This window comes from Rissa tridactyla, chromosome 3, assembly GCF_028500815.1.
Source record: "Rissa tridactyla isolate bRisTri1 chromosome 3, bRisTri1.patW.cur.20221130, whole genome shotgun sequence".
NCBI lineage: Eukaryota > Metazoa > Chordata > Aves > Charadriiformes > Laridae > Rissa > Rissa tridactyla.
In genome coordinates, this window is record NC_071468.1 from 106,473,346 (window position 1) to 106,612,401 (window position 139,056).

Consider the following 139,056-nt stretch of genomic DNA (forward strand, 5'->3'; position numbering starts at 1 on the left):
CCTTGCAAAGTTGAGCTTTGACTGTCTCAAGGATGAAGATCCCACTGCTTTTCTGGGAAACCTCCTCCAGTGCTTACATCTGCCACAATGAAAATTGTGTACTCGTATCCAGCTGAAATTTCCCTTTCACTGACCGTATCTAAGAAGATTTTAAATCTGTCTTCCCCTCCTTAGGTGGCTGAAGATAACAATTAGGTATCTCCCCTTTTTCGTCTCTTCACTGAGTACAATAAGCCCATCTTTCTTCTTAGATTCTTCTTATACTTAATGCACTATCTTAGATAGTGGACTTGGCCCAGTTTGTTAGTATTTCTTTTGCACTGAAAGACTCCAAGCGGGACCCAATACTCTACATATAATTTTAATGAATGTAAGGTAGAGGGGAATATTCACTTCGTTTGACCTGCTGACTATACTCTGGCTAATGCAGCCCAGCGTGTGGTGGCCCTGCATTGCAAGCACGCGCTGATAACTTGTATAACTTGCTATCCCTCAGGACACCAAAGTCCTTTCTAGCAGAGCTGCTCTCTTGCTGGTCACTCCCCAGCCCCATTGCTTGGGGCTGTTCTGTCCCAGGAACAGCACTTTGCATTTGCCTTTATTGAGCTTCATGATGTACCTATTGGCCCAGTACTCCAGTTTGTCAAGGCCACTGTTGATGGCAGTGCCAATGTGTCACGTATTGACTGCTTGCTTCAATTTTATGAATTTGCTGAGGGTGTCTCTGTCCTATTGCCCACGTTGCTGATGAAGATAGTAAACAACACTGACCCCAGCTTCAGCCCACAGGAACACAATTTGTCATCAGCCACAAGTCACATTGTAAACCACTGTCCACTGTCCTTTGAGACTGAAGAGGTCCACCCATTCAGTCTGTACAACAGCAGATTTATAGGAATGGTATATGAGATTGCATTAAGGCCTTGATAAAAGCAAATGAAACAACATCTGCTGCAGCAAAGAGAGATCATTTTAGTGCCAGATAAGCCTCTGCAATTTTTCTGCAATATTCTGGATCCAGACCCTTGGGACGCAGTGAAACTCCCAAGACATCAGGTCTGGTCAGCAGCTAGGTGCTGCCTTTCCCCATAGAAGGCAGTCTCCGACCACTGTCACCCACAGCTTCCTCTTTGGGACACAGGTTCCACCCTCAGACCAGGCATGGCCAGCTACAACACCTCCCTCAGGCAGTCTGGAACATTTCTTACGGAAGATGAACTCTTACTTATCTGGAACGAAACCTTGTTTCTATGAACTCCATGCTTTGTCCTGGAAAAATGATTTTTCCTTCAGTTATAAGGAGTGTGAGAAAAAGGTTTGAGGACAGGTGAAATTAATTTACTTTTGGATAGAGTGATACAAAAGAAAATACAAAGTGATCAGCTAAGCTTAAAATTAATCTCTTTATATGAGCTTTGCACATGCCAAACACCTAGATACTGCTGTCTATTCTGGGGACATTCTGAAGTTAGCTATCTGGATTAAGATATTTTGATAATGACTCCAAAGAACCGGGTGAGCAAATAATTACATGAAAGAGACATCCTGAAAGCAATACCCAGAAAAGTATGGAGCTTAGAGCCATCATCCCTGAAAGTGAAATACTGTAAGATTTTTTTGAGATATTAATGATCCACAAACAGATTACAAACGTTTTTCTCATTTAGAATGAAAAATAACCACAAGGACTAAAATCTAAGAGTAAAACAGTCCTACTCCCATATGTTGAAATAAAATTTTATTTTTTTGCTTCCTTTGCATATCACAAAACATTTATCTGAAAAAAAAAAGCATGAAAGAGATGTTGAAAGAGTTCAACAACTTCAGTTCAGAATTTGTTAAAATGTTTAATGTTATGGAACACTGGTGATTCTTGAAGTTTTATACCAAATGAAGACCTCATTAATCTTAGATTATAAAATATCATTGCACTTGAAGGAAAATTCCTAATCATTATTTAGACTTTGGAAAGTAACTCAACTGAGCAAAGCTGAGATTGTGATCCCTCACTAAATGTGTGCAATCATCTTGCACCTTTAAATGCTGCTCACAAGGAAATTCAATTTACCATTCGTTATGGATTTTAATTTTTCTCCATAACAAGGAGAAAGTGCATCACCTAAGACAGCATTTCCTAAGATTTTGGTGAAATCCCTGCCTTTTCCTTTGTAGTCTCAGCATCTCATTTTCTCTTTTCAGAGAAGGGAGGAGTTGTGAGAAAATCCTTTACATTGCACTTACATGAGGATAAAAACAAGCATTTCCCTCTCAGCAATGGGGTTCCTCCTCCTGCTAGGATATATTAAGGTTTTAAATTTGCAATTAGAACACGTAAGTATCTATCAGGATGACAGGCTAAGTTCCAATTACAGTGTATGGAGTTATAACATGTGCCATCAATGGAGCCTGGAGAGAACTTCAGTTCCCCCTCTATTAAAAGCATAGGAGTTGATTCAGTTTATCAGAGGGGTCCAGTGCCATTTGAAGGGTCCTAGGATCTCCTGTTTGACACCTTGCTGCCATCCAGTAGGGCACAGACATCCCTGAGTTCCTGTACGCCCTCTATCATTCTACCGTGGACGTCTGGGTCAGCCTAGGGCATCTCAGATGGCATTCAGGAGTCACTGTGCTGATGGGCTGGTTAAGTAAATAATCCTCAAATACTCAGAAATCACACCAAACCATATTTTCATTGTCTGCAGTGGAAGTTGCCTGCAGTGGAAGTTGCCTGCAGTAGAAGTTTAAGCACTTAAAATGCCTGTAGATATCTACAGTGTCTTTGGTGCCATCAGTGTCTAAGCTACCCTAATGCAGAGTGACAGAAGTGGCACGGCAAACATTACCTGTGGTAATGAGGCATCAGTGACAGTGGCTTTAGCCACCTTCCGCTAACAAGAGTGGTTCTAAAAACAGGCTTACAGCAGAATCACTGAGCAATTTTAGAGAAACTGTCTGGGGAAGAATACAATGCAATTCAGCAAGAATGAATGTCAAGTTCTGCAATCAGCTGTATAATGACAGGATGAATAATTATGGTCTCTGGTGCTACAGAGAAGGGTTTCTGAACTACAGTGAGTCAGAAGTTGAAAATTATTCAATGTTAGGCTGCTACAACAAAACAGAACATACCATACTGGGATAGATAAACAATAGTTTTGTCTGCAAAACATGTGAAGTAACTCCTTCATTCTGCTTGTCAGTAGCATGACCTCAGGGAGAGTACTGTGTCCATTTTTGGGCAGTGCAGATCAAGAAGAATGTGGGTCAGTCCAGACAAACAACAAGAATGACTGAATCTCTTAAAAACATGGCCCATAAAAAAAGGTTGAAGGAATTAAGATTGGCTAATCTAGATAGGGCTGAGGGGAGAAAACTTGGCATGACTTAATCTTTTCTGCCTTTAAGAGTAATGAAGAGAATAAGAAGGAGAGAAAGACACAAGGCCATTTCTGGTGCTGATCCCTGCTAAAGACTTTTGGCTGCTATGATTTATTTCTCCCTTGCATGTGCATCAGGAGCAGGGTCCATGCAGCCATTCCGCCCATCACTAATGCTTAGCTCACCCTCATGAGCTAGACTTTTGGCAAGAGAAGGCTCTCTGAAAACATGGAGCTACTGCCAAATACTGAGGACTGTCCAATCTTGTAACATTTTTTCCCCTATACTAGGTATCAGCTTGCACGTGTACAAAGAGTGTTTACACTACATAACGAGCTGCCTGAGTCAGAAACAGACGCAAGCTACACAAATCATTTAATGAAGAAGCTTGACCATCTCTTTGTTTCTTTAAAGGCAGAATCAGACTGTAACTACCAGCTGAGGTTTAAACGGTGCTGCAGAGTTGTACACAAAATGTACTCCTATTTAAAAAGATAAAAAGAGAAAATAAATCCATTGATCAAAACCTGGTGTCAGGGAGCAGCCAGGGCCAGCTGCTGCCTAAGGGCATGGGAGTGGAAGGTGATCCAGCACAAGCCGTGCCCTCAGCAGAAGCGCACGGTCCCACAGGGGCTGAGCACGGTGGGCAGAGCCGTGGGCTGGCAGCAGGGTCCATCAACAGCCCCAGATCCAGGTCCACAGTTGATGCCGGGGATCCCATCAGTAGCAAAAGGAGATAGGGCCAAGGAAATGGCTGCAAACAGACACAGTAGCAACGTATTTTGGATAGGGACAGAATGCCCTAGGCTGAGCTGGACCTCCAGGCAGGGAAGGGGAGAGGCCCAGTGGAGGCTGGGCAGGGCCAGTAAGGTTTGTTAGTGCTCTCAGGACCCTGGAAAGTTTCAAAGGAACAAAAATTAACATACTCTTGGTTTAATACACACCTGACTGATTTTAAGGATATCGGTATTTCAAAGTAGTTGTATCCACATAGCACGTGTAAGTCCTAAAGATGACAGATAAAATTCAATAAATGCAATGATTTGTTCACTACTATTGACTTCAAATATAGACAATTCTACCAGTAGCAAAACCATCAGATATATTTGCTAGTAAATATGGGCTGAAGGAAAGTTTTTTCGTCTTGGCTTAAGCTTGAAGGTTTAAGCTTATCAGAATTACAGTTTGCGTTGGTGGCAGAACCAACCGTGCCAACATCTTTTTTAACAGTTATGTGGTTTGGGCAGAAATCTCATGAAATCTCCTGAGAATCGTTGTTTTTTGAGAATCTGAATGCATCTTAAATGGGAAACAGGCTCTTCAAGCTTTGGGATCTTACTGGAAACCATAAGCATAGGAATGATGTTGAAGCTGGGAATTCAAATGTTTCCCTGCCCTTCTTGGCCACAGATAAGAATCACTGGATGTGACGTCCTAGTTTCGATCCATCTGTTCTTTCAGGCACTATCAGATGCATAGCTCGTTTAACTGACAGCAAATTCTCAGAATAATTTGTATTACTTGCATTCTGCAATAGCTTCGGTGATCTCTTCTCCTTCCCCACTTCACCCGCGGACACAGGCGCAGCTATTCATCATGTGTTCCTCACCTCATTGTACTAGGAGACAGCTGTGCTCTCATGGATTGCTTTAGACCATTTGGCTGCAAAAGCTGGCTGGCAATCCTATACAGCTGTAGCCTTGGCCCGTTAACTTTCTAATGAAAGCCATGCCACCGTGGGTACCAAAGGGAAAACAAATACCCTTTTGTCCATGGAAAGTCTGGCAGGGAAGCAGATTCACTTTTGTTTCAATAGCAAATTTCCTTTGAATGCAGCCCTCCCTCAGTCACTCTCTGATTTTTTTCACAGTCAAGTTGGCTGAATAGCCGAGGGCAGGAGAAGATCTGCAGTTCTTCGGGCTACAGCAGCCGATTATTTGAAGCAAAGAATCTATGAACAATTAGCAAAGAAACTCTGCTAAAAGAATTCTTAGATTACTGCCTTACTGGGTGGTGGTTTCATTCCTCGAACTGGTTTCTTTTTCGTACGCACACACATTGAATCGAAAAGGCTTGAGCAGTGAGGAATGTCTGGCATTTCTGCTGTCAGTGTGCATGTACATTGGAGTGCGATATTTTTAGAAGCCCATCACATCCAAGTATGCATGAATTCTCACGTAACCTCATAGTGCGAACAGCTCACAGAGGCAGGGATGTGAGAGCTTATCAGATTAAGCACACAGCTTGGATCCTGCTGAGTGTCCAGCAAATACTAAAGATGTGAAGTTTTCCACACAAACACACGCTGCGTATTCCAATCCAGGGCTAAAATATGTTGTAAGATCCAAATGGAGAAGAGAAGCAGGAAAGGCTGTGGCAGCTTGGGTATGGCAGCACAGAGCTAAAATTCATTAGCCTGGAGACTGCATGGGGAAAGCTGGACGTTGAGTGCACAGATTCAGTAGACAGCCACATGTCTTTTAAGTAGTTTCTTTCTTAGAGGAAATTTTTTGCAAATAGGAGATTTCTCGTGGGACTACTGTAGTCTCCTGACCCATACCCAGAAATGAAGCCTTATTTCTTCTCTCTTGGCCTCACCATCTGTTAAACGCTGTTGCATTTGAGTGCCTTCACAGCAGAAGAAAACAAGGTCGTCTTTATAAAGAACACCCAGGGAAGGTCAGCTTCAGGGGCTGTCTGGTTTGAGACATACAGTTGTTCACATAAGAAGGTGAACTTCAGAGAAAGGGGAAAGTTTGGGCTAGAACTTTTCTGGAGCTTTTTCACTTTCCCTTTATTTCCAAAAGGACACGAATACCATTTATTATAATACCAAAGCCTAGCGAATGTAAAGAAAACATTTAAGAAAATATCCCAGTACTAGGGATAGAGGTTTGACTGGTTGAGCCACAGAACAACTTTCCAACAAGCTTCCACTTAGAGAGGGCACTGTTTTAAAGATAGGGTAAGAGTTTCTAAACTGCTGAGTGATTTTAGATCCTTGAAATTTTGTAGGCTAAGCAGAGGACAGTTTAAAGAGCGTTGCGTCTTTGCCCTAGCACTGAAACATCCAAAATCACGTAATGAATTGACACGTAAATGATTAGGTGCACTGAAAAATAAACAGGACCATATTCCACTAGGGTACATTTGACAAAACTAATTTTTTTGCAGTAAAACAGGGCAAACATGGGTCAAGTATTTTTTAATTTTTTTTTCATTGAAGTGCTTAATCGGACTTTAAGTACCTAATTTAATCACCAAAGCTTGGGCCTAAAGCTACTTGCTGAGTGAAATCCATGTTTAGAACATAAACACAACATTCCCGCATAATGCAGCTTTGATCTAATGATTTAATAACAAGGAAGGATTCTTGTTCCATTACTCCCAGAACACAAATGAAATGGCCTTTGTGTTAACTTTCTCTAATCTTGATTACATCTGTGAGTCTTGTAGGTCTAAGAGGGCGAAACAAAAGTAATTATAATTCTGTTAGCTTACGGGCAATCTCTGCTTTTGAATCCAGAGATTTTAGAAAGGGTTCAAGTGACTTCTTTTCCTTTTTTCTTCCCCCCCCCCAACCCGTATGTTTCTTTAGAAAGAGCGAATGAAGAAATGGAAAAAAAATGAGCTCATGAGATGGCCAGTCCTACTTGTTGCTTCTTGTGAACTTGCATAGAATTCAGAATGCATTTTTCGTTAAGAGAGGAGATAAAAACTTAAATAAATAAAGATAACATGGTGTCACGCTACTGGAATTGTGCAGGCTCATAGAGCAGCCTGCAAAAACACTGCGGAAGAATATGCTGAATGTCTTTGTAGTCCCTATGGTAACGACTGGAGCAATAAGTTGTTCTGAGGACAAGCGGAAAAAAGTGCTATGAGAAAAACAGACCCTTCCTGACTACAGCAAGGAAAAGGCATGATCTCTGCAGCCTCCTAGCAATAACGTACACTGTGATTATAACTTTAAGTATGCAAACAGAGATCCAAGTGTCACAAAGGGGATGAAAAATAAAGAGCTGGCCCAAGGCTCTGTGGTTTTATGATGCGGCTTGAGGTACAGAGGTAATTTTCAGCCTGTAATTAATATTTCCCTGCTACCGCCAAGGCTTCCACAGACTAATCTCTCCTCTTTCAGGGTTCCTAATTGGATATCCTCTGAACACAAAGTCCCACAGCTCTAAGTAATGCAATGATCACAATAAAATTACCACATAGTAGCAGTTCTCCAAATACTCCCTAAGCACTGTAGGTGCCTCTGCTGCTGTTCCTTCATTTCCTGAATTCTCACTTTCTCCCATGACCGTCTCATCATTTTGCTCAGTGCCCAACATCAATCATCTTCAGAGGCGCACCCAAGCCACTGCCAGGCATGAGTGGGATTTCCTTACTCCAGGGCAGAAATACATGTTACCATCAGCATAACATATCTGCAGCTTTCCCGTCAGAGCTCACAAAGCTGAATTTCTTGTCACGCCAATATCTTCTGTGAATTTTCGCAAGTGAAAAATATGAATTGCTTATAATTGAATGTATAAAAGATCAGCTTGGTAAACTGAAGATAGGGAATCATGTTGTTTCTGCTTTAGAAACCACAGAGAGCAGGAAGGAAATGTTCCCGAGGAACACGGGGGAAAGGAAGAGGATCTGGAGCATGAATTTTCAGCAGAGAATTGGAGGAACTAGCTGGGGAAGATGAACACCTGGCATAGTAATTGAAGTTCATAACATGATTTTACATTTGAACATCATGTCTGTAATAAGCATTTAAAAAAGTATATGTTAAATAGACTTTCTAAAAAAATATACCTATACTCCAAAATGTTAAAATGTCGCTAGCATACAATATATTAATGACTGTAAAAATGAACACTTCATAGCCAGATGAATATTACACCTGATTTTAATTATTGTCTAAACAACTAATTGAGCATCCCATAATGCTCTAACTAGCAAAACAGTCCTTTCTACCAAATACATGGTTGCTTTAAAGTATTTTCTTGCATCTCACCTTAATGGTCAAAGAGCTCTCTCCTACAGCTCACCAGAGCAATGACTGCCACTGAAAGGGACCCTTCACGTTACGCCTCTGATCTAGGAAACACTTGCTCTAAATACAAATTTAGAAATTCCTCACCTCATCATTCTCAGCAGCCATTGCCTCTTGAAATATCTCTCTCCCATAACTTGAAAAGGAGGAAGAAAAAATCCAACACATTTAGTTTGATAAATAGAGAAAATATAGTCTTCCTTCCTGTGTTCAGGAATTTCCAGAATTTCAGCAACAGATGTAACTGAACTACCAAAGCTTCTGAGACCAGAAGGGTTGCAAATTCCCTTCCTTTTGCCCTAGGTAAGGTAAACTGTTGTCTACACAGTTCTTGACTGATATCTCCTAGGCAGAAATACATGCACATGTGCTCCACAACATAATGGAATCAGCTGGACACAGATCCGGGACACATGGGCCCCACTGCATATGTGATGCACAGATTGACACCTCTGAGCAAAGTGTGCATTTGCAATAGGTCTGGTCCATCCAAAACATGAGCTATCAGTGAACCATATAGAATCATACAATCATTTAGGTTGTAAAAAACCTTTATGATCATTGAGTCCAACTGTAAACCTAGAACTGCTAAATCCACCAATGAACATGTCCCTAAGTGCCACATCTACATGTCTTTTAAGTACCTCCAGGGATGGTGACTCAACCACTCCACTGGGCAGCCTGTTCCAATGGTTGACAACCCTTTTGGTGGAGAAATTTTTCCTAATATCCAATCTAAACTTCCCCTGGCACAACTTGAGGTCATTTCCTCTCATCCTATCACTTGTTACTTGCGAAAAGAGACTGACACACACCTCCCACAATATGCACAATGCAGTTAATACAGCAGTCCTAATATACATAACACTACTAGCCTGCAGTGTAGCAGCTATACTTCGTGGTTAACATAAGACAAATCATCCTCACAGATCCCTGTAATCCTCAAATTCCATTCAGATAGAATTTTTGGGTGAAAAAGAGGACATGTCCAGGACAAGTAGAGTAAAGGACTCTACTTCTAGGGAATATTAACAGCATGTACCAATTTTCTTTTCAAATGTAGACATCATAGTTTTCATCTTTTATATCTCACAAGGCAGAAATTTTTAGTCATTTTTGTTATTACAGAATCACAGAATCATAGGGTTGGAAGGGACCTCTGGAGATCATCTAGTCCAACCCCCTGCCAGAGCAGGGTCACCTAGAGCAGGTTGCACAGGAACACGTCCAGGCGGGTTTTGAATGTCTCCAGAGAGACATCATTGTCACTCTTATCTTGACACAGGGAACCCAAATCCCCCGTTTAATTTTATTGCACTTATTCACTTGCCAACACCCCTTCTCTCTCATTAGAGAACACAACTATCAGAAAAGTCATGGCTATGAAAGAACGCTGTTAGCAGCGGCAGGAAGAAGATGGATGGAAGATCCAGTTATGACAAAGCTTCAAAGCAAGGACATATGCACTCTTGTCACCCTTTTATCTCCATTCCCCATTATCAAAACTCATCTCTTGCTACTCTTAGCAGGATGCTCCAGGGCATCCCAAATAGTATGAGGTCTGTCAATGTACCTTATAAAATCAGTGAAAGTCCCTAGGTCTGCAGGGTCATGGGGGAATGAACAGTGTCACTTCAATCACATAAACACATAATTAATTAGACAGTATAAAAGTGCTGAGCTCACAAAGTTGTGCTCTTTCTCCATGTATGCTGGACTTTATCACTTCTGACAAACTGTTGGGGAAGCATGAGAAAAGAAGAGAAAAAGCAAGGTCTCTGGATTATGAGAGCTCACTGTTAAACAATATGTGAGGACTGTAAATAACATCCTGGGCTGGGCACCCAATTCAGGTATCCAAGTGAAGGGCTGTTTTTCACTCCTGCATGTGCTGAGGGAGAACCTTAAGAAAGTTGTCCAAAAGGCGGCAGATTGAAGATCATTGCTCTCCCGTGCCACACACTTCCTGTCCAAAAATAGGAGGGGAACTAGTGAAGAATACAAATAAGGGGGGGAAAATACAAAAAGCCTGAAAAGAGGTTACAATAAAACAGAAATTGAAAACAGGCATAAGTTAAAAAAAAGAAACAGTCTACAGACAGGCTGGCATCAGTTCAAGCTATGGGACTTAAAATAATTTAGACAGTCACCTTTAAAAAGAAGTCATAAAAATGCCTTGGCTGTATCAACAACTTAAGCCCTATTATACAGTAAGACCTCTGTTTCTCTTTCTTTCTTTTCCCTGTTTTCTCTGTTTTCTTACGCATCTTGTCATTTCCCTCAGGTCTTATCCCTCACAGATCGTTTTCCTCATGTTCAGAAAGGTATTATTTAGACTGCTATTAAAAAGTCCTTTTAATTATACTGATAAGCAACGGTATTGTTCTGGATCTTTGACAAAGGGTGAAATTTTTAAATACTAAGTTAATACAACACAATTATTTGACATGATCATTTTTACCATATTATGGCTCAAAACAATAACAAGGCAATATGAAGGATAGACACTTCTGAGGAGATAAAAATGCTTAAAGATTGCCATCTAAAAAGATGAACAAATACGAAAAAGTAGCATACATGTTATTATGGTAACACACATGTTATTATGGTAACAAGTTATGTTACCATAATAAAACAGCCTGGCTTCTTTAAGGGGAACTTTTTGTTCTTTAAATGGGGATAAGATGTTGCTGAAAATTCTTTAAAAAAAAACTTTTATAAAATGCCCTGTCACAGAAAACATGAATGACGTTGGCTGTGTCCCAGGTAGAAACAAGCTAAAATATCTACCGTGAGGTCATAACGGTTTCCCAGGACCTCCTTGAAAATGTGAAGTGTGTCACAGAGGGGATTTTTCTGATGAAATAATGTATAAATAGCTTCAATAAAGTAAGCAAGGGAGTTAATTCTGGCAGAAGGGATCTGCTTTGAGTTATCGAGAACTTGCTGTCTCCTCGTGTATCTTTCACTGACAATTTAAATCAATGGATACTACAACTCAAGCCACCAGAGAAGAGTAAAACCTGGGACTGGTAACTTATTACCTCATTCCCAATCATAGATCTTGTGCTGCCAGGAACCTCCTCTGTCCCTTTTTGGCTCAGCACAGAATATTGTTTGACCCATCTGCTGCCTTCTTACCCCTTTGCACACACATACACACAGGGGAAAATCTAGCTACAGCTAGCTAGTTTAGAAAAGATAATTTGTTCCAAGCTGTTATGTTTCTCAAGTGAATATCAGATGAATTCATAATTGTGGGAACTCTTGAAACATTTCCAGCTTTATACATGTTTGTTTTAGGGCTCCGGTGACGTCTGTAATGTGTGGGTCTGCTGAGATTTGGAACAGATGCATTATTTTCCTCAGCCACCTGGAAGAAAGTAAAACATTGAGAAAAGCTGGTTTATAAGGACTCCCTGGTGTCCACAAACTGGTCTGGTTAATAAGACAGAAAATATTTCTGATTTTTTCCAACTGCAAAACAAATGGCTAAACATATAATTGCTGCTTTCTTTCAAGGAAATAAAAATATCAGGAGACTTGCTAGGCCTAAATTTAACACACAGTAGCTTGCCTAGTGTCCTGTTTTGGGGGGACATTATGAATTTGGGAATGTATTTTTCAGACCTGTCCTGCAAACTTGAAACTGAAGAACCTCAAACCTGTGTGCAATTCCATGTAAACTAGACAGCTTTTGCAGGAGTTAGAGGAAATTCAGGAGGTTGATTTACGTTTTTAAGTTCTTTTACTGGGGAGAAGACCCACTTGAAGTATACACTTGATGTTGAGAACAAAAGATCTCGGAAAAAGAAGGGGCCAAGTTCAAATGGCAGCCCAGAGAATGGGTTTTAATCCAGACAGAGGGATGTCCAGCTTGTTGCAAATGTCCTTGAAATTAACAGGCAAGCTACTTCCCATACACAAACATCACCAGCCACATCATTTCACAGAATCACAGAATCACAGAATCTTCAGAGTTGGAAGGGACCTCTAGAGATCATCTAGTCCAACTCCCCTGCTAAAGCAGGATTGCCTAGAGCACATCCCTCAGGACTGCATCCAGGCGGGTCTTGAAAATCTCCAGAGAAGGGGACTCCACAACCTCCCTGGGCAGCCTGTTCCAGTGCTCTGTCACCCTCACCGTAAAGAAGTTTTTCTGTGTATTTGAACGGAACTTCCTATGTTCCAACCTGTGCCCATTGCCCCTCGTCCTGTCACTGGGAACCATTGAAAAGAGTCTGGCTCCATCCTCCTTAAACCCACCCTTTAGATACTTGTATGCCATAATAAGGTCTCCCCTCAGCCTTCTCTTCTCCAGGCTAAAGAGTCCCAGCTCTTTCAGCCTTTCGAATGCAGAAGTTTTCCTTTGCTTCCCCTCAATACATGTGGCAAAATAGTTTGCAATCCCCATTCCCTGTTTTCAAATACAGGTGTCTGACTTTATCTTCAGGCTGAAAAAAAGGAAGCTTGACCCCACCGACCCTGAGCCTGTGAGCAGACTGAGTGGACTTCATCCACCAGTGGTGACCTTTTCATTTGGAGCAGAACCTCCAACAGGGATCAGGAGCACCTGAGGAGATCCTGCTAAACTGCAGAGGACTCACAAGGCTTGATTTGCTGTTCTGCTCACAAATAGTTGCATGGCCGCCTCAGAGAGTCAGTGGTGGCCTCTGTAACATGTAGTGCCAAAGTTGGCTCAAGATGGAGTTTCTCTTATGCAGCTGTCATTTCTTAACGACTGTGTATAATGAATCTTCCAATATGCAGAGGCCGTGCGTTGTTACAGGCCAATCTACAGAATCTGCGTATTGAGTTCAAGCCTTTAAAGCACCCCTATGGTATCCCTCAGTTTTAACCACGCTATAGCACATATCAAATATCTGCCTCACTTCTTTGTCTCAGATTGCTCTTATCCCTCTGTCTTGGAGCAAATCTTCATGATCGTGGTTATAAAAAAGAACTTTCAGCCACAAAACCTCCCGTGGACACTACCCTGGAGGACTGAGGCTGGACGTGCACAGCCATAATGTTCTTTATCATCCAGGCAAACTATCCCAAGAGATGAGCCTGCTGGCTGACTTACCTTTGACGAGCAAGTTACTGCATTATATCCCCAGAACATCAGAGTAGCAATTAGGTGAGAAGAGCTGTTTGAGCAAATGACTGATCTTTGCCTTCTCTTTTGTTGAGGAAAATGGAAAACAGAAAGCTCCTTGTCTAGCTGACTTTAGGATTTCTCAGGTGGTCTAGGAGAAACTTTTTACTTTTAAAGTCTTTTAAAACGTCTTCACTGACTGACCAGAGCTTTCTCACATTAAGATATAGAAGGTATTGTCTGAATTTGTTTCACAAATTGACCTCAAACATCATCACTGTTAGGTAGATGAGGTAAGGTGTTTCTTAACTACTGCTGGGAATAGAGGGGAGATAATACATACAGCAAAAAACACTTGTCAGAGGCAAGAGATTTTGTCCAAGATATACACATTTCAGCAGCAAATGTAAAAACCAATTGCCTCACCAAACATACTAAGGTGCTGGCCTAAAAGTGATATGTTTGGGTAGATAATGTTGTAAAAGAGACAACTCTCTGACCAGCTGTGTTTGCAGGCTTTACAACCTTGAATCTACCTCTCCTTTACATGCTAGAGCTGAGCTCCAAGACATACACACTGGGATTTCCAAATAACTAGGTTTTAGCCCTACATCTTCCAGTGAAATTGGTTTTTGCGTTTATTTGGAACTATGAAATTTCAAAGAATCACGTTTAGCTGAAGCTTCCTTTTTTCTCTGCATTTTAGAAATGGAATGGCGCTGATTAAAATATGATTTTGTAACAAATTTTTATGCAACACTACCTTGCTTCACTAATCACTAAAATTCTTGCATTGCTCTTCTATGCTGGCCATTGTATAAGCCCGACTCCTTACCACAGTCAGTTCATCTCATCTTTGAAATATGGTGATGTTTCCATGGCAGGTGCTGTGTAAAGGGATCAATGTGAGAGAAATAGTTGGCACCTCTTAAAAAAAATGAACCAAATACAATGTTTTGTTTTCAAGCCTGCTCTCTGCAACATGAGTTAGAATAAAGACACTTAATTATAATACTAAGAAAACAAAATACAGAATGCATTCCTCTCCCCCCAACCCCAAAAGTCTAAATCTTTATTATCTAGCAATGTATAATTAGCTACATCTGCAAAACTGCATTGCTGCGTTTGGAAATCCCAAATGTTCTGGTGCAATTTCTAACAGATGTATCACTGCTCTTACACAGAGGGGAATAATGGTTTGATCAGCTCTTCAGCCCACTAACCACAAGAAATACATCGAGTTATATACCCAACATCTGGTGATGATATCATGTCCTAGTTTGTTTTCCAGCATCTTACATGGACCTAGAACTAGGTCTGGCTGTGAAGCTCAGCAAAGAATTGCACTGCAGTTCACTTCTTACTGCCTTTTCAGAAAAGCTATGAAATATTTCATTGAAATGATAATGTATTTATGAAGTCTTTTATTTAGTGAGCCATTTGTCACCCTCGTAACATGGAAATAATCCACATATCAGCTTTACAGGAGATGTCTGCTTATGTTAGACTCAAAATCGCTCTGCTGGGGCTTGTTGACATGCTTGATTCTTCCACCTAAGCCCAACTTGGAGCCAAAGTGGGAGTGAGATGAGCAGACTTGGATAAACAGCTAATGGGAGTAGAAGGATTAAGATGAGGAGTTAAGGATGCAAGGAGAGGAAAAAGAAAAAGCAACCAAGGTGGCACAGCAGTAGAGAAGGTGAGCTGAAGGGTGCATCATCCTGATCCCTTGGAGCAAGCTGCATGTCACCATCACTGCCCTGGCTTACGATCAGCTGTTCTTGCATTCAGAGCAGCTGGTCTTGGGATAAAGTTGTTCTCACGTCACTACAGGATTTTGCTGTGAATTTTCTCTGTGTTGATTCCATGAACATTTAATAGTAGACAACACCTAGTTCTCAGCCTCTCAAGTACTCCTCTGCCACCTTATAAGTCATCAAATTACTGTAAAAGCACACACACACACACAAATCTCAGTAGAGTTTTAAATTAAGTGTTAGCAAGTGGCTGAAAATTAGCAGTAGCATGCCTTTTCTCAGTTATAGATGAAGGAAAATGTGAATTCACAGAAGTGATTGTTTTAAAAGGATGGCAAAAGTGTACGCTCAATGCTGCTCCTTGGAACAAGGAGTGGTGGCTTTGTACTCCATGGCAGATGGAATATAAAGTCCAGACAGGAGTGATATTTAATACACAACCTTATTCTCAAGGTGTCCCTTGGCATTAGTCTAGGTTGCTCACTGTTCAGCGTATTCTTTTTCATACACCCTATTTTCAGTTTCTTAACTCTCATTATGCATTATATTAAGCTTAATATCCCACGCTTAGATTTCAGACTATTTTGCAGGACCTGAGAACCTTAAAGACAAATATTTATTTAAGGAAGTTCTTCCGTTCTAAAACAGTTACTTCAGAATATTTTCAAATGATTATCCAGCTGGTGTGCTCACTTCTGTTGATTCCTAGAACCTTCACAGTTGCAATTTGGACCTCTTATTTGCCCACAGGCCAAAAAGTCCCAGTACCTTGTGACCAACCACTCTGAGCAATGAACATAGATGGCCTCTTTTCAGTTGTGCCCAGTGACAGGACCAGAGGCAACGGGCACAAACCGAAACATAGAAGGTCCTTTCTGAACATCAGGAAACACTTTCACTGTGAGGGTGACTGAGCACTGGAAGAGGTCGCCCAAGGTTGTGGAGTCTCCCTCCTTGGAGATATTCAAATGCCATCTGGACGTGGCCCTCAGCAACCAGCTCTAGGTGGCTCTGCTTGTGCAGGGCTGCAGCAGAGGTCCCTTCCAACTTCAACCATTCTGTGAGCAAACATCTGATGCCATGAGTACAGTTTATATACCAGCACTGGCAGCATAGTTTCAGCTTTTCTTTTACTTTGGCAGAATGCAAAGCCAACCTAGGTTCAAGATTTCTACAAATATGAGTAAATCCATTTTATGTTTCTTTACTTAGATTTGCCTGATCAACTCACAGGAAAGGAAATTTCCTTATTACCTTTAACCTATAAAGATACTGTTTGCATTATAGCAGCTAGTCTTTGCAAGCACTACTAAACTAAGAGAGTTCAATGTCAAGTGATACAAGAGAGTTCCTCAAAGAGTGGATGGTGGGTATTCATACTACCATATAAAATCAAATACTAGCATGATTTTTACATGTAGCAGCTAATGGAGTGATCAAAACCAGAAAAGTTGCTACATTTGAAAAGGCAGGAAAATATTGTGATATCAGTGCAATTTGTATTCAAATACCTAAATTATTTGCTTGAAAGAATGCATCCCTTTATCTGATAACCCTCTTCCTCATGCTCTTCATCCTCTTCCCTCTTCTTAAACAGGAGATTCAGACCAGCTATCTATGCGCAAAGGTCTATTAATTTTCAAAGACATCCTGTTCCTCAGTAAGAGTAAGGGACACACATCACTTTTGCAGGGTCCCACTGATGGCTTCAGTAATAATCTATAGAAATTATTATCCTGTAGCAATAATAAATTCAACCCATACTTCTATAAGGAGTTGATATTTTTGCAAAAGAGCAGCAGTATTGTAAAAAGAATTGCCCACGCTGCACTTTGGGAAAGCCAGTGGGTACGACTACACAGCTACTGCGAATTAGGACACTAATGCTGGTTTGCATTTGGGGATGTCTTATAAAACACTGTTCTGAAACATGGAAATGGGAACTGTGGAAACTCAGTCATGCGATGTGTTTCCCCATTAGAAAAGTAGATCAGCACAGTGACAATTCAAGGAGTTTTCAAAAATATTTTGAATTCAGACTGAAGCAGTTAGCAGCAGAACCAATTATGATTATATGATTTTCAAACTGACATTTTTTCTTCAATTTAATTTTGGGTGGGTAATCTGAGGTTCAAGTGATTTAAGGATTTATTTTTAATGATATAGTCTATCTGACAGGAATTAGATGTGCGTAAGTGTGATCTCGCTGTTACTAATTCTTCACATGCCTAATTCCATGTACATGAAAGGAAGGAAGAAAGAAAGGACAGAGAATGCCACTTCTAACCCTTAATCTCCCCTGCAGAACAGCTGGTGGGAAATGACAGGCACTGCAATGGCATTTTCAGCCACTCTCAGACCTGGAAAACTTTTATGGTAACTGGATCATTTAAGACACAGCTTCCCTTTCCAGTTAAAAGTTCATGGAGGTGGTGTAAATGGTGGATTTGTCTTCATTTGGTCAACCAAATTCCTATTAGAAATAATGGCAAAGACGGTAGAAATGAAAAACAAAAAGGAAAGGGAAATAACACAGAAGAAGGAACAACAGTATGCTTTCTCTGAAACACAAAAGACCACTAGTGAGCTTCAGAAGATTTTAAAAGACTTTACAGAGGCCTGCATTATTATGTCTTTTTTACAGATGGGAGACTTAAACACTGAGAGATTAAATGAATTGCCCAAGCACGCCAAAAGCTAATCCAATAAAACCATCCTGTTTCTTATCTTCAAGGCCATCCTGCCTTCAATTAACTGTCCAAGATTTAGCCAGACAATGGTTAAGAGATTTTTTCCCCCCTTTCTGACTTGGTCCAGAATATTTTTTTAAGATCAAGATGACAAATAGTATCAATGTAGAAGCCAGCAACTCTGGAGACAGGAGGGCCAGCAGCTCCCTTAGCCATGCGTCTTTCCTAACTATCCAGCAGTCCAGATGGTTTCTTTAGAGCACTTCAGATAAACAATCTCTGCAAACATGTTGCAGCCAAACCCTTTTAAATTACCCATTCAAAACACAACCAATTTTGATGTGTTTAACAGGAAAACCTCCTCCTCTAAATTCCATTTAGCTTCTTGGGCTAACTCACAGCTTGACAGGAAGAGCTGAAAACCATTTTCTCTCTTTCTTATTCTAGTTTGGACAATTAATTCTACCTCTGACATTTACTTTAAAAAAAAGTATTATTTTAGTTACATCATTTATATAAAACACATAAAATACAGGATATTGTATACAGACTGTAGAGTACTCCCAAACAGCACATTTCCACTTCTCAGTACACAGGTCTGTGCTGCCTTCAGGTCAGGGAAACAGAATTGTAAGAATAGAAAAGCCAATTACTGAAAAGTGACTAAAATATGGATCTAAATGTAAAAAATACATGTTAATATCAGATACTGGGAAAAAGACTCCTAATTAGAATAATGCTGTCATGTTAATATCATTAGCAAAGGAGTATACAATGTAGTAACACAGTAATAGCAACTTATGAACCAGAAAAACCTCATTTCAAACACCACGGTATTCTTTTCACAAAGAATGGAACTTTCTAGATACTGATGAATAAAAGAGTATTAAAAAAAAAGCAGGTATGGTGTGTTTAGATATGCTGCAATTCTTGCAACTAAACAATTTACTTACTCACTTTTTTATTTTATTTTTGGGAACTCTATTTTGTGGAAATTTTACCATGAACTGAACAGATGAATCTCTTCAGTTACTTCAGGGGTTATTCCATGCTTTGAGGAACCGAATTACCGAGTTGCTCAGTAACCCTTTTTCTCCTCCAAAACTGCATTCTATTTAAACCACCTCAAACAAGCCCCTCCTTCCATTTTTACAAATATTTCCTTCAAAATAAATGTGATTGTTGTCTTATTTGGTCACTTCATGATGGTCATTTGGCAAAAACTCTTTTAATCTCCCTTTTGAAATCAGTCCCTGTGGTACCATAAATGTTGTTTTTCTCTTAGATCCAACCCCTTTGACAGAATATTTTGGATGGGACTTTGGATCCTTTTTTAAGGTGCCAGGTCACCAGTGTCATGTAAGAGAGACTATATGTGGACTACAGACGTCACTAGATAGGCATAAGAAATATAATATGCATTGTAGAAGTAAGTAAATGTAACCACTGCAGTAACGAAAGACTTTAACTCACCGTAATATAAAATATCTCATAATTAAAAGAAAATATGCCCAACAAAGGAATACCCTATTCAGTAGAAGTTTCCTTCCTGCCTACAGCTGGAAATTCATGTATTCCGTAGAGATATTTTAACTAATTGGCTCTCAAGTTTACAAGACAAAAGGGAAGTATGGGTTTTCTGCCTGATTGCCAGAGATTTTATTCAGGGCCTGAGAGAGAAATGTATTCATGTAAGTCATGATCCCGTGCACGCTTCCTTGGTGTGCTGTGCCAAGACTGATGTAACAAGCTTTGGGAATCTTCACTGAAGACCAAAATGTGCTAAGTGAGATCTGAGATAGCAGCCATCATCCTGACAGTCTGGCAAGCTGCCTAGGAGAATTCGCTATATCTGCTGGGAGAGTTACGGATATTCTCTAAAGAGTGAATGATTTTCTGAAATCTGGCCAAAACCACATAAGTTAGTTTTTACACGGATTTCAATTTCATTTGTAGCTAGGCACTCACAGGGATAGACTGTGTAAAAAAACAACCTAGAAAAAAAAAAATATTTTCTAGGCTTTTATTATAAAATGACAAACCTGATGGTCTCCTGGAAAAGGAATTCCTTTAGTGAAATCCTGTCCTTAAACTGCAGTCACATATTATGCCTAGCAACCTAATTAGGAAAGATTTGTAAGTAAATCGGTTATAAATGCTCCTTGGGGTACTTCTGTTTTGAGTAACTGCAACTGTAACTTTTCTGCTTATTCAGTTCTGTTGTGCTGGGCACATGTCTAAACAAGCAAGAGTCAGGACACGGGTCTGGGGTGCTACAGAGGACGGGATTTCTTCCCAACAAAAAGATATCGTTCAGTGATATTGTACTGACCTGTAGTAGACTGACATCATCGCAACTGATCTCCTGATCTTGGATCTTAGACACCAAAAACCTTCTCCCTCTTAACACACAAAATCCAGAACTAAAGGAATATTGTTAGATTATTTGGGGTGAAATCCTGGCCCAACGAGGGTCCTGGCCGGGACTGATCATACCATGTCAACGACATTACCACGTTGGCTTAGCGGACACAAGATTCCAACCCTGTCCTTTATCTTTGGTTAACAGATTTTTATGGGTTTTCAGAATGAAAAAAGTCACCTGGTTGGATGAAGATAGGAAGGCAAAACAGAAAAATTACGGTCCATTTAGGGAAGCAGTTTCTACAGCACTTTTGAAATATCATACCTTATTAAAAACTTAAATCATATGTGCTTCAGTTTTTCCATAATCCCACAGGAAAATTAAAAACCATGATTCTAAAACAGCTGAAATGAGCTGGCACAGTCATTGCCATCAGCTTTCTTCAGACCAGACTTAGTACTACTATCTTGTTTGCTCAAGAATCCGTGAAAGTGATTTTCTGTAAAGTCTGGAATGAATGCTCTAGTTTGTAGTGTAGTAATAAGCAGTCAACCACTCAATGTTTGGTTTACAAAATAAATGTGTGATTGTTGTGGTATTTGAATTTTCTTTTTCTATTCTAAAATATCCCTTTTATTTTACCATTTAAAGTAGTAATTAATGAAAAAAAAATGCAAGCAACTTTTCTGTGTATAAATATTCTAATATTCCAAATAATAAATATTACGGCTTTTAAGGTGGCCATAATTACGTACTACTGCTAGTCTGAATGCTTCTAGAAGACAGATAAGATGGCTTGCAGTGTTTCTAATGGAGAAGCAAAAACATTATGAGTAATTCTGCACAGAACAGAGAGACACTCCTTTCTACCCCCTTGCAAAGAAGTAATTATCACAAAACCCACCAAGACTGGTACTTACTTGCAGTGTTAGTCTCAACAGAGACACTGAGGTTTGAATGAACTCAGGTCTTCATCTGTGTCTGAATAATTTTCCGGAGCTGTGGTGGAGTTCACTGGCACTGGGAAGTTCTCACATCTGCAAACCACGGCTGCTCAGTAGGCCAACAGGACATTTTATTTTCCAGTGGTGCAAATCCAACACTAAAATATGCAAAATTCCTGACCACAGCTATAGCTTAATGTAGCCCAAACTCTTTAAACTTCTAATATAAACATTTTCCCCAACCATAATTTTCTGCTCTTTCGTAAGTCTGGGCTACTCTTGTTTTAATTTAATTTGAATCAAAGACAGAACTACAGGCTGCAATACAGACAAGCTTGTGGCCTGAAAGGGAAAGGGAGACAAGATTATCACTAGGAACACACAACCTACAAAGTATGTTACTACAGTGTAAATCCCGACTTAACCTATCAAAGTCTCCCTCTCAAAGCTGTCATACTTTTGAATAATGCATATGAGTGAAGCAAACAGGAGCAGATGGGAAAAAACAGCGACTGTCACCAGCCTTTTTCTTTTTTTTTTTTTTTTAGCGAACAACTTCTCACTACAAGAAGGAAGCAAGAGCTCAGCCTTCCTTCATCTTTCCTTTACTTTCTTGCTCTCTCAAGTGTGATCAGTCATACTTGGTTGATTTTTGTTACAAGGAATGTAGGAGAGGGATTCACCTGTAGCTGCATCAGAATGTCTACACCAGATTAAATAATTTGAAACTTTAGGTAAATTATTTTCTCTAATGAAAATTAAAATAATTACAGATAAATCTGGATTGCTTTCTAGACTGAGTTTATCCGATTAGTGCAACACAGTGAAATGCAAAATCATGCATGAGGGAATAAAGAATGTGACTCCTACTTAGAAAATTGGGGGCTATAAAATAGCAGCTTTAGGATCTGGCTGAATATGAATACTTGGTGTGATTTAGTGAATAAGAGTCATCTTAAACTGTGAATATGCACCCATAAAGCCATGTAGATTTTAAAAAAAGAAATAAGAAGCATGATCTATTTTGCAAATAAAAGTGACACTAAGGGTCAGTAGGAGCAGTACAGTAGCTGAATACCTGCACATACACACAAACTCCTGTAGGCTGAAATTCTTTGTGAGAGTAAGCCAGCCACTATTATAATTTACATTATGGTGATGCAGAAGTAACAATTAAAAATTTCTGTCAAGTCTGCATGTCTTTTTAGGGCACTATTCAAACACAGGACAGTGTCTTAACATAAGAAACGCTGGATGAATTGAGTTTAACATGCTGTGCAGCCATTAGACAAGACTGCAGTGACTTCTCCAGGCATTGAAAGTCTATTAATCTAAAGCAACAGGTAGGAGCTATGCCCCTTTTTATCATTTCAAATTTGCAAAATCCTTGATCTTAAAAAAGTAAGGTGATATGTTTTCTGAATATATCTGCAGTTCAAATGGAAAATATTAGCTGCTTGGGTGGTGAGATATGGGGTAACAATAGCATTCCGCCGCAGAAAACAAGAAACATAAGATGAAGGTTTTAAAATCCACATTAACATTTGCCTGCATCATGAACTAGCTGCCATTTCCTGACCTAACTTCAAGGCAGCCATTGTTTGTTATTGCCTGAATTGATTGTTGATATAAAAGAAAATCCAGATAATCCTATAGCAATCTTTAAATACTCTCGGTATAAGAGAATAGTCTGGCAACAAGTAAGGCCATGTGCAACCATGCAAAGCCAGTTCAGCTGAAAGAAAACATTTATTCCACTCCTACAATCTCTCCAGTCTGCTGCACTGCATTCAAGAAGGCCCTTTCTACAAATCTTAATTTAAAAAAAGGCCTTCCTTTTCTGTGGCAGCATTTGAGGTTTTAAATAAAAGCGTACATTGCAAAATAACTCAATTTCACCCAGAGAGAGAAAACCCTTAACAGCTTGAGTACTCAACTGGGATTGTCCTCTGTATACGAAAGCTGCCACACTTGCCTCCCACGTGTAGCAAGAAGATGGCGTCCTACAGCAAGGGTGACTTACGAAAGAGTGAGACCTCAGCTTTGTGTCTTCTCAGAGTTCCTTGGAACTGTAAAACCCATATTATGAAAATTTGTAACAGACAGTGATGAATCTGGCACTTAAGCACGGGAAAAGCACAGGAACCCCAGTATGCCCCTTGGGCTAACATTTCTGCCTGCCTCTGAACCTTCCTGTGAAGCATCCCATTCAGGCCTCTAAGTCCTTGTTCACTAAGACCTGTCCTTCTGAGGGGTCACGCCCTCACATTTGTCCCAATAAATTTTTTGGCTTGTAGTCTTTGAGTTCATATTTATGTCCCTTAGCTGTGAAAGCATGGAAGAGAAAAAAAGAAAAGGTGATTTTCATTGAAAGAGAGGCAATGCCTCGGAGTGGAGGTAGGGGCCTAAAAGCCTGCCTTACTACCACTCTAGTAGCTGGTCCAATAAATGGTGAAATTGATTCCCAGAACCTGGAGACTCTTTATTGCAGCCTAGTATATGTATTGATTCAGTATATTTAATCAGTATTTCTGAATTTCTGTATGAACTGTTGCATTCTGCCTGAAAAAATTGAGACTACTTGATGAAATCTCTTTTTTTCTCCCCATCAAAACGAAGCAATAGTTTCTTTTCCTTTCTCAGGACAATGCCTGCTTAGTTTTTTTCCCTCTGGGTACTTTTTTAATGCTAATCTCTATGAAAAGACACATGAAGCACTTTACTGCGCCGATCCTTAGAATGGCTGTGAGCCAGGTTAACAACAGACAACATCTCATAAAGATATAAGTAGGTAATGGGATTTATTTTGGCAAGACAGCAACATTTTTAAAGCACGTGACCTGTGGGAATGTAGTGGTATCACTGAGGGAGGCATCAAATAGACGCAAACATCTTTACTGAATGCAACAATTAGGTTTACTCCTTTATCGCAGGAATTGCTGTTCTGTTCCATTTCTGAATCTAAACACAGATATTCAATTCATAGCTTTTCGGCTAAACACAGCTGGCCAGATCGCCTTGTAACTCAGGCATATCTGATCTGTACTCTGCTCTGTCTGTTACCAGGCTGGAACGCTAAAGCTCAGTGAAAGGAGCATTGATAACACTGCCGGTGGACAGCAAAGATGTTGAGCAGAAAACAAAAGGAAAAGTATGTTGGAAGGGCAGAGGCTTCCTTGCCATGTCACAGCAGGCTAAGTGTGAAAAAGGGAAAGAAAAGGAAGTATTGCATGGAACTAAGCAGCCAGGATATTTGCAAAATAAGTAATAAGTCTGATATTGCTAGGATGTCTGATTTAAAATATGGTATTAGCAGACAACGCTGCCTTCTCATGACTCAATTCAATCTCCTGATTAGGTACATCATAATGCAAAGCTGGTTAGGACAATATTAGTAATTTACTACATGTTTGGTAATTTATTGGTTCCCATTAGTTTTCATAAGAATAACGTTGTTTCCTTCCACTGAGAGTCTGACAAACTTTCAACATGAACAAGGTATGTGCTCATATTGGTATTTGTTATTGACATATTCTACGTAACAAGCTTTTTGTTCCATATCAGATCTTATTTTTTCTTGTACATAAGAAAAATCAGTGTAGTGAATTCTGAAATACACTTCACCGAACCCCACACTGTAGATGACAAAGACCACAAGAGGACAGTAAACAAGCTTTCCTTCTACTGGTAATTTTATAATTGTTTTATCCTGTATATGCAAAACATTTAAACTATTTTAACAATATGAAAACAGAATAATGCAGAAGTTTTGAGAAAATTAGTGATATATACCCAGCGTTTAATACATTGTTTTAGTTTCCAAACTAAAGCCATGGAACGGTCACAACGTGCCTGAAAATCATAATGCAAAAATTACTGATCTGATAAACACTACAGGAAAAAAAGCACGAAACTAGTAGGGGATTAAAAAGAAAACATAAGGAAAAATATTTTAGAACATATAATGACATAAACAATGGCAGCAAAATATTATTTTACAAAACCAAGTTACTGAGTATGGGAGGTCATTCCCTAAAAAGACAACTTTCATCATACTGCGGCCAAATGATTCTTAACTGTCAACCAAAAGGAATACAGTCAATTTACTCGGTTTATTTCAAATGCAACTGGATCTTTCTCAAAATATATCAGTATCAGCCCAAGAGTTTTATTGTAAATGTCTAAACTTTGTGGTTTGTTGTTTATAAAACTGTTAGCAAAATTCTTGGCAATTAACTGTGTTGAACCCTGGCTGTTGTCTTGTTTGGACTAACACAAAGTTATTTACTGAAACAAAACCTTCTCTTCAAGTCTCTGCCTGTTTTAGTCTCATGGTAACAAAAAAGAAAAGAAAAGAAAAAAAGAAAAAAAAAGTTGTTGAAATGTAAATATTTGAGTATTATTAGATTAGGCTTAGGAATTTAGGAACTGACTATGTCTGTTAAAAGAAGCATGCATTACCCATTTAAGTACTAGAAAAATGTATGCCAGTACTTTGCCAAACTAATTTTATCAGAATTTGGAGAAAAAAAATAATCTGATTGCCCTAAAATTCATATAGGATAGTGATTGAATACTACTCATCAACATTTTGGAAGAGCAACAGGATATTTCAGCAGCCTGCTGGAAAATACATAAATGAACCTACTGCAGTTCAGCTTTTCTAGATCTGCCTTATGCAATACTCAAAGCCAAACTATGGTGAAGGACAGTCAACTGCAACCTGAAAACAAGTCTTAATTCTGCTTCTTAGAGTACATCTCTAACTTCCGCATTTCACTGTAAGGCAACTTAAGAATTACATTAATTGCAATGATATTGCATCGCAGAATGCTTTACTGTATGAAGTCGTGAAGAAACAGATGAATCTCAGGTGGATCTAACAAAGGAACCAACCCAGTGCCTGAGAGATCTTAACACCTCACCAAAGGATGAGAGTAACTCATCATGTGTTCAGCAGTAACTCATATCCTGTGATGGAGAAACAAGATGAGGTAAATAAGAAGATCTCTTTTGCATGGAAGAGTCATTTTGAGCTGAGATTACATGAACCTGGATATCCATTTGTGAAATGATGTGACTAAAGAATGAATGTAGAATCAAGTGCATTGGAAGGCAAGTCATACTGGATCTATTTGAGGACGTGAGGAAGTGAAGAAACTGTGCAATAAAAGGCTGTATGTATTATGACATTCCCATAAAAAATGCAAAAAAAATGGTCAGCAGTAAGAGTTTTCAAATCTGCATTTGTGCTAAGAAATAAGGCTATTTTTAAATATCCTGTCTGAGTCTATGTGTATTTTTTTCCCCCACCCAGAAGAGAGAAGTAAATAGATACTTTAATACTATGTGTCACAGTATCAAGAACCTACTGAATCTACATGATTCATTAGCTCATTGCTTAGTTCTCAGAAATGGAGTCTTGCTCATGACAAACCTGTATAAGATAAGTAATATGGATCTTTGATAAAAGCCGACACATTGGAATCTTCAGCAAATAATCTAAACAATACACATATTGAGAAGAAATCACTTGGAATTTACTTGGAAATGTGGCCCATTTTATTTTAACTGAAAAGCATTCATTATACAGTGCAAACAGTTCTTTGGTAAATTTACTGATTAAAATAAAAACAACAAAGACTTTGTTTTAGGTAACATTAAAAAAGAAAATAAATATGTAAAATTTGCAACATATTACAGCAATATTCTCACAGTGGATACTGAGGAAATGGTCATTTAGCCATTGGCCACTGTTTCAGAAATGTTAAGATCAATGCTGATTCTGCAGACACTGCAATAAAACTGAATTAGTACAATCCATGACTGATTACGTTTTAAACTGTGGATAAAGACCTGTTTTTCCTGAATGGTTTATAATTGGATGGCAGAAAATAACTCAATATTAGACTTGTTTAAGCATATCCAGACTCCTAAGCCCATTTTATATACCATATGAATAAACAGTGAACAACAAAGAAAGCCTCCCACTTTACTCTGGAGGCTGGAGAAAAGGAACAATCAGATATAAGGTACTATTTTATAATGTATAAATGGAAACTCTCTTCTCCTATAAGCGGAAATCTTGAGAAAGTTTATTTAATATAAAATCGGAAGAAAAGAATGCAAGTAGTAACCAGCTGGATGTATTACTGCCTTATTTAACTGTTTAGACAGTTAAATTATATTTGGTTTAGCTCCGCAATCCTTCCTCTTTGAGGAATTCCTGCTATAGGTCAATGGGAGTTCCATCTGAGTTGGAATTACAGGACGAGACATGTGGTTTGGACTCTCAACAAAAGTCAACAAAATACCAGAGTATCAAAGAAATACAGGAATGACAACTTCTAGGAACCATATGATACTCAAACATGCTCGCCACACAATTTCTAAAAGTATTAACATAGAAAATTACATAAGTCAAAACATTGTATATAAAATCAATTAAAATATTCTTAAAAATATAAATTCTAGTTCCATGTGTACCTTTACCACACACCTTTAACACACCACTCACATGTACGTATTGCTCCTACCATAGTATGAAATGAGTTTCTGTAGTAAGCTTTAAAGATACACCAAAGTTTGAATGTGTGTCACGGTATCAGTTTATCAAATTAAAAATTATTAATGTTAGTAATCAGAGAAATTATGTGCCAAAATATTATAGTGGAACTCATATTGCTGTGCTAGGTTAGTTATTAGACAGGTATTTGATCTACCATGCAATAATTAAGTATTCAGTCTGTTTGCATAATCTGAAACGTTAAAGATGAGAATGTTTAATTTTGTGCAGATTTCTTTGATACTCAAATCTCTGTTCCCTAAATTTGAACAACAAACTCAGAAGTCAGTGAACTATATAACTAAAGAAGAGCTCTGGTTCTAGTTAGTCCTGACTTAGGACTTAAGGACAGAACCATAAATTTTAACGTATTAAGTATTCAGGGAGAGAATCAATTCTGAATAAACACAAAAAAACTGTAAAATGAGGTATGATAGTTGTCCTTCACTGAATATAATATATAATTCCTGGTCAAAAAATATGCAGTTTGTATTCTAAAAAGTACACAACTTTGAAATGCTAGTGTAGACATATACTCTATAACGTTAAACATTTATTAAATGGGAAATAAAGTCCATTGGCAGACCATTTTAACATGAATGATAAAAATACTGAGGTAAAAATACATATGCATTAGATGAAACTGGAAAAAAACTTAAAAAATCAAATACCTTGTCAGAAAAAGTAGTCAATCCACAATTAATCATGATGCTTGATTTTGATTGTTCTTTTTTTCAACAAACAGTGCCACAATATGATCAGGAACATATGGCTATTGACAATATGCACAATGAATCAGTAGGAATCTTTGTATACAAAATGGCATGTGACATCTTTTCACATTTTCAAAACAGGGCCATACAAATACGTGAGCTGATCGGAGATCAAGAGAAGCTTGCTTTAAAACTGGACTGGATGGTCATGTTACAACAATTTAAAATAAATGAAACAAACAAAAAAAAGTTGCCAAGCAATTACATATGTTTTGACAAAAATGATTATGTTCATTTTAAGATCAAATGCTACTCTGTCATGTATGTTTTCCTAGAATGAGGAACACTGTCAATTACATCTGTAATACACATTCAGTTGCTTTTTCTATCTTCCAATTACAGTTATTTATATTTCCTTACTAATTCTAGCTTTTTTGGTTTGAAAATTTTGATTCATTTTGCTCCTTGAATTAATGAAAGGATGTTGAAAGGTGTCATGTAGTTTTCTTTATTTCCTTGCTGGTCCAGATGCAGAAATGATAGCGTGACTCCAGAGAATTTCCACGCATAGGTGGGTTTGTAGAAACTGGCCCTGTACAGCATTGCTTTGGGCACAGCGACCTTGTGTCTTCCTTTTCCCTGCATTTACTAAATAATAACAAAGAGCTAAATATCAAGTCAGACTGGTACTGAAAAGGGATAGTAAACTTTAAATGTTGCTAATTACAGATAGGAAACAAAGTGTTCATTTTAGACTAAGTCTTAAGCCCAGTCTTTTTGGGTACCTAAAACTACCTGACAGTGTTCTTTTAAAGTAGCACCAGTTTGAGTTTGTCTAACCTGAGAAGTTTAACACACAATTAACTTTGACCTGTTTGCTAATTTCCCTTTTGTTAATTTTTGCATTGTGATTACCTTCATGGGCAGAAAATAAAATGATACATTATGATATACTGTTACAGCACCATTAGAATGTTGTAAATCTTAATTTATTGCTGTTGTTAAGACTGTAGTTACCTGGTTTTGCCATCAGCAGGCATTGATATGATTTGAGCAGTATGCACCCTAAATTCTGAAAAAGCAGATTTATGGCTTCTTTTTATTAATATTTTGTTTTAAACAGACTGGACAGCAATCTCCTTTAACCTTCACAGGTGCTTCGCAGTCAACTGGTGGGCATGATTCTACGAAACAGGTAATCTGACCAACCTGTGTCAGGAAAAAAGGTAACAAAACCACAATATACTTAGCTACATTTTCCAAAAAAGAAATACGTTTTTCATATTATTGAAGAACATGTTCTCATTCATCCTCTCTAAGATCTTGGCTCCACATATTTATTTCAGCATAATCTTATATTGAGAAGGCTCTTTGTATCATATCATCTTTAATGAAGCAGTATACCATTTTATCCAATGTTCAGGCATGACACTCTGGGATGCCAAGTACTGACATATTTCTTTTACTACCTTTTTTAAAATTTCACTATGATAAAAGAAAATTAAAATCTAACATTAATTTAGGTGGGCTTTTACTGATTTTTATGCATTTTAGTAGAGTTTTTCAAGAAGTCTCTCACTTGGAATTTAATTTTGCCAGTACAACTACACATCAATAAAAATGGAAATAGAACAGAAGTATATAAAGGCTGGATTGAAAAACAGTATCAAGGGCAGGGATATCTGAACAATGTAATTTTTTTGCGCCAAATAACTAAAAAAAACAATTAGCAACTAATACTCAGAAATTAGCAGGCACAAAACTGGAACTGCTGTTTTAGAAGCAGAACCTAATATAATTTTTATCTTGGAATGGATTTCTACATACTTACTTTGCATTCACACACAGTACAAGGGTCCCTTTTCCAGGTTTCATTGCTGGAATATGATTTACCATTTTCATCAGTGCAATCAGTTTTACTGAGGCGCGATTCAAGTTTTTTTATCTGAAAATATTAAAAGAAGTTAATAACTGAAACAAAGCAAGGTTTTTATTTGTGCAAGGTATTCTGTCTGTTCTCTTATGCTACATAATCCATGATAAACACTTTTCTGGGTTTTTCTTCTCACTACTTAGTTTTCATAATGCTAAATGATTGGAAATAGGTAATATGTATGAAAACAGCTTTTCAAAAGAAAACTAACAGAAGGTACATCTTTTCAACTACTGGAATATACAACTAGAGCATAGAAAGACAGGCAAACTACATGTTGACATATATGGAAAGACAAATCTAAACTTTCAAAAATGTCTGAATGAAAAGAGGTTAAATAAAAATAAAACTTAATTAAAAATGTTTCCTTGGATTTTTTACTATCTCTGTTTTCTTCTTAATGATGAAAAAAGGGGTTATATGATTAGTTTATCTTGCTGATTGGGTACTTCTTGGGAACAGTAATTAGGAAGGCACAATTTTAAACAATCCCTCGGTCTTTTTTACATCCAAAGAAGACAGACGAACTGACTGAGATATAATAAGTAATAATTTAACATACCATTTCCATTGTCAAAATAAGAGCATTGAAGATGAGTACAACAATGATTAAATAAGAGCATCAAAGATGGAATCAAGTTACCATGCAAATACATATATGATTCATAACTATAAATTACATGGAAAAGTTGCTCTGGAGGAACCTGATTATTCTAAGCAAACATTTTGGTCTACTTTGGATTTGTGTTATGTATGGTATAAATTTTTAAAACTGAATTCCACTATGGCTGAGTTATCCTGAGGAAAGAGTTTATTTACGCCACATCGTAAAAGTCATCTCCAAGTGATCTAGACCTTAACTATGTTTACAGCAGTAGTCTGGCATATTACTTGTTATGAAATCTCCGTTTTAATCATAGTTTTACAGAGATTCTATACATTTCAGATAGGAAAAAGAGATTTTATTAACTCTGCAGACAAATTTTTAGAGAAAGACTAATCCCATGTTTAGTATACAATGGTTACACAAGGTTTCAGGTTCAAAAGTCAAGAGGGTCTAATTGTAGAATATTTCAGTACGATTTCAAAAGAACATAGAAATAAAGAATAATAACACACCATGTTCTGTGTTGTGTTTTGTTTGAGATACTATGTGGTGGTTTTGGCTGCACTGGATGTCTAAATATTAAAAACATAAGAGGAGTGATGTTAGGAAAACATTATAAATTAAATCTTCAATTAGAAACTATCCATAACAGCACCTTACCTGGTTTCTGAGGCTTGAAATAGTTTTTTGCATTTCCAAAACAAATTCTTTGAAGTCATTCACTGCGGGCATGTTTGTATTTGCATTAGATGCTGATGTGGCATTACGAAAATATTTACTCTGTTTCACAGAACTGCAACAAATGAATGCCTTAGTTAGATATTCATCTAACTCATTTTTGTTTGGCTAGATATTTTAGAACACTTAGCAAAAGTGTAAAAGAAGAGCAACCAACAAATGTAGGAACTGTATGAACCACAACAGCACGCGCGACCCGCTGCTGCTGAAGACAGCCTCAGGTCAGGTAAGCTGTGATTACTGTTAATATCCCTAGCAACAGGGAACAACTTCTACTTTGAAAAATAATGCATGCATTTCATGCAGGGGAACACACAAAGTTGTCATCAGTGACACTGCAGCAGCACCTTAAATTCACTGGGAAATGTCTTGGGCCTCCAATATGAAAGCAGAGAAAAGTGGGAAAGTCTTAAAAAGGATTATTTCTAAACATGAAATTCACATTTCGCATTCAGATTCATAGCTTCTCCCTCTACATGCTCTATATGCAACACGTGTATTTAAAGAAATATGACTTTAAAAAGGAACAAGTTGGTTTTCATAAATAAACAAGAAGTAATTTTAGATATGAACATATTCATGGGTCCCATTTTTAAATAACATTTGAAATCAGTGCTGATTATTGTACACAAAATCTAGAGTCTTTTATGTATAGCACATTCCAGCTGATATCTGGTAAGAGATGTACAACACCAAATTGCGTTAATGAATTCAATCTGTTGATGGGAAACAGTTATCAAAGGAACTTTCCATAACTAATAATATATTATTTGGTACTACTTAAGAAAACATGTATTCAAAACCAAGGATAACAGTAATTATTAAGTTACTTATTACATTAAGATGCTTGAATCCATACAAGCATTCCTATTTTGTTAGCGTGTCTTCTCCAGAGCTAAGGGATACCCAAAGAATGAACTGGCAAAGAAATCCTCTCTCAATACAATAGGGCTCATGTTTTATAATCTTTCCGCATAAATTAAAACAGCGCTTGTTGGGAGGTGTTCAAGCTACTTAGTTTCCCATAGTTTTTAATCTAAATTAAAGAAAAAGAACTCTAAGCAAACTTGCCAAAATTCAAGTAAACCAGATGCTATTGTATAATAAAAAGTCTAATCTTCCCCACCTGCTCAAGTTATTGAAAATGAGAAGGAAAAAAAAGGAGAAAAAAATCTTCTCGCCATGACTAAAATTTAAATACAACAATGAGCATGAGAACTGATGAGAATGTTACAGGACTGAGGTTATTTTAGCTTTATTTATGCCATAAATAAAGTATTGTAAATTTATTATTTTTTTGTCCTACTTAGTAATAGGGCTGTTCTAGATTTTTGAGCCTCATTTCTGAAACTCAGTTACACAGCAAGTTAATGAAAAGAAGCTGCTTCTCAGATATAAGCATTTATTTTTTTCTTGATTTAATTTTTGTTTAATTTAACCCTTCTACTGTTTTAGAATAATGGGACTATGGTATTTAAAAAGTGCATTGCTGTTCTGTAAATTTAAAAACTTCCAATAGTTTACTTGCAAGACAGACAAAACATCCTTCTTCAAGGATTACTTCAAAGGAACCTTTCTTTTTCTATTGTCTATAAGTGAGCTTATACTTAGCTGCTGTCTTCTCTTGTCTAAAATCCTAAATACCTAAAGGCACTGTTACTTCGGGACAGCTTTCTATCTATTAAGTAAAATATAATGGTGGTGTTTCTTCAATGCTGTAACATTTGCGTGAGTGTTTGAAACTGAGTGGGTAGACTCTGCCTGGTCATCTCAGTCAAGTAGATAATTTTATTCTGAAAAAAACACATGCTATATGGAAAGAGCTATAATTCACAAGACTCTCAAATTCGCTCATCATGAAGGATTTTCACAATAGATGTTTGGTCTGAGCAGAACTCATTTCACTTCACTAATTCCTCGAAAAGTTTTGATTCCCTGAAAATTACAGGGATCCTGTGCAGTTGATTATTTGTGACTGATATTGTAATTTACTTCCTTGATAAAGTATTTTGAGGATTAGGGAGTTACAAACAACATTGTCCATAGCACTCCTGTTCTCCATTCCTGCTCTGAGTATTTTGGTACTAAAAGCAATCCTTACCATTGTCACAAATTTTTATGCTAGTGTTATCAACACTTGGTTTCCTCCTATTTCTACTGGAGGACCTGGCAGCTCCAAGGAGGAAAGGAAATAATTTAGTTTGGTTACTGCAGGCACAGCAGGAATGTGGGATTCTAAATTCCCCAAATCATGCTTCATTACTGAGTTTTTCCACAAAAAGCACAGGAAGAACAAAAGCACTATACTGTGTCACTCACAAAGGGTCTTACACAAATTTGAGCTTGAAAAAAAGTGGTTTACTGTTAGCAGATATGCCGAGGTGTCAGAATGAAATACATCAATCATAACCTTGAAAACGCAGACACTGGAAAAAAAGTGGTATGCACTTACAAAGAAATCATTCAGTTTCGAAAACAAATGCTTTTTCATATTTCTTTAAAAAAAATTTAAAAAATCTCACCTTACTGTTTTGGACATTTTCATTTTCTTCAAGGGCTTGTCCTCCTGAAAGCTGTAATCAAGAGAACGTCTTCCCCGAAAATGATACGAAAATGCATTAAACTGTCCTCTAGTTCTACAATCTGAAATTAGATGAGAAATTGCACATTATGAACTATAGTCTAATTCATCAGTTACAATATTAATAAGGTTTTGCAGTATCTTCTGAATTGGCAAAGGCAATTCATACATTCAGCCTGATCCCTCTGGAATCAGTTTGATGGCAGCTGAATATGTCTCAGCGCTACAACATTCAAGCCAGCTGGATGCAGAGAATTTGATTATTCACAGACCAGCTTTTTGGTATGAAACAAAGGAATAAAGATTATTTTCACAAATATCAGTGCTTCTTTGACTATTCTTTTCATTTCTGAAATTTCCACTCTCTTGGCTTTTAACTATTTTCTGCTTTTGGAATGGGGTAGTTACATAGGGAGGAAAACAATGATAGAAAAACCAGCCTGTTGCTTCCTCATCTATTCCAGGCATTATTACTTGTTATTTTTGGCATTTGAAATAGAATCTTTAATTAAATCCTGGAGAACATTTGCAGACACACTTTACTGGCTGACCAGCCCTATTTCCAAATTTGAGGGATTTGAAGGTTATCACCAGTACCTTAGACCCTAAGACCCCAAGACCCCCCCGTACAGTGACAACCTCAAGCCTGAGAATAATCATGAAAGAAATCTTCTGCTAAGATTGTAAGAGGACGTCTTCACAGGATGAAGTATATCTTTCCTTCAGTTCACTTTATTTAGCCTTCCAAACACAGTGAGTACTTGGAAGGAGTCCCATTTAAAAATGAAAAGGAAAACAAAACAAAACAAAACTGGAACAGCACGTTGGAGAGGAGACAATGAGAAAATAGAGGTTTTCTCATTTCTGTTCACAGAAGCTTTAGAACAAGAAAGTTATAATGGGCCAAGCTGCAGTGGGAACCAACAGCATGTTCAACTGTTAGAAGCAGAGAGTCTGCTAAGAAAACAGAAGAGAAAGAGAAATACAGAATCCCATGGACATATCCAAGCTAAGTCTTGTATTAGCAGAAAGAGACAGGAAATCAAGCGAATAAGAGACAAAGTCATTTTCCCTAATGTTTCTCGTAACTTGCACCAGAAAAAGATTATTCAGAAAGTCAGTAACATTTTATTAAGCATTTTTCCAGAATTTAACAGTAGCTAGATCGAATACCTAAAGTATTAACACAAATTATTGCACAAATTTCAAGTCAAGAAAAGAGCCTCAAAACACTGTTGAAGTGAGCAGCTTGAGAAACAAACGTAAAGTTGCTCTGTGATTATACAAAAATAAGTATCTTGGACTACTTTTAATTTTATTGGACTTTTACTTAAATTAGATTATTACAATTGCCCTGTTAAGAAAAACTTAGCTTGTCCATGCTTAATATCAATTAAGATAGGAAAAAAAAGACTGACAAAAAAAAAGGGACTGACTGATTTTCAGTTCAAAACCAATACCTACACATAATTCTTGAACACAATTTATCCACACAATTCTCCTTCCCTTTTCTTTCCTTGCAGCTTGTCCATTCTTGAGTAAATTTATTACCTTCCTCCTATAATAACAGCACCATCAAAGAACTATATGATATTTACTGCCAACATATTGTTCATCCTTCTTGTGTGTTCTGCTGTTTCTCACACAATCTGCTTGCTGCTTACTCAGAAACTAAGCTTTCAGACAGGAGCAGGCCACTGTGTCGGTAAGATGCCTGGATGAAGGCACTTTTGATCACCCTTAGACACTTCTAGATTTAGTATGGTGAGAAAAGACGTCATACTCTAAAGGGCCGCTGGAGAAAGAACTAGTTTTGGCTAGAGGAATTTTTTTTCTTAAAGCAATCTGTTGCTTAAAGTTTTCCCGAGTGTCACAGAAATTTTACTTTCTCTTGGAAGTAATTTATGAAAGGTTTCTGCTATCCTCCTTTGTTTAATAGCAGCTAAAGTAATCTCACATAATAAAGATATTGTTTTTTGGTACAACAACACAATGGCCCATTGTTTTTTATTCCTAGGCTGGTTTTCAGAAACAAAGGTCTGAAATCCTGGGAAAGTTTTATCACCTAAGACTGGTAAATATGAGAACCATATGTTCCATGGCAGCTTCAAGTACACAGACTTGACATTTCTGTAGTTTTTAAAGACTCAAATATCTCAACTTGCCAGATGAACAACTCTTGTTCTTGGTTTCAGTTTCAATGCAAGGAAGATGATTGTCACTGCTGAGAGGTGTAGGACAGATAGCTCTACTCTAGCTTTCAGAAGGCCTAAACCACGGAGTTTATATCTTCTTTTAAATGAAGAATAGCTTAGCAGTTACATTAAATGAGAAAAATTAGCCTAAACTTCTGCTTTTTTCAGCCTATCTAAAATTTCCCCAAATTAGGTATACCCAGTCCAATTCATTTTCTGCACATTTTCTGAATGTTTAAGAGCAATGTAATAATTCCTTTTCTCTATGGACATTTTCTTCCAGAAGCTAGGTATTGTTACACACAAGTGTCAAGATAATCCATTTGAATACTGAAGCAGTGTTCACGTCTTCCGAAAATCCCCTATTTCCCATGAGGTTTTAAAAGTGCACCTCTAATGTAAATTGCACAGAAAAAAAATCTGACATTTAGAAGTATGGAACACTCTTAATTCCCAGTCAATCACCTCTCAAAGTCTGGGTCAAGGAGAATTAATCTAACAGTAGATTAAACCGAAACAACTTGAGAGACTAAGGGAATGTGAAGAAAAGCACTTATAATGTAACTACTGCTTCTATTTGATTATACATCAGTTTTCTGTGCATCTATACCAATGCACGCAGTATGCGCAACAAACAGGGGGAGCCTGAAGCCATGATGCACCAGGGGAACTACAACATAGTGGCTATCACAGAAACGTGGTGGGATGCCTCACACGACTGGAGTGCCACAGTCGATGGCTACATATTCTTCAGGAGGGACAGACAGGAAAGGAGAGGTGGAGGAGTGGCCCTGTATGTTAGAGAATGCTGTGAGAGCTCGGAAATCAAGTATAGTGATGATGGGGTGGAGAGTGTCTGGATTAGGTTAAGGGCCGATAAAGCTGATATTGCTGTGGGAGTCTGCTATAGACCTCCCAGCCAAAGCAGTAAGGCGGATGAAACTTTCTATAAGCAGCTGGGGGAAATCTCGCAGTCACTTGCCGTTGTTCTTGTGGGGGACTTTAACCTCCCAGATATCTGCTGGGAATACAACACAGCAGAGAGGGAACAATCCAGGAGGTTCCTGGAATGTGTGGAAGATAACTTCCTCATGCAGCTGGTAAGTGAGCCGACAAGGGAAGGTGCCCTCCTGGACCTGCTTCTTGTGAACAGGGAAGAACTTGTAGGGGAAGTAAAGGTTGGTGGCCGTCTAGGGCACAGTGATCATGAGATGGTCGAATTTCTGATTCTTGGCGAAACAAGCAAAGGGCTTAGTAAAACTGCCACCTTAGACTTACAGAGGGCAAACTGTTCAGAAGACTGCTGGACAAAATCCCTTGGGAGGCTGCCCTGAAGGATACAGGAGCCCAGGAAGGCTGGACATACTTCAAGAGAGAAGTCTTAAAGGCACAGGAGGAGGCTTCCCCATGTGCCGAAAAACAAGTAGGCAGGGAAGGAGACCGGCCTGGCTAAATAGGGACCTTTGGCTGGACCTCAAGAACAAAAGGAGAGTCTATCACCTCTGGAAGAGGGGGCAGGTCTCTCATGAAGACTGTAAGGATATAGCAAAGCTGTGCAGGGAGAAAATTAGGAGAGCCAAAGCGCAGCTAGAGCTCAACCTAGCTACAGCTGTTAAGGATAACAAAAAATGTTTCTATAAATTCATTAACAACAAAAGGAGGATTAGGGAAAATCTCCCTCCCTTACTGGATGCAGAGGGAAACATAGTCACAAAGGATGAGGAAAAGGCTGAGGTGCTCAATGCCTGCTTTGCCTCAGACTTTAGCAGTGGAACGAGCTGTTCCCTGGGCACCCAGCCTCGTGAGCTAGGAGACAGGGAGGGGAAGCTGAACAAGGTCATCACAATGAAAGAGGAAGTGATCAGTGACCTGCTATGCCACTTGGATGCGCACAAGTCTATGGGATCGGATGGTTACATCCAAGAGTGCTGAAAGAGTTGGCAGACGTGCTTGCCAAGCAACTTTCCCTTATCTACCTGAAGTCATGGATAACTGGGGAGGTCCCAGTGGACTGGAGGGTAGCAAATGTAGCACCCATCTAGAAAAAAGGCAGAAAGGAGGATCCAGGAAACTATAGGCCTGTCAGTCTGACCTCGGTAGCAGGGAAGGTCATGGAGCAGATCATCTTGAGTGCCATTACAAGTCATATAATGGACAACCAGGGGATCAGGCCTAGTCAGCATGGGTTTAGGAAAGGCAGGTCCTGCCTGACGAACCTGATCTCCTTCTATGACAAGATCACCTGATCATTGGATGAGGGAAAGGCTGTGGATATTGTCTTCCTAGACTTTCAAAAAGCATTTGACACTGTCCCCCATAGAATTCTCATGGAAAAACTGGTGGCTCATGGCCTGGATGAGCATACGATCTGCTGGATCAAGCACTGGCTGGATGGGCGGTCCCAAAGAGCGGTGGCCAGTGGAGTTAAATCCAGCTGGCAGCTGGTCACATGTGGTGTCCCTCAGGGCTCAGTGTTGGGATCATTTCTGTTTAACATCTTTATTGATGACCTTGATAAGGACATAGAGTGTATCATCAGCAAGTTTCCAGATGACACGAAGCTAAGCGGGAGTGTTGATCTGCATGAGGACAGGGAGGCTCTACAGAGAGACTTGGATAGATTGGACCGATGGGCCAACGCTAACGGTATGAGCTTCAACAAGGCCAAGTGCTGGGTCCTGCACTTGGGCCACAACAACCCCATGCATCGCTACAGGCTTGGGGAAGTGTGGCTGGAGAGCTGCCTGGCAGAAAAGGACCTGAGCGTTCTAATTGACAAGCGGCTGAATACGAGCCAGCAGTGTGCCCAGGTGGCCAAGAAAGCCAGTGCCATCCTGGCTTGTATTAGAAATAGTGCGACCAGCAGAAGGAGGGAGGTGATTGTCCCCCTGTACTCAGCACTGGTGAGGCCACACCTTGAGTGTTGTGCCCACCTCAATACAAGAGAGATATCAAGGTGCTGGAGCAAGGGCAGAGGAGGGCAACGAAGCTGGTGAAGGGCCTGGAGAAGAAATCTTATGAGGAGCGATTGAAGGAGCTGGGACTGTTTAGTTTGAGGAAAAGGAGGCTGAGGGGAGACCTCATCACTCTCTACAACTACTTGAAAGGACACTGTAGAGAGGTTGGTGCTGGTCTCTTCTCACAGGTAATTAGCAATAGAACAAGAGGGAATGGGTTCAAGCTGCAGCAGGGTAGGTTTAGGCTGGACATTAGGAAAAAATTCTTCACAGAAAGAGTGGTCAGACACTGGAATAGGCTGCCCAGGGAGGTGGTGGGAGTCACCATCCCTGAATGTGTTTAAGAGTCATTTAGATGTGGTGTTAGGGGAGATGGTGTAAGGGAGAACGTTGTAGAGTGGAGTTGATGGTTGGACTTGATGATCCCAAGGGTCTTTTCCAACCTAAATGATTCTATGATTCTGAGATTTAACTTAGTGAATTAAGTTGTTGCTGTTACTGTAAGCATTTGTATGTATCTAAGAACTAGTTGTGCCAGTGGGAGCAGTAAAAGGGAAGAGAAACACTGAAAATGTCTGAAATGCCAGAATATTTGAGTAGATGTTTTGACAAAGCAGCTACTTAAAAATTACACAACATAGGAAAAAGACTTTGCACCTCAAATGAAGTCCTAACTCAAAATAGCTGGTTTTGTTATTGCTAATAAGGTCACATCCCTTCACATCACACTGCACCTCTTCATTTCTTCTGTTGAATAGGACTTTCTAACAAACGATAAATCAAATAGCAGCAAAAAATGTAATATGTTGGTGTAAAATCTGCAGTAATCTGCTCAGATTGGAACATATGTATTTTGCATAAACATTATTATAAACATCTCAACAAAAATAATGGTGTAGAAGGTTGAAGTGACAACTCAGGCTATTATCTGCCAGCTAACATACTTTGGAATTCTAGTAATAAAGATGTTTTCTGTAGTTGACATTGAAGCTCACAGACTGATGCCACCAAAACTAGAAGGCCCAGACATCACTGGGAAAGCAATTATCCATATAATTTACAGAACATGAGTATATAAATTGTTCGTATATGGCTAATGATAGCCTAAAGACATTTAAAAACATATCATGTCTTTGTGATCTGAGTAGGTTTTGGATGGAGTGTAGGAAGATAAAGGAGAACCATTAGGTTCTTGACACCAAACCGAAGAAAATCCAGTCTCTCCAGCAGAAAAATTAAGCAGGACTAGTTAAAAAGTTTTGCAGATCAAAACCCATGCACCTTTGGAAAATAAATATCAAAATCAGTGAGAAAAAACAATTTCAGACAGACTGAAAATCCACAGGAATTTGGAAATTTGAAAAGTAAGGACACCAAGAACTGACCTGTCCATTAGACTGTGAAGGTATCAGTGTCTTAGAAAGGCAGTAACGGTCCACAGGGAAGAAGCAAAGGCTCCAAATGCCTAGTTTTGCAGAAATCACAGAGACGCCTCCATTAGGACGCTTTCCTACCCATGTCTCCCTTACAGTCAATGGACATTAACACAGGAAGAGATTGCAGCCTGAATTGTCTTCTAGAGGCATCTCTTTCTCTACTGCCAGCAGTGGGATTTCAACAGTCTGGGATCTTAGATTTGGGAACTCATTAACACAATGAATGACAGCTTACTGCTTTTCACTAGGGATGGCAGCTATGGGCCGAGACCCCTCGTAGCAAAGACAAAGCAATGTCATAATAAGGTCTCCTTATTATAAGTTTATGAATTAGAGGATACTTGAAAAAGATAAAATATTCTTGGTTTGGGTGAAATATAAATAAAAATTATTCTCTCATTAAAATCGTTAATCATGCAGAAATGATGGACTATATTAAATACACTTCTATTCAAATAAAAAGGGATGTAATCCTTAAAATGGAATTTTTATTTTAGTAGCCTGGCATAGTCTGAATTGTTATTGAGCTCATAGACACTGTCTTCAAATGTAAATGTAAAATGATACATTTGAATGTAGAAAACAAAAATAAATATTACATGACAGAACGACACCAAAAGATCCATGTAAAGAGAAAACATGTTCAGGCACAAATTGCATCATTTTGGTATTTTGAAGAGTTTCCATTGTCACAATAGATCTTGCAGCCTCACACTGAGAAGACTGTTAACATTTTTAAATGTTAGTCTTCCACAGCATTAGCGCTTAGCCCAGCGTTGCTTAGTATTTTCATTGAAGATGAAAGGGCATAATAAGAAGTGCATAAGATATGGTACTAGAAGTAGAAGCCAGACGATTTTTAACTTAGAATAACGCACAATCAATTGTTAAAACAAATAGTTGATGGCTTCCTAGGAGCAATGCTTAAATCAAAGAGGTCAGTACAGAAGCAACAGATAGCATAGCTGTTGGTCTGGTCTTAAAATGCAGGAATTCATAAATATAGATCTATTCTACTGGAAGACCATGTATAAATGCACTCTGATTAAGAATATGTCTCAACTCTTCTAATAAAATTCAGTGGGATTTAAACATGTTTAATTATAATTTGTATAAGGCTGTTTATCTGAATTGAATAAAAAAGAACAATATCTGATAGAGGAGATACATTGGTTGTTAACTGAGAAACAGTTGAGAAAAACTGTCTTCCTATATCAGTTTACACTTAGGAGGCTGATTTGCATCTTGTCTGAATCACTTTCTCCTGGATCATTGTTTGACATAAAACAAAAGGCTAAAGAATTTTTTCATTTAAAATTACCAAAAAAATAAAAGTCGTCTTTTTTTGCAATAGAGAGCCTGAAAAAAGCACTAGAAGTTTCTTGTTTGGGAAATCTGAAGCTTGGATGCTCTTTGCTCAACTGAAATGCTGCAGTAAATTCCTCACCCTCTCTGACAAGACAAAAAAAGGCAAAAAGTGAAGGAAATCAGAAGAAAAACTTGTGTACCTCAGTGGAACGCCTTCTTTTTCCCACCATAAACTGTTGTATAATTCTTTAACTGAAATCTAAAGGTAATCTGGTATTGTTATTATAAAAAGGAATAATTCTCTGCTTTATGAGAAATAAATACAAGCTTTACTCAAGAAATCTAAGAAGTAGGTTTTTGTAACTAAGAAGCTTTTCTGTTCTTCATATGGAAAAGTATTTTGACTTGAACAAAACAGGAAGGATAACAAAAACAGATGTGTTTTTTAACCAACCTGAAAGAGCTGAATGTATGGGTCACTTATTAAACGTACATAAGGTGCAATGAACAATACTCTGTATTCTAAATTTTAATTCAGGATAATTTCAATTATAAAATAATCAGAAGTATTTTAAATGTGGAGAATGGTTTAATTTTTATTTTAAATAAACAATAATAAGTTCAAAGAAACAAAAACCCAGAATGTATTTAACTTAAAGTAAATGCTGTTCCTGAGTGTATGCTGTGTATGCCTCCCACCTCAGAGTAGTGGTGAGTCCCAAGTGCCGCAGAATGAAAGAAATTTTTTTTAATTGTTTAAACCTGGATTCCCACAGAAAACGTCACACCCGTTCATCCAAGAAGGAAAGCAGTTCAATACATGGTTTTTACTTCATTAACCTCTGCATAGACTTCAAAACAGTTTGGAAGAAGCTGATACAGACAGGCAATTTTTTAAAGAACGTTAGTTATTTACTCTTTCTTTTGCTTGGCAGTTGTCTAACTGCACTGCATCCAGTAGTACTCTCTGGTAGCAACATTCTTGAATTAAAATACAAGCTAGGCTGTTGAATGGCTGAATACTCTAAAGACTTTCCAAAGATAACATCTGCTCTAGAAGGCTCAGTGATAACATAACATTTAGAGAATCAACACATAATTTCTCAGAACAGCTTTGCAATTTTTCCAAATCAATATAATTAATGTATTTCTGAAACTGTCTGCCAAGCTTCACAAACCATGGCAAAGTGAACTTACCCTGAACTGGTAGAATATGATTTATTTGCTTATGGTAAAGCATTTGAAGAGTGATAATTGATTTTCTCTCAATGCTTCTAGCATATGTCAGGGTTATTTGAAGAGACTCTGGAAGACTTTGCATTATAATTACAATCCAAGAACCATATCTAGAGTTTTATAAGCTATTATCATCTATTTGGGAATGGTAAACCTGGTAAGTGTTGTCTAAAAAATCTGAATAACCTAAAAAAAAAATCCTGGTAAAAATTAGAGTAAGACCTGAAATGACATCTGGGGGAAATTGTGCAATATTTCATTGAAATCTAAAGTATTTATTTCTCCTAGTCTCATACAGATAACTGGCATTTTGAACATTCTCAAGTCCTCCAAGAAAGAACTTTCTTAGTCAGTGATTTATTATTTAAAGAGTTGTTTACTGGACAAGACAATACAGTAGTCAGTTAAAAAGCTAAATTGTGCAATATCTTTGAATAGTAACTCTCTATCTACTTTTTTTCATTCTTAATGATACCTGAATTTGTTCTCATGGTAAAATCACACTAGTTAGAATCCTTCCTCAGTCTTTACTGTATCTGTACGAGGTTGAAGGGACACCCACCATCAGTTTACCCTTCACCTACTGCCTTAAATTCTGAGCTATATCACCAAAGGACTCTCCCTCACTGAGGACAATTATATCTTATCAAAAGAGTTAAATGGACACTAGTGGAAGAGTGTGACCTCTCTCAGAAATAAAATCCACTGGTTCTTTATTCATGCATAACTTTTGAAATATTGAACAGTCTACTCAGCAGGAATAAAGTCAAGAGAATCAGCAGTAGAAAAGACGAAGAACTCAGATCCGGCTATCTTTCATCAGCAAATCTACAAGATACTGGTATTGAAAGCTAGGCTTTTACTAGGTAAATTATAAGATTCTAATAATCATCAACTGATAGTACCATTGCCCTCTCTGATAAGAACAAGTTTTTTTTACAGTTAGTAATTTGTTTGACAGCAATTTCTAGATAATCAGAGTTCCACATAGAAGTTCCCAAAATTCCTGAATATACTTTTTCAGCCAGGGCACATCATTCAAGTTTTGTCAAAGAAAGTGATAACAACATTGTCAAGGAGATCCCAATAAAGAGAGGTCACTGTCCTCTGAAGTATTTTGTTGTTGATGCTACTGCAAATCGTTCTGCAAATCTCTGTGACCCAGAAGATTCTCTTGGAAAGGGACCTTCTAACTATGTTACAGATACAGTGAAGTCTGATATCACGATGGCTAAGGAGAGGCCATGCAGAAAATCCGTACATGAGACAGAAGCCAACATACAAGCTACCAAGCAACATGGGATTCTCAGTGTTCTGCCCTTCATGCAGCTAAGTAAACCCTTTTTCTGTAGATAGTTTAATTCTGAAGAAACACAAATCACCCATCTGTCCTAACTTTTGAAGGAGATGGCAGTGAACAAGAATATTTATCAACAAAAGAAAACAGGAAAGCAGTTATGTACACCATGCAATGCTCAAGTCTATGCGATGTTTAGAATGTGTCTATTTAATATAAAATATGGAACAATCACTCACTTAACAAGAGTTGTGCTCCAGATTTGAGTTTGTAACATCTTAACGGAAACTGAACAACAATCAAATATCTTCTTAAATAAAATGAACAGACACTAAAAAAAGCGCACATTAATACATCTGTATACGGACCTTCACAGCAATCTTGCCACATCCTGAGGTCCAGTTTAGGAATGTCATCACAGCTACTATATCCATGTGGGAATTCAGCCACCTTAAAGACATCATGCTGTACCCTGGTTATGTTGTCACCATTGTCACACAAAACTCTGGCAAGAGATGTCTGCTTGATCTGAGTGAGCTGAGCAGGCGTGAACACACCTGGGTTCTCATACCATAACCTGTAATCTCACAGAAAAGACAAGTTTGTTAGTAAAAAACCCAAAACATGCAGTTTTCCAGAGATATTGCAATACTGTATTCAGAATTTAATTAATTATTCTGTAAATCCTGTTCTCAACTTTACATTGTATCTGAGGGATGTAAGTGCTTGGTGTCACTTCAGGCCTACTTGGTGTCATGCTGACACTCTGGAAGAGCCCAAGTCTCCAGCAAATCCTTTGACTTCTCTTCCAGTCTCATTTTGATGTCTTGGGCATCTTTGGACATCTAAAATGGCACTAGATTACCAAGTTTAAGGTTCTTTTAAAGGTAGAGGCTTAAATTATCACAGATTTCTTTCTCCAGACAACTTTCCTATAGGTATGAAAAAAATTTTGATAGAATTGCTGAGATTACAAGAATGGTTAATCTATACCTAGGTTTATTATCAAAATAATCTGTTTAATTATTGTTTAATTTACTAAGGAAGTTTTTTTTCTGTAAAAATATTTTAATGGCTACATTAATTCAGGGACTTATTAACATATGCTCAGTTAATTCATTATATTGAAGGAAGAAACGCTGTGGTTTTGAATAATTTATTTTTCATACATAAAGGGCTAAAAGCCGGTTACCAACAGAAAATATAAATAATACATTACTATGAAAAGCAAGCCAGCCATAGTAAAGGAAAATATTTTAAGTTACTGTCCAGGATTTGAAAACATTTTACACTATTCTAACATCTAAGATTTGCTCACTGTGGTATCATTTACGTCTCACAAAACTGTAAAGTTATAATTCTATAGCAATACTTTTTTCCACCTGTTTACACCAAAAACAAGTAGGAGGATCTTCAAACTTTATGAAAATCAATAACAATTTTATACTAAACTTAGAAGAATGGTCAACAAATTTCATTTTACATACTTATTGTATCATTTTCATAAGGCACTGAACAGTGGCCATTGAGTTTCCAAGAACTAGGATCAGAAAAACAGATTCTGAAATTTCCCTTGTGACATGAAGTCAGACTCCCTTCAAACATCACTCCTTTTCCCTGCACAGGCACATTTGTTTTGCGTGGTGCTGGCAGCTTTGATCCTCTGCCCTTTGTAAAGGCTTTTCAAAGAAGTGAAAGTTGCTTTCATTATGTCTAATAATATTTTACTATTTGCTGGCATGTTGCTTCAAAACATTTGTATTCTTTGGACAGCAGAATCCCATTTCCTATGTTCTCCTATAGTTTCTAAATGTTTTTTCAGAAAAGAAAAAAAAAAAAGAAGAAATGTTTTTGCTGGAAAAATGTAAATGGACAAAAAAAGCAGTATTATTATCCTGTTGTGACACAAATAGGTACTTGTCACCAGCAATCTGGAGCTCATACTGCATATATTTCTCCTTTTACTCCCTCTGCCTCCAAGCGTAAGAGTTTTACGTTTCACAGCTTAATTTTTAAACAGATTTTTATGTAAGAAAGTAGTTTTTTAAAAATGCATACAAAAAGGCTTGTGTTACTGACTACAGAAATAAAAAAGCCTTTATAGTATCTTAAGTAGCAATGTTATAACTTACATAAAGCAAATAACATTAGATAAAGTCAATCAAATCTGATTTCCAAAATTCTTCCTCTGTTTCCCTTTCACTAGGATGGGACTAATCAGCATAAGTATTTCTAGCCCCATGATAGCCAAAAACCAGAATTCTGGGTCACAAATTATGTTAAAATGAGGGAAATGTTGATTTTCAGATTCCGAATGAGTGTGATGAAAGTACTCAAAGGAGATCTGTCTGCTGTAACAACAGCAATCGTAGAATCATAGAATGGTTTGGGTCGGAAGGGACCTTAAAGATCACCTAGTTCCACCCCCCCCTTTCATGGGCAGGGACACCTCCCACTACACCGGGTTACTCAAAGCCCCTCCAACCCGGCCTTGAACACTTCCAGGGATGGGGCATCTACAGCTTCCCTGGGCAACCTGTTCCACTGTCTCACTACCCTGACAGCGAATAATTTTTTCCTAATATCTAACTAAATCTACCCTCTTTCAGTTTAAAACCATCACCGCTCATCCTACCACTACACTCCCTGATAAAGAGAAGCGTAGCTTTCCTGTAGGCTCCCGTCTTTCCTGTAGGACCCCTTTAGGTACTGGAAAGCTGCTATAACGTCTCTCTGGGCAGAACAACCCCAACTCTCTTAGCCTGTCTTCACTGTGGTCCTCCTCTGGACTCACTCCAACAGGTCCATGTCCTTCTTATGTTTGGGGCTCCAGAGCTGAACACAGTACACCAGGTGGGGTCTTGCAAGAGCAGAATAGAGGGTCAGAATCACCTCCCTTGACCTGCTGGCCATTCTTATTTTGATGCAGCCGGGAAAGGATACGGTTGGCTTTCTGGGCTGCAAACACTCATTGCTGGCCCATGTTGAGCTTCTCATTAACCAGCACCCCCAAGTCCTTCTCCTCAGGGCTGCTCTCAATCCATTCTCTGCCCAGGCTGTATTTGTCCTTGGGATATCCCGACCCACTTGCAGGACCTTGCAATTCACCTGGCTGATCTTCATGAGGTTCACATGGGCTCAAGAGGTCCAGGTCGCTCTGGATGGCATCCCTTCCCTCCAGGGGGTCGGCCGCGCCACGCAGCTTGGTATCATCAGCAAACTTGCTGAGGGTGCACTCAGTCCCACTGTCCATGTCACCAGCAAAGATGTTAAACAGCACAAGTCCCAGTATGGACCCCAAGGAACACCACTCGTCATTGGTCGCCACTTGGGACATTGAGCCATTGATCACAATACTTTGAATGCAGCCATCTAGCCAATTCCTTATCTACCAAGTGGTCCATCCATCAAATCCAGGTCTCTCCAACTTAGAGACAAGGATGTCATGCAAGACAGTGTCAAATGCTTTGCACAAGTCCAGGCAGATGATGTCAGTTGCTCTTCCCTTGTCCACCAACGTTGTAACCCTATTGTAGAAGGCCACCAAATGTGTGCAGGCACGATTTGCCCTTAGTGAAGCCATGTTGGCTGTCACTGATCACCTCCTTATTTTCCACGTGCCTTAGCAGAGTTTCCAGGAGGATATGCTACATGATCTTGCTGGGCACAAAGGTGAGACTGACTGGCCTGTAGTTCCCCCTGTCTTCTTTTTTTTCCCCTTTTTGAAAATGGGGGTTATGTTTCCCCTTTTCCAGTTGGTAGGAACTTTACCAGGCTGCCACGACTTCTCAAATATGATGGATGGTGGCTTAGCAACTTCATTCACCAGTTCTCTCAGCACCCACAGATGCAATTCATCAGGTCCCATGGATTTGTGCACCTTCAGGTTCTTTAGATGGTCTCAGACATGATCTTCTCCTACAGTGGGAAGTTCTTCATTCTCCCATTCCCTGCCCTTGCCTTCTGCGACTTGGGCAGTGTGGCTAAGAGCACTTGCCGGTGAAGACTGAGGCACAAAAATCATTGAGTACTTCAGCCTTCTCCATATCCCAGGTAATGTGGTGTCCTGTTTCCTTCTGGAGAGCGCCCATGTTTTCCCTAGTCTTCCTTTTTTCACTGATGTACCTACAGAAGCCTTTCTTATTGCCCTTGATGACCCTGGCCAAATTTAATTCTGTCAGGGCTTTAGCTTTCCTAACGTGATCCCTGGGTGCTCGGACAATTTCTCTGTATTCCTAGAATCATAGAATCTGCATGGTTGGAAAGGACCTTTGAGATCATCAAGTCCAACCATACACACACAAAAAATCCCCTACAATCTCTGCCACTAGAGCACGCCCTGAAGTGCCAAATCTACACGTTGCTTAAATACCTCTAGGGATGGTGACTCAACCACCTCCCTGGGCAGGCTGTTCCAGTGCCTGACCACTCTTTCAGTAAAATAATTCTTCCAAATATCTAATCTAAACCTCCCCTGCTGCAACTTCAGACCATTTCCTCTGGTCCTGTCATTATTTACTTGGGAGAAGAGGCCAACACCCACCTCTCTACAACCTCCTTTCAGGTAGTTGTAGAGGGCAATGAGGTCTCCCCTCAGCCTCCTCTTCTCCAAGCTAAATATGCCCAGCTCCCTCAGCCTCTCCTCATATGACCTGGTCTCCAGACCCCTCACCAGCCTGGTAGCTCTCCTCTGGACACGCTCCAGGAATTCAATGTCCCTCTTGTACAGAGGGGCCCAGAACTGAACACAGCACTCGAGGTGAGACCTCACCAGTGCCGAGTACAGAGGCACCATCACTTCCCTGCTCCTGCTGGCCACGCTATTCCTGATACAAGTCAGTATGCTGTTGGCCTTCTTGGCCACCTGGGCACAAGGCTACATGTCCTTGCTTCCACCCTCTTTAGGCCTCTGTTTTGTGTTTGAGTTTGTTCAAGAACTTTTTGTTCATCCATGAAGGCCTCCTAGCATTTTTGCCCGACTACTTCTGTGTTGGGATGCATTGTTCCTGAGCTTGGAGGCAGTGATCCTTGAATATTAACCAGCTTTCTTGGGCCCCTTCAGGGCTTTATCTATTACATGGTACTCTCCAAGCAGATCCCTGAAGAGGCCAAAGACTGCACTGCTAAAGTCCAGGATAGTAAGCTTGCTGTGTGACCTCCTCGCTGCCCTAGGGATCTCAAACTCCACCATCTCGTGGTCATTGCAGCTAAGGCTACCCTTGAGCTTCACATTCCCCACTAGCCCCTCCTTGTTGGTGAGAACAAGGTCCAGCATTGCATCTCTCCTCATTGGCTCTGCTATCACTTGGAGAAGGAGGTTACCATCAATGCATTCCAGGAACCTCCTGGATTGCTTATGTCCTGCTGTGTTGTCCCTCCCAACAGATATAGGGGTGGCTGAGGTCCCCCATGAGGGCCAGGGCTTGGGAACGTGAGGCTGCTCCTATCTGTCTATAGAGGGCCTTGGTCTTCCTGGTCTGGTGGTCTGTTGCAGACCCCCACTGTAATGTCACCTGTCCCTGCCTTCCCTTTAATCCTCACCCATAAGCTCTCGGTCAGCTCCTCATCCATCCCCAGACAGAGCTCCATGCACTCCAGCTGGTCATTGACATAAAGGGTGACACCCCCTCCTCATCTCCCTTGCCTGTCCTTCCTAAAATGCCTGTATCCTTCCATTCCAACAGTCCAGTCATAAAGGCCATCCTACTATGTCTCTATGATGCCAATAAGATCATAGCCCTGCAGGTGTGTGCGCGTGTCTAACTCCTCTTGTTTATTCCTCATGCTATGTGCGTTTGCATAGAGGCATTTAAGTTGGACCCCCCGATGAAGCTGACTTACTGGCTGGAGTGGCTGGAATTCCTTTGTGCTGCACTCCAGGTGCTCTCCTGCTGATCTGTGATCTTTTTCCAGGCCCTGGGCATCTATTGCTGGTGCTGGCATCAAATTGGTAGGCATGGGATGGCTGGAGGTTCCCTTTCCCCGGCAACTTTTGATTAAAGCCCTCTTCACCAGCTTGGCAAGCCTCTGACTGAAGATGCTCTTCCCCTTCTCTGATAGATGGAGCCCACCAGCCCCCAGTAGATCTGGTTTCTCAAAATGAGTCCCATGGTCTAAGTTGCTGAGTCCCATGGTCTAAGTTGCTGAGCCCCTGGCTGTGGCACCAGTCCTGTAACCATTTGTTAACTCAACAGATTCGACTGCTCCTTTCAACCCCTTCCCTTCGACTGGCAGGATTGCTAAAAAAAACTACCTGTGCTCCAGAGTCCCTTACCACCAATCCCAGGGCTCTGTAATCCTTCTTGATACTCCTCAGACTGTTTCACTCATCCCCAAGTGAAACCACAGCAGTGGATAATACTCAGCGGACGGTACAAGTGTTGGTAGCATTGGTGGCATCCCTGATATGAGCCCCCGGTGAGCAGCACACCTCTCTAGAGAGTGTGTCAGGTCAGCAAACGGGTGCCTCCGTACCTCTTAGAAGAGAGTTGCCTACTACTGTCACCCATCACCTTTTCTTAGTTGCACTGGTTGTTACAGGGGGAGCAGCTCGGGCTGCCTTACTCAGCTCCAGCATCTCTCCTGGTGACTAGTCTTTCCTCTTCAGTCTACAGAGCGGTGAAGCAGTTCTGCAAGGGCACCTCAGGTTTTGGGGGAAGTCTCTTCCTCTTGGCTGGTCCTTGCCATCACAAGCTTCCATTCTTCTGCATTACTGGCCCCCCTCCCTTCTCTGTGTGTCACTGTGGGAGTTCTTGGTTGTTTGGCTGTGGGCTGTGGGTCCACTGCAGACTGTGCTTGGAACCAGCTGTCTATCTCCTTCTCAGCCCCACTGATGCTACGCAGCCTCCTCATCCCTTCCTGCAGCTCACCCACCTGCTGCAGGCGGTCCTTCACCCAGGCCCACCTTTTGCAGGCAGGTCTGCGCCTATCCCTGCCCCAGGAGGGAGGTCTAGGCAATGACCATTTTCTTACTTCAGGTACTGTAGAAACTGAAAATGAGAAATTGCTCGTAATGTGCATGTAAAGTAATTTAAGAACAATTATCAAACTCTGTTCTTTGGGATAGCCTCTCTGCTTTTAATACTCTTTTGGTGCACAGATCACTTACACTGAAATATGTATAGGGGTTATATACACAGAGGAACGCTTTTCCAACCCATGCTTACGTAATGAAGATGCGGGGGGGGGGAGTGTCTTAACTACTACAATTCCTTTGCCAATAAAACACTTAAATACCAATGAAAGGAGATGAGCAACATCCACTTTTCAGAAAGGTAAGTGACTTGATTAACTGGTGAAAGGAAACTCATTAATTAATTTTTATCTTGCAGTCCAATGCTTAAGCAGCATGTGTTGGCTGTGGTGCTTTTTGGACGTCAGTATGACATATTCCCCACAAAAAGTTATGGATTTAAAAAATAAATTAATCATAGCTTCTTAACAGTACTTTAAACCTGCATTCTTCATCTTTTCAATTACACATTAAAATCATAAATGAAAACAAGATGCAGCTTGATTTGGAATCAAGACATTGCAACTGTTATTAAACATCCTCAATTTAAAATTACTTTTGGTTTCCTTGGTATTTCAATTTACCTGTCTCCATCCCGAATACGCCTAAACTGTGTGCTTAACAGACACATCAAAGTTGGCCCCAGTCGGCTCCCTGGAACTAAGTCTTCTACCATCAGAGCAGGAAATAGGTCTATGTTCAGTGGGGAACCATACAACCTGTAAAGAGAAAAACATAAATATCTAACATCAAATATTTTACATTTAGAAAATAAGCAGTATGTGGTAAAAATAAGGGCAAGAGATGTGAACAAATGACAGTCAAAACGACAGTGATTGTGCTGTCTTTTGTCTACAACCTGTGGGTGTATACACCATAAATGCAGGTTGTATCTGAGAGTAACATCACAGGGGTCTGCAAGTCTACCACACAATTTCCTTTCTCCTAGTAGCTTTCTTCTGAATTTGTAGAACCATTTATTTTTCCAGCCCCTCTGTACACTTTTTCTTTTACTGTAGCTGAGACTAATTCTCCGTCTTTGATTTTGTGTAGATAAGCTAGGAGTGGCAGGAAGCTAAAGACTAATTTTCAAACACTGATGCTCTAAAGAAGAGCAGATTACTGGTAGCGAAGGATGTCCACATGAAAATACAGTGAACAATATTCCCGATTGTTTTACTGTACAGAATGGATGGAACCGAACATGTAAATACTTGCATGAGACTGACATTAAATAAGACCTTACATTGAAATAACATTCATATTTAACAGCATTTATAAAACCCAGATACTTCAAATTAATACTTTAATGAACGCATACAGTATATATTAGCTTCTTATTGTTCACAGAGATATGGAAGTGGAGAAATTGTCTGCATGTGGGAATTTCCCACATCTGTTTCCTGGTACAGATGGAAGTTTCTTTAAAAAATTCCTTTAGCCCTTTCTTAACAAATATTTTCTTCTAGATAAGACATTTAACTACTAATTTTGCATGCACATTTAGAAAATTGATTGTTTTTCTTCCTCTCAGGCTCACCTGCTAAGTTTCTCCCTGATTTCAGGATTCTTAATTTCATTTTTCAGATCTTCAAAAGTCTGAGCTGAAGAAAGATTACAGTAAACTCTAAAATCATGGTAGGGAGGAATTCCATGATCTCTGCCTCTCTGAATATTCATAGCTGCCAGATCTAAAGCCACAGTACGTGCCATGGAGAAGAGTCTTTCTGTTAATTCTGTATTGAGTAATTGTGATGGGACACGCATCTTACCAGCAACACCAAACAATCCCCTTAGAAGTGGATCAATGCCTCCTTCATTTACAATCCGAAATGGAGAGAAGAATGCCTTATGAAGAGGTAGATGGCCTTGTGGAATAGGTTCAAAGTTCTCATCCAGTCGATACAGAAAAGGATTAATGAGTGTGTGACCAAACCTAAAAGCGGCAGTTGCAAACTCATTAGTTATGCCAGAATTAACACTGGGATCATAACCCTTATATTCGCCAAGCATCTTCATGCCTACCTCTCCAAAGATCTTAGGTAGCCAGTGGCTAAATGTTATGTGTTGCATTTCTGCACCAACAATTTTGCGTGTTTCATGATATATTGTGTCACCATCCCAGTGTGGATTGAGTTGCAGTAGCTCTGTGGCAATTCTGTTGTGTTCTCTAAACCACAACGTGTGGATGCTGGTAAGGCCCAGCTGTTCGTTAGAACGCTGATCACCAGCTAAAAAGCAGGGAATTGGGCTCTCATTTTCATCTCTCATACATTCTGTCGGTGGGCCAGTAGCAAATGGAAGAAGGGGCTTGCCAGATCTCTGTACGATGCCCTGTCTCAGAAGGCCCCTTTGACTTGCCAGGTCTCTGATTTCTAGTGCTTCGTGGTCTGAACTGCCATACACATTGGATGCATCGATGTATGAAGTCAGCTGGTTGATCTGTTCTCGTGGGTACACAGAATTCATCAGGAGAGATGTCATGCCGCTTCCACAAACCGGACTGGAGCGTACAAAAAACATACAGCGTGCACCATTTCGAACTCTGGGGTCATTAGGTGGTATCATGATGGAAAAGCATGGAGGATCATTTGTACAAACTGAACTGCAATGCTGACCATCCGAAAACCTGGCCTCGCTTAGGGCAGCCACGGTGAGGTCAAGGTCGTGGTCAAGAAACTGACCCCACTGCATGAGCATGTGAGTGTACTGGTCATCGGGAGTTATTGTTTCTGTTCCGATCAGAGTAGTTGAAACCAAGCGAGGCATTGGGAGTGCAAAGCCATTAGAGAGCCTCCTGGGTTCAATTCCCCGAGGCAAATTAAATCCATTTTCGTAAACTGACTTTAACAGACGTTCGAAGGCTGTCAGAGAAGCGCCCCACATGGGATGCTGAAGATTGTTGCATGTTCCATCATGTGTCCTGTACTTCTGGTGGAAACACATATCTGAGCAGTTGTTCACTCGTCGATGGGCTGTGCAGCCTGAGAGATTCGCTATCAGATTCAAGTACTGTGGGGATACAAGGTCATTATAGTGATAACCTGAAACCAGAAGAGAGACAGAGAGAAAGTCAAAGACTTCATAGACTTATGGTCCGCACAGACTATGAATTTATTTGCAATTTTATTTTATTATATTGCATTTTCCACCAGATTAAATATCCCTATTGTTTAAAAAGAATAATAATAATCACATACACACATATTTTAGAGTATTAGATCATTTAAGCAACCGCCACTATTATGTCAGGAGGGAACTTTGTAAAATGCTCATTCAAGTACAACTTTCAAAACGTTTACAAAAGAAGCTCATTTCTTATTTGGTCACTTAAGAAAGCAGAGATATTTTCAGAAATAAAAGTCTCATATTGAGAAAAATGGGAAGTTTTCCCCCGTGTCACTAAAAGCATTTAAAAAACTACCAGTAACATTTACATGGATTTCAAGACTTTATCTTTTGAGACTTGATAATTCACTGAACATTACTATTGTAATGCTTTATTACAGCATTTTTGCTTTATTTTGCTTTATTACAGCAAAAGTTGCATAATTTTAGAAAAAAAAATCATCAGAAACCACTAAAGAAAATCACAGGTAATATAGCTAAACAGAGGAGCGATCTCTAGGACAAGTGGTGTGGAGTAACTCACATTCACATTACCCAGAACTAGTTTCTAAAGCAAACTGGTGTTTGTGTAACACTTGGCACAGGTTTCCTCTGCAATCCACACCATTCACCTCTGGGACTACAACACACTTATCGCTTTCCTGCCTTTTTTTCTCAGTTCATAGAAAAATAATATATACAAAATATATACTGTAATTCATTAGAATTATGTTTTTATAACTTCAAACTAAGGTGATGTGTTGCATGATCTCTGCTTTGGTATGATGGCATGTGGAAGGACTGAAGACTTTAAGGCCTCTTAACACAGTGTTGGGTGACCGCAAATAGCGGAACAGTCAGGCTGTGCCTCGTCCCTGCTGCCTACCAGGAGTCATTCTAACAGTGATTTTTTCTTTGAAACATTTGGTCTTCATTTCAGGAAAAAAAGTCATTAATTTGTGTAGCTGTAGCTACACTATCAACTTGCATAGACCAACAGAAATGTGTCTGTAGAGTGAAATTTTTGATGTCGAGAAAGACATCCCTACTGTATCCATTGTGCAACAGCAGCAGGTTTCCTTCAGAAAAGCTTTACTTTGTTCTGCTGGACTGAATGTGGCCCTGGACGACATTTTTCACATAATTTGAAAAGAATCCACACTGTTCAAGACCACACCACAACTCACACCAAAGCACAGTAAGTGGGGACAACTGGGAGATTCACTTTAAATGGGTCATGCTGATCCAAAGCACAGGCACGCCTGGAGTGATTAAGGGATATATAGTGTGGATGAGAGAGGTTCCAGGATCCAGGAGAGAGCCCAAGAGGTAGAATATTTGGCATGTAGATGTACTTTTAGCCAACTAGGAACCATCATACACCACCACGATTCCTGATGTGGAAAGCTTGCAGTTAGGAGTAAAACCGAACAAGCGAAATAAAAGCAGAAGGAAAAAAGGAAATGAGTGAATGTACGGTGGTACTGTGTTCCCACCACAGGCCCACAAGGTTACCACCATGATGGTAATCACTCAAGAATATGAACTGAATGCAGTTTTGCAAGAGGTCAGGAAATGTCCTGAGCTCGGTCACAGCGTGCCTGCAAAGACACTGACCTTCATCTACATTCAACACATAAATGCGTGCTAGACACACTGCTGCGCTCTGCTAATTTCTACGGTGCAGGGCAATTTCAAGCAGACCACCTAAAGCCCCTCTTTGTCTTTGCCTTGAGAGGGACTGGATTGCTCATAGCTGCTCAGCTGGGACAGGACCTGTGCTCAGTCAGGGGATCTATGTTTTCTCAGCCTCAGGCTGCGTGTACCCCAAGTGGTTTACAAGTCAAAGCAAGGCAGAGACCAAGTGCTTGCATTACACAAAACTAACCTGTTCTTGCAGACATACATAAATTATTTTATGGAATACTCCAGACTAGGAAAAAGAAAAATAAACCACAGAGCAAAACCAGTAAGTGCCGCTGGGTAATGCAGCAAAATACACTCTTTGAGGATATTATTGATAACATATTATAATATGCTGGCTACTGGGGCAGTTTAATTCTAAAACTACACCCAGAAAACATATCTTCTTTATAACAACACTCCTTTTAAAGTGACCTTCATTCATGCTGGAGTTCTTTCCTTATGATCGTTACTCACGCAGTCTACATAAACATGCGTCTGCTGTGGTTATCCTGGTTGCCAGCCACATTTCTGAAATCAACTTGACTACAAGCTTTGGGTGGAATGACCTTCATTACCAATTTAAAATAAAATTTTCAGCTTCTTCGTTTAGAAGTTCAAATTGGAGGCAATGTCTCATCTATGGATTAGAATCAATGGCTTTCTGAGCAGAGTGGAGGCTGCCATAAATGCCAGTCTCACACCCTTAATTACCCCTTGCATTGTAGACACAAATTCTGGCTCTGCTTTCTAAACGGATGGGTGCTGAGCATTAAGTTGTCTAACTCAATTCACATAACATTAGCTATAACTTTTTCAAACTGCAAGGAAGATGGCATAGAAATATAGATTAGAAGGGACATCCTACTCACACCAAGCTCCTGCTTGAAGCAAGGCTGTTTCCAGCACTGGATCCCTGTCTAGAGGGCTCGAAAACCTCCAAAGACAGAGTCTGCCCCGCCTTTCTGGATAAGCCGTTCCAGTGCTGCACTGGCCTCCTGGTGAGAAAGTGTTCCCTAACATCCAATCTGAACCTTCCAAGCAGCAATTTGTGGCCATTCCCCTTGTTATACAGTCTGACACTGCAGAGGAGAATTTGGCTCCATAGTCTTTCCTTAGGATATTCCAAGATTTTACATAAAAAAAAGTCTCTAAATGGGAAATTGTCAGGTTTCTCAACTGTTCCCAATGCAAAAGTGCTAAATAACACCTTTCATTGGGCTCTGCATTTTGAAATAAACCCAAATAAGGACAAATATGAGTATTAAAATCTGAGCATTAGGTTATTTAAATGAAAACAGATTTATTTTACTATTCAAGTTTTCCTAAAAGCCAGGTTTCTATGGATTTTGTAGGGCTGAGAAGCAATCTCTGGTTGTGAACAGAATTTCCAGTTTCACAGAAAGTTGCCTGATTTTGTGTTCATTAATTTGTATTTGTATGCTTTAATGCCAATTTTTGGTAAACTTTAAGTGATTGAATTTCACTATTACAAATCCTAGTTAAAAGTAGTCAAGCAATTCTCACACATCAGATTTCATATATTCCTAGTGTTCCATATGCTTGCATATGCATCTAATCAGAGAACCACATTAAATCAGGTTACTCTTATAAACACAAGCCTTCAAAGAATTTTGAGTAAGTTTTTGTGGTAAAGTATTCATCACAAATTATTTACTCAGCTCTAATAATGAGTAACAAGCTTCTTTTACTAGCAAATGTTACAGTACTCCAAAAGCTTGCAGTCTTTGGTCTTATAAATACTTGCCTAGTTCACGGTCAGAGTTAAATTTTTCGGAAGTTACAATAAATACTCAATTATAAACATCAAAAAGAATATAATAAGTAAAAATATTTCCTCTAGATTTTCAGTGTAGCTTTTGGCTATGTCTCAAGTCTCAAAAGCTCTCCTAAAACTATCATTATTTCCAAATGCTTCAGTCCCGTGTCTCAAGCCTATCCACACACGTATCTACACACATTAGTTATATATGCTCCAGCTGGACTTCGTGAATTTGAACTTGGACTCCAATAACTAAACCTCTCATTTTTCTGCTCTTTATAAAAAGCAGCAAAAAATGTATTTCTCATTACATCAGATCAGTGTTAAAGGAAACAATTAGCTTAGTTTGATATGCACTTAAAGAATGAGAGGCAAATAATTCTTTGAATACTATTGTGGTACATGCAGAAACCATGGTTTGTAAAGTATACAAATCCTTCTTGTTATATCATCTTTTCTCCTTGCCAAGGCACGCTGACACTAAATGGCTGTACTTAAAGAAACATGGACAAAATACTGATCGTTTTTAATACATAACAGAAAAGTTTGTACTGCTATGAAACAATGGTCTTAATGAATTAACATACAGGAAATTAACAAACAGAATGCATTATGCACTTCCATTATACCAAATTTGACCAGTAGAAGAATCTGAATGTAAATTTTTCCCTAATATGTCAATGCGAGGAAAAATAAAAAACACTCTACTCTGAGAGCTCTAACAGAGTTACACCCCACTGTAGCAATGTGCAAACCAAGGACTGAACTGGGCAAATATATATTTGGAAAAGTTTTTCAAAGTCACATACTCCACTGATTTCAATGTAATGGTTCTGCAGTTGGGACCCAGACTCAGAAAATAAATGTCTCTTGAAGTATAATGACTTAAGAAGGCAAATACACTTCAACACAGAAAAATAAGGAAATAGTACTGACTTGTTCCATTCAGGTCAACCATTAGACCATCTTGTACATGATCTTGAATAAGCTGTAATGTCCTTTCAAATATTTCCCCAGCTCTTGCTTGCTCAACAGTGTATGGATCCCTTGGGTATCGAAATAAGGCTAGCAAATCATTTGGAGAACGAGGACGACTGACAGATAATTTGAAAAACAATAGTAAGCGTACACAGGAGTTACAAAATAACAATAGTACATAAATCATGTAAATGTTCAGCAACATGATTAGTACATACCTTGGTTACTCATCTCAATATGGAAGGCAAACAAAAAAATTAATAAAATAATAAAACATTAAAGATTTAGTAGCAATTAAACATTTAATAGCCTTTTAATACACATTATCTCAGCAGAAAAACTGCTGCAGTAAATAAAGATCTCAACACGAGTGTTTAAACGATAGGAAATCTTACATGTTAAATTGCCAGTATTCCCAGAACTAACCAGATGCTAATGTCATTTAAATAATAAAATGGTTTCTTGTTTAAGAAACATTCCATTATTTCTAGTACACACAAAAATTAATTTTGACTTCTCAATAAAAAAAAAAAAAAAGGGGGATACCTGTCAAACAGATGTGTACGTGTTGAATTTATTGCTCTGTCAACAGTCGCAATTGCTTCCACAATTGATGTTTGTACAAAAGGATCTCCATTTCGGCTGACATTAGGAACTACAGAAAGCGGAATTCACATGTTATTGCAAAAATGGCCACCCACAAAAAGATACTTCTATAAAACAGAGTCTAGACACGACATCATTTATTTCAGTTGTACAAAGTAAACCCCTGTTCTTTAAGCATTAGCTAGTCCAAATATAAAATCCTTAGCCATTTTGGAATTCTATCAAAGCATATTACAGTAGAGCAAAATTCATTTAAAACGGAAGCTAATGTAAGTTTAAGAGTCAGATTGCTTATAATTCTAAAAAAAAAAAAAAAAAAAGTGAAGAAAAATGCATACAGCATTTAACTGTCCATTAATTAGTCCTCCAATTTCAAGTAAAAATGACCAAAGAAAAAAAGAATTATTATTAAGGGTTTTTTTCTGGTGTGGTGTATTATCAACTTTCAGGTGTTGATATCAAAAGCCTGACCTATAGTCACTGAAATCAATGCAAGTATTCCCTTTGATTTCAAGTAGTACTGAATTAGTAATGAATTCAATGTAAGAATTTAAAGAGTTTACATGACTGTGTTACAACAAGTGGAAAATACTGACAAACTTAATTTGCCTTTTAGAATTTATGCATCACAAATTTGAAGAGATGTCACAAGAAAATGAACAAAACACAAAAAAACCCCAAAATTAAAAAGAAAACACAGAGTTTTATATATTCCCAAATAGCTACAGTAAATTTACATTGCTCCTCTCCTGAGCATAGTCTAGTAAGCAACACACGTTGATTTTAAAGGGCCACAAATATTTTACTTACTTTGCTCATTACTTTGTTTTCTACTTTAAAATTATTTCGCTTTTTAATGCTACTTTAAAAATCACATGCTTAAAAGCTATTTAACGACTGCATAATACTGGAAACTCACTAATGCATAGGCCCATTCATCTGCCTTTTTATGCAGCACCCAGTTGCAGCTGGATGTTTGTACAACGTATCTAAGACTAATAACCTTCCTTTCAGCCTAAACCAAGAACTACCAGATCCAGGGGCAACAACTAACAATTTCCAGAGTGTGTTTAGATTGGAAAAGTCACACAGGAAGAAGGGCAAAGTAGGGAAAAAAGTCCAAAGCAAATAGACTGGAATAAAACCAGCAGATGTACAAAATCAGCTGACATAAAACCCGTTGTGTTTGCAAGCTTTTCATGACTTTTTTTTTTTTCTTTTCTAGGCAGTATTTCATTATTCCTTCATAACTGGCAGCTTAGGCTGTGTCTGTATAAGTTTCAGAATCTAGAACTGGGTAATCAAACTTAATTATCTATACTGTCAAATAAAACAGTCCCTGGCACACTCTACAGCTGTAGCTGAAGCCCCTTTCTCTGCCCTGAGGCTGCTGACAATGCATTCCCCCCAGCATTCAAAACCGGGCGACCCTTTCTACAGTGCCTGATTGGCAACAGTCCCCGATCCAACCTAATTACTAACTGCCCTCCTTGCTTGGCAGCTTCATTTTCAAAGCAACCATACAGGAACATTATCACATAAGCTACTTATTTTAAGGAGAAATATCATTTACAGGTTTGCTACCCTCATTTCAGTTGTTTTGGAGAGTGCCTGTGTGCCACGCAGTTAATACTGCAACACAGTATTATATTTTTTTAAAGAAAAAAAAAAACACAACTTTTTTTCTATGCATCTCCAGAGTAACTGAGATAACTGATTTTTATAGACTTTCTTCTGTAGACTTTGTGTATGTGGATGAAACCTTATCATCAAATGATTCCCAGTCCTGAAATTTTTCTCTCAGAAATCATCTTTACAGATTGAAGAAATATTATTTTTGATAGAGGAGGGGATAGATTGATAGTCTATTAAAAGCAACTTAAGCCAGGGAACAGAAGAGTTTTGTTGATAACCATGTGATTGGTGTCATGGTAACCGATGCATTAAAAAAATCACTGATATATATGTACGAATTTAGTAAACAAAATACAGAACCTTAGACATAACACAGGGAAACAATATCCAATATGTTAAAGAAGTCACTGCTCAATGCTCATTTTCCAATGATACAAAAATATTGTGTCATATTTTATACTGAAAGACAAAAAAACCCCACACAATTTCCTTAATATTTTCCATCAAAATGAGTCTGAAAAATGAGCAGTTTTACTCAATAAGTGAGAAAGGCATTTGGGTCAATCTGTGTAACAAAGTTATTCTTTAGCCTTGCTTTATTACCAATTATTTTGTATTAATAATTGATAACTATTATTTGCCACTACTACTTCCAAATAATTGGAATAAGCTCAAATATTCTCCTTTCCTTTCTGTTTCCTCCTTGAGCTTCCTAAGATCATTATGACTTTCCTGAATTCTTTCCCAATGGTTGCAGCCTAATTTTTAAGCAAGCGCCGTAAGTGCCCGTTTAAAGATGCCACAGAACTTTTTGTCAAGTTACCCCTAGAGATTAGACTGTGTATTCAACCAGCAAATTCTAATAGGTCTAGATAATATCTCAAGAGGAAAGTAGTATGACTAACTGGAGCCCAAAGCATTCTTTGTTTTGAAGCTTAACTCCTAGAGACATTTTGGCTGACATATTCCCATCTTACTCACATCTGTGCAGACAGTTGCCTGCATTAAATGAAGAAAGAGAAAAAAGAGAGGATTATGGGAGAAAAAGAAAAACAAGAGAAAGAAGTTAACATTTGATTAACTTTTTTTGCCTCTTATAAATTAAGCAATTAGAATAAAACTAATAATCTAACTCATACCTCTTAATCATACACCTTACCATTAACACTAAGCACCATACTAACAGAGGAGTATCCTATGGTATTCCGGGCAACACATTCATATCGACCTTCATCAGCTGTTCCAACATCGCGAATGGTAAGAAATCCCTCCAGACTAACATGAAATTTTCCACTCTCAGTTACCTGTACTCCATCCTGCAGCAAAGCACAATGTTTAGTTATTCTAAACACTATTTTCAAACTTGAATTTTTGTCTTCTTTTCCTCTTTTATTTTTACATTTTATTTTGTACATTTTACATTTCTATTTTGTATGCCAAGATAATAGTGAAATATGTTTAGATAAACTTATATCAAAAACTCACATACTGTTATGTTGACAGGAGGACTTGAACGTACTTCTAAATTGTACAGTGTATTTATTTACTTTTATAGTAAAGTAAATATATATAGTAAATACTATGTATTTACTTTTAAAAGTACTCATTATTATAAATCAAAGTATTTTAATAGTTATAGGTGCTCACCACATAAAGTTTAAGACCCAAAAATAAGATAGCACCTCTTGAGAACATATATATTTGATTTTACTCAAAATTACCCAACTAAAAAAGATCTCAAGAGCTTTATATGTATCCATTCTTCACGTGCTATGCATCTAAAAGCTATTTAAGGTTCATTGAAGTACATTTTCTAATGCTCACTAATTGAAGAGAAGAAGATAATCCGAAAAACTGAAGAACAATATTAGCAACCACCGATAACTCTGCTAATAACTCTAACTAATAGTTTGATATAATAATTATAGCACCAATGGAAATCAAAGCCACAGAGAGGTTACCAAGAAGTTACTGAAACACGTCCTGGTTGAAGTGTCAGCCTAACAGTGACAAAGGGCTGAGCAATACAGTACTTTTTTATTGCTCTGCATCCATAATATCATTGAAAGTGTGAATAAGAATGGAATATTCACACAGGAGTGTCACTAAAATACATAGGCATTTTAAGGCCTACAACATGAATTTTAGCTGGCCTGTATAATGATTTGCATAACCATATATATATTTTTTTTTATATATATAAAATTCAGGTTTGGTAACCATATACATGGTCTGTGTTAAAGATTTGCTTATCGAACGTCAGGTAACATTTTCAGACACCAGAGCAAGCAATAATTTGACAATGTGCATTTTAAATAGCTGGTCATGAAGACATGGAAAGGCCACTGCCTTTCTGCAACAACTGAACAACTATCTAGTACCTTGTTCCATGTAATTACTGGCTCCGGCTCTCCTTGAGCACTGCATGGGATCTGCACATTTGTGCCAACCTCCACCGTCATGTCACTGGGAACGCTGTCAAATACAGGAGTCACTAAAAAAACAAATAATACATTGACAAGGAATGAACACAACTTGTGCAAAAGATGATCTAAAAAGAGGTCAGCACTGTTTATTTTTTTCAGTTACCCAACATTTCTTAATCTATAACCCTGTTCTGTATGCAAGTTTTAGTTGCGTACGAGTTTGTCTTAGAAATAAAATTACTAATTCCTGATGTCTGCTTCAGGCTGATTTTTAAGTACTCTTAACTTCTAACAAAACAGGCTAGTAGTTGCCAAAAACACTGAAGCTCCATAAATTTAAAGCTCTGAAAAAAATTTCTGTGAATAGCTAAATCTGAACAAATTCACTGGAATGAATACCCCATCAACTTCTGTCAATTTTTTAAAGTTTTATCTTTTTAAATAGCAACAACACAGATTTCTGAGATGATAAAAAGCAAAAACTTTCCACAAATTCAACTGGATTTCCCCCAGCCTGACTTGCTGAGGAGCTTCACAGAGCTCCTACCCCCCCCTGCCACCAATGAGCCCTAGGCTTTAAAACATTGAAAAATCACCTTCAATTTCAAGGGCACAAGGTACACAGTTACATAAACCCAGTGTGAAGAAAATTAATGCATTTTTAATCTTAATTTCCTTCAAATCCAGATTGCCATCCAGCACTCAGATGCCATCATAAGAAGCACATACAAGATTATAAAGACATTAAGAATTGTATTTCTGCTGTATTTTGAGGGGAGTGGGTGGGGGCTGCGCTGTTACAGAGAAGTATTTGGCCATGCAGCATACATTTATACTACCAACCAAATCTGGCCCTGGTGTTAAATTGTTTGTACGCAAATGGCTATCAAGAAACCATTTCAAATAAGGCATCCAGAGGCAGGCATCCACTGGGAGGTAAGAGAGTCTGGCTCTGTGGATGTGAGCTGTGTTATGCCAGCAAACAGACCTGGACCGTTAATCTGTATTCATTAATACAGATTTCGCCACAGTGACCACTGACTAGACACTCCTCAGACGAACAACCCTTTTCTTAGAAGACCAAAAGAAAAATATTCTCTTCTAGCACAACTGAAAATAGCATTGCAATGAATGTATGGAGAGCTCCAATTTCAGGCTGCATGTGCAGACTTCAGTCTTGTATTTCCTATCTCTTGATGACTGGATTTTGCGACCCGAGCTACACAAAAATCATTTTATTAAACTTTATGCAAGTTCAGTGAAGTTTAACACAGCTGGAAGGCTACAAAATTTTTTTAAAATTGAATTTGCTTTTATGAAATTTTAGTCAACAATTTTATGTAGGTGAAAAAGCCCTCAATTTCGACAAATCAATCTCCCAGTACTACTCTTTAAGAAAAATCAATGGATTTTTTTTCTGACAAACACCTAAGCTAAGGAAGACATTTGAGTCCCTTTCACTAAAATACTGTTTAAAATTAGGTCACGAACAAGAAATGCCTTGAATTAAGTGTTTAACCTCCTTGCATTTGGCTAAACACAAGAGTACTTTACTAAATTATAAACATAAATATGATTCTAATTAATCCTAGAAGTAGCTTACTTAAAATTTACTTGAAGAAAAGCAGAAGAAAAATGGACTGGTTTTGTTTTTTTCCTGTGTTAGCCTATTTTAAGTATAAGGAATGACTTTTCATCACGAAGGTCATTCTGCTGTTGTAAAATAAAGTGTTCTGTTTCTGGATATCAAAACATTATGTTAACACTGTTTAGTTAACGGCATAAAGTCTTATAAGAAACTGGTCTTTTCACAAAACAAAATATTTTCCCAAGCATAGGAACACTGTCATCCTCAAAGGAAACCTCCATTCTTTACAAAAAAGAGTAAATCAGATAAGCCTCTTTCACAGAACACAGACTGTTCTAAAGGAATGATACTCAGTACAAATACTGATAAGTATCCATAAACATGATTTATTAAAACTCACCTGGAATCTAAAAGTAGATATACTCAGAAATAATGATCAGAAATGTGAAAGGTTAGCAATACCCTGAACAGCAAGTTTTTCAAACAACAAAAAATATAGTCTCATTCTACCAAGCTTTCATCAAAAAAGGACAGGTTTAGTAAGTTTATGTAGTCTCCAAGTGACTTTGAACAAAGTCTATCGGGGCACATATTAGTTTTTATAAAGTGAGCGTGCGGGACATGCTCAATTTATAAAACTAATAATAAAACACCTTATAATTCAAAACCAGCAACACAGGAATCACGCAAAATGCAGCAAAAGTCCTGAAGAGAAACCCAGCACTATTCAAGCTCTGTTTCAAAAGGTTTTTTAATTTTAAACAAAAATAAACTACTTCATATTAACATTTTGTGCCATCAAAATAATTAATTCTCAATCTTACATTTTAGAAAAAAAAAAATCAAACACAGTACTACTATGTATTCTAGTGTTAGCTTAAATCTTTTGGGTTTTTTTTTTCAGCAGCTGCACATGAAGAACATACCTCTAGGCTGTACGGTCAGGTACACAACAATTCGTTGGGATCCGATAATATTGACAGCCTGGCATTCATACTGTCCCTGGTCATGCAGAGCAACCCTGGAAATCCTTAGGGTTCCAGAGGATAGAACTAAGTGCCTTCTGTCAACAGACAACTGGCCTCCTGAAACAACAGAGCAACAGCATTTGCTATTTATAGCAGTGCAGAACAAAGTCCCTTTGTGTCAGAAAAAGGGAAATCCAGAAGATTTTAAATTTGATAAAAATTGGAAAAAATTACTCTCTTAAAAAAAAAAGCTTGAAACCTTTACTTCTCAGAAGATAAACACGCAAAGGAAACAACACACACATATGTACATAATCATAATCCTGATCTCTTGTCTGTTTGTGGTAGAAATAAATATTTTCATTTAAGGAGCATGATAAAGCAACGAAATGAGAAGGCTTCATAAGAAGAACAGCAACAGCTATTACTGTTCATTTCGTATGACTGCCATGTGTGTAAGACACAATTCATCCCATCTGCCTAGGCCATCTAGAGAATCCACAGAAAAATACATACAGCCCTGAAAAAATGGAATATAATAAAAATTAAATAAAAAGCACATCACTGTCTGTACCCTATTCTTCCTTTCTGGACGTTTCATTTGATCAGAGCAATCTTGGTAGAGGGAGAAACAGGGATGTTATTAGCATCAAAATGATCAAGAGTTTGCTAAAAGTCTGCTTTATCTACCATAATTTAGAATTTCCTAAGACTTGTTTTGCCTGCTACAGCTATTTCATCTGATTCAACTGGAATCTTTACTTACTGATAAAACACCCACTACAGTATTTCTTCCCACTGGATTTGTCTTAATGCCTGTACTGCCACAACCTGGTAAAACAGTTAGCAGGGTGCACCCCAGTGTTCCCGTCAATCCACATTAAGTGACAGAAATGCAGTTATACGGACGCCAGTTACAGGTTGGACTGTTCTGGTTCCTGAAGAGAGCACATCCCACCTAATTTCAGATCTCCAGTTAATGAGAGCCATCTCCATTTCTTCTGCAGTGAACTGGCAGTGCTAGGTATGGCCACGTGATTTGTCTCGTATTTCTTAGTTTATTATTAGAAATCTATCACGTAGACATATATTTTAGTGACTCTTTTTTACTGAATAATGAAAAATGCTTGGGCAGCTAGCTTCTGTGGGACACCTTGTCTTTTCTACCTAAAGCAGAAAGAGACGAGCCCTATTTCCTTCAGAGACTGAAGCATCTAAAGAAATACATGCAATACCTTTCAATGCATGAATGACTTCAAAATGACAGCTACACTATTCTAGTAGTTTAAAAGTAAAAACGGAACACGCTTACCTCCTTTAGTCCAGGCAATAACAGGCTGGGGATAGCCTTGCGCTTCACAAGGGAAATCAACAGTTTGGCCTTCAATCACTGTTTTGTCTTGAGGAGTGACAGTAAACTGAGGTAGAGCTACAGAAGAGAAAATAAACTGGTTTAAAAATAAAAAACCAACTGGAAAATGCATGACTGCCTGAAATTACGTCCCGTTTCCTATGTGACTTGAATAGCTCATATTGATGGGAAAAGAGATGCTAATGGGACTCTTTTATATTGTGACCGCTATAGGGCAGAGTCTTAGGGCAGCCACTTGGGCAACAGGAACATCTCCCTCACAACCTGGCCCTGGTGTCAGTGAAGGCCTCTGGGATCTACTGCCATAGATCCAAAATAAGAGGTACAGTAAGACTTGTAAGAATCAAACACAGTGTTCCCTGGATTAAAAATATACCTTCTTCTCTTCCCCTCAAAAAATCCTCAGCTAAATTGTGAAGAAAATGCAATGTAGCCAAAACCATCCTGAGATGCCTGTTTTCTTCTTTACACAAAAAGGAAAGCAGTGAGTGCAGTACTGGCCAACTTCTGCAGTAACATCATGGCATTATCAGTGTGAGAAGTAATTTGTTCAGCTCTCAAAACACAATCATCCATTGATGAACAATAAATAAACAAACCACATGGACAAGTTGTTTTGTATAGCTTTAAAAACTGAATGCATTAACAAAGAATTTGCAACCTAGACTGCTTGCCAACTAGAGATCTTAACATGAGAACAGAAACAAACTTAAATTTAAAGGTTAATCAAAATGTTTTGCAAATAGAAGTTCCAGCATGAAAACTTTTGCAAAAAATATTATCCATACATATATATATATATAGAGAGAGGAGGTTTTTGATATATTGTTCTTGAAATACTTCATATTCATACTATTAACATACAATACGAAAATTATTGCGATCACAGTAAGTTATAGTACTTTGACTTTTGTTTGCACAAAAGCTGTGCTAATGCCTCAGCTGGCAGACTGATAGTTTCCACGAAACTCAGCAGAAAATGTTTCCACATCCACTGCAGTGCCTACAAAAGAAAGGCAGCAAAAAGGTGTATTTGCAACTCCATTTCTACTACTCCAGGCACAAATTCTAATCTCTAGGATTGCTGCCTGTTATAGAAAAAATTTAATCCTCCACAAATTTGACACCGTATGTTTACTCCTACAGGCAAACAAAACATAATAACAAATAAACATATCAAAACAATAGTGATTGATTTCTGAGAATAATCTATGAAACTTAACTTTCAGAGAATTAGTACATAATATCTTACTCTGACTGAAATGTATAGCATATTTCCTATAGGCTATGCTAGAATACTGTAATTGAAAGAAAAAACTCTAACGGTTTTAGTTTGGCTCTGACAATTAAGACAAAACCTCACAATGTAAAGTAATATACTCTTTTTAATATGTTTTACAGCACTTCACTCCTAGTTTAACGTTACTCACCTTGGACTATAATGTATGCAGTCGCATGGATATTATCTATGCTGTTAGTTGCAAAACAGGTATACTCCCCACTGTCCTCCTGCTTCACGTTTTGTATGTAAAGCCCTCCTGAGGGAGTTATTGTGACACGAGGGTCACTTGGCAAAGGGGTTCTGTCGCCTTTGGTCCAGGTAATTCGCGGCTGAGGATGCCCGGTTGCACTGCACTCCAAGGTAACACTCTCTCCAACTAGCACTTCGGTATTTTGTGGGTGAATCACAAAACTTGGCCGGGCTGTAAGAAAAAAGTGATACCTAAATATGACTTTTAGCTCACATAGCACTAATTTAGCTGAATATTGCAATAGTTTGGGGAATCTAGGGTTTTTTTAATAACTCTGTTCCAACATACTTCTAATCTTGGTGCAAACTATGTTTCGCTTTAAGTCTAATCTAGCTGCAGAAATTTATAAATACCAATAGATAAAAAAATAAAAGCTCATATAATTGCATTGATGTTTTTTCTTCACTCCCATTAAAACAATTTTCAAACACTTCATTCTCATTTGATGATCTTTATAAAGGTCTCTTCAGAGGCATAGACACTGAGAACCCAGGACAACAAACTGGCTAAAAATTGCCATAAATGCACAAAAAGACAGAACCGATTAAGCTACATTTTTGTAACTTTTCCCAACTATATGTGTGCTTTGTGGTGACATTTTAAATTTACCTGATGAGAGCATCAAAGCAAAATTTTCTCACAGCGAAGTTTGGAATTTAAAAACACTACAGTCCTGGACGGGAATTTAGTGCTTGCAAGCGTGAAGCACTGGCTAGACAGAGATTCAGGGTAAAAAGCTCCTGAGCAAGGATGGCTGCACAGGGTGTGCCAAAGCTTTCATGAGTGGCATCTTTGGAAGCCTGTGGTTTTCAGGTATACAGAGAGAACATTACTGCACTGAGCAACGTCGCAAGGCAACAGCATCTTTTCCTAACCCTTCTACAAACAGCATACACGACTGTCATCATAATTGCATAATGCAATTATGATATTAATTAACTGGCTGATTTTCATTTTTGTTCTGGGGATATTATAACTTCATGATCTAGTTCTTAAGTTGCCCAAGCATGAGAAATCTACATGTCAAGAACATACCAGAGCCAAAGCATCTTATATTTAGCAATCTATCAAAACAATTCTCTATCTGAATGCAAAATTCAGACTTGATGTTCTTTACCTGGTGACTCAAAGTATCTAAGAGTAACTTCCTGAGTTTTCACTTCTCCAGCCACATTTTTTGCCATGCACTGGTAAATGCCTTGGTCTGTTTCTTGAGTATTCTGAATCATTAATGTGCCATCATCTAGCAAGTTTAGACGGGAATCTTCTTTCATACTGAGCTCATTACTGCAAAGAAAAGAATCTGCTGGAGTTAAACCTTTAAATCACAAGCACAGAAAACTGCCAAATAATAAAACCCAAAATATATTACTCAAAATAACTTGGAGGAAAAAAAAAAAAGTTTTACCGTGTTAAGTAAAATAATAAAACTTTTAGTTTTCTCCTAAAGAGAAGAAGAGGACAAACAAAAAATGGACCAATTTTGCTTATGCAAGTATTACATCTTCAAAATGAAAAGCTGAAATACTTTTATGAGTAAAAGCTTACAGGGAAAAAAGTGAACAAAATACACATACCTGGTCTCATTTTCTTGTAAGGCTGCTCTAACTGGCGAATCAATTTAAAATGTTTCCGTTGGAAGTACATGGCTAAGTTCAACACTCAAGATTCTTTCTACTAGGAGAGGGGTCAGTTGCTATAAAACCATCTTTGTGCCAACCTCTGTCTAGATTGCTCGAGGAGCACTAATGATAATTTGTATGATTATAATTTCTACTGGCTTGAAATATAAATTGAGATCTTCAGACTATACCATGGATACGTTTCTGTGGTATTAACTTGCAACAGTTAGGGGTTTTTATAAAAGAACTGTTTCTCCCTCCATCCCTCACTGCATGACGAAGAAAGCACAGAGGAGGGATGAGATCTCACCCCCTATGTACAAAACCCAGCCTGCCTGCTGATCTATTCAACACACCGCTCAACAGGTCAATGGCTTTTGACTGAAATCTTGCCATATCCAACTACCTTGCAAAGAGCTTTGCTCTCATTCATGCAGCCAGGAAACAAGCCAGAGTCAATAATCCCACACCCCAAGCTCAAATTTCTTCTTAAAACTCTTTCATATGTGTATTCTGAATACATGTTTTCTTTGTTTATTATAAAAAGTACATGAGCCAAAGAAAATTTTAATGAAATAATTATACCATCCATGTTCAAGGCTCTGCTCTTGACATACTCCATAATTGCTGTGCCCTTGCTGCACATGGGGTTCTCACTGACATCAGCACAAAGCTACAGAACGGGGACTCTACATTGTTCCATTTTACCAGCAACTAACAAACTAAAATGGTTCATTTGCTAATACAAAATGTGAGGGAATATATTTTCCACATCAGGTTCTCTATTTGTATAAGAGCATTATTAAGCCAAAGTCTGATTAATCTAGTGGTAAACTCGCAATTCATGTGTGTATCATAAATTCACATCAGTTTAAAGGGGGGGGATGTGCTGCCACGTGGCTGGTCCAGCCGTGCTGTGCCCAGCGCTGCTGGAGGAGCCAGGCACCGGGCAGAGCTCCGGCAGCCCTCTGCAATGGGCTGGCCCTTGGGCTGCTGAGAGACACACATCCTTCACAGGCCCTTCCCTTCATCTCCTAAGCAGTGATGAGAAGCAATGGAGCAGAGGTTGCCCAGAGAGTTATGCCCCCTCCAGCCTTGGAGGCTTTTAAGACCCAACTGGATAAAGCAACCTGGTACGATCTGCTTTGAGCAGAAGGCTGCACTGGAGACCTCCCGAGATCCCCTCCAACCTGAGTTTCCCTACAACCCTGTGATGAAGCACTTGCCTGCCCTCCATGTACTGGTCTGAAGAGCCTGGAAATTGATATAACTCTCTTCTCCTGGACTGGAGCTACGCCTTGGAGGAAAGCTGCCCCCCAGGAGCTGGGGCTCAAGGAAAACCTTCTCTGAAGCCTAACTCTTATCCAGCTGGAGTCCTTTAAAAAAGTAGCTTTCACTCTGCCTCAAAATGTAGGCAAACACTAGCTAACCCACAAACCACACATGCGAAACATCCATATTGTATTGCCTGGTACTTGTAAATGATTTAGTTTTAACAGGTGTGAGCAACTTTGCAGGTATAGCTACAGTCAAAAATCTTAGAAATAGTATTATATTCCTAACTTAATCTTTTCTAAATTTATCAGCGCTTAAGTGTTTAGAATTACTAATGAAACAGATCTGGACCATTATTACTTCATATACTTCTTTTAATCATAATATGTTTCTGCTGTAACTATTCCATCTATTAGCATGTAATGTGTGTGGACACGCACCCAGAAATGTACACACACTCAAACATACTTACATCAGGTTTCTCTCTTCCTCTTTTAAACTTACTTGTTTCGAAGCCAGATAATTTCTGGTTTAGGATTGCCTTCAGCTCTGCAAGTGAAGTACACCGTATTCCCTGAGGTAACGTCCACATCCTGAGGCTCTGATGTAATTCTTGGCCTCTCTATATAAACAATAAAACGTATAAGGAACTCTTACTTGTTTTAAAACTACCAAAGAATGGTAAATAAAAAAATTTCCATACACCTTCTAGAAAACGATATTTCACAAATGTTTTAACTTAAAATATTTATACACTTAATCAGTATTAAACACACTTTTCCCTATGCAAAAGTGACTGTAGGCTTTCTGACTTCCTCCATTGTTCCTTAGGACCTTTTAGCAGACTGGAAATGGATTGTGCAAATTTGTATCAAGTTTTAAAGTAGCTGATTTATTTATTTGAACAGAGGTTCAATTTGCTTATGAAGGAAAAACTTTAAAGCAGCAAGCACAAGCGCCATTTAAAATAACTTCCTTTAGATAAGTATCAGCGCCTAACCTGCCTCCTACAGAATAATTTGTCCAGCTTGCTTCCTGCAGTTTACATATTCAGGCTCCTTAGATGTGCAGCGAGCTGGTAGGATGCCATGTGAATTATTCTTGCATCAAATCCCCTTTTTACTATTGTTTTCAATAAGCTTGTAGACACCTACGGTCATAATTTTCATGATCAAAATTATATCCAATACGTAACCAAAAGGACAATTTACGTATTTTTATATCTTGTTCTCATCACTTGTCTGGGCAGGCAAATGCCCATGGCTTGATGCGAAATCTGTATTTTGATTTCAGAATAGAAGAGGTGCTGGGCTGAGCCCTGGGCTGCCCAGGGGGCCAAGCCTCTGCACCCCTAGGCTGAAGGAATACAGATGAACAAAAGAATTATTATAAAAGTGCTTATCCATTAATCCTTCACTGACAGACGATTTTAGTGCCTGTGCAGGGCACTTCTTGTAAGTACAGCTGAGTAAAAAAGAAATCCAGTGGCCCGACTCCAATTCCAATAACATCAACAAGAGTTTTAACAATAAGATCTGTGAAATCAAGAGCAATTCCATACAGCTTCTTTCTTCCCTTTCCCTTGTGCAGAATAAAGGACACCAAACAATATTAATATAACACCAAAGACCCTAGCTGACAATCCTTTTATGACCAAACTGAAATACAACAAGGAAAAATAAACTCTTTCCAGACAATCACATTTAGTTCCTCAAGGAGAAATTTCAAACACGGCTCCATTTGTTTCATTAGAGATAGGCTGAGGGGTAAAAGCAAACAGTTCTGTCAGCAGCAGACAAAAACTGAGAAGCGGCACAGGGCGATTTCTGGAAATAATCAATATTGACCAGAGGTGGTCAGTGTTACTGAAGAGAACAGAACAACAAATTCTAACAAAAAATAAAAATACAGTTTAGGTACGTTTAAAACATTAAAGAAGCCATCAGGAAGTGGCAAACCCACCACAGTTAAGTTCTTCTGGTGTTATTGTGGCCACTGATCTTCCCTGGATCCTTCGTGGATACTCACAGGTCGCTGCTGCTTGAGCGTTACCCGACTCCGCGTACGTCTTCAGCAGCTCCGCCAGCCACAGGATTTCGCAGTCACAGTGAAGGGCGTTGGAATCCAAACGCCTGCACAAAACAAGCAGCAGCCACAGCGCCTGTTAGCTTATTTTGCTAGGATCAAAGCAGTTCTGCAATACCAGCAGCGCCTTTATCTGTGAATGCAGACCACGGGCAATATGGAATACAGCTGACGGTTACTTGTTTATATGCATTCTGGTAGTTTTTATTATAAAAATGCGTATTATTTTTACTGCTAGGGTAGGAGTATGTTCAACATAGCAAGCACCTAAAAAAAAAATAATTTCTTTTTTAACTCCAGCACCCAGTGAATAAATCAGGTTTTATTTAGATGTTATACAGACTTTGCTTAAATAAGGAACTTAAACCCTTCTCCCCACATTTTTTTCTGTTTAATACTTATTACTGTAGTAACTTCACAGCTACCCTGACATTTTTACAACTTCCCATTTTGCTGATCAGGCAACTGAGACAAAGACCCACAGTTTTATTTAAGCACTAAGCTCTTGTTGAGTTCAGTGGGTCAGTAATGTCGTAAAACACCTGCCTACTGCAGATAACGAGAACCTGTAAATTCTGTTGACTTTTTTTCTAGTAGTGAAGGGCCCTGTTACAACGTGGAGCGCTGCACTTTCTGCTGTAGGGCTCTGTACGAAAAAAAAACATTAAGTACAGAAATCTGTACCATTAAATATATCTATATATAGATTGGAAATAAAATTGCACTACAAAGCAAACCTCAGTTTGGTGTATCTTCGGGGGTAGTAAACTTTTTGATCATTTTGTCTTTCATATTTTTTTTAACCTCTTGTATAAATGCCCAGATACTATTTCTTCCCTGTTCTGCTACGAAAAACAGGCAAGAACAAGCGAAACTATTTTAAAAGTTACTGTACAAATGTCTCCCAGTATATCAGATGTTACTGGTAGAATTCAAGTCTGGAACATGAAAGTCACGATGTGACCTTTAGAGATAAGGTGTCCCAGGTAAGAGGATACCAGATCAATCCTGCCCAGTGTCCTGTTCCACTAACAGCCACTATTACAATTCCCCTTCACCTAGGGATTACGTGAAGAAGCATCACTTTCTGTTTGCTTGAACTCCACAAGAATTTAAGGGAGGTATGAGTGAAGCAGCTACTACTGGAAGGTGCATATATCACCAAAATTTACTTCATTCTGCCTTTTACCCACAGTTAAAGGTATGGTTTTACAACTGTCCTAAACCAGCAGGATCACCTTCATGCTAAGTCTCTTGTGATCTCTTTCCTGGTGACTTGCTGCCCACCACACCCTCAGCAGTCCTCTCGGAAAGGGGGGTATGAATCCATGACTGCCTTTCTCGAAACAGCAGTCTTGTATCATTTAAAGAATGCTTATCCTAGATCAGTGGAGATCCAAAGCGAGGGATAAAAAAACTCTCTGAAAGTCACCTTACTATGGTTACTCTTACTGAGTTCAAGTTTTCAAATGCTACTGAGGGACTATGAAGCCTCTAATTTTCCAAGTTAATGGCATTTCAAGAACTGTCTTCTAAAGTTCCTTTTGAAAGTAATACTTATATTCTTGAACCATTGAGCACCTTTTTACAACCCTGTTTTTATCATCAGATAAAGACAAATAAAACAATTAAAAGAAAATACCAAAATAATCAAATATTGAAAGACACCATAGAAGGATCATCCAGTAAGACATAGACAAGAGGGGGACCCCCTAACAAAATTAAAATAAAAAAAAAAGAAGGATCCCTGTACATTATTTACTCTACAAAACAAGACTATATGATTACAAATAATTCCAATACAGGAAACAAACAAAAGGATTTAGTCAGTCACTAAAGACAGTAGGATACTCAATCTATGTACATAAACAACTGGAGGACAGCTTAGGAAAAATTATTTAATATTTAAAATGATTACACAATGAAAGGCATTTGCGAGGAAGATAAATATCACAAGATGAGATGCAGTATAATTAGATCATTTAACCTTTCTTTAGTTCAATAATATTTCAGTTTACTTACAGTCTCTTCATAGATTCTAAGTGACTAAATGTTCCAGGAATCAAATGAGCTATTCTGTTGTTATGCAAAAATCTGTTAAAAAGCACAGAAATATGCATGTAGTAATTCAAATTTTGATACTTACTCATTTCATTTACATTCTTCTGAAAGTCCCTTAACAGTAAGTAATTTTACAAAATCAAAAATAACTGAACATTTCTCAGCAATTCAGTGGCTGCTAGTTTTTAAGTGGCCTCCAAGGTGTATTTGGTGTGTCCATATGGAGAAAAAGAAGCCACAAAAAGACAAAGTAACCAAAAGGAAGGGAATTCATAAGCATTCAAATAAGAAACTTAAAAAAAAAAAAAAAAAAAAAAAGAGAGAGAGAGAAAAGAGAAGTCATAATATAAATCATCATCTTCTTCATTCATAACATTTATTTTAGGCCAAACATTGATCACAGCTCTTTGGGAAATAGTTTTGCAATAGAAAAATATACCACAGGCAGTGCTCACTTCTGCATTCCTCTAAGGTCAGCCTGACCAAAGTGTTCTTGGCAAAGACTATATAGTAGTTACAATAAAAAACTTTAGATTAAAAATAATCCATGGGAATGATAAAAATATTATTTTCCAGTTTCAAACATTTGATTTAATTCAAACAAAGAAGCAAGCTGACTTCTGAATCTTACCCCAAGAAAAACAAACTTACAGCCTTTCAAGTTTTGGAAGATGGGTAAAGGAATCAGGTTCCAACGTTTCTATTTGATTAAAGTGCAGATACCTGAAAATATGTTAAACAAAAAGAAAAATACTGAAACAGTGTTCTTAATGAAGCTGAAAGAAATAAAGCATTTGTTATTGTTTACACACTGACACATCTAAATGGTGATAGTGATGTAGTGGTTTAACTTCTGTTATCATCTGAAACCTAAGAAATACAAGACATGACAAACAAGAAGGGTTTGCAGACCACTATATAGTGTGTGTTTCTGTGTCTGTCTGCGTGTGCAAAATATATGTACACATATGTGCAAAAAAACCTGTCTGAAAACCATTACTTTGGAGATACTATTTCAAACACTCTTTGCCAAGTCTAATTTTCATTAGTATGCATATTTGAATAAATACATATGGAAAAAATAAGGTTTTTTTGTTTTTTGTTTTTTTTACAGGAAAATGTTGCAGAAATAGAAAATATTTATGGTTTCCAAGAGAATAACATTTTTAGTGGGCAGCTGTTTTCCTTGCTATCACATTGAGTGAAAATTTCAAAAGATCCTGAGAAGTATCCTGCTCTAGCCCATGAATACTGGCGTTTAAAGCTATGAACGCTCTCAAAAGCTCAAAAGCCAGACAAATTCATAATATAAACCCAAGTTTGATTGAATTGCTTTTAGATTAAGGGATTCCCAGCAACTGGTGTACAATTAACCACCACAGCTGTGCCCTCTTTGATGCTGTTGATGCTTATGGGTGCTATTAATATTACACAGCAACAAATATTACACAGCTGTTAATCCTGTAAAACTGGAAAAGTCTAACATAACAAGATAAGTAATCAGGCTATTAATCTGACTGTGAAAAAGGATCATTCCAGTTTTGACTATGTTGTGGAGGTACTCCATACCTTAGATGAGATGAGAAAACAAGAAGTAATTGATAAGACTCGCACAAGGAACTGTGAAAATTATTTATAGACTTTGGATCCTGATTACATTCAAGTGTATCCAAACCTCCTAAATTTTCCTATTTGACCTCTGACAAACTCAGGAACATCTGGAGAATGTGCACATCTAGGAACCACCGTGGACTGCAGAATGAAAATATCCATAATTTAAAAAGAAAATCTCAGACCCCAAAACCTCCTGAAAAAATCAGTCCTTCAGCATGAAAAGTAGAAGGGCACAGGTAGTCCCTTGTGCTGGAACACCGCACGCGCTCTACTCCCTGACCTGAGCCGAATGGTCACCGCAGAGAGAGGGAAGAGGGAAGAAGCAGCGATGAGTGTGGCGAGGGATTGCGGCGAGGCAGCCAGCCCCGAGCCTGGCAGTGTCCCAGACCCCCTGCCAGCAGCAGCGTGGCCAGAACGCGAGCCAGTGAGCGATGCCAGGGAGCAGTGAATGGGGACCACAGAAAAAGCCAATAAATCAGCACAGACGTGATCAGGCACATTGGAGTGTCAAGTCTGCTTACTGCCAGTGCAACGCGTGGCCACATAGTGCAGCAGAGAGTGTGGTCCTGTTTGCATAAAGAAACAAGAAGCGTGTAATCATGCTATGCCTGCCAGTCTTCATCTCCCTTTTGAAAATACAGACCAATTTCATCTAAATTAAAAAGACAAACATCTCAAAGGCAGGTACTTCCTGCAAGGTTCATTCAAACCACCAGAGGAGAGAAAAGAGACCTCTGTCAGGTCCAGCCCTGAGGAAGGACCAGCAGAATGGGACTGGTATCTGCCCCATGGGCAGGCACAGCTCACCAGGAGCCAGGGCTCTGCTTGCCCACCTCCCCAGCATCACCAGCATTCGGGAAGGGGCAAGGAAAGATGGGGATCACTGCAGTGGGAGAGGACGAAGGGAAAAACGAGGCACAAATATAGGGTTTGTTAGTTCTTCTGGAGCAGCTTTGGGTTTGGCAAAAATAACATACGCTACTTCTTGTGCACCCAATGGGAATTTTTTCCTTTTTAACTTTGTTAATTCTACTTGCATTTTTATGATTCATGAGCACCTTGCAAATATATCTCCTCATCTTCCCAATAAATTAATCTCTTGTACTTCTTTGGCATTGACAAGGCAAGATTTGTAGGTACAAGTAATACCTCTTACTAGAACAACAAACAATGTCTGAGGCACATTGAGGCACAGAACCCCTCTTCAGGTCCCTGGATCAGAGGTGAGATTAGCAGAGACAAAAAGAACAGATACCTCTCTCAGATGGTTTACGTGATACATATACATCATTAAACCCAAAGCAACAGCTCATAACTGCTGATTAATAATCAAGACTACTATACTTATAGATGTAAAGAATACTTTATGTGCCTGAAAACTCATCTTGGTTTTCCAACCAAATTAATCAGTCTAAAGAATACAGTACTTCTGTTATAAAACCTGCCTTGTTTACAACCTCAGATCATCACAGATACAACTAGTATAATTCAGGCACTGAAGCACATTATAACCATTAATTTTACCTCATCAGAAATCAGAGTGCCTAAAGTAGCTCAAAAAAATCAAATCATGAAGTCCAACTGGAAAATACTCTCAACTGCTTCATATGACAAGTTAGTTGGGTTTTGCAGGTCTTTAAATCATGACCTCAAAAAAGTCCTGAGCAACTTGTCAGGCAATTTATAAACAGAACAAGGTGTTAAAAATGTGGACAAAGTAATTTACAACAAGTGTAATTCTAAAAAAAAAAAATAAAAAAAAAAAGCAGAAACCAAATTGCATTGTAAGTCTACAATAAAAAGAATTAAAAATCCTTGGCTTTACAACCTACACTTTAATCCCATTTTATCACTTAGGTTTATCACTTACATTCTTTTCTTCTACATACCCCACTAATACTTTTTTAAAGGATTTTTAATATTTTAATTAACATGAGAATTTCTTGGACTGGAAATTCACTTTAATGTCTTTATAGACATATTTTACGTTCAGAGTATAAAACACTTTTAAAAATAGTAGTATGATGTAATGAATTTGATATTAAAAAGACTTTCATAAGGGAAATTTAAAGAAAAGACATGCAAGAGTGATTTTTTTAATACCCTTGTGTCTTTCTTTTTTAATTCTGAATTCGCTATCAAGGATGAAACAGAAGGAAAGGAAATTCTTAAAGGGAAAAAAAAAAAAGTCCAAACCAAACACACCCAGAGGAAGATAAAGATTTGATCAAATAAGCATGGTACAGATTTTCTTTTCGTTACTATTAATCTTGGGGGATGAACATTTACAGTAAAATTCAGTCCCAGTGGCATTTTTCACAGCACTAAATTTAGGATTACATTTCTGTAGCATAAAATTTTTGTAGAGGATTACTTTTATCATATACGCCAATTGTTCATTTCTAATAGTATCTCCACATCTTTGGGGAAGTACTTAAAATCCATTAGTTGAGTATAATCTATGTTCTAAATATTTAAATAGCTTGTTTGCCATTTGATTATTTGAAAGAGAATGAACAAACATATTTTCCCACATTTATTAAAGACCTTTCCCTGCCCACGGGTACAACAAGAAGTAAAAGTCTTAAACCACAAGGAAAGAGATTTAAATAAGATGTTACACTAGCAATATAAAATATTGGAACAGGATACTTAGCAGATTATGGAATCCTCTCTTTAAAGACTTTTAAAATAAGGCTAGATAAATATCTGTTTCTAGTCATCTAGGTTTGTTGTCCCTAGCTGATCGTATTTTAGAATAATAAGGATTTATAATTCTCAAGGTCCCTTTCATACCTTTTAGGTTTGTTTGTTTATTAATTAATTCTCTTTCATTATTCCTTACCATAGGTATTTTTAGCAGCAATGAGACTTTAATCAGGCTCCACTGTGTTAAATGTTCATAACTGCTCACCTACAGTTATGCAAAAACCAGAACTCTTTATAATATAAAACTTCAAAGAATTCATAGCAACGTTTCAAAGATACTGAAAATTGAATTGAGGGAAATAAAATTAATATAACACGCTGCATCACTGTATGTAAGAGAGTTTTTATCTATTAGTTTTCCCCAAAATATGCACATATGTACACAAACTACAGTATAACTCTAATAACAGCTTATAAAGAACAAAATATGTTAATATGAAAGTTAAAAGAAAATGCATAATTAGTATTCTAGTAAAATTAGGTAAACAGATTTAAATAATTCCATTAGTATTTGGGGATCCCACTAGTTAAGGACTGCAGAGAACACTTTTTATCCCTGATACATACAGCTCTTAAACCATAGATATCTAAGTAGATATCTGGAAGAAAAACAACGTACACACTTTTGGAAATAGACCACATTTAGAGCTCGATCTTGGGATCCAGATACAGCAAACTCGTGACCTCCCAAGCCAGGTATTTGCGACATTTCAGGTGGGATTCAGTTGTTTCAGCACAGGCGTATAGAGGCATACAGCAGTTGTCTAAGCACAAGCATATAGAGGCAGCTTTCGTTGCCTTTCGGGTGCTCTCTCTGCCTTCCGGCTGCTGCTCCCAAAAAATGCAAGTTTCCTGCAGCTTTGTATTGCATTTGCCAGACCCAAACATATGTCTTGCAGATTTAACAGGGTTGAAAGTGGTACTAAGCAGCTACTTTTTGTCAGCTGACTTTCTCCCTTCATGCCCTGTCATGACATAAGAGTTAGGTGACGAAATATGTATGGCTCAGTGTGCTCAGTGTGTTCTACCTAACTGCCAAGTTTTTTCAGAATTTACTCTAGCACAGGCAAGTTTCAAGATCTGATTCAAAGATCTTATTCCCTTGGCAGAAATTTCCAAATAAAAAGATATTTCTACTACATCAGCAGCTAAGAATTCTGCCGTGGAGGTTTCAGTAGGATCCTGCCAGCAGGAGCAAATACTGGGTTTTTTCTTCCCTTATACATGCAACAGGCCTCCTAAATCAAACTATATTTACAGTTTCTCTCAAAAAAAACCCCAAAACAAAAAAAAAAAACAACACAAAAAAACCCCAGAAAACAACCAATCCCAAAACAGAAAACTGTTTGCTTTCCTGTTCATTTAAAAAAAAAACAAAACAAAAAAACCAAAAAAAACCCTATCAGTTTCATAATACTTCATTGGAACACAAGAAATTACTATGAATCAAGTCTTCTCCTAAGACGTGGACCGCAGCATCTGCTTCTGAGAGCTCTGCCAAAAACTGAGAGAGCATTTGGCTGAGTCAACAAATCCAGCAGCAAAATGTGTTTGGTAATTTGAGGCCATGGAAGCCTCAATTGCAGAAACATTGTACCGAGTAGTTGATACAGTCCCAAACTGAAGTTAGAGGACTTGGGAACTTGTTCATGACGCCTAACTTTTGCCTTGACAACACAGTCTTTCTCCAAAAATAATGTGATAAAACAGACTCTGCAGAGCCAGAATGTATTTTTTTGCTAAAGATGCATAAATCATAGAATCATAGAATCCTCATGGTTGGAGAGGACCTTTGAGGTCATCGAGTCCAACCACGACAAATCTCTCAAACTCTTATAAACTACAAATCTCAATGAACACCCTCTTATTGAATTTCCTTCCAGGCCTGCTGCTGGCTTCCTGTGCTCCTGTTTTCCCACCTGGCGAGCCTTCTTTTTAAGATTTGCCCAGACGAAGGGCTCCAAAAGAAGCGAGATTTCTGATGTGCACCCAGCAGGGCAGTAACCCCACCCCCGGCAGCTCACCAGACCAGCCATAGGCCCTGCTTGTGGCAACTGATGCCGCGACTCAAGTTGGCAACTGGTGGCAACTGATGCCACGACTGAGCATTGACTATGCCAGGCTCCGTTTCCACACTTCCCAGCCAGAGATGAGACTCAAACCCTGCTCAAAACTTAATTTCATACAGAATAATGTTGATGTCTCAAGTTTGGAGCTGAAGCTGATACGGTGTGAAATCACTGCAGGCAGAGATGCTTAACTTTAATCGAGCGTAAAAGTACATTCAGAAGGTGTTAATATTCCAAAGTGATTTATGTTTTCCTTTCATAACATAGATCAACAGGAAATACAGCAAACGAAAAAAGGAAAAATGTTGCCACTTGCAGCATATCAGGCTTGTGGCATGGGGAAGAATATTATTTTGGAAGTAATTCAATATATGGGCCTCAATATTGAAAATTCTACACAGAAAATAAAAATTGGTATTAGCATGCAAGGAAGCCCTACCAGTTGCTGCCAATATGCTGCAGTAATCATTTCTAGAGTAGGAGGAAGAGGAAGAGAAAGGCATTAAGGAAACAAATGACATTTATGTATGTTTTAATAATTATCACTTTTGATTGATATAGAAGCTCTTCCTTCAAAAGGTCTCTATTGCCCTCTAAAATGAACGTGTATGGTTTTGTAACCATCCGAAGTGTCATTTTATTTCAGACACACACTGTGTCCACTTACACCCACTAGAGCTTTATAGTAACAAGAAAACTGGTACATATCCTAGAAAATTTGTAATACAGTGATAACTATCAGGAGTTTCAAAATTTATGTTGGTCCTAGAAGAAAGACGTCGTCTTCTTCAGACACCTTTCTGAAGAAGCACCTAAAATTTATATGCTACAAAACTCATTGGTCTAGTACCATTATTTGGCAGTCAAACTGTGCAATAGCTCTTTCTGTTTTTCTAAACATTACCACAATAGATCTATAGCAAAGCTTTCTGATTATAAAATAAAATACGCTTAATGGAATCAATACAATCAGTTTTTGTCATGCTAAGGACTGCATTTTTCATTCTTTTTCAACAGAAATTATTTTTCAATCATTATAGAGGAAAATGAGTATGCTTTTAATCAGTCTCTCTAGAAGACATTACTGAAACATCTACATTACAAACAATGAAATTTCTTACTTTTTAAACATCAGTATATGGCAATGATTAACACCTATCAAGAATAGTAAGGTTTTAATTTTAAAATCTCTTCTTGTTTTAAAATATAACAAAACTGAGTTAAACTTCAAGACACTAATTCAGCTTTAAACAAAAACAAAGTAACTGCCGCAGTCAAAGGAATTGCAACGTTATAAAACCTACAGAAATGAAATCAGAATCTCTCTCTGAGCAATACGCATTAGTTTTCAACATTTTCCACAATAATGCTTCTTCTTTGTCAAAGCTATGTAACAATGTATAGGGACACCGGGAATGCAAATCACAAATGAAAGACAAACACAGAAATGAGGAATTTGACACAGAGATCAATTGTGTTTTTTCACATGCAAATGATTATGGGGCTCTCTGCCTAACAACCCAGGGAGTGCGGACATGCAGAGCATGCAGGCAGGATGTACGGATCAAGGCGTGCACTTTTCCTCTGCAGGGGAACCATGGAGATGACAGCACAGAAGAGAAAAGGCACTTACAGTTGTTCTAGAGAGGCAAGTCCTTTAAATGCTTGCCTGTCAATTGACTGGATTTCATTCTTGTACAAATAGCTGAAACAAGAAACAATCAGTAATATTAGTACACAAAAAGAGCTACATGAAGGTGGAAAAGAAGAATTAAGTTGACACGTGAAGACAGTTTTTCAACTACATATTAGGAAAAAATACAAAACAAAAACTAAACACATACACATAAAAATACTTTGCTTTTGAGATTTCATCCCAAATGTTTGCCAGGAAAGACAGAAGTCTGGGGCCTTGTAGGCCATGAGGCTGTCACCCGGATGGTCTTGGGCTTCCCAGTCCTCACTGTTGTTACTTACTGTTTCTTTGCCCCTCAGTTTCTTGATGGGCTTGCCAAAAGTCAAAATCAATTCAACTCAATGGGACAGAATTGCATCAGATGTGCCTTTACCAGAACACACCGGGGACGCCATGGGCCTCTTGGTTTCTTTAAAATATCTCATCTGAATACTGGTACAAATATTCCAATTATGATGGAATAAGTCTTTTTACTGGACTTGGAGAACAAACAGTGAGAATTTCTATAACTCTGCCTGTGTCACCTTTTGAATATTTAAAAAAAAGATACAAGTTAGAATATTGGTATCACATCCATAAAACAGCATTGTATATTTGCTTTATCACTGTGTATAAAACGGACAGTAGGTCCCCATTGATACTCAATAATATAAACAGAATAAACATATGCAGAGTACCAGTACGTTCACATGTGTTGTCTATACCTTTTCTACAGAATTAAATTAAAATAAAATAAATCAGGACGGATCAGTGTATGTGCTCACGTTTGTCATGCTTTTAACAGCAAGAATGGTTTACTGAGAGGGTGTCGGAGAAAAATCACGCAGTTTAGCTGACGACTGCAGTTTCTGCCTGGAGGCAGCAAGTGAAAATACTTCTGTGGTTCAGTGTTGGTCACTCTCTTTTTGCGTTAGGGTTAGGAAGAGGTTCACACAGTTAAGAACTTCTCACAATTATTTGACAAACGATTTGAAACTCAGTTAATCAGGCATGGATCTCTATGAAGAAGGGATGAAGTGACTTTGGACCACAAATGGCTTTATTAGCAGGCGTTTTATTAGTAGTGGTTTTGGCCTTTCTGTTATTACAGTTTTCAGTAACTTACTGGAAATACCACAAACTTCTTTTGATGCAACAGATAAAACACTGGCTCTGCTGGAGTTGGTGGCAGTTTGGCAGTTTTTACACTGACTTGACAATGGGCAACATTTCACAGTAGGCCCTAACAAATTGCAGGTATCTGAGGTTTGGGGGACAATATGGAGTAGTATCCATCCCTTGAGTCTAAACTTAATTTACCAATGCATTGCTTGCTGAGATTACACCACATTGATATACAGAGACTCAGGTGTGCCTAATTAACACAGATACACATCTGAACAAAAAGCAGAGTTCCTCCAATAACAGAATAACACGGAAGCAAAAATTTCTGATGTTTTTTAAATGCTCAAAATTAAACTGGAAAATAATACTATGATGTGAAATTACTGTAAAATCTTTAAAAACACTTTGAAAAGAGAGATAGTAGATGTATTAGACACTTTGGATGATGAATTGTTTTTTTATTCTATTTGAAAATAATATTATTTCACGAATATTTGAATACTTGTTTTGACTCAGATTTACCAATTCATTTGAGGATCATAGTCATTACAATTTTTTCTCTCCATAATTTTCCTCTCTGTATGATACTAAATTCCTGTCTTATTTTCCAGCAAGAATTTTAAATGCACCATTTCTTCTCACTCCTCAGAAAATTTCAAGGACTGAACAGCTAAAGTGTTATTTACCTTTCTTAATAGACTCCACTTGTGAGTATGGAAATTCCTCTTGTTCCTCTGAGCACTAAACTTCTGATCAGACCAGTGAACCAGAGTGGGCTAAGATGGTTTTAATAACCAACCTCAGTTAAGTATCTCTTGTGGGCATTTAAATAATTTGATTAAAGAAATCTGAATTCATCCAATTTTTTTAATATTTTTTTTTTTGCCAGAATCACTCTTTTATTTACTTTCTGCAGACAATATAAGGCAGAGTGAAAAACAAAGATGGGTTAGAGGAAGACTGGGATAATGGCTTTGTAGCTTTGCAGATTTCTGCCACCATACTGCAAGGAAGGGAGCAGCCTTTTGTGTCCCCTTTTGGAGCTCCTACCAATCCACTGTCGTGGGACTTTATTTGGGACTCAGCTTTAAACTACAGCTTTGTCCATTCTGATCAGAAAAGCCTCAGCTGCAGGACACTCAACTGACCTCAGTCAACCATGTCCCCCCTCCACAGAGAAAGCCCTGCAACCCCAAGGCTACAAAAACTATGTCCTATGACAGATGTGTTAACCAGACTTTCATTTAATTATGTAGATGTTTCCCTCAGGATATTAACAGAAAGGAAAATACATCAATATTTGAATTGAGAGATGACAGAATACAAAATACAAATAATTAGCACTCACAAAAAAAAATATTTATGTCTTTCTAAAATGCTACTGTGCCTAACAAGTAAAACTTTGTAAACACAGCACTAATCTTTAACAAAAACATTCTCAAAATTTATCCTGGTTACATTAGCAGAAAACAGATTTACGGTATAATTAGGCAAAAACTAATTTATTGTTTAATTTACCTAAATGGTCTCTTACAGTACTGAACCATTAGAATTTTACAAAGAACAAATAAACAGTGGATTAAGACGACAAAAGGATATAATCTATTAAAACATTAAATTATTTTCTGGTGATTACTACTAACTGTTTTTATAAGAGTTAAAAAAATAGCATTTTTCCAGAAATACAAGCAAGGCTGATAGAGGCCAGAGGTACTGGTTATATACTTGGGAAATGAACAATAAGGTAACCAGCAATCAGCAAATTAGAAAAAGTAGTTTTAATTAAAAAGTTCGCTAGATCCCCTATAGGGATAATTTTTGTTTAGTATTTTTTTAATGGACTGTAATAGAAGTCATATGATTTAAGGAAAGTAAGATCCAGATATATTTGTTTGGAACTGGAGGGGGAAAAAAAAGGTAAAAAGTAACAGCAATATCAGGCATTGTAGAGTTAAACTGACAAGTAAATAAATATAACAAAGTGAGATTTATATAGAAATATAAAGGAGATGGTGGAATTAGCAACATGAATTGCAAAGAAATGAGGTCTGGAATCACTGGAGGTGTTCAAAGGACAAAGTGACATGACCATGACAGCTCCAGTGGCAGAAGGCGCAGACAGAAACATGACCTAATCCCATTTCTGGAAGGGTGGGGTCAGCAGCTCAGCACTTTGACAAACCTACACCATATCTTCTACCACTATTACTTCATTCACTAAAGGCAAAACAAACCTTTCATGTTCCCTTTCAGTATTTTCAGAACTGATACCTTTCATACAGTCTTAATTTCCATTTATCATATGCTTATCACAGTGCTGTCATGTCTTGATTCCTCACCTCTCCATTTCTTACTAAGTGAACATGTATCAGTGTTGCTGCCAAAGTTATTTTCATTCTCAATTTTTATTTCTTTCACTTCCTTCACGCTAGCTTCTAGTTAACTGCCCTCTAAATACTAAGTACCTTCTCTTTATCTGGAAAGGTTTTTTAAATCGCTAATCTATATTTTATATTTTTCCATATCTCCTCCCTAAATTCTTTCTTTTCAACTAAATTTAACTTAACCTCATTTTTTCCGCTGCTGATTCCAAATCTTCTAGTATCCTACATGTTAAAATGGTAGTATTTGTCTACCTTCGATTCCCAATTATCTTCTCTCTTGGAGAATAAACTGTTGACTTTCAGGATAAGGAAGGACTATCCTACCAGGTTTCCAAAAATCTGCCTGCATCTCTATTAGGAGGTTGGGAAGCTTTTTTTTTCCACTCATCTTTCTGTACCACCACCTCTAGTCAGTAAACTGAATAACTCGCAGGAAGTCAATTAAATATGTTCAGTGTACCATATACATCACATACACACATACATTTTGTATCAGGAGCAACAAATTGCACACATGTTATCAATGATTTCACTCACATGAAGACAACTTTTAAAGTTTATTTTAGATGGGAATGTTTACAGTATCCTTTGCAGAAGGGGGAACATAAGACCCCAAAAAATTATACAGAATCACTGAAGTGCAGAAAGAAACTATATTATGGGTGGGGTCCAAGCTACTAATGCCTTTTTGATCCTTACTAAAGAACCGTATTGCCAACACTAAGGTACATGAAATAGAAGACAGACAGACAGAAAAGCAGAAAGGCAGAAAAAAAAGCATCCTCTTGGTTTCACAGCAAAACTATAGTAATTGCATTTCTTTCTTTCCAACTTTTAGTATTTTAATTTAAAGACAAATTATTACCACAAACAGCACAGTAAGATCACTCAAAAGTTTACAGAACTGTCAAAATTTCAATTATATAAAGAACAAGACAACAAATATTCCTAAAAACTAGGCTTCAAAAATCGTATGTGCATAATTTTCTTTTTATATATAATGTGAAGATCAACTTTTACAATGATGACTATTTTTAATGCACACGAAATTAAGAAAATATCATTACTCTTTGTCCAAATTTGTTCTTTGGGTCGACAATTCTGAAAACATATATACCTCATAAAACTCTAAGGTCAATTTCAGAAAGAAATAGTGCAAAAAAGCATTTGAAAATTCTAGGGCTTCTTTGACACTTGCTGGAAAAAGTTTTTGTGTGAAAGCACAAAAACTGATCTTCAGCAGAGATACAGGAATGGGCCTTGACATCTCTCTCTCAGACACTGTTTTTTCTTTTTTTTTTTAATAAATGTACTGTAAAACATATTTTACATATAACTACATAGTATAGAATTTTTATACATAGTTATATATTCAGATTTCCTAATAGTTATACAATTTATATTTTTATATATACTCACATTTTGTTAAACCAAAGCTGCTGTGAAATGGCAGGTTTTCTAAAATTACTAAGTGAATTATAAATTTTCAGAACCATCTGCAATCCAGTACTTGAATTCACATAAGAACACAAGTAACATCATGGACGAACGATCTCATTTTATGAAACACAACAATATCCATAAGATCAGACCATACAAAACCTAAATTATTCCAGATGATTTGGCTTTATAATATTAAATTCGGAACAATATTTATAACTTTTGTACAATCTCTCCCCCCTAATTTCTACTTCAGTTGATCCTATCGGGAAAAAATGGTCTGTTCTGTTCCCTTGGTTCCACAGAATACAGTTAGCATGTACTTAACTGAAGTTTTCAAGCTGACCTGTATTTATTTGGTACAATTAAGCCTTATGTATTAATTATCTGATGAGTACCAGCATTTTTATAACTTTAAGACTGTACAGTTTAAAACTAAATGTTTATACCACAGCCACTGAAACAGGCAAAAAGATCTTCTTAAAGTATATTTCAGCAAAACAGGGGACAGCTTTAAAGAAGAGCTCTCTGAAGCTGAATGAACTACCACATTGAACTTTATATTCAAATTTTCCAGGGAAGAAGAGGAAAAGAAAAAGATCTTCCTCTTAACAACACAGACATAGATAAACATTACTACATGTATTTGAAAACAAATCATAGTTCAGTTATCTCTTTTCACTCTTTTATTGAACTGAACAGAGTTTTATCTCTCTTTTACTACAGCTAGGCAAAGGCAAGCATGTGAAAACAAAGAACTAATAAGAACCAAGTCGCATTTTTGCATAATTGCTGACTGTAGAAAGAAGCTTAGCCATCCTTAATTAGTAGACCTTACATACTCCACTGCCAGATCCACCATACAAACACATCTTCCAACAAATACAATCATCATGGCCTTTAATAATTCAATTGGGGATAGGCTGTTCAATATTCTTTTTCCTCCTATTGTATTTTGACTAAAGAATTTTATTACTGAAAGGCAATACACGTAAAAATGAGACCAGGAAATGTAATCAAACACAGCTTGGAAAACTAGGTAACGTGACTGCACAAATTTATGTGATTTTTATTTTCCTCCCTTCTCTCACCTTCTTAGAGCTATTCAGGCTGCATTCCTGAAAACTAGATGGAAAACTGAGCTTATGAATTGTTTCCAAAACAGTGAAATCTCAAAGTGACCTTTTTTCTTTTTTTTTTTTTTTTTTTTTTTTTTTTTTACTGTACAGCATTCAAGCATGATCAATACTAAAAGACAATAGAGTTAAACTTTTCTACATGACACTAGGTAAGGTTGACTCCAGAGACTAGAGTTGAGAATCCATGATAACTCACTATTCATCTTTAGACTTTTACACAGATAAAAATAACATTGTTTGATGTCCATTTGGATAATTAATATACTGGATATGTTTGTTCAAATGGGAGAGGTTAGTCTTAAAATATACAGGGTGTGTGAAGACGTAGAACCTATGGCAAATCATACAGGTACTTTCCTATTTTGTGTTTAACTTGATTTTTCTCTTACAAATTTATACTGCAATTTATACTGCATTCAGTGAACAATTTAGGAGTAGTTAAAAAGCTTATATAAATTACAAGCTGCTGCAGACACAAATCTTGGACTAGCTGCTTTTAAGCCACTTTTCAAAACACAAACTTAAAAAGTACCTGTATGAAGGTTTCAGTGAACCTTTAAAGAGGTGACTCCCTAAACCTTTTAACATATCCCTTTTTAAATTAGCTTTTAAGTTGCATATAGTAAACAGCAACTAGTAAGTCCTTTAAAATCTACTGCCTACATTTATCGTTATATTAGCAAATCTCAAAGCACCTACTTATAGAAACAAAGATTCACAGTTGCCCCCACCCCATAAATTAATTTCACAGATTTTCAAAGCAGTTTATCTTCCAATATAGTTAGTCAGATTAAAACACAATCTCAGATTAAAACACTTTCCCATGCAAGAAGTTCAGTTACATATTGATGTAAAAAGTGACATTCATTTAACTTACAGATATTTCAGATTTTCAAGGTCTTCAAATGCCCCACTAGGTATTCTTTTGATTTGATTGTTGTTTAGAAGCCTATAAAAAGAAATAAACAGATGTTTATTTTAACATACAGGAACAGTAGGGAAAAAAAAATAAGTGTTCCAGCAGGTGTAATATACCATTAAAAGGAAAACTTCAAAAAATAACCAAAAAAAAAGTTTTTTTCCCCTAACAGTAACTGCTAGAAGAAAAAAAAAAGTGACATGCTCACAGCTGCTCAGTCACTACCTTGCAGTAAAACAATATGAAGAAATTAGACAGAAATACAAAAAGAAAAAAAATCTAAAAACTGAAATAATGCGATCTTTTGTACATTTTTGAGATAAAGGGGGAAAAAAATCTGGTCTTAAGTCTACACATTGGTTTGAAATTGATAAAATCGATATTAACAAAGATTTGCCATTAGCAGGTGCATTAAAGTGACTTTTCCTATATGCTTCTCAGCAATATTCTGTGTACTGGTCTCTTTATATCATACTGGAACACAAATGTCTGTATTCACAGATTTGGACTCATCCCTCATACAGTGGTTTTATAAGAGAACAGAATCCAAACGTAATGAATCCTGTCTTTATTCAGAACTTCAGGATCTCGTATCAGTGATTTGGACAATTAAAACTCGAGGCTGGCTATCTGACAGAAATTACAATTCAAAACTGGGGATCAACTGCAAACAGAAGTACAATCAAAGATGAGCAGAAGTAGGCTTAGCTAGTAAAAACATTTTGGTAGCACAGATTTGGTCAATACGCTTTTGGGGGAAAGTTTTATCATTTCTTCTGGTGTGAATATAGAGTGCAAGATGTCTCAATACATTTGTTGCTATGTGCTTGCAGGATAAATAGATAATAGTGATCCAAAGCTCTGATTTCACTACTGTATTTCAGTTCACACAGTACTTGTGTTCCAGAAAACAGACAATTTTGCCATGATAAATTACATACATTTAAAAGTAAAAATAACTGTCCATCTTAATTCCTCGCATGTATTTGTTTCAGAAGTTATGTTTGAAGGAACGACAAAGGAGATACTAAATTAAAACTACAACTGAAAAAGAAAAGGCTCCGGGGAGACCTTATAGCAGCTTTCCAGTATCTGAAGGGGGCCTACAAGAAAGATGCAGAGAGACTTTTTACAAGAGCATGTAGTGATAGGACGAGGGGTAATGGCTTCAAACTAGAAGAGGGTATATTTAGATTAGACATTAGGAAGGAATTTTTCACTATGAGGGTGGTGAGACACTGGCACAGGTTGCCCAGGGAAGCTGTGGAGGCCCCACCCCTGGAAGTGTTCAAGGCCAGGCTGGATGGGGCTTTGAATGGGAGGTGTCCCTGCGCATGGCAGGGGGTTGGAACTAGATGGTCTCTGAAGGTCCTTCCAACCCAAACCATTCTGTGATTCTATAATACACATACTATTTGCATTACGGTTTTAAAAAGTCTTTTAGAAAACACAGACTTTTCTTCAGAAATATGTATGATAATAAAGACCGCCATAAAAGGCAGCTCAGTAGGAACAAAACCTGCCAACTTCTACCAGTCCCGGCGAGCACATTAGAATAGGAAAGTTCAAAACATTAGTTTGACAAATATTTTGTATCTTCAACACATTTGCACATCTGAGCCTTTGAACAGCTTTGTTGTAACTCCATGATTTATTATGTGATATTGCAAAGTCATTTAGCAAAATTTGGAAAAAATTATACAGTAAAGGCCTGCATTTTTCATACCTCCAATTAAAGTATGTTAATAAAACATTTGACTGTAAATAATTTCCTTTTTTATTTTAATAGTTATATACCTGGTTTTGCTTTCAAATACTTTGGGCCTAAACCGCATTTCCCTCACCTGTGTAAATACTACAGCTGAAATTTGTGAGAGTACTTACCTGTGATAAGTGAGGAAATCTGGCACATTATCAAATTAATCATATTAAGTCGAAAGGGGAAAGGGCCTTAGGGTTGAAAAAGAACTTACAATGTGTTCAGGTTTTTAAGCCGTCTAAACTCTCCAGGCTGAATTTCTTTAATCCTATTAAATCTTAGGTCTCTGTAGAATAAAGAAAGAAGAATCATGTTATAAAAAAAATCTATGTATTTTTTTCATATGAAAAACCAAACTAAGCACAAGTCTTTCGTGACCACCGAGACCAGCCTCTGTCCATAAACCATAGCTTTTCATCAAAGGAGAAGACAAAACAAATCCAAACACTGACAAGTTTAAGCAGAGGACTGACCAAATCCAGCCTCAGGGGTCAATGCTGAAGGCTGTATCTCAGTTGAACCTCTGGTCATGAAGGATGTTCTTTTCCACCGTAAAGCAACTTGTAATGCAATGTTGAATTGCATTTCACTAAATTGAATTGTCTTTGTATTTTAAGTGTTGCTTGTAAATAATACAGTAAATAAAAATGCTTGTAAATAAAGAGATATAGAAAAATTTGGATCAGAGAAAAACTCAGGAAAAAAAAAGACAACTCTCAAGACTTTTAGGCTACTCCATTCTTTTGGAGGCTGAAGTGCCTTATGTTGTCCTGCTTTTAAAACCTGTAAATCCAGCTGTCCGAAGCTATTAATTTTCTTATTTAATTTTACTTTCTCTTAGTTTTTTTAATATGTTTTTACCATCTTCAGTTTCCTGTTAGATCTATAGCTTAATGAGAACTTCTCTGAGAAGAAGGAAAGCGATTTCTCAAGCAAGCAAGGTGCGGCAGAGCTGGCAAGGACAGGGAGCAAGGCGGCAGCAGGGCAGGGATGTGGGGAACCATGACGGCTGGGCCACTCTCACTCCTCTGTCCTGCTGAGAGCAGGTGGCAGCGGTTCCCACATCTGCCCACCTCCTGTCCTCCCCTGGCTCCCAGTCACATGGTCATGCCGCTTGCTTGCACTGGCTGTCATATTCCCAGCGGCTCCAATTGGGTCCCCCGTTTGGGGTCCCATTTGGACCAGCAATAAACCCATGCAAAAAAATCCCAGGAAATAATTTTCTCCCTGATTAGCAATTAGGGACTGCAAGGAAAGATCGGGACCAGAGGAAAGGAAAGAGGGCAGCAGGTCTGTCCTCTTCCCTAGCAGCAGACCAAGGACATCATGACCTTACAGCCTCTGGTAAGCGAACAGAAGGGAAGCAAACGCAAAGTAAGTAAAATCTGAAAGACTTTGATCACATTTATTGCACTGTCCTTCCTAGAACACATACTTATCAATTAATTTCAAAATGTAGGACATAAACATGTCATAACTCCAATTTTTGCACCAAACCCAGTCCTAATTAAAGCATAAATATGCACTGCAGGTAATACGTTATCAAGAGTCTCTCTGGAATTTGGTATTTAGTCAAAGGAAATATAGAAAAGCAAACGAAAAGTCAGCTGCATACTAATCCCATATAACCCCACTGGCTGATGTTGTACGTAATGGGGGTATAGCTGTCTGAAGTCTTTTGCAAAGAGCACACTTAAGCATCATTCCTCAGGAATCAGCCCATCAGGGTTTATTCAGCTCTGGAATAATGGTCTCAGAAGGACTTTTTCTACATAAGTGGTTTAGGATGTGGCCTACTGTTCATTGTAAGGAAAAGATCAGACATGTGGTTCCGTTTGCATTACACTCCACCAAAATATTTGATCAGTGACTGGAATAAATAAGGTATGCAAACTGCTATCCCTTATTTAGATGTGTAGTTAAACAGCCTGTAGACATGCAGGACAGCCCCCTTACTCAACTCCCAGCTGAACTGAGGATTTCCAGATTTAGAAGCGCAATTTGTCATAGCTTGAGTTTATTCTTTACAAAAGCACCTTCTTTAGTCAGAGTTAAACAGTGTTACATTTTGTCCATCATTCATGCAAGAAATACTCACTCATCACACATGAAACACACACGACCCTGATGAGAAAGAGATGCTGCTTATGAGCCACTGAATCTCAGGTGCTGAGATTTTCTAAACAAGCATTGAATGTCACAGCCAGCACTGCGAGAAGATACAGCAGATCCCTCTGGAAGCATCATTGGACATGACATTCCACTTTACTGAGAGCTTTTTCTACATTATCTGAAAGTTTATTATGCTTCAAGGAAGCATTTTAATTTTGATTAAAATTATCAAAAGTGCAAAATTCCAATATTCATTAATGTAATGTTGAAAACTGAGTATTTTTCAAAAGTCTCAAAATACAATTCCAACTAGCGATGTTTAGCTCCTAAAGAACACAGGACTTCTCAAATCGATATTTGTTCAATCAAACTTATCAATTTGTTATTGATAAGTTCCACAAGCAAAAGTAAATCTTTACCCAAAGTAGACACAGAGAGAATGCAGAATGTCTTTTTAGACACAAAAGAATATACATTCACCCACATGAAAAGCAAGCCTATTCCCTACAGCGAAGCAAAGCTGATCAATAAGTACGTAGCTTTCATAAATGCCATGAAGGAGCCAGTCCTCTGAGTCAGCATCAAAATGAGCACCCTTTCGATCCATCAAATCCATTCTGCAGTAACTTGCTAGGATAACTAGGGATTAGCAACACCAATCAAAATAATTTATATTATTTTACTATCACTGTATATAGTGATATTTTATCCCTACTCCTGACACTATTGCCTTTCTCATACAAAGTTTTTAAAGTTTCGTGTTTGAAACCCTACCCATTCATTTTCATTCTGCATAAACCACACAGCACCCAGATTTTCTCTAGAGCCCAGTGCATTTGGTATCTTTAAGTAAAATGTTTCATAGAAAGCTATGATGACAATACATTTTTACAAAGCTATATTTTTTTTTTTATAAAGACAAATTGCATGTTTTGTTTAAAGTTAGTACTACAGTTACATTAAAATTGGAGAAAAAACAATGTTAATCTCACTAACATGTAGGATTAGGATTTTGGTATTCCTTCAAAGGGGAGCTCTTTGTTCAAATGAAGTAACACTTCTAAGTGTTAACTCAAAGTTTTTTCATTAATTTTTCAGCACAAAATCCTCCAAAATAAAGAGCGAGGCAGATCACAAATGCTGCTCAAAATAAACACACAACCTCTTTTGTTCTTTAAATTAATATCATTATACTTCATAAGGTATTTCTTGTACACAGAAGATAAAAGTTGTTAAGCCATAACCACTGTAGATTTTTCAAGAAGAAATTCTGTCAAGCTGTCTTAATTTCCTTATGTAACAGAATAATAAGGTTAGAAGGGACCTTGAAAGGTCATCTAGTTCCAACCCCCCTGCCATGGGCAGGGACACCTCCCACTAGACCAGGTTGCTCAAAACCCCATCCAGCCTGGCCTTGAACACTTCCAGGGATGGGGCATCCACAGCTTCTCTGGGCAACCTGTTCCAGTGTCTCACCACCCTCGCAGTAAGGAATTTCTTCCTAATAGCTAATCTAAATCTCCCCTCTTTCAGTTTAAAACTGCTACCCCTCATCCTATCGCTCCACTCCCCGATAAAGGGTCCCTCCCCACCTTTCCTGTAGGCCCCCTTTAGGTACTTCTTAGCTCTCGTCTTCAAACACAGCCACGTGTTTATACACATGTGAAAAAAGCAGTCATTACAATGAAAATGAACTTTCCCTTCTACATAAAGCCCTAACAGTTGTCTGTCTTTCAATTCACCAAAAAATCCTTAATACTGATGGTTACCCTTTTCCTCCTCCTTGCAACGCTCCACAGCTTAACAATTTAAGTTGTAAAAATACACTTCAGCCATACAGACTTCCACAGAAGCTCAGCCCGTCACTTTGAAGCATTACGTCTCCCCTGAATAACACAAACAAAAAAACATAACAGCATTGCTGATGATGCCTAGTAAACTGAATACTCTCAGGATTATTTTCCTGGCCCCGTGTCATCTGCTCTGTGCTAATTCACGGAGCGCGACCAGGAAATGTTCGGCAGAGCGCAAGGCCGCGTGGGCCAAGAACGTGCCAGGGAGCACGCTGACAATTTAGCGATTGGACGCCCTTGACAGTCACATTCCAGAGCCTGGGAACGGTTGGTTGGGATCCCAGAGCGCCACCAACAGCTGTGGGCCAGGATGGGTGCCAGCAGCACACAGCAAACACGGTGCGCACACACAGCTGCGTAGCAGGCTTCCTATGCGCCCGCATGGGAACGAGCTTTTATGGAAATCTGTAAGATCTAGATGTATGGCATACAAAAAAAAAATACACTACTTGTATGTTTTCTGTGACAAAGCAAACAAGAACTGTGCTGCAGACGCTTTTTGTCTGGATGAAAATAAATTCTGTTCCTTATAAATTCTTTATTTGAACCAACTGCATCCATTTGTCTCTCTCCCTTAGACTGCCCGTCCTTAAAAACAGTAAACTATTCCCAATTTAGCATTGAAAATTAACTTTTAACAATACTTTTATCTAATTAAACATAGTGAAAACTTGGTGTACTTTAATAATCTTAATACAGATTCCTTTTTGCATATGTTTGACTTTTAAAGATTCTGTTGCGTATCAAACTAAGAAAAATCATGAAGTGTTCTAAATTACACTGATTTAAAGTAGGGCTGTCAAGACAACATCGTGTACCCCTGTCATACACCTCAAAAAGTGGCAGCCTGCAGATCAAGTTGTGAATACTCAACACCAAAACAAGTCACCCCCGGTCATCACCCCACTGATGATAACCTATTTGATGCCAAGTAACAAGCACTCGCTAATCAGCAGCTAATACAAAAGGTGTTGTCCTAAGTGGGGCAAATGGGCAAATTCTTTGCGAAGAATTGCTGGAGCAACAGCTAGGAGGAGGACACCAGGGCTTCTCCTCTTCTTGCCCCACCTCAGCCATGTCCTTCTCATCTCTGCCTGCAGACTGGGTACCCTGCCACTTATTAGGGCTTGGAGGATTTCCCCGAGATCCCTTCATCGCCTTCAAGAGCTATATTGCTATTCCTATATTGCTACATAGGAAATGGCTTTCCATTTTTTCAATTTTAATTTGTGTCAGAAAAAAAATTATTATGACACAAAATCATTGTATTAAGATTAAAACCAGGAAAACCAAAAATCAGCATGTTAAGCTACTGCTTCATTCATAGCCAAGTCTCTCTATATAGACACATATAATTAGCCAATTCTAACATGGTTATAAAAACACTGTATAATGTGACGATTTAATTAAAAACATTTCTCTTGTGACATAATGTAGGTATGCAAAGCATACCATCAGGGCATGACCAAAGAACTCTACACGTCACACTCATATCTGACAGAAATGCTGCAATTACAGAGATTACAAATCTAGTACCACAACTACAAGCATTCTTGACATTTTAAAGGTTATGCAAGTTTTTTATTATACACAGTCTTCTGTGATTTAATCCTAGTGCACTTAAATCTGAATGCAACTGCTTTCAGAATATTAACTTTAAATAAGTATTTCGTAAGAGCAAAGACCACTGAAAACATTCAAAATTTTGGTTATCCATCTCCCATCTTCCTGGCTGCAGGATGCAAATGAAAGCAAATATAAAACTGAAGGTTCGTTTGCTAGGGTGTAAAAACAAGATTTACAAAATGTAACATGAGGAAATAGTTTCCAACATGAACAGCTTGAATCACCAACATGCCTCCCAAATAATGATATGTGCAACGTCTTAGACTAAAGTAAGGGAGACAGAACAAAAAGTATCCAAAACAAACTAAGCTATTACTAAAAAATGCTTGAGAGGAGAAGTCTACATGCAAATGGAAAATTTTAGGCACAAGGTGTAATTTCATATCCTGTTTATAGCTCTCCTGATTTTCATAAAGATCAATGCAAAAATAGGCTATCAATCCTATTTCCCTCTAAGATTAAAGAATAAATTTTAAATAATACATGCTACTGTTTTCCCTGTTGAGGTTGAGGAGAACAAGTAGCTAGTCTAACAAGGCATTCACTGCTTGTACTAGCGCCAAATAATTCTGTGACATGAGACTGTGTCTTACTTAGTACTTTTTGGGTAGACCTACTGCTTCACATCACCTGTATTTCCAAACTTTAGAAGATCCATTTAATCATCTGGTAAGCTCCCAGCATTTGTCGTAAGTTTTTCTTGTCCAAAAATGAAAATATTCTGTTATTAACGTTAGATTAATAACGTTAGATGCAATCAACGGAACAAACTAAACACCATGTTACACTTACACTTATTAAATTTGCTCTGGAGGACCATTTTCCAGCATACCACTCTCAGACATAATAGATTATACATCAGAATCATATGTTCATGCTAAGAAGCACTACATGAAAATCACACTAAGTAAAACAAACAAACAAGAAGAATTCCAAAAAAAGCAGGACTTCCAAGTTTCTCCAAAACCAGTATCCATCAAGACAGAATAAAGCCAAAGCATCAGGTTTACCATTGGCAACTAGAACAATGCATTGAAACTCAACTTTAGAAGATCTGCATTTGTGTTAGCCTATCACATTGAAAGCATCTCAGTTCATACTTTAAATTGAAAATATTTGTATATCTTTTAGCCTTGGACAAGAAAAAGACAATGTGGGTGAATTAAACATACTAGTATAATACACTGATGTTTGACACGTTGTTGACACATGAATGACTTCCATTATCAATCTTCATTAAAAAGAAAAATATTGAAGCATTTACCAATAAAATTAAACCTTGATTTTTTTATTAGCAGTGAAGGCAAGTATCTCATTACCTTGTTTCAAGAGTTAACCAGTACTTCAGCATTGATTTAGGACATGAATAAACTTAAGTAAGATAAGCAGATAATGCAGATAAGCAAAATCACCACAGCAGCAAAATGGAAATATCTGAAAGCATACTACTGTCTTAAGTATCTTAAAAACTGAAAGGTTCTCAAATGCCAAGTGTGGATTATAAAAGAACAAGTCCCTTGCCCAACCCCCTGCCTCAAAGGCAGACACTTTTAAAATGTCCAGTGAAAACTATTTGAAGCTAAAACTCTTCCTCTATATGTGATTGTAAACTGTATGGTAACATAATCTTTATTACTTCAATTTGACAAATTAAAAGGAGGTGGCGGCTTTGGTTTGGTAAGAATCAGCAGGAATAATGCAAACTACTTTCAAAGGATGGATTTCTCATTGTTATAATGTTCTGACATTGAGAGATATAAAAATGCTGAAAAATATGTGAAAGACAATGCCCTCTTATTCATCTTACTAATTGGTAAGGCTAGTTAGGAAGTGTTGGCTGGCAACAAGAAGTGGAAAACAGAAAAATAACAATTCCTTCATCTGCATGATATTTACCAGATCTGGAAAAAAGTCCAAACTAGTTAATGACCTTTTCCTGTAAAGAAGGAGGGAGTAATTTAATAGATAAATATTACATTTGTAGATCTATTAGATTTCATAGGTTAAATTAATAATCTAAGTTAAAGAATGACCATTGCATTTATCATTTGTTTAGCTCCCTTCAGATGTTTTAATATAAGGTAGGAATTGTCATAACTGGATCGCTTTGCCATTGGCAAATTCAAAAGAACAAAATAAGAGAAAAACATTAATTTTTTTCTAACCATTGAAGATTAATTACTAGCCAGCAGAAATAACCTATACCATAAATGCCAAACTACTATGTTTCTCAACACAGAACAAAAGATCTGCAAATGCCAGCAAGACTACATTGCTTATGTCTACTTTATTCTTATTCTTTTTTTATTCAAGGTCATCCCAGCAGGAAATGAAAAACAGCCATCAGCATAGTAAAAACATTCAAACAGAGCAGAGCATGAAAATTGCACAAAAGAGGTTATATAATCAAGTCAGTGCAGTAACTGGATGATGTCAATGGCACTTTAATGCTGCTTTAACTACTGCCCTGTAAAAAAATGTGTCACTTTGTTGAACAAACAATGAGAAGGCCACCACTTTAAAAAAATAAAACCAAACCCCACTTTCGGCTATAGCACTACTTATAGTAATCCTCACTGCTAGCAGTGTAACATTTTTGAGAATACCAAAGGAACCAAGATTTTTTTTTTTTTTTTTGGCCTGGTTTTAAGATTTCGCCCTAGTGATTCTTTTACAAACAAAATTACATCATTCTCCTTTTTTCTTAGCAATTCATTTTCTGGATTAATTCTTCCCCAGTCTAATTACTAGATACAATATGTGATTTTCTCTAATTTACTCTGAGAGATTTGTATTATCTGTACATCAGCACTCAGCACATAAAAAGAAGCAACTGCATTTTTAGACGGAAAGCTATCTGAAGTAGCCACTCACATAATTCTCACATGGTGAGTGGCTATCATAGTCAATAATATTTAGTATACCATAATTTTAGTAACAAAGTAAATACATACCATAATAGTAAAGTTTACAAAAAGTAAATAGTAAAGTAAAAAAAAAAAAGGTAAATGGTATACCATAATTTTAGTAACAAAATAAATTAAATATTGAACTCTGTAGAACAGGATGCAGAGCATTTGGCAGTACGCACCTTGACCATAAAACCATGCTTATGAAAATATAAATTAAATCTGGATGATCGATCAATTATCTAATTAAAAGAATACCTGATTGGCATAAATATATAAGATCTGTGGAAAGGGACTTCAAGTTTCTAAGTCTTAAGAAATATATTTATCGGGTACAGCTTTGGTGAATGGAGAGTTTATGATACACACAGCCTTCTCCAAGAGCTAAGGTTGTGTTTTAACTAACAATTATTTTGCCATTAGAGTTGAAAGGAAAACATTTAAAAGTGAACTCAACGAAAAGCAATGCAGTATTGTCTTACTAAGTCCGTAGATCCCTCTGCTGCCTTCATTGCCAATTTTTCCCAACCAGCTCTGCAGTGCCATTAACAGGACTCAAGCGGGATTTGCTGGTTCAAAGTTTTAGGCATGTAGGCTTAATTGTCAAGAATTATACATGGAAATTTTACTCTGGCACGATCATGGCTCTATCTCATCCACCTTCAGAGTCTTCCAAACCCCATCCACTACAGAAATGCTGTTATTTTGAAATTAGAAATTTTATTTTATAACTGTTTCTAATTCTTATGCTATCTTAAAAAAAAAAAAAAAAAAAAAAAAAAAACACAACCAAAAAATAAACTCAAACAGCAATAACAAAAAACCAAAACTCCCTCCTTTTACCAGTATGGGTAGAATTCAAATAGATGTAATGCTATTTATGCAGTCTGGATAAATAACAAGAAAAGGCAAAAATCTGTCTTTATTCCTCTCGGGGGGAAATCTATTTCTAAAACCAAACAATGAAAAGGTTGTTGACAGTACAGCCATATGATTCGTTACTGATTATTTTTGACAGAAACATCCTTGGGGAAGGGCTGCTTTCTTGTCCTGCACTTGTGCCATGCCCAGTAAAACAGGGCATGATAGCCGCGCATGAGTGCTGTGCTAACACAAATACATGACGGTTAAGGTCGTGGATCAAGCAAAGAGTGAATTAATGGTTGGCACAGTCTGTACTGTAAAGAGCTATTGATGCATCAAAATATTTTTAGAGGATTAGCAATAGTTAGAGATGTAACCTCTTCTTGGTTTCCTTCTCAATATTTATTGTTTCAACTGTATTTTTTGATCAAAAATAAAAGTTTCTCCTCGACAGCAGGCTACAGATGACACCAAAAAGGGAAGCTGACTGTTTATGGCATACCATGAACTACTGAAGCAAATGCAGTAACAGTTTAATTTGGTTTTGTAGTTAATAGCTGTGTGAACTACTACTGTGAAAAACCCCACAGAAAAACTGCTTTTAAGCTATAGTCATAAATTAGTCTTTTTCCTCCCTATCTACCATTTTGCAAAATAAATAATGTTTCTGCACTTCTCTGTCTCACAGGGATGCTTAAGTCTAAACTCTATATCCATGAAATATTGATATTCTCAGAGGAAAGAACTGAAAGCCAGAAAGAAACATGATCATCCCCTGACCTCCCACACAGGACAAGTCACACAACCGTTAGAAAAGTTCCTGTCTTAAGGCAATTAATTATTGCTGTCGGGGCTGAACCATCCCTTTGAGAAAAATACAAAACTGTGATTCAAAAAGACCGTGAATCAAGTGAAACCTAATGACTTGCTAGTCATTCCAGTCGTTAACTATATTCCCTGTTAAAAATGGGATAGATACTCTCACCCTGCTTCCAGCTTGAGCATGTTTGTCTTCAGTTTGTGCTCACTAGAAGTAAACAGCTGTGAGGAGCAGCATGGACCATTTTTCTTAAAACAGGCCAAGAGGAGGTAAGCACTGAAGTTCATACATGAACTTTTTTGCAACAGTTCTTAAAGGATTTTTAAATAAATAAATAAATAAAAAATAAATCCTAAAACTTCAAATATGGGTGGGCAGGAAAACATACTCACAATTCCTTGTAATTTGTCTGATTTTGTTCTATGGCAAATTAGTTCTTTCTTTACTCGAAGATGGATGCAGGTGCAATGCAAGCCAATGAGCCTTACAATATTTGTAAAAGAAAATACACACTGATGCAGATGGCTCACCTGCATTTTATCAGAGTGCCAGGTCAGACCGCTTCTTAAGGTTCCTTCCAGCTCCAACACATCAGCCCCTCTCCCTCAGGAGCACCCAGCTGGTAAACCCCACACTGGGCGACACCAGCGCAGAGCTGAGGGCAATGAGCTCTCAGCAGCAGAAGATCCTACAGCTGAAAACAGGGATGTGAGTGAGGGCTGGGAAAGAAGTAACAGACTGGGCAGGTAAACTAGTATGGAGGTGTGATTTCCTATCAGTACAGTCTTGGGGGCTTTGCTTCCCTCAGGGCAGGAAGTCTTATTGAGGTTTTAGCGAGGTGGGGGTCCGTCTCTTCTCCCAAGTAACAGGCAATAGGACAAGAGGAAACAGCCTCAAGTTGCGCCAGGGGAGGTTGAGATTGGATATTAGGAAAAATTTCTTCACCAAAAGGGTTGTCAGCCATTGGAACAGGCTGCCCAGGAAAGTGGTTGAGTCGCCATCCCTGGAGGTATTTAAAAGACAGGTAGACAGGGAGCTGAGGGATGTGGTTTAGTGGTGGGTTTGGCAACGTTAGGTTGACGGTTGAACTCGATGATCTTAAAGATCCCTTCCAACCTAGACGATTCTATGATTCTGTGCAGTGCATGTGAGCTTGCATTATATTTATTATACCAATAAATAACATCCAGCATCTACAATGCCAATGACCTTACTAAAGAATGCCCATTTTGTCTCCTTCAATTCAAAAAGAAGTCTTGCAGAACAAGATCAACATCAACATCAAGCCAAAGGATGTGGAAAACTGAAGGAATTACTGCATCTAAAAATAACATCTAAATTTGACTCAAAAGCCTTTATTCATTGTAAATCTATGCGTCACTTTTACCCTCTACTAGGCGAATTTTATCGGAACCTATTTCCAACTGTTATGTACTTTCCAGTTATTTCCAATACAGAGATTGCCATATTAGATGCAAACAGACTCAGAGGCGTTGCTAGAATTTATCTGGATACTTGCTTTTATAGAATGTCAGGGATTTTTTACTATTAATATGGAAAGCACTAGTGGCTTGCGTAAAGAGTAAAAACAAGAATTCAGGTACTCTATCACTTGGCTGCAGACAGGCTTCCTGGTTTCAAAGCAACAGCTCTTCCTTCCACTTTATGGAAAATCCCAGGTCACCTCACTGAAAAGGCTGCAGCTCTTGAATCATAGTTTCTGCTTCCTGAGGTTAACGAAGGGCTGCCAGAGCAGATAAGTTAGCTATTTTCTTGCTTTGCCTCCAGCTCCTCCTGGTCCTGGCAAAACAAACTCAGAAGAACCAGGAGTGACAGGGCTGCATTAGGAATCCTCTGATATTTATCTCCTCATTCCTCCTCAGTGCAGGCAGCCTCAGCACAGGCACCTGTGTGCTCCTGAGACTCTGCTTTCTGCCTAGGAATAGCAATGGAAGCGGCTACTAGAAAACATTCAACCTTAAAGCACCCAACTGCATGACTTTCAGTGAAGGGAATCTCTGGGAACAGAGATCATTCCTTTCTTTTTCTTCTTGCTATGTCCATCATAACATCAATATTAAAATTACAAAAAAAAACAACTAAAGACATTTTAGAGCTACTAGTCATTTCTCACTCCGCCTTCCTATTCATTAGAGAAAAAAATTACCTTACCAAATGCATCAAGAGAGCAAATACAATATAATAATAAATATTATGCTTTATATATTTTAATCATATCCCACAATATGTAGACTCAATCAACACCCATCCAGTTTTACCTCACATGCTGAAACTAGGATTGAACTAAATAAAATGCCTACAGCTTCTTTCCCTGCACATTTCTTTTCTTCTTTCTCTACTCAGATTAAAAAAAAAAATTGCAAATTACAGATGTGTCTGAAAATTCCAGATAAGCCTTACTAGTCTTGTGTGTGTTTGTTAGTTATTTAGAATTTCAGTGGCCTCAGGAGATCACATCTATTTGCTTCGTCATACACCCTCTTCCTAGCAGTTCTAATATTGTCAGTATTAAGTCAACAATTAATTAGAAGGTACTGTTTAATATCTCCGTAATTATTTCACCACATTAGCAAAGTACTAAAAATGCCAGAAAGAATCACAGAATCTTCATGGTTGGAAAGGACCGTTAAGATCATCGAGTCCAACCAAACAACCTACAATCTCTGCCACTGGCACACGCCCTGAAGTGCCACATCTAGACGTTTCTTAAACACCTCTAGGGATGGTGACTCAGCCACCTCCCTGGGCAGGCTGTTCCAGTGCCTGACCACTCTTTCAGTAAAGTAATTCTTCCAAATATCTAATCTAAACCTCCCCTGCCGCAACTTCAGACCATTTCCTCTGGTCCTGTCATTATTTACCTGGGAGAAGAGGCCAACACCCACCTCTCTCCAACCTCCTTTCAGGTAGTTGTAGAGGGCAATGAGGTCTCCCCTCAGCCTCCTCTTCTCCAAGCTAAACATGCCCAGCTCCCTCAGCCTCTCCTCATATGACCTGGTCTCCAGACCCCTCACCGGCCTGGTAGCTCTCCTCTGGACACGCTCCAGCACTTCAATGTCCCTCTTGTACAGAGGGGCCCAGAACTGGACACAGTACTCGAGGTGAGGCCTCACCAGTGCCGAGTACAGAGGCACGATGACTTCCCTGCTCCTGCTGGCCACGCTATTCCTGATACAAGCCAGAATGCTGTTGGCCTTCTTGGCCACCTGGGCACACTGCTGGCTCAAAGAAGCACGAAGCACTTTTAGACAGAAAATGTCTTTACACACATGCTGTTCCTAAGGCCAAAAAGTTCATTTCTGAGTATAAGTGAAGACAATTCTGTACTAGTTCAGTCTTCACAGTTTAATGTCATTTTTAAAGCAATAATTCAATATGATTTTTCCATTTTGAACACGTTTCAATTTACATCCTTGTTTTCATCCCCTGTTATCAGTTACGAACTAGCTATCACTCAGGCCATATAAATACCATTTGGGCCACGAGGAGGGCAACTTCACAGGCTTCCCAGGAACACGTTAGAGCTAACATGGACTCTCAAAGGGGTCTTTCCTGGTGTTCAAACAGAAAGGAAAATGCTTTCAACCACGTGTGTATGCAAAAAATTGGGAAAAGTTGAAGCATATGATTAGCCTTGCCAAAGTAGAATAAAAAGAAAGAAAAAAAGAATTAGAAATACAAACCTTTACAAAACCTCTAAACCATTAAATTAAATACATCCTTTTAGGAAAATTGGATGTTTTAAAATAAATACCTAGCATGACAAATCAATACATGGGAGATTAATTAAAAATTAATTCAGGAAAGTTAAAATTCCAAATGTTTCCAAAGATAGACATTTGCTTGTGCTGGTGGGCGGGAGCAGCACGGCCTGCGGGCAGGTGGGAGGGAGAATGGAAGGGGCCTTTTTCGGCAAGGAGGCCTCAGCAGGGGCATTTCCAGTCCTCTGTGTGTGCAGAACCCGGCCCTTCAAGTCGTATCACAAGCTCAGCTAATGTTTAAGGTTTTCCCCAAGGGCAGGCCTATTTCAGTCAGGCCCCAGGGGCGGCCTGATGGGTTCCCTCAGGAAGCAGTTCCTCCTCTTCTGCCAGGCCACCTTTTCACCCGGGCTAACACAAGTGGCCACAGGCATCACAGGCCACAAAATCAGGGAAATGGTTCAAGTGAAACCAAATGTGTTTCCCTTGTTTATTTTTCAGCTGCCTCTGGGATCTGACTGAGAAGACCAAGCGCAGGAACAAGCCACTACTGTTGGCACCCAGCAGCCGAAGGAAACCCAAGTACCCCTCACACGGTGTTTGTAAATTGAAACAAAACAAGAGTACATACTAGCATTAATATACTAAATAGACCAACTACTTAAATACATTACTTACTATTTTCTTTTAATATACAGTATAAATAGTCATCCCAAAAAAAGAAGCTTGAGTACTATCTGCAGTCAAAAGATTAAAAAAAAAAAAATCTTCGTTTCAATAAGCAGATATATCTACTATATACTTTTCAGCTTTGAATAATAGATTCTTAGAATATTTCTACTACCCCAAAATACGTATTTACATGTCTTGGAAACGTATAGACTACCAATACTCCACTTGACTAAGAACACTGCCATATATATGGCTTAAAAGCCAGGGAAAAACTTCTTTCCCACAAATACTATTCACCAAATTTTAAGTTCACCTGAAAAAGAATCCTCTTGGACACACAACTAAACTATTATTGCTGTAAGACTGGTCAGAAGTACAAATATATCCTCTGATCCAAAGGCATCCAAACGCCAAATTATGGCTGGGATTTCCACAAATACTTAAGACACCATAAACTGAATTGAAGAGGCTGAGAAGTGCAAGCCACAAACCCAGCACCCAACCTCTTAAGTGCATAAATTTCTATTGGTAAAGCTTCCTCAGGCATTAGATGTTGTGCTACTACAGATTTTGTGGCTGAAATCTCTCCTGAGATACTATACATTTGCTCTGGTCTCTGGAGGGACAAATCCTTCCCATGTCCAAACCATCGGGCTAAAGATAAGGCTGAGCTGAATCATCATTTTATTTCCCACCCACTGAAGCTTTGTCACTATGCAGTTAAAAACAACAGATTTATGGAACATAAGAGACACCAACCAAGAGGGAAAAAAAAAAGCAAATTTTAAATCCACAGAGGCATTCAACAAGTTTTTCAAATCCTGATGTTATCGGAAATTTCTTACACATGGGTCCAGACCTTATTTTATGGGCATTTACCATCATGTCCAATTATCTCCAAAGTTCAAAGTTAAAAAATAAAATAAATTAATTGCACCCCAATCATCAGCTTGTTTTAAAAACAGGTTTTTGTTTATCCTGTCCAGAATATTGATTCCTCAAAAGTGAAATATCCCTTCAGAGAAATAAGGATATTTTCAAAGCAAAGTCAACCTGCAAAAGCCAATAGGTAAATAAAAGATATTTTAATATTTAAGGATCCTATAAATGCAAATTCTACTTCAGGTAACAGACTAAGATGTATTTATTATAGACTAATTATGAGATTTTAATATTTTTTTCTGATTTTCAGGAAAAGAGTTTGGGAAGGTAGTTATGAAAAAAAAAACACACAATCCTCAAACAAAACAAAAAGTCAATCAGGATACAAACATAAACAATTGTCATAAACAATGTATGACAAGCAAGACAGGTACTTGCTCTATGCTAATGCTATTATAAAACAATTCCTCATGGATATCCACAGAAAAAAAGTAAAGGAAAGGTAATGGAAAATTGTTACCTGAAGAATGTGGGTCGTACAGATATTACTGGTTTCGTATATATTGCGGGAATTCAAAATTTTACCAATATTGAAAAGACAAAACTAGTTTGAATTGAACTTCACATTGTTGAATGGTAAGTACCAAACCACAACTTATTTCTTTCTTTGATGAATAAGGGATTATAAACACATATGTATATTGTTATAAACATGTGTGTATTGTTACGAAACAATACACCTGAGTACCTCAGTGTGTGGGCTGCACACAAGTTTTTTACCTCCCTCTTATGTCTGTTCTCTAAGTGTTATTCGCATCTATGTGACTGTACTATCTAAAGTGTTTGGCAAACCCACAGATTGCTTTAAAAAATAGTTATATCTGACATCCACTGATGGATAGATGTCTTTTATACAGATATGACTGGTACAAAGATTGACACTGAAGACGATTTTCTGGCTAAGTTTTCAAAACTGTCATTCACTGAATCAAGAAAGATGTTTCGGCACGTATCAAAATTTTAGAAACTTCAAGTGGTTTAGCTTATTCATAGAGCACTCCAGAAAAAGAAAAGCCTGAGTTTTAAATATTGCTTTAAATAAAGCATAGGAGATGCTTCTATACTAAGAAAAGTCTTTACAGACCTTTATAAATTGCCTGGTAGCAATTATTTGCACTCCTGACAGCTATGTCTTTAATCTAATCTACACATAAAATAGGCTTTATCTGTACATAAAAGTCTAACCAGCAAACATTTTAATTGATTTACTTTAGCTCATTCTACCCCCTACATAGGTGCTATTACACTTACTTAAGCTTTGCCCAGGCCAATAAAATTAAATCAGAGAGTTAATGACTTGAACCTGGCCTGAGCAAACCACCTACTCGCATAATCAAATTGCTCTTGCTGGCTCTTGCAGTCTTGTCACAGCTCTGCAGCTCCTTCTGCCCCATGAAAGTCTGTCCTTTCTCTGGAACTTTAAACCAAATGACTGGGCCTTTTTTATTGGAGACAAAGAATGTTACCTAAGTCAAAGATCTGAATTTTATGATTCAGTTTATGCCTTTAAAAATAACTTAAAATACTCTCATCTCTCAAATTTCTCAGGGTTTATCAAATGCCATCAAACCAAAACTTTTTTCTTGAACCCAAATCAGTTATTATCCCAAAGACTGACAAAATATCCCTTAAAAGGCATCCTGCTTTGATAGGCAACTTCCCAGCAGCAAATCAATGGCTGTGTATTTTTTGTATACATATGCCGCACCATCACACTGCTGCTCCAGCTTTTTACATTACCTTAGCAGACAATGTAATGCAGCATATATTTGTATTTATTTTGAGTTTTGAATGGCTTAATAGTGATCTGTGCACCAGACCACACACTGCCCCACATATTTTCCAAAATATTTTTGAAAAATTGAAAACAAAAGTTTCCTTACCCACCACTAAAACATTGTAAGACTTTGATTCAGACACTTTAAAGATTTGAATATTGATGACAAAATTTATCTGATTATCATGATAATCAATCATTAAATAGAAGCCACCACGAGATATCAGAGTGAGATTTTATATCAAAGTGGCCAATAAAAGCCATGTAACAAGAAAATATTTACCTCCTGTAGAGCATGCTGGACTTTGGACAGAGGCTATAAGCCTCTGAATTCAACTCTTTTGAGAAGTCTGCACTGAATTTCATGCTGCCCCAGCTACACCTCACACTGCTTGGAGAGAAGTCAAAGAAAGAACGAACTTGCTTATTCTATATTTTTTCTCCTACGAAGGAAACCGGCAGCCATATAGCTAATAAAAGGCTACTAAATCCATCAGTCTGGCTAACACAATGCAAATAACTTGACACTTAGCAGTCGCCGCCCTGTTTACCAAAAAGAGTCATTAGTTAAGGTAATGCTGTGTGCAAAATAATATTCTTTTCCTTTTTTAGGACAGCCAGGCAATGAGTAGACTGTTGTAATAAGTGATTTAAGGGGAAAGAATGCTGAAAGAAAATGTTTCTCAAAGATCCGGGGAGCGGCAATTGGAAAGAGAAAAAAAGATCTGAAAGTCCGAACAACAACAGATCACAACAGAAAAGGGAGCAACGTCACCGTCATTAAAACTAATTTTTGAGTTAAATACATATGGTCGTTCTTTTGCTTAGTAAAACAAAGAAAAAACTCAGAAAAAAAAAAAAACAAGAGAGAACGCTACATTGTACCAAACTTCACAGTTTTGCTTCAACAAACTTTCACAAGGTTCAAGAAACCATGCCAGGCACTGCACAAACTCTTTAACGTCCTAATCTTTGCTAATCTGTGTAAATACAGATTAAACAAAAATACATGAAGCTGAGAGCCCACACTCTCTCCCTCACATGTCTTTCTCAAGGAGTTTGAGAATCTTTGTTACTTGCAATGAATTAAACATTCATTCAATTTTCATTTTGAAAGAATCACTTGACTCTCATTAGCAACAGTAATAATTCCATACCAAAAAGAAATCAAATTTGGCAGCCTGATAAGCAAAGGAAGGGAAAGGAAATATTTGAGTTATTCCATTCCAGCTCAGCCAGCTCTCATTGCACCATCTCTTTGGATTGTCTTGAAACTCTGCCCATGTTTGCAATAATAAAGCCTGTAAAGCTATTTTTGTTTTGGTTTGGGTTTTTTTTTATCAAATCCAAATGGAACAAAGATAAAGACAATTTGGCGCAGTTGTTTCCATTTTACCGTATATGTATACACACACACACACATATACATACAATATATAGCATGTGTGTGTGTGTGTGTATATACACATATAAACACAGACATACACACAAGTATTTAAAATATTAACTTATTTTTATACATAAACTTCTCCAGAAAGACAAGCAACTAGAAATATTTAGCTTGCGTAATATAGATTTTAAATGTCATATATGGACATTTTATAAATGGACCGTTACTGTAAGTGAAGTCTTAGCCTATAAGGCTGTAAACACTTGGGCTTGCTGGAAAGAGACTCAGCAAATGTCCAAGCCCAGGAAGAATCAGAAGCCTGGGAATTACTCATGTATACAAAGCTAAGCGTAAATTCGCATTTGCAAGATGAGATCTAGAGTGTATGAAATATTCCATCACAAAAGAATATATGAAGTGAGGGAAAAAATACTGTAAACAAACTACAATAAGCTTTGGAAGTCTCAGAAATATGAAACCAAAAAGAAATAATTGAAAAAATACCATTTTGAGAGATGAATCAAGATGGGTGAAAATTTACAGTTTGTTTTTCAATTGTTCAAGATAGAATCGGGGCCTGAAAACATTCATTTAGCATTTTCATTTTACCCATTATACACAGTAATATATTCCTGTAAAAGGACATTTTGTAATTCAAAAAATAAAATATTACGTAATTTTACACATCACACACTATTTCTCTTCTTCTTTTGTTACTTTCTGAATAGTTGTCTGCTATTTTTTCATGTCAGAATAGCAACAGCAATTTCTCATGCTATATTATGTTGTTTTCTTTCCACAGCTTCTTCTGTCTTTCCCCCTAGTTCTGTTCTCTTCTTTACTGGCTGTACTTTCTATTTCTCTTTTCTGTTGGACTTTCAACCCTTTAATTTAAACTTAGTTTACTTACAATCCAATCCATAAACACACATTGGCATCCTAACATTTATTTAATATCTAAGTGACCAAGTTTTCTGCTGGTTAATGACATCCTCATCTCTTAACGAGCACTGACCTCACCAGGGAGAGAAGTCAGTAAGAGCTACTCAGAAATATGGAGGAGGCTGGAATATTTATTAGTCATATTTTTCTCTTAGGCATGTGTTTACCACAATGTTAGATGAGACAGTCATGCCTCTCCTTGTGTCTCAGATCCAGAACCTCCTGCTGATGCAAGGGATAGGCACCTCCCTGTTATTTTTCCACCAGCCTTCTCTGGGAATTAGGAGAAAAAGTTTATTTACTCATGTCCAAGCACCCAGTTCTTACTCTTTCCACTGAGTAATCCCATGTTTGTCTCTGCTGCTCAAAAACTTCTTATTCAATGTCCCTCATGACCCTAAACACCCCAAAGTAATGCTGAAAAATGATACAAAGTGCCACTTTTAATTTTGCTGTTGTTTGGGAAAACTGAGTAATAGCAGAGGCACTGAAGATACCTGTTAGCAGAACCAGGAAGACATAAAAATGTTTACAATTGTGATTTTCAGCTGGGGACCTAGACAGCAATACCAAGTGATCCACTGATCTACACAATCTTTGTAGCTTTCTAAAACATTTCAGTAGAACAAACGAAAAAAATCTTGTGCGGACCACAGTCAAAACTCCCAGAGATCTGGAAATTAGAAGACAATCTTGTCAAACAGCTAGAAAGCAAATATCCTACACAGTCCAGATGAGCGTATAAAGAGATGTTGGTAGTAAATGGCGAATTTTCATAGTGGGAGAAGGTCACCAGTAGAGTTTCACAGAGACCAGTGATGGGTTCTGTGTTGTTCCATTTATTCATAAGTGGAAGAGGGATAAACAACAGAGAGAACAAAGTTTTGCTTATGATATTCAACTATTTTAATAAAGTCTGACTAGGAAAAATAACAGAAGGACCTGTCAACACTCTGTGAATGACTATTAAAATGCAGACATAATACATATTAATACAAAGTAACGTATATGGAGAAAACCAAACTTAACAAATAAAACGGTGGGCCTAGAACTGATCTTTACTACTTATGGACAAAGTCTTAAGCTACTCTTGATAATTCCATGGAAACAAGAGTTCAAGAGAAGAAAACATGATGCTGGGAATTATTAGGAAAGGAAAGAAAATAAAACCAGAGACAATCCTAATGCTGCTGTATAAATCCCCAGTTAGGCCCACATACCAGATCTGTCCCTGTAATACTGAGGAAAGTTATAACTCCCTCACCTCAAAAGACAGCAGAGCAGAAAAGAAGCAATTCAGATGATGAGAGGTTAAGAACATAAACCTTTCAGTGAGAAGACTCCTCAACTTTAAAAAGAAATGTAAGGAGAAGCTTAGGATCAAAGGTCATAAAATCATGGCTGGCATTGAGCTGATAGAGCAGAATAGAGTATTCACTGTCTCTTCCAACAGAAGAAACAGGGACACCAAGTGAAGCTAGCAACTTGCAGGCTTCAGACAAAATAAGAGAGCAATTTACATCATGTAATTCGTGTAGTACTCCTTGTCACCAAAACTTATCAGTTTAACAGCTAAATTAGTTGAAAAAAAAAAATAGGTTAACAATTTGTGGAGAAGACATTCATCGAGATTTACATATAATATGGAAATAATTTTTAGCTCAGAAAATCCCTAAACTGCAAATTATTATAGGGATGAACCACTATGTGCTGCTCTATGCTGTCTACTTGTTTATAAGCTGCCCTGTCAGTCACCCTCAAAGAACAGCTATTAGGTCAAATGGATCTTTGGTTTTACTCATTACGGACATCTTTCTGTAAATAAATACATATTTAGCATTTTAACACTCAAGCGTTAAGTATTTACTGGTGAAAAATACATCTTAGTAAAAAATATGAAAACCAGTAATTATATTTATTAACTGTAACATAAGACAATGTACTCCTCTGATGACAGTGTGTTAAATATACAGTAAGATACTTGCAGGAAATGATGGGCATGATTTTGCTCCACGTTTTCCCATTCTTCAACAAAGACTTTGATGAGGGTTAACTTGCTGCTGAGATGACAAAAATACTTTCCCACTAGTAGATCTAGTGACTTGCAGATACATTCTTGAAATGAGGACTCGTTTGGGCCTTCTGCTGCATCCCTCGACAGCTTTGCCTAACGTCTCCCAGTAAATGCCAAACACTCTATCAATATTGTGCCCTTCTGCTCGCGGCTAACAACCAAGCATGTTCTGCAAGCTCTGCAAATGTCTCCTTAACACATTCACGCCTTGGTCCTGGCTGATTCCATCAGCAGTACAGATTGCCTGGGAATGGTTTTAGCAGGGTTCACATCCTACACATCCTCCAAAACTGTTTTACTGAGGACGTCTGGTATCTTTTGCAGTATCCATTTGATTTGTTGGTACTCAGAGAATAGGGTTTAATGGAGGAGAAACAGTCTCCTTTTAGCAACAATTAACAGACTTTAAAGTAAGTTACTTCCTGTATTGTGTGTGACTCCTTAGCCCAGTTTTTGCAAGTAGCTTCTCCCTGTTGAAAATAATACCAAAACATTCTCTTCTGAAAAATATTTTGAGCTTTTGTTTAAACGAATAAATATCAACATCTACATAAAGATGTTTAAACTTTTATTGTCAACAGAAGACTAGTCAACACACTCGTGCTGGAGAAGGCTGGAGATTATTCAAATAAACTGCCCAAACAGTAGAGCAGCTTAATTGAGTTGTCAGAACAGCAGTGCCCATGGTTGGTTTAGATGTCCTAAGCTACCCAAGACATCTGTTGGGAGCAAGCAGGTATGACACAGCCCCAATGAGAGACCCGTGTCTTTTTTGGAGAGGCAGCAGGAGCCTAGAAGGTATTTTCTCAAGGGAATTCAAATGGTGCTAGATACTATAGTTAGCAAGTGAATCGAGTCCTAGGTGCCCCGTTTCAGGTAGCCAAGTCCTGCTCCAGGTACCGTGGACTGCATTGGCTAAGATGCTGCTCACTAGAAGGGAAGATCAGACACCAAACATGGCTGTAGACTCCTGTGTAGAGAGACCTACACGTAGGTGCTTTAATCTCAAATTGAATTCTGCACTTGGTCATACGATTTCCATGAAGGAAGACCTAAGACAATTTTTATTAAAATAATCTTATGCTTTTCACCTTGCTTTGTGTAATTCAAGTAAATCATCATGGGCATCTAATGCAGTTTGCTGCCCAGCCATGAGTCTGTCAAGATCTGTGTCTGTATTCAGTTCTTCTCAAACACTTCAAGTAAACCTTCAGTATCTGTTCTTCTTTTCTGAACACTAAGTATATACAAATCTCTGTGTCTTAAATAAAATCTTATACCAGCGTCATATCTCTCAGCTACCTCCTATACATAAATTGATACTCAGCAGTGAAGTGATCGAGTTTACTCACAGTCCAGATTTGAGACTATAACCCTTTGACCTTCACAGCGTTGAGGTGTATTTATTTGCTGTCTTAATTGCTTAATCTACTGGAATTTTTCTGAAAGGGTTGCAAAGATCTGATCGGAAGCAAGGATGCTGCATTTTTCACATGAGAACAGGCTGGTGGTTTGCTGACTGATAATGCATCATTTGCAAACAGCAGATCTGCAAATACCGTGCATCCTTCTGCTATGATAGCCCAGAGACTCCTGCACTGACAGAATTCACACATAGCACCCATTTCTTTTCCCTAAATGCCTCTGTTAAGAGGCATAATGTTATCACAAATCAACACCGAAACACAAAATGTCATTATGTTTCCATCACCCCTATCTGTTTGGTAATTCATGTACACTCCAAACAGATGTGTGATTTGTGTAATTCCGTTATTTTTGTTTTAAATTGTATTAAGATAGATGCTCTTGAAAAGCATCAGCAATGCTTTTCACTGGCATTGTGAGTGTACGTCAGATTCCACAAAAATTCTCATGGAGCTATGAAAAAAAAAGTAAGTACTTCTTATACAGCTACCTAGAAAGTCACCATAGAATTAAGCAACTAACCCCTTTTTTCTTTGGATAGATCCTTGACATTTACACTACAAAACAGAAATGAAAATAAATAAATAGGTATGCACAGTAACCTATACAATTTGTAGAATATGTTGGAATCATGTAAACAAAAGCAGTAACAAGACTGTTGCCTTCAATTTAATTTCAGTGACTACCTTCAAAAGCTACTCACCCGGAATGATTGCAATTTAAAAAGTCCTATTAAGCTCTGATCTCAAAGTTATACTCACGTATTGAAAAGGTGTTTTATTCATAACAGGCATGCAGGAGAGCCAAAGTAATAATTACCCGTAGCAAATATTATTACGACTGACTTATTTGAAAATAACTTTTTTCTTTGATAATTTGCATGCCATTCTTAGTGCAAATCAACTCCACTTTCTTTTGTGACAAGTATTTTTTGTCAATTTTTACCTTTTCTACTTACAACAGAACATTAGTTTCTACTCTTGTTCAGCCTTTGAGACCCAACTGCAGTGAATGCAATTATGCTCGTACAGCTAGCAAAAAAAATCAGAGAGCATCCAGCTGCTGCCAAGAAAAACTGTGAACAAATTCTAGTGTTGGTCTGAGTATGTGTAACTAGTCCGTAGACAGGTCTGGATTTTGGTCATGTTTAGGCAAGATACAAATAGTAACATATTGCATTGGTACTCAAAGGACCCCTGTCAGAATTACAAACACTGTGAACTGGAAACAGCTGTATAACACAGAAATCCCCTAAATAAATGTAAGTTAGGATACAATTCAGGGGAAAGAGGATAGTAATAGTACCGTATCCAGAATTTTACATTCCTCAGCCATTTAAATAGTCTAATATAAATATGTTTCAGCAATTTCTGTGAATACATGAGCACTCTATATTTAGTCAGAGATGAAAGGAAACTTCCAGGACCGTACTTAAGGCATGAAGTGGTTTTGCAAACCGCTTTGGAGGTGGGTCTCTGTTCTTAAGGGAAGTCAGCACAGGACCTGCTGACTGGGATGCCGGCCCTAGCTCCTACAAAGACTCTGGGCAATAATCTCATTTTGGGTGAAACCACGTGCTCACGCAAGGCTCCACCAGCACTTTCGAAGCTGGCAGAGTACACCCTGCAGAAGAAATCTAAGCCGTGGATCCCAGCCTGCAGCAGGGAAGGGGAAAGTGCCAGAAAGTGGGGGAAGCAGGAAAGAGTGAGAAAATGTACAGCCAGAAGTAGCACTGGCAAGGTCAGCAACCAGTAATGTCATGAACAGTTTTCAAAAGAGAGCCTGAGATTAGGAGTAGACATTTTTGATATGTGGGGAAAAACATTTGGCTGCACTGTTGGTCTGGGTCCCATGCTGTTTTAATCCATATAACAAATTATATGTGAAGTAGAGCAAAGTCAACTCAGCTTCCAAAATGGGAGAGTTTTCAGAACCAGTGCTCAGCAAAAACCAATATAACTATACGAATGAGCAGAAACTTATGGTGATGTTATTTTACAAAATTACTTTGCACGGTCAATCTGTGTCCTAAGGAAGAAATAAAACAGACAGGAATGTAGAATTTACCCATGCCAGTGAAAACGGGTCTTAACCCATCAGCAACACACTTTGCAGGATTTCGTAAGTCCATGTTTTAAAGGGGAAGGCGTTCAATTGAACTTAATTCGTTATTTCTGATTATCTAGCTATCAACACCACCACTAAAGAAAATACATTTAACATACAGGCTCCACATGAAAGAGAAACGGTGAGAGCCAGACCAGAGATTAAATAACTGCTTCTTATTTTCATGCTTAAAAAAAAGAAACTATTCTTGAGTGTAGAAAGCCTTCTGTGGGTGATGGGCTACCCCCATGAAGCATAGCACTATACCCACTATGAAGCATAATAGTAAAGTAAAAATGAGTGGTAAACCATCTGGTAACTCAATGAGCACCTCAGACATGTAACAATTATTCTGGAAGAACATCCTACATCTAAAGGTAGGCAATTCATACACAATAGGTAAGCTGTTTATGTATAATTGGTACCTTCAAACCACCGATTACTAAATAAATTGTACCATTGTTCTTTGACCCAGAAATTCATATTGCCTGACTATATTCTGGCCCATCTCCTCTCCGTTCACAGCCATTCAGCAGAACTGTAGCAGAAGGAGTAACTGTGCATTTACAGACGTAGTATTACTCATTTGTAAGAGTCCCCTAGTCTGTAGGTGAAAAAGGAGAATACCCATTACCAGATGACAAGTAGGGCCACCATTATGTTTTGAAGAATGCTGATCATCATCCACAGGCGTATTTTGGGAATTACTGTTCTTTGTCAAGCTGAAAAAAAGTTTTTAACTTATTTTGCATTACTTCTGCTGCATTGTAGCTTGCATTATACTGGAATGATAATTCAGATTTGGGATACTAGACAATTTGATATATTAGTGGGGTTAGACGAGCATAATGCTTGCATTGTTCACACATTCTCCTCTGACTCACTGCAAGATTATAAATACCCACCGTAAGGGGAGCTCCACCCTGGCTAGGTTTAATCTAATACTTTCTGCTATTGCAGGCCCTTCTACCTTTAACATAAAACCAAGCCATGAAGACTTGACTCCATGCTGTGAAGATTTTCTTCCCTTTTTTTTTTTTTTTACATTTAAGATAATTCATAAAACTAACTTTACACAGTTTCCTGTAATCTCAAGGCAAAAGGTGTTCTGTAAATGTACTTTGTTTCAAATGTAAGAAACATTAACCACCCACTTCCTGTATTGTTCCCTAAAAGGTTTACAAGTACTGCAGGACTAATCCCATTCTGCCAAAAGGCAGCGCTTCTTGCCAAAGAGGGACTCAGTTAATGTTAAATGACTGTACTCTTCACATTAAAGAATACTTGGAAGCTGAAACACACCAAGGCTTTATAGATCCCTTTTGAAAATATCTGACAAAGTCACAAGTCAATTTATTACAGGAGGCCCCGCAGAAACTTCCCAGGGCCAAGCTCTGCTCAGCTTCCACGGCTGCGTGTGTGCGAGGGAAGGACGGGGACGGTGCCAAGAGCTTTCTGAGCCCAAGTAACATATAAAGCGGGTCAGTGGAACAAATCCGTTCCTCACAGTTTGCCTCGAAACAAAATAGCGTGTGATGTTCGTTTAGATCTTGTGCCTTCGCTACAGGCAAATACGTCTGGAAAGGTCACAGCTGCAGTAAAACCAATGTGAACGAAATAAATTTTAATCCTTGTCAATATTGAACTTTATTACCAACACAGTCCCACTCAAAACAGCGACTGGACCCTGCAGAAGAACGGCCGGGCACTTCAACAGACACGTTAGCGACTGAATTAAAAAAAAACAAAAAAACAGGAGAGAGAACTGTTAAGTTCACCCGTCCTCAGTCCCTTGCAGGAACTTGACCCGGGTTAGTCGCCGGTCCCGCTTTGCTCACACCCCCCCACCACGTCTCAGAACTAACAGAGCGCTACATACACCCCTGCCCGTCCTTCTGCCAGACCAACGTGCTTTTCAGCAGGACACTAAGGAAGCAACAAAACCCTTCTAGGGACGATTAGGCTGGAGACACAATGCCCGCAGGTCAACCAGAATATCCACCTCTCGCCGCCCCCGCAAAACCCGGGACACCGGCCAGACCCCACCCGCCCCCCGGGCTGACAGCGCCGGGCAGGGGCGCGCTGGGGCCACCACCGCCACCCCGGGGCCGAGCGGGCAGCGGGGACGGGCGATGGGAGTGGGGGGGCGAGCCCAGCCCAGCCCCGCAGAGCCCAGCCGAGCCGGGGGCAGCCCGGGCAGAGCCACGGCCGCGGATCCAACCACCCCCCTCCTCCCCCGACCGCAGACAAAGGGCTGAGGCTCCACCACCACCCAAAGTGCCTCCCCCGCCCCAGGTATCCCCTCCTCCTCCTCTGCCCTCCCTCCGCCCCTCTCCCTGCCGCTCGCCCTCCCCCCCGGCTACTCACAGGATGGTGGTTTGGGGCGAGACGGCGGGGACGCTCTCCACCATCAGATGCATGCAGCGCACCGTGGTGCGGAAGCAGAGGCAGCGGCTGGGGCACCACACGCTCCCGCGCTGCGGCGGCGGCGGCGGGGGCTGCGCGGCGGCCGGGGGGGCGAGCCCCCCGCTGCGGAGCAACAGCAGGAGCAGGAGGCAGAGGCCGGGGGCGGCCGCCGCTTCGCGCCGAGCCATGCTGCAGGGCGCGGGGCAGGAGGGAGAGGGGCTCCGGCAGGTCCGCGTCGCGCCCGCTCCGCTCCCCGGCCGCGGCTGCCGCTCTGGTCGGCGGCGGGGCGATCCCGTCCCCCCCGCGCGGGCTGGAGGAGGGGACGGCGGTGGGCCCGCCCCGGCCGGCGGCGGGATGGGCGGCCGCGCCCCGGGGTTCCGCGCTGCCCTGCGCAATGCACCGCGGGGCAGCGCCGTGCAGCGAGCCGCCGCCCCCTCCCGCGGGCAGAGGGGTTCGGCCGCCCCCCCCCCCCAGCCTCCCCGTCCCGCAGTTCCCCGTCCCTCGCCTCCGTCCCCGGGAAGGAGGGGGTGAAGGTAACCCCAGAGCCGGGTGGGGCGTAAGGGGGAGCTGCGTGCACCCCGGGAGAGAAGAGGAGGAAGGAAAAATGAAGGGAAGTGAGGGGAGTGGAAAAGGAAAAAGGAAGGGAAAGGAGGGGAAAAGGGACAGAAAGCAAAGAGAAGAGGGGAAAAAAAAAAAAACAGACGGGAAAGAGAAGCAGCAAGTTCAGCAAACTACGACCCGTTTCTGCCCTGGTCTGAAAGACTCACCTACTACACAACCCTTGGACTACCCCCACCTCTTACTGCTGCAGCTTTTACTGCCGAACCGGGAAAATCTGTTGGATTTGCCCCGAATTCATTCAGCTGATGTTTTTAGGTGGGTGTGTACACTAGCAAGGAGGTCTAAAAGGACCACCAGAATGTAACTGTCCTTACAAGAGTAATGGTTACAGCCTAAAATCCCATGATCTCAGCACTTTCTTAAAACAAATCTTGCGTGAGGACACAAAACTAGATTAGCTTTGACATTTCTAACGTTGCCCCAATATGTTGTCATTCTTCTGTGGTGTCCGGTCCAAAGTAGGTACCCTTTCTCCAACCCTCTGCGTGCTTTGACTATCCCAAGTGAAAACATTGGAATGTCATTTCTATGATGACAATTGCAGTGATCACGACTAACCTATTAAGTGTAACAACTACATATTCTCTTGCAAATGAGGAGTGTCAGCACCGCCAGTTCCACACCAGAAATAAGACGGGGCACTTCTGCAGGTTTGCCTGAATGCCTGTATCTTCAAGGAACAATATACAGGCCATTCTTGCCTAAAGCTTAACTATAGTAATTCTTACTCTGCACTTCACTGTGAAAACTTGATTTTACCACATGAGTCAGGAAATTACTTTTTTTTTTTTTAAACACCAAGTTAAACACTTCATGTAGGAAATCAGAGCCTGGAAGCGTGCTACAAGTGCTGGAAATCACTGATGGGCCCAGAATCAAAATATGCTGAGATAAGTCATAATCTGTACCTTTCTTTCTGCAGAAGTACTATTTGACTATGTTTTTCCTGCATCACCATGCCTGTCTTCTCAAAAGCAAGACATGACTGCTTATACCTTCAAAAGGAGTTAGCCAATGAAAGCATTGAAGTGTTTTTCTTGTTCTGAGGAGTCCTGAGTCCTTTAAAACATCTGTCAACCTCCCAGTGAGCTGTAGGCTGGCTAACTGGGAACCGGGAGAGGCTTGTGAGAGTTTACAGAAGCAGCAGGTTAAAACGTGCATCACCTCAATGTCGTTTCAGCAAACAGCTGGTCTCTGTCTCACCTCCTCTGCATTTGTGAGCAGTGTTGGGATATATACATGTCTTAATCTGAAAATTAAATATGTTTCCTGGTCCAGGAAAAGCTCAGGCACTTTTGACCTACAAAGTGCAAGCGTTGGCACAAGTAAGTTTTTGTCCCGGAAATGCCACTCACATTAGAGCATCTTGGTGGTTGTAAATCTGTCATCCTGTAGCACCCATACAAAAAGCAGCAGAACATCTGAGATTAGATAATGAAACACAGTAATATAGAGATATCACTAAATTGGGACATTTGTAGCATTTAGGAAAATATGACATGGTTTATTTTGGTGCTTTATGATGATTATTTTCAAAGATAACATACATAGTCAAAATTAGTTATGTTTTCTGTAGGAAATTAAAATTGTTCTGCTTTTAGCATTTGGGGACTTGCTAGACTGTCGTACTATGCATTGGAAGTATCTATGCTACATGTGTAATTCTGAGAGTGAGATTAAAAGTGCATAGATATTTTCACTCTAATTAGGCAATTTAGCCTTAACAACCTATACAGCATTCTTGCCATTTACTTTAAGTTACATGTAACCTTCAGGCTCTTAGTTAATATATTATTAATGCCTCATAAGTCATTTAAGTTAGCCTTTTTTCATGCCCTGTGGAAGCCAGTAGAGTATGAGGTGGCGTGCAATTAGCTCAGCACTAGACACTGAATAGAATATTAATGCTTCTAATTAAAATATAATGAAGATCAACTTGACATTCATTGAGATGCTGAGACAGCAGTCAGTTCCTTCCTTGTCAGTGCATTTGATTAAAGAGTCAAGATTACATTTTCTGAGGCCAAGAACTACGTCTTATTTTCAGTCGGTAACATGCTGGTTTGGCAGGGAAGAGAAGAGAGAAATATGGGCAGACTGAAAAGTCTTCACAGAGGAGAATAAGAAGGTCCAAAAAAGCTTTCAAGAGATTTTCTCCAACAGTAAAGGGGGAGTTAAAAAAGATGCTCAGAGAGTGGGTTAAAAAGGAAATCCATTTTACTTAAAGCTGCATAGGAACGGTATTTACATTATTATGTGTTGTAAGTTAAGCTAGCTTTTGGAAGTCCTCACAGTTTCTTAACTCTTCACAAACTTTCTAGAATAAGAGAGTTTTCATCCCCAGATTATGATTTATCCTTTGAACTAAATAAAGTAGGAAACTTGTGGAAAAATGTCTTTTATTAAGTAAGTGAAGACTATTTCAATGCAGTTGCACAAGGGAGAAAGCAAATTTCTGGAGTTTCCTAAGTTTTTAATTGCTTAATTTTACAACCTCAAAATCTTTCCTATTTCTTTTTTTTTTTCTCCACAGTTTTTGTGTAATAAAATAAGAGGAGTAAGAAGTTTGTCTTGAGCAAACTTGAGCGACAAAGTATTCAGATTCAGGGCTGCTATAGCTGAAATCAATGAGAAACAGTTCAGTGACTTCAGTAAGAAGAAAATCAAGCCCAAAGGCTTCTTCTGTGTGGTCAGTTACGGTATTCATGAAACAGCAGTTTTTAAAGATTGGAGAAAAACGTCTGCTTTGAATTTAATTTAACTCTCACTATTCTGGTCCTTGCATGTTTTTGGTACTGAAAATATAGCCATCACTCCATAATTATACTTCTCAATAATGCTAGCATCTGACACCTCTGTTACAATTTAAAATTGCAGCTGTCTTTTTATTCTGGTTTAGATATGTCTTATTTCTTTTATAAAGTTCACTGCAAAAAAAAACTGTGTAATGATTTTAATATCATGCTTTTCTAAATTTGTGGCAGGGATGGTTTCTGATTAATAATACTTCCAAATGGTTTTGATATATCTTTCCATTCTTAGCCAGTTTTCGAAGAACTTTCATAAAATGTGCAGGGTCATTTCTGTTGACCCTACATATAAATAATTTGCCTTCTGTTTCTGATTTCTCTAGTTGAGGAGTTGGCCTAACAAAAAAATAGGGTATTTATGCTGGAAATGAGAGATCTTTCTTTCTGAATGCTAGTAGAACTGCTTACCTTACAGCTCCATATAGTGTGAATCTCCATTTGCTTATAAAAGTTTCCTACTTAGCTCCCAAATTTTTGTCAAATACTGCCACTTACTGGTTTTATTCCATACCAGTAATTTATTTTTGTAGCTTTTGCTTTGCTGAAGTAATAAAAAAATACTTTTTAAAAGACACTTTTTTTATCTTTTGTTTTCCAAAAAAAATCAGATATAAGAAATATAAGCGCAAATCCTGTTCAGTTTATTTTAGATCTCCATGTTAGCATTCTGTCTCTGGATATGAAATGAGGCATTCAAGACATTTCAATATGTGTTTGGATACCTGACAATGGAAATACTTTGCATTGACTTTGGCAGGCGCAGAATCGTGACCTAGTTTATTGTTTAGGACCCTTTTGGTTAGTAATAATAGTAACACTTAAGAGGAACAAATTGTCAAAATAACTGGTAAAAAAGACAATAAAAACACATGTTTAAAGTAGTTTTATTATAATATACCAGCACAGGACTAAAGCTTAAACACATCTGATCTTTACTCTTTTAAAGGCAGAAGCAAAACTCAGACTGGTTTTGAAAGCATATAGTGGTGTCTTTTATTTCTATTACTTACGCAGACTAAATATCATGGGGTAGCTGGATGGTATGTCAGCAAATGTGCTAAACTCAGGGTATCAGCCAAGTCAATTACTTAAACTCATGAATGCTTGTTCATAAACTTTTCTCAACTGTCCAGGAAAGCTTATACTATACTCGATACATACTTCTTGAAATACTGCATTCTTCTTCATAGATCAGTCAGAGGCAATATGACTTCTTCTCTGACCATGGCCATTCAAGAGTTTATGACACAGAATCATAGAATCATTTAGGTTGGAAAAGACCTTTAAGATCATCGAGTCCAGCAAAGAAGACTGAAGACATTTTTCTCCACAGAAGTCAAATATCCTTCTTCCTCTCAGCTGGGACACTGATGTTGTTGATATCTTTAAAAGCTGCCATTCTCCTTTCCTGAATATAATACGAATTTACAGGGAAAATTAATCCTTCACTGGTTACATTATGAGAAAGGTTGCTTCCAAGTCAAACAAGAGTGTACCATTCTCAGAACGTGCTAGGGTATCTTAAATTGCCACATGTCTTGTAGATCATCTGAATATGTGTTGTTAGTTTCTTATATATTAAGAAATTCCTGGGACAGGTTTTATATAAACTGGCAAAAAAAGGTAAAGATTCTCTTCCAAAGTATCTTTGAGTCTTCGCCTCAGCCAGGCTACCTAGTGCTAGTGTATGTGTCCAAGGAAAAATGCTTACCGTATCTTAAATCAGCCAGTGTAACTTACATCTGCCAGATATTTCTGGGGTTTTTGAACAACATGTTTTAATGTATCCTCCTTTCAAAGAAAGTTTGTCAAGTGTAGTTATAGGAAATGGGCCTTGCTAACCCATTATCTGATGTTTAAGGAAATGCCCATAAGCTTTGTTTTATACTAACTGTGCAGCGTGGATCTATTACATCTATTTGCCTTTTTTTTTTTTTTTTTTTGGATTGCACACAACTATCACAGATGACAGTGGGGGTAAAACACTGGTATTAACCTGCACTGGCTAGTGAAGTCAGGCTTGAAAAGTAGATGACGCAATAGGATAACCCTCTTTTTATCCTGGCTTTTTAAACAATATGATAGGAAAAAAAAAAAAAAAAAGAAAAATTATATTAAGCCTTGCTTTGGCAAGCTGCTTAAAACATAGGAAACCATAGGTCCTTCCTCAATAGCCAGCTGACATACTTAGTGGAAGAGTTGGCCTGTAATAGTAAAGTCAAAATAAGAAAACTCCCCTGAAGAGACTTTCCCCAAGGAAAATGTACTCAAACGAACAAGCTCCTGATTTCCCACAGAGTAGTTTTCCTTAATATCAACATAACGGGAAATTGGGTGTTATTAGTTTAATCCCTTGCCTACACTGAGGAAATACCTCACCCAGAAGAGATTCCAGGCTATTAGTTGTACTACAGCTGTGCCTGGAGGCCTCAGCCAGGATCAGAGCCACCCGGCCACGTGTTTTGCAGACATAAGTAAAACCCAGTGCCTTCTCTGAAGACAGACAAATGCAGTAGGACTATGCCCATTTCCCAGATGAATACCATCAGGGACCTGGGTGCCCTGAGCCCGGAGCCCTGGCTACTGGGGTGCAGTGCCAGCCTGGGAAGAGCAGATCCCTGAGGAGAGGGAGCTGCTGTGGGCAAAGCCAGGCCCCCTGCAAGGGCAAAGAGCCCTGCTTTTAAGCTAATGGCCATGTCCAGCCTGGCCTCAGCTCAGCCCCATCCCCATGGCCCTGCCCAGCCATCCCAGGGCTGTGTCTGGCCCCGGTTCCCCCAGTGGGCCTGATCCCAAACCCAACCCAACATCTTGGCCCACCCTTGGCTCCTCCCAGTCCCCAGGGAGGTGCCCAATGCCCAGGGCTGGGGCTGCCCCGGTGCTTCCCGGCTGTCCTGCTCCAGGCTGGGGAGTGGGAGAGGCCTTGGCTGCTAGGCCCTGCCCTTCTGCCCATGGGGATACCAAATCCTAGGAAGGGTCCTAGAGGTAATGTTAGACAAAACCTATTGGACTCTCCAGAGCAGTGTAAGTGTTTTCTGTTCTTAATTTTAAAAGAACGAGCATCATCAGGAGAAACATAGTCAGCAGATCAAAGGAAGCTGCTTTCCTCCTCAGCTGGTGTATGTGAGATCCCGCCTGGAAGGACACATCCCGTTCTGGGCTCTCCAGATCAAAGGGGATCATGAGAAACTGGCAGGAGGACCACCAAGATGTCCAAAGGCCTTGGGTACATGACCTATGAGCATAGGCTGAGGGATCAGGGCTTGTTTCATCTAGTGAAGTCAGGGCAAGGTTGTGATCCAGCAGCAACCTATGACACCTTGAAGACAGACTACAAAAACTGATAAAGCAAAACAATTCTTTGCAGTGGCAGAAGATATATTTATATGTAGACCAAGGCACAATGGTTGTAAATTGTAACTTGAAAAGTTTAGGTTGGATATCATGTAAAAATATTTTTCACCATGATGTAGTGTGTGCACTGACAAGGGTTACGCAGAAAAGCTGGGAATCCTCTTTCTGAGAGATCCTCAAGATTTGATTGGACAAAGCTGTGGCTGATATGAGAGAGTGCTGGCGATAGTCCTTGTCTGAGCAGGTTGGCCAATAAACCTTCAGACATCCCCTCCAGCCAACATCTCTGTGGTTTTCTCATCAGCAGACTTGCCCTTTGGAAATGTCTATCTGATGTCAGCCTAGGGGACTAGCTTGGGCAAGATGCCTCACAAGCCTAAAAGGTGAGTCATTAGCAACTTTACCAATATGACACAATCTGGGACAGGAATGGTCTGCTCTAGTCATCATGGCCTTAGCTTCCAGTGAAATGCAACAATTCTTCTGGAGCAAAATCAATTTACCATAGTTTGATTACAGTAATAGTTAAACAAAGGTCTTCAAAAAAACAACAGTAATGTGATAATTTAACAGGATATTCAGAAGAAAAAATGTGTTTTTTTCCACATAGATTTTTGTATTTAAAAATAATAATCCATAAAGATACAGTTCCTCAAACTTTCAGGTCAGATACCAGCGAACACTAAGAGGCAAGAGGGTGTGTTCAGCTAGGTTGTCTGAGATGTGGGCTATCAACAGACCTCCCTCAACTCATCCATGTTTTCCTGGCTGATCAAAGTCAGTAGGACTGTTCAACTAGGGTGGGCCAGCTCAGTCCTGTTCTCTCCCTCAGGGTAGTTTTGATGTCCTCTAATTGCTCCCTGGATTGCCTAATTCCTATTTGATCTTCCTCCTTTAGTCACCTTTGATGTTCTGTTGTTGTTTGTTACAGGATCTCTGGTTAGGATTAAGTCATTTTAGACAGTGAGACATTCCTGCGAAGGGGAATGCAGACAAATGAGTACTAAAAAGAGAACAAACCAAAAACGTGTTCTTTGCTCCAGGTGGCAAACCCCAAGTTACAGTAGCAGTGAAATCAGGGGTCTTAATTTGTAACTCGGGTTATTGTAGCATGACCAAAATTTAATGTCTGCCATCTATGGTCTCTTCCTATTGGCCCTGGAATTTTAGAGTGACCCACCAGAGAGCAAAACAGCCTTTCCAGATGCAAGGCTTAGAAAAGAGTAAACAAAACATCCACAAAACGGACATTTGGCTGGTTTGTTCTTTTTGCATAGCCTGTGGAAAGCAAAATGATTCACATCCAGTTCTGACTGGAAGTGACAATATCTTTAAAATATGGCTGGGTTTCAGGAGTTAAGGTTCTGTTATTTATCCTTATCATATAGTTCAAAAGGTTAATTAGTTGGAAGTATTTTAGATTAGCAAATTTTAGATTTTTTTCTGTTGATTTTTCTGGTTTTCTTTGTTTTTCTTTCATTGTTAGTTCTCATTCTTTTCTCACTGTCTTTTTTTTTCCTATCAGAACAACAACAGCTAAAAAAACGCTGTCAGGAAGTAATGAGTGTGAGAGAGGAAGGTGTTTTTTTAGAAAAACGTTTGTTGTTTTATCAAAAAGCAAATATTTTTTAAAAATCCAGTGCCATGAGAATATTCCATTCATCTGAAATGTTTTGTAGTAAAGATATATCATATTTCAATCTGAAACTTTAATTCATGTCTTCTCTCCCCACTGAAAAAATGAAAATATTTTTACTGTAAATATGCACCAAATGTCTCTTACCTGACAAATATATATTGAACTATTAGCAAAATGGCATCTTATTATTTGCACAGTATTTTTTCAATTATGTTGAAATACAATTGTATTGAAATTCAATTAGCTAAAGTCTAATGGAGAATTTTGTGGAGAAACAAAGACAAGAAAAGAGCGCTCCCCTTTATCAGGACTCTATTAGCAAACTGACAGTTGACTGGCATTTTAGTACAAAATACTAGCCCTGAAAATAAAAATGCAAATCTCAGAATCATTTGTAAGATCATCATGAACAACGTACTGTTAGTATTTTAGTTTGTAACTTTTGCAGAGGCACCAGAATTAAAAGGACACAGTCATTAGTTCTTCATTTCAGATTTTCTTTTTCATCCTTCTTAATGTTTTTTCCTGCCCTTTCTCTCCAAAGCACAAAGTTTTTAGGTCTTAGATTTAAAAAAACCAGAATATTAGAAGGTGCTTGAGTGATTCCTAATTCCATTTTCTAATTTTGAGTCACGGTGTTCGTTTTATTTGATTGTTATAAAATTGTGTTACTAAAAGAATACCAAGGAAGGTGAAACCCCACAGCACAGAAGCAGATGGGTTGCTCCTTCATGCGAACGCCGGGGCCTGGAGGAGGTACTGGTTAAGAGAGTCATAGCAGAGAGGGTTCAAAGAGCTTCCTGGGACCAAGGGGCCGAAGCAAGTGCGGAGTCAGTGACTCAGAAAGTCATTGGAAGTAAGGACATGCTTGCAAGGAGCACATGGGGACTTCTGTACAATCCTTTTTATTTCTCTTCCAGCTGCCCTGAGCCTTCCCTGTTTAAAAAAAATAAAACTCCTACTTTTGTTCAAAACCTGTCTTTTTGCGTTTAAAATCTTTTTTGTCTTCTTTGGAGAGCTTACTGTGAGGAGAACACCGAGGCAGATCCGCTTCAAAGCCAGCTCAGGACCTTGTCACACTCACATTTTGAAGTCCTGCCCATGAAAGTCACAGCTCCCCTTGACTTCAGTGAGATTTTGAGGGAGTGCATTTGGCATGTTTAAAACAGGTTTAATAGATGAGTGTTAATAATAGCACGTAGCATATATATTTTACTTTTTATCTATGAATTTGTTTGTAACAGCATTTAACGGTGAGTATCAGATTTCTTAGGAAATAGTGGGTAAATTCAAATTGCAGTTTGAAAAATCAAGGTTTAGCTGCGATTTCCAAACTGAAGCATGTAAGAACAATAATTTTCCAGGGTGCTGAGCACCTCTGTTCAGACAGCTTCTGATCATGTGCAGACAAGATGCACCACGGGACGGTTTGCATGATTCCTATCTATAGATAAGATTACATCCCGTGCAATGCTAACAGCCCCGCCTGAATCAGCATGTCCGATTAGAGGTGCAACCTTTGCCATGAATATTGCTATTGCTTCTTGCTTATTTCCCACCTACCCTGAAAAAGTTTCCCTTTTTATGCCAGTCACTTCAAAATGGCTTATAATCCTACACAGTCATGTAAGTTATGACTACAAAAACTTAGCAGTTCAGCCAATCATGCAATATCAGTTTTTAGACATATGACAATTTTGCTCTTAATTTTAAATATTTTGCATTGACACCTGACAGAAACAAGTTTCTCCTGAACAGGCTTGAATTAGTTAAATTTGCTGCTATTGCTGTTGACATGCTATTTGCCTGGGTGGAGCAGCAAAAATGGATTTTACCATGGACTTTTTGTTTTGCAGTTTACTGAAAGTGTTAGTGAAATGCGAGCTAAAAGCTAAAGTTCTTTCTTGGTCCAAGAGGCAAAGGCTCTCCTCATCCATCTTTTCCTAGGAAACATGAAGTTTTGGGATATCAGCAATTTTGATCACAGGAGATTAACTCTAAAAATGTGTCTGGGTACATGGACGTGAGAGGTGAAGAGGTACTGTGTCATGTGCAGTCAGAAGAGCTGAAATGTCTACTTTAGCAATGAGAGTTAAATATTACTCATATCAGAGCGGAGACCTTACTTCTTCCTAGGTGTAAACATGTCTGTTGGTGGAGGTGTTTACAATGATCTGATTAAATATGAATGTGGCTCACACATCTTGGGCAGCCATCTGGGCAGAGCCTGAGGCCTCTGGGGCATGGCCAGGGATTCTGTGAAGCAGCACACTTCACAATTTAAGATTATGTGCACGTATGCAGACACTACTCTCTTGTGTTAATATCATTAATATTACAAGAAAAAAATTAAATATGAAGTTTCACGCATGTGGAGAATAAATCTCTTCAGGAATGATGTCTCAGGCAAGGACGACACGGTCCACACAGAGAAAGACTTAAATGTGTAAAAAAATCTCAAAACTTGCTTTCATTTTGCTGCATCTCCTTAATGTGCAAATCCAGTAATGACTTGTGCACTTCTGTTCTCTCTTTATAAAAGTCATGATCGGTGAAGAATGGAGTAGAAGCAATTCCATATGTTAGGAGGGTCACTGAATAGCTCATCGTATTTAAACCATATTATTTACTGACAGCACACTGCTCAGATCCTATTGAATAGAACAAGTTTACTTATATTAATTCAAGTAACAAAACCATTTAAAAATAACCGCAGCCAGCTCATGATCACCGCAAAATTGGGAAAAAGCATGCAGCTACTTGTACTGTTCCCATTATAAGTAATCGCTGCATGTAAACTGATGCCACATTTTCATGACAAATAACCACAGGAAGGACCTAAACTAGGAGTGTTCTCTAAAGCATAATTTGAAGCGGTTAGTGCTGTGGTCACCCCAGCGACCTCTCTGCTGCAGCTGCTGGTGTCCCTGAAGATCCTGGGACCACTCAGAGCCTGCAGCCCCAGAGCTACTGGTGAGGCATAGCACGACAAGTGTCATCAGAGGAGTCAGGAGCAAGGGACATCCTCATGTGAAGCTGCAAGATCTGACAAAGAAGATAACCTGGTCCAAGGCTCTGTTCTTCAGGGGGCTACTCCCTCTTTAACTGTCAAATGAAAATAGGGTGCTTGAGCAAAATTACGGGTGCCCACAAACATAGGTCATGCAACACACGCAGTGTTTTGGGGCTGGAGAAAGAAACTTGAGCAGCAATCCCAGCAGTACAGTTGGTTGCTCCTCAGATACGAGCCCAATGGGAAGCGTGTGCCGCCCTAGCGTTTGTTGTGCAGTAGGAGACAGGATTTTGTTTCTTTCAGTGAAGCATTGTTTGACTTTTCAATGTTAAGAATTTCTTATTTTCAGATAATAAAAGCACGATGCATTTGAAGGTAATTTAAGATTAAAGCTTCTCAGCTTAAATCATATAGCAAAAGGAGCAACATTTTCACACAGGGCAGAGCCCAGAGCCTAATGCAAGAGCGAGTAATAAGTGGAAGTGCTAATATGGGAATTTCAGAAACACAAAATGGCTTCTGAACAACCTCCCCTGGGCACGCCTGCGTCTTCCAGCTCCACTGTATCGGGCATCCTTTCTCTTCTTGGAAGAGCTGTGATACCATAGCACAGCTGTTCCTATCTTTTTTGTTACTTTCTCCAGTTTAGATGCCTGCATTTTTGATGGTCTGACTTCGTCCCGTTTCTTTTGCTTTTTACTGACCATGTGTACTTGTTCTGCTGCTTTTCATTCTTCTGTTTGATCCCTTCCACAGACAGTTTGGCTGATCGTGCTCTTTGGAAGCATTTGCGAGAGGAGTGATTTTCAGTGTACAGTGAACCCCAGAGAATCCACAAATTATTCCTAACAGTCCATGAGAGGTAGTTAAGAAAATCAAGTCCAAGGGTTAAATGTTCTGTGTAGAGATCAATGACTCCATTGAAAAAAAGTGTCTGCAATGAAAACTCTTGCACTAGACTTAGATCTGATTTTCTCCACAAGTGTTGAATGAATAATTGATTGCACATGCCCCATTCCATGTCATCTCTCCCTTTATGATGGAAGTAAAACTTCTCTATATATAGTAGTGACAAGACAGAGCTTGGAGTTATTTGTGAATATATTTTCTGCCATTGCTTTTCTCTTTTTGGTACTACTGAGGCAAATAATCTCATTAGTCATCTTAAACAAAAATACCAGAAATGACCAAAGATGGGAAGATTGATCAGCACAGAATTGTTATATTGTACTCAAAGAACTTGATGATGCGACGGACTCAATAAAAAGGCAAGGTTATAGATTACTTAGAGATAATATAAATTTTTTTTGCTATGTTCCAAAACTCGATCAAAATGTAACAGTTGATCACAGGTTTAAGAGTCATCAGTGAACAGGCAAGAAAAAGAAAAATGTAATATGAGGATGTAACAACGTGGAAGGTATTTCTGGGCAATAGCAACAGAGAGATCTAATGTTAGTGCTTAGTGGATGAGGGAAAGGCTGTGGGTGTTGTTTATGTAGACTTTAGTAAAGACTTTGACACTGTTTCCCACAGCATCCTCCTGGAGAAACTGGCTGTTCATGGTCTAGATGGGTGTACTCCTTGCTGGGTGAGAAACTGGCTGGATGTCCAGGACCAAAGAGTAGTGATGAATGGAGTTAAATCCAGGTGGTGGCTGGTCACAAGTGGTGTTCCCCAGGGCTCAGTACTGGGGACAATTCTGTTTAATATCTTTATCAACGATCTAGATGAGGGCACTGAGTGCACCTCAGTAAGTTTGCAGATGACACCAAGTTGGGTGGGAGTGTTGATCTGCTTGAGGGTAGAAAGGCTCTACAGAGGGATCTGGACAGGCTGGATTGATGGGCAGTGCCAATGGTATGAGGTTGAACAAGGCCAAGTGCCAGGTCCTGCACTTGGGTCACAACAACCCCATGCAGCGCTACAGGCTCGGGGAAGAGTGGCTGGAGAGCTGCCTGGTGGAAAAGGACCTGGGGGTATTGGTCAACAACCAGCTAAATATGAGCCAGCAGTGTGCCCAGGTGGCCAAGAAGGCCAATAACATCCTGGCTTGTATCAGAAATAGTGTGGCCAGCAGGACTAGGGAAGTGATCATCTCCTGTACTCAGCACTGGTGAGGCCGCACCTTGAGTACTGTGTTCAGTTTTGGGCCCCTCACTACAAGAGGGACATTTGAGGTATTTGAGTGTGTCCAAAGAGGAGCAACAGCACTGGTGAAGGGTCTAGAGAACAAGTCCCATGAGAAGCATCTGAGGGAACTGGGGTTGTTTGGCCTGGAGAAAAGGAGGCTGAGGGGAGACCTTATCACTGTCTACAACTACCTGAAAGGAGGTTGTAGTGAGGTGGGGGTCGGTCTCTTCTCCCAGGTAACAAGTGATAGGACAAGAGGAAATGGCCTCAAGTTGTGCCAGGGGGAGGTTTAGACTGGATATTAGGAAACATTTCTTCACTGAAAGGGTTATCAAGTGTTGGAACTGGCTGCCCAGGGAAGTGGTTCAGTCACCACCCCTGGAGGTATTAAAAGACATGTAGACGTGGTACTGAGGGACATGATTTTGTGGTGGTCTTGGCAGTGCTAGGTTGATGGCTGGACTCGATGATCTTAAAGGTCTTTTCCAACCTAAATGATTCTATGATACTGGGCACAGTGGGCTCAAGAAGGATTAAGTAAAGGAAAGTTTGAAAAGGATTAAGTCTACAGGCATAGAGAAGGGCCTGTTGATTGTAACAATGGAAAAATAGTCTTAGGAGACGAGAGGAGTTGGGTCATATCCTTTCGCAAAAGGATTTCTCAGAAGAAATACTAATGTTGGCAGGAAACAGAAGCAGGGAGTGGGCATTAACTACTTCACCTACCACTGATGAGCTAACTACTAACACAGAGAACACAATGCTTTTATGTACCCTGGATCATACTAGCCCACTGGTGCACTGAATTAGGTCTAGTTGGATGTACCTGTTTTCTGGTCGTGGTGATCCATTTACTGGAGATGAGGTGACAAAATTATAGGCTTATATTTACAGCTAAATATATTCTTTATAATTGCTGTACAATGATTTGCCCGCTTATCAGGTTTGAACCCTGCCGTATTTAGTCCTTTTTTCCTGTAGCTCCCAACTGCATACAACAAGAACATTATGTTATGCATTAACAAAAAAAGTTCTGCTACTTAGGTCTAATATCAGAAACGATTTTATAAATATATGGGTATAGGTGCAAAACTGTATTGTTGATTTTCTTATGAGAGCTGCTAAAGGACACTATGACTGAAAACATCTGTGCAAGAAAAAAACCGAATTTTACTGATAAATGGTTAAAATAAAACAACAGCATGGCTTAAGAAGAGATTTGTAGTATTTTTGTTTCCCAGCCAGCACTATTGAGATTCAGGGGGAAACTTCTCTTTGGGAAGGTCATCCCTCAGCTGCTTTGTAAGCAGTTCAGGGCTCTTTCTGCAAAGAGACTGATCCTGGCCATTGTCGCAGGCAGGGTACTGCAGCATGGGGACCACCACCTGGGTCCAGTACAGCAAGTTCTGCATAACAAATGGTTTTTACAAAGGGGGTGGGTGGGATGACAAATCAGACAAGCTGCCCATGACCGAAAAATCTCAAATTACTTTTCTGTTATCACTCTCCATTTGAGTAGATTTTTTCTTATTTATTGGTTCAAAAAGCGAGGATGTAAACATATTTGATCTGTTGCCCCTCTGTCACAAAAAGCTGAATTCTGCCTATTCCAGACCTCAAAAAATTTTGAGAATTGCCTGCCAGTTCTCTCCCGTATGATATTATTTCATTCGGTGTTAATGTCACCAGACTGTTGTAGGTTCCTTCCTCTGGTGATAAAAAGTTTGCAATGTGTTTGAATGGCTGGGAAAGTTCTTTTGCGTGTCTAGAAGTTCTTTCAGATCCAGGTTTTCTAAGAATTTCTTTCATTTTCCCTTTATTCCACTGTCTTGAGATTCTCTTGTTCTCCTAATTTTCTTTAGCGTAACTCTGATACCAATAAAATAACCCATGTTGCGGGTATATGAAGTGGAATAGTCTCCTATGTATACAAGTTTGGGCATCATGTTTTGGATTACTGTTTGCTAGAGGTCATTAGAAAAAAAATACAGCGATCCTCCAAAACGTGTTCACTTTTTCCATCTGTTCACCTCTTGCAGCTTCTCATCCTTTTTTTAAACTTTGCCATTTTGTTGTGTTTCTTTCAGAAGAAGTCTCACAGGAAGAAGAATCAAGTTCTAATGTGAAAAAACTTTTATGGCAGTACACGATCATAATGCCGTAACAGGAAACAGAATAGACCTGGGCGTATCATATACTCATGATTAAGAATAAACTTTTACATGATGCTGAAAAGGGAGATCAGATTTACTGAAATGTTGCCTGTTTTACCTAGAAAAAATATAAGTATCACATTGTGTATACACAAGGTCATATACAAATTATCTTCCTCTTTCTTGCTGCGATGTCCTTAGTTGACCGCAGGGCTTTACCCGCCGTTCTATTTTGCATTCTGTTGTGCAAACTGTCCTGGACCCTCTGTATCTTCCGTGTTCCCCCAGCAGTCGGCCAGCCTTTGCTAGGGGCAGAGAGACAGTCTAGAATTTGTATGGCTGCTCCTGTCTTGGTCATTTAGGATGATGTCTACGGAATGCAATTAAGAGGAATGGCACGCAGGGATAATGTACAGAATTAATTATGGATACCACTGCATAATGCTGGACATAATATATGCTCAATACAGGAACCCAAGCATACGATAAAGTCATAATTACGCTTATAAATCAATTAATTGCCAATTCCCTGTGTAATTACTTTTGTTTGTTTTCCGGGAAGATGTTTTTAATTAGCTGGTTTAACAGTGATAATGAAATCTAATCCGGTTATTAACTCATTGCAGGGGTAACACGGGTTACGTCGTGGTGCAGATCAGGGTTACCATTGCGTGTGACAGCGTGTACTGATGGTCGCTGTTCCTGTCACAGGCACTGATGGCCAGAAGTGTTAATGGACTGTTGTCGTTCGCCTCTTCAGCTGACTGGTTCTAAAAGCACCTCGAGGCCTCAGTGCAGGCGAGAATAAAGGGCAAAGGTTTCCAACTGAGGTTCATTTTCAGTTGGCTTATTCCTCATTTTTGAGTCTAGGACCCTGATTACCAATGTGTTTCATTTAAAATATATTGCACCCAATACTTCAGTTGCACTATTCAGGCCAAGGAAACACTATTATATTTCTTCCTAGGAAGTTCTGAAATGTTGAAACAAACTTCTCAGGCTTACGCACTTTTGTAGAGGGGGAAGCACACCATTTGAAGAGGCAGCCGTACGTCCTGCGGAGAGAATTCAAGGAATCGACGGCCAACGCTTATTAAAAAAGGTGTCTGAGGGTTTCTTTGTGGTAATGCCGTGTATGAAATAAAGGGAAAATGTTGAAAGTGATCATAGAACCACTGTGCTACAAATGTGGCAACACATTTTTTTATTTATTTAGAGTAAGATGTGTTAACATCCAGCATGACAAAATTTGTACAAAGTTCACAATTTAAAAATGAAGTATCACAGCAACTTGTGATTCCACACATTTATAGCAAAATTAAAATGTCAACAAATCCATGCCGTGTAGTACAAAAATAAATCAAACTTCAGTTCCACAGAGAGCACAATAAATAGTTTATACAAAATTCTGTCTTAATAAATGATTACTTAAATTAACTTAGAAATGAATATGAACAATAAGTTATAATAAATAAACTCTGATGACTCACAATAATTTCATATGAAAGGTCAGCATTCTAATATGTGACACTTTTGTGATCCCTATATAATAGTCACAGATAACTTTTGATTTGATATTATGTACCAACATTAGATGAGCAGCAGATTTGTGCTTAAAATCCCTTTCCATTGTACATAGGTGATAACAATAAGAATCCAAAACTGATACTATCTATTACTCTACGGAAAGCATTACTATATTGGCAAAGAAGCTGCAGACACAATGCAGTGGAAAAATGCATATGCCATTATGAACAATGAAAGCCCTAAAAGGAGGCTAGGGCAAAAGTACAATATATATGGCAGAAGGTGAACAACAAGCACCTTGCTTCAGCTCTCAAAAAGGCAATTCTGAGCATGGCAGCTACAACTAATAGCACAACAAAAAAAGGGCACTGTACAGATAAGATACCGCAGAGCCCCAAAGTAATTACATAATCTTTTCCCAGCTAGTTATTAAAGTCCTCGTGGAAAACTGTAAGCTTTTGTACAGTGAATAGTATAAAGTGCCGCTGGGATATACATATATTTATACATATATATATATACCGAGGTTGAGTATTGTATCAGAATATTTGTTGTGAGATCCCTGTAGTCTCCCTTAGCAATATTACTGGATTGGCCGTAATGGCTTCCACTATAATTTGTTCAGGTTTAGTGTCACAAGGCTAATGACACAAGAAATTGCACACCTCCGTATGGATATATAGGGCAAGGTAAGTGCAAATAGTCAACTGGCACATTGTGGGGACAATGACCCTGTAAGTCCTGTTCTGCTAAA

The 139,056-nt window shown here is 38.5% G+C and overlaps 1 protein-coding gene across 2 annotated transcripts; it reads right to left on the reverse strand.

The window, feature by feature from the left end:
* Positions 1–26,824: 26,824 nt before the first annotated feature.
* PXDN (peroxidasin) lies at positions 26,825–121,348 on the reverse strand. Of its 2 annotated transcripts, XM_054195964.1 has the most exons (23): positions 121,017–121,348; positions 93,633–93,704; positions 91,618–91,689; positions 84,611–84,682; positions 77,237–77,308; positions 76,547–76,618; positions 74,402–74,571; positions 72,944–73,061; positions 70,660–70,829; positions 69,441–69,713; positions 67,951–68,067; positions 66,597–66,755; positions 64,038–64,150; positions 62,816–62,972; positions 59,962–60,070; positions 59,374–59,531; positions 53,404–54,907; positions 52,448–52,582; positions 45,220–45,428; positions 34,364–34,484; positions 31,764–31,896; positions 30,395–30,508; positions 26,825–29,772 (listed from the first exon to the last, which is right to left on the reverse strand). In XM_054195964.1, exons 1-23 carry the CDS (start codon positions 121,241–121,243, stop codon positions 29,650–29,652), a joined length of 4,470 nt encoding a protein of 1,489 aa, XP_054051939.1. In that variant the 5' UTR covers positions 121,244–121,348; the 3' UTR covers positions 26,825–29,649. The 2 variants fall into 2 exon arrangements, with proteins under 2 accessions (XP_054051939.1, XP_054051940.1); XM_054195965.1 differs by lacking the exon at positions 84,611–84,682.
* Positions 121,349–139,056: the final 17,708 nt, after the last annotated feature.

Bases quoted from the DNA above. Each gene is read 5' to 3' on its own strand.
- PXDN (XM_054195964.1), bottom strand. From the start codon at position 121,243: ATGGCTCGGCGCGAAGCGGCGGCCGCCCCCGGCCTCTGCCTCCTGCTC. The intron at 74,572-76,546 runs GTAAGTAAACTG...TGTTTTGTGCAG, and splicing joins TTAGAATCTATGAAGAGACT to GCGTTTGGATTCCAACGCCC. The intron at 73,062-74,401 runs GTGGGTTTGCCA...TTGTTTATATAG, and splicing joins ACCAGAAGAACTTAACTGTG to AGAGGCCAAGAATTACATCA.